The sequence below is a fragment of the Hemitrygon akajei genome, chromosome 7 (assembly GCF_048418815.1).
Source record: "Hemitrygon akajei chromosome 7, sHemAka1.3, whole genome shotgun sequence".
In the NCBI taxonomy this organism is placed as follows: Eukaryota; Metazoa; Chordata; class Chondrichthyes; order Myliobatiformes; family Dasyatidae; genus Hemitrygon; species Hemitrygon akajei.
Window position 1 is genome coordinate 9,551,373 of NC_133130.1, and position 144,179 is coordinate 9,695,551.

A 144,179-nucleotide genomic window follows, 5' to 3' on the forward strand; every position below is an offset into this window, starting at 1 on the left:
CTGCTAGTGTTTGTGTGTGTGCATTTGATGTGGTTGTGTGTGTGCATTTGATGTGGTTGTGTGTGTGCATTTGATGTGGTAGACACACTGTGGTCATTGTCATTGGTCTCTGCTAGTGTTTGTGTGCATTTGATGCGGTAGACACACTGTGGTCATTGTCATTGGCATCTGCTAGTGTTTGTCTGTGTGCATTTGATGTGGTAGACACACTGTGGTCATTGTCATTGGCCTCTGCTACTGTTTGTATGCATTTGATGCGGTCGGCACACAGTGGTCATTGTCATTGGCCTCTGCTAGTGTTTGTGTGCATTTGATGCGGTAGACACACTGTGGTCATTGTCATTGGCCTCTGCTAGTGTTTGTCTGTGTGTATTTGATGTGGTTGTGTGTGTGCATTTGATGTGGTAGACACACTCTGGTCATTGTCGTTGGCATCTGCTAGTGTTTGTCTGTGTGCATTTGATGTGGTAGACACACTGTGGTCATTGTCATTGGCCTCTGCTAGTGTTTGTCTGTGTGTATTTGATGCGGTGGGCACACTGTGGTCATTGAACTCGGATGTGGACCTGATTTTGCCTGTTCATGTGTGATTAGCTTTTCAGGCGGTTCCTCAGCCGTCTTTCGTAGATGTGAGCGATTAAGTTGGTAGTTCCCTGAAGGGGTTTGAACTACATACAAACGCTCATTAAGGTGCCGACACACAATTGCTTTCTCCCAGTTATTTTTTACCTTGCACCAGGGGTTGCATGCGCACAGTATTCCCTTCAACGAGTGCAGCAAGATCTTTGGCCGATTTGTTGTAATTGTTGGCCTGCTGCTGGACGCGTTGTTTCATACACCCATGTTCGCGTACAAATCTGTGTTCCAGTAAACTCGCTGTTGCAGGCAAGAGTGTGTGTGTGTGGTGATTCATCAGACGCTGGGCGGGACTCGTGCTGTGCCCTTGCGAAGGTGTGTTGAGATGGTCTACAAGTGCGAGGTAGGGATCTGCTCGCGATTTGTTGCTCTTTGTGAGGATCCGCTTAGCTGTTTTAACTGCTGATTCAGCTTTTCCATTCGCTTTGCTGTTTCCGGGTCTGCTACACAAGTGCTCAAACTCCCATTCTTGTGCAAATCTGTGAAACACCACTGACGTGTATTGTGGCCAATTATCACTAACCACTTGTGTTGGGCTACCATATCCTGCAAAATAAGCCTTCAATTTGCGAATAATGGCTGCGCTGGTCGTATCGCAAAGAAGATCTACCTTGAAGAAATTGCTGTAGTAATCAACGATGATGAGGTACTCTTTTCCTTCAAAAGTAAATAGGTCGGTACCTATCTTTTCCCACGGCTGAGGAGGTACCTCATGACTCATAAGTGATTCTTTCTGCTGACTCATTTTGTATGTGCGACAAACATCACATGTAGCAATATATTGTTTGATGTCGCTGCTTGTGCCTGGCCAAAAATGACGTCTCAGAAGGACGTCTGAGACATCCTTCTACGTCCAAGTGTGACGAATGAATTCTTTCCTTCGTTTGCTTTCACTCACTCTGCGATATGATGACACACTTACCTTTGAAGATTAAGCCGTCTTGGACTGCGTGCTCATCCCTATAGCTATAGTAAGGTGTGAGTTGCTCTGGTAGCGCGTCACGTTCGCTCAACCATCCGCTGATGATTACACGTTTCAACATCTGTGGTGTGTCATCTTTCGCTGTTTCGATGCGAATCTGTTCTGGACGCTCATCGCGGATTGGCAGCTGCAATAGCATGTTGACTTCGTCGGAGCTGTTCTCCCGGCCTGGAGTACCGCTGACTGCTCGCGATAGAGTATCCGCGAGGTGCATGAGCTTTCCTTGACGGTAGGTGATGTCCAAATCATAGCTCTGCAGGCAAAGAAGCATTCCCTGTAGGCGCTTTGGTGCCTTCACCAACGGCTTCTTAACTGTCAGTTCCAGCGGCTTGTGATCGCAGAGTACTCTTGTAAAGCGGCCAAAAGTGTACTGATGAAAACGCTCAAGTGCGAAAACGATAGCGAGCATTTCCTTTTCGATCGCTGCGTAACGTGTTTCTGTGTCCGTTAGCACTCTGCTTGCATATGCGATCGGCCGCCCATTCTGGAGGAGTGCTGTCCCTAGGCCTTTGTTGCTGGCGTCGCATTGGATGGTCAGCTCCTCCTTAGAATTGTAGTATGCTAACATCGGTGCTTCGGATACCATCCGCTTGATCTTGGAGGGAGCGTTTTGCTGCTCAGCTGACCACTCCCATGCTACACCTGGCTTTGTCAGCTGTCTTACTGGCTCAAGGGTATCTGAGAGACTTGGTAGGAAATGGCTCAGGTAGTTGACAAATCCGATCAGTCGCTGCACTCCCTGCACATCTGTGGGTGCTGGCATGTTGAGAACGTCAGCAACCTTTTTAGGATCAGGCTGAAGTCCCTCACGTGATGAGATGCCCCAAAAAGAGTTTCTCTGTCGCTCTGAAGAGAGATTTGTTCTTGTTGAGCCTGATATGCTGTTCTGCACAGCGCTGTAATAGCTGCTCAAGTTTCACATCATGATCGGTGATTGCCCTTCCCTACGTTTCCCCTTTACCGTACACCAGAATGTCGTCTGCGACGCCAATCACTCCCGGTAGTCCTTCCAGCGCCAGATGCAGTCTGCGCTGGAAAATCTCTGACAACACGCTGATTTCAAATGGAAGTCTGAGCCATCTATACCGCCTGAAAGGTGTGTTGAAGGTGGTGAGCACGCTTGATTCACTGTCCAATTTCACTTGCCAGAATGCAGAACTCATATCAAGCTTGCTGAAAACCTTAGCCTGGTCAACATCTGGCAAAATGTCCTCTATCACCGGAAGGGGGTAGAGTTCTCTCCTCAGCGCGTTGTTCAAAGGTCGAGGGTCAATGCCCATACCAAGATTGCCGTTCTTCTCTGTGACCACAGGCTGGCTCATGGTCCAGAGCTATCACCTTGAGGTCTACCAGTTGATCAAGCTCAGCTTTCACCTTCCACTTCATAGCGTGAGGTCGACATCGTGGAGGTAACACCGTGGGTTGAACTTCCTCAACAGTCTGCAGGTGGGCTGCACCCGGAAGCTCCCCGAATGCATTGTCAAACGCCTCTGTATAACGTTCTTCTGGCGTGCATTGTTTTTCTTTAAGTGTAGTGTTACGTGGTGGACAACAATGAATATAGAAATCAGTCAGGTTTTATAAACAAACATAAACATTTATTAAACTCTGCTCAACAAAAATGAAAAGTAAACAAATGAATAACTTAACCGGAAGTTAACTGCTATACGGCACTTTAACAAACAGCCAAACTCTGGAATAGTTCTTAAAGTGGTAAATTCAAAAGTCCAAGTGATTTATACAGTCAGTAAGGAGAGATTTCCCTAAAAACTGATTTCTTTGAAGACATGATGTTACTGCTGATCCCAGCAGAGAGATGCCTTGTCCAAAGGAGTCACAACGAAGGAAATAAAACGGCTTAAAGGAACTGACCTTTTTGCTGGAGGGTGAACACTGTACAAACCTTCCTGATCTTGCAGGGGTTTTATCTCAGATGCAGACCACTATTCCTGAACGAAGATTCAATAAGGTTGAAACTTTATAAAACCATTGAAAGACAACAACTTTACTCAATCCTTTGGGTTCCTGTACTCCGGTAAGGTCTGCACTCTCCAACACTAGACTGTAGAGGTAAAACAAAGGTGCAACAACCAAAAACTGGCAGTGATCGACGAAACTGCCAGCACAATGGATTTGCACCTTACAATAGAAAGTAAAACTCCACTTTAAAACAAAAGTGCGTCATGAGATGAATATGCTGCAAAACTAACTAATGAACTAACCGCATGGCAACAGGGGTTTCCCCTTATATACCTGTTGGAACATGCCATCACGTGACCTCACACCAGCAGGAAAATTATATCATGTGACCTCACTGGCAGGAAAATTACATCACCCTGCCATCACAAGATAATTACATCATGCTCACAAGACAGTCACAAGATACCCATGGGGTATGTAACACCTCCCTCCAAAAAGGGAAAATTTTGGTCTGTTATGAGCAAAATTTTAACAAATATTTACAAAAAAAATACAAATGTATAGAATCTACAACATACACAATATACACAGTATTATCATACAGCACCTTACAAACTAATACAGTAGGAGTGTTACAAGTATTACAAATCACTCCAAAACAAAATTACATTGTACATTGAACATCTAGATAGACAGTCAGCAATCACATTATCTTTGCCTTTAATATGAATTAGTAAAATATTATACTCCTGTAACATCAAACTCCAATTCAGTAACCTTCTATTTTTGTCTTTCATCTTACTCTAAAACACTAACAGATTATGATCGCTGTAAACTACGAGTAGTTTCTGAGTTGTACCAACATAGACATCAAAATGTTGTAAAGCTAAAACAAGCGATAATAATTCCTTTTCGATAGTTGAATAATTTCTTTGATGCTCATTAAATTTCTGAGAAAAGTAAGCTACTGGGTGATTAACCTCGTCACCCTCATCTCTTTGAAGTAACACTGCTCCTGCAGCCTCATCACTAGCATCTACAGCTAATGAAAATGGTCTTTCAAAGTCAGGTGACCTGAGCACAGATTTATGATGTAGCATATTTTTAAATTTATCAAATGCCTCCTGACAAGGCACTGTCCAACAAACTTTTCACCTTTCTTCAAGAGGTAAGTTAATGGAAGGACAATGTCTGCAAAATTCTTACAAAATATTCGGTAACATCCTACCATTCCCAAGAATCTTCGGAGAGTCTTTTTTACCAGTTGGAGTGGGTACCTCCAAAATTGCCTGAATAGTAGCTAATTTACCTTGACCCACAACATACCCAAAGTAGGTCACAGTTGCATGACTAAATTCACTTTTAGCTAAGTTAATAGTCAACACGAGTGAATCTGCAGATGCTGGAAATAAATAAAAACACAAAATGCTGGCAGAACTCAGCAGGCCAGACAGCATCTATGGGAGGAGGTAGTGACGACACTTCAGGCCGAAACCCTTCATCAGGAGTGATGAATAGTCAAGTTAGCTTTTGAAAGCCTTTCAGGTAGTTCCTCCACTGCATTAATATGAGCTTCCCAAGTATCATTTCCTGTAACTAAATCATCAATATAGGCTTCGTATCTTTTAACCCATGAATCACAGAATTAATCATCTGCTGGAAAGTATCTGGTGCATTCTTCATCCCAAAAGGAAGAACATTATATTCATATAACCAGATGGGGTTACAAATGCAGAAATCTCTCTACCTCTATCCATCAAAGGAACACACCAATACACTTTTAACAAATCAATCTTTGTAAGAAACTTTGCTTTTCAGACTTTAGAACATAGAACATAGAACATAGAATAGTACAGCACATTACAGGCCCTTCAGTCCACATTGTTGTGCCGACCCTCAAACCCTGTCTCCCATATAACCCCCCCCCCACCTTAAATTCCTCCATATACCCGTCTAGTAGTCTCTTAAACTTCACTAGTGTATCTGCCTCCACCACTGACTCAGGCAGTGCATTCCACACACTAACCACTCTCTGTGAAAAAGCTTCTTCTAATATACCCTTGAACTCCCCTCCCCTTACCTTAAAGCCATGTCCTCTTGTACCTATCAGTGGTGCCCTGGGGAAGAGGTGCTGGCTGTCCACTCTGTCTATTCCTCTTAATATCTTGTACACCTCTATCATTTACCCTCTCATCCTCCTCTCCAAAGAGTAAAGCCCTAGCTCCCTTAATCTCTGATCATAATCCATACTCTCTAAACCAGGCAGCATCCTGGTAAATCTCCTCTGTACCCTTTCCAATGCTTCCACATCCTTCCTATAGTGAGGGAACCAGAAACGGACACAGTACTACAAATGTGGCCTAACCAGAGTTTTATAGAGCTGCATCATCACATCGCGTCTCTTAAACTCTGTCCTTTGACTTATGAAAGCTAACATCCCATAAGCATTCTTAACTACCCTATCTAACTGTGAGGCAAATTTCAGAGATCTGTGGAGATGTACCCCAAGATCCCTCTGCTCCTCCACATTACCAGGTATCCTGCCATTTACTTTGTACTCTGCCTTGGAGTTTGTCCTTCCAAAGTGTACCACCTCACACTTGTCCAGGTTGAACTCCATCTGCCACTTCTCAGCCCACTTCTGCATCCTATCAATGTCTCTCTGCAATCTTCGACAATCCTCTACACTATCTACAACACCACCAACCTTTGTGTCGCTGCAAACTTCCCAACCCACCCTTCTACCCCCATATCAAGGTTGTTAATAAAAATCACAAAAAATAGAGTGCCCAGAACAGATCCTTGTGGGACACCACTAGTCACAACCCTTCAATCTGAATGTACTCCCTCCACCACAACCCTCTGCCTTCTGCAGGCAAACCAATTCTGAATACACCTGGCCAATCTTCCCTGGATCCCATGCCTTCTGACTTTCTGAATAAGCCTACAGTGTGGAACCTTGTCAAATGCCTTACTAAAATCCATGTAGATCACATCCACTGCACTACCCTCATCTATATGCCTGGTCACCTCCTCAAAGAATGCTATCAGGCTTGTTAAGCATGATCTGCCCTTCACAAAGCCATGCTGACTGTCCCTGATCAGACCATGATTCTCTAAGTACCCACAGATGCTATCTCTAAGAATCTTTTCCAACAGCCTTCCCACCACAGAAGTAAGACTCACTGGTCTATAATTACCTGGACTATCTCTTCTACCTTCTTTGAACAAGTGGACAACATTCGCCTCCCTCCAATCCTCTGGTACCATTCCCATGGACAACGAGGACATAAAGATTCTAGCCAGAGGCACAGCAATCTCTTCTCTTGCCTCATGGAGCAGCCTGGGGAATATTCCGTCAGGCCCCGGGGACTTATCCGTCCTAATGTATTTTAACAACTCCAAAACCTCCTCTCCCTTAATATCAACATGCTCCAGAACATCAACCTCACTCATATTGTCCTCACCGTCATCAAGTTCCCTCTCATTGGTGAATACTGAAGAGAAGTATTCATTGAGGACCTCGCTCACTTCCACAGCCTCCAGGCACATCTTCCCACTTTTATCTCTAATTGGTCCTACCTTCACTCCTGTCATCCTTTTGTTCTTCACATAATTAAAGAATGCCTTGGGGTTTTCCTTTACCCTACTTGCCAAGGTCTTCTCATGCCCCCTCCTTGCTCTTCTCAGCTCCTTCTTAAGCTTCTTTCTTGCTACCCTATATTCCTCAATAAACCCATCTGATCCTTGCTTCCTAAACCTCATGTATGCTGCCTTCTTCCACCTGACTAGATTTTCCACTTCACTTGTCATCCATGAATCCTTCACCCTACCATTCTTTATCTTCCCCACCGGGACAAATTTATCCCTAACATCCTGCAAGAGATCCTTAAACATCAACCACATGTCCATAGTACATTCCCTGCAAAAACATCATCCCAATTCACACCCACAAGTTCTAGCCTTATAGCTTCATAATTTGCCCTTCCCCAATTAAAAATTTACTGTCCTCTCTGATTCTATCCTTTTCCATGATAATGCTAAAGGCCAGGGAGCAGTGATCACTGTCCCCCAGATGCTCACCCATTGAGAGATCTGTGACCTGACCTGGTTCATTACCTAATACTAGATCTAGTATGGCATTCCCCGTAGTCAGCCTGTCAACATGGTGTGACAGGAATCCATCCTGGACACACTTAACAAACTCTGCTCCATCTAAACCCTTGGAACTAATCAACTGCCAATCAATATTAGGGAAGTTAAAGTCACCCATGATAACAACCCTATTATTTTTGCACCTTTCCAAAATCTGCCTCCAAATCTGTTCCTCAGTATCTCTGCTGCTACCAGGGGGCCTATAGAATATCCCCAGTAGAGTATGTGCTCCTTCCTGTTCCTGATGTCCACCCATACTGACTCAAAAGGGGATCCTCCTACATTACCTACCCTTTCTGCAGCTGTAATAGTATCCCTGACCAGAAATGCCACCCCTCCTCCCCTTTTTCCCCGTTCTCTATCCCTTTTAAAGCACTGAAATCCAGGAATATTGAGAATCCATTCCTGCCCTGGTGCCAGTCAAGTCTCTGTAATGGCCACTACATCATAATTCCATGTATGTATCCAAGCTCTCAGTTCATCACCTTTGTTCCTGATGCTTCTTGCATTGAAGTACACACACTTTAGCCCTTCTACCTTTCTACCTTTTCACCCTTTATTCTGCTTCCCTTTCCTCAAAGCCTCTCTATGTGTTAGATCTGGCTTTACTCCATGCACTTCATTCACTTCTCTATCGCTCCGGGTCCCATCCCCCTTGCAAATTAGTTTAAACCCTCCCGAACCATGCTAGCAAACCTACCAGCAAGGATATTGCTCTCCATCGAGTTCAGGTGCAACCCATCTGATCTGTACAGGTCCCACCTTCCTCAGAAGAGATCCCAATGATCCAAAAATCTAAAACCCTGCCCCCTGCACCAACTCCTCAGCCACGCATTCAACTGCCACCTCCTCCAATTCTTACCGTCACGATCACATAGTACTGGCAGCAATCCCGAGAACACCACCCTTGAGGTCCTGTTCTTCAGCCTTCTGCCTAGTTCCCAAAAATCACACTTCAGGACCTCATCTCTCTTCCTGCCTATGTTGTTGGTACCAACATGTATCATGACTTCTGGTTGCTTTCCCTCTCATACCAGGATGTCATGCACCTGGTCAGAGACATCCCGGACCCTGGCACCCGGGAGGCAACAAACCATGCGGGTTTCCTTCTCATGTCCACAAAATCTCCTGTCTGCTCCCCTGACTATAGGGTCTCTAATGACGACAGCTCTCCTCTTCTCCGTCCCATCCTTCTGCACCACAGGGTCAGACTCAGTGCCAGAGGCCCTGCCACCATGGCTCACACCTGGTCGGTCATCCTCGCCAACAGTATCCAGGACGGTAAACTTATTATTCAGGGGAATTGCTACAGGGGTGCTCTGCACTACCTGTCTACTCTCCTTCTCTTTCCCCCTCGGACTGTCACCCAACGACCTGCTTCTGGCAGCCTAGGTGTCTACTTCCCTGTAGCTCTCATCTATGACTGCCATATTCTCCCTTATGAGAATTTTATCCACACAATCTTCCATTCTAGGGATTGGATATGCATATCTTTTTGTTACGGCATTCACCTTCCTGTAGTCAGTACAAAACAGAATACCACCATCTGACCATAATGCACGGTGAACTCCAATTCAAATTAGAAGGTCTAATAATATTATGCGCTAACATATATTTAATTTCTTGTTTAGCAAGTTCACATTTTTCCATGTTCATCCATTATGGATGTTGCTTTATGAGTTTGGCATCTCCAAAATCTACACCATGTGAATCTACCGTGGTTCTTTTAGGAATGTCCAGAAATAAATCCCTATATTTCAAAAGTAACAGCTTCATCTGCTGCCTCTGCTCTGGCTGTAAATGAGCTAATTTCTCATCAATATTTTCCAGAATTGTTGAGTTTGGTAATCTGGCAGAAATAATGTTGGGTTTAAAATGAGTTTCAGATGAATCATCCATTAAGTTCTCTGTGGGATCAGACTCATTAACCACAGCAGTCATAGTAGCAGACTGTTTCTCATAATATGGTTTTATTTTTTATGGTTTTTATTTTATAATATGGTTTTAACACAAAGCTGTGTTGATCTTCTTCGATCTGGTATTTTTATCACATAATCCACATCATTAACTTTAGATATAATCTCATAAGGACCGTGAAATTTAGCTTGTAAAGGGTTCATTTGCACCAGGAAAAGAACCAACACCTTAGCTCCAGGCTTCAATGACCTCATTCTAGCTTCCTTTTCATACCAAGTTTTCATTTTGCCCTGAGCCAATTTTAAATTTTCCCTGGCTAAGCTACATGCTTTATGCAATCTTTCCTTAAATTTCAAAACATAATCCAGCAAATTAGTATCAACCTTTTTATTAATCTACTGTTCTTTTAACAAAGCCAAAGGTTCTCTAACTCTATGCCCAAACACAAGTTCAAAAGGACTGAAACCTAAGGGTTCCTGCACTGACTTCCATATTGCAAATAAAAGTAAATATATGCCTTCATCCCAATCCTTTTCATTTCCCACATAATACATTCTAATCATGGTTTTGAGGGTAGAATGGAACCTCTCCGAGGCTCCTTGTGATTCTGGATGGTATGCAGATGAGGTAATCTGTTTGGCTCCCAGTTTATAAACTTTCTGCTGTAACAATCCACACATAAAACTACTACCTTGATCAGTTTGTATTTCCTTAGGCAACTCAAAATAAGTAAAGAATTTTATAAGAGCCTTTATTACAGTTATAGGTGTTATATTCCTGAGTGGTGTTCCCTCTGGAAGCCTAGATGCTGTGCACATGATGATCAGCGTATTGTTACATACCTTGTGGGTGTCCTCTGACTATCTTATGACCATGATGTAATTGAGTATCTGGTGAGCATGATGTAATGGTCTTGTGATGGTAGGGTGATGTAATTTCCCACCAGTGTAAGCTCATGTAATGACAGGTTTTAACAGGTATAAAATGGGAAAGCCTGCTGTCACGCAGGAGTTTTTGTGTTGAGTCGTCTTTTAATTTGTCAGTTACTCCGTTATGCTGCGTTTTTGTCTTATGATGCAGTTTCGTTTTAAAGTGGAGTTTTACTTCCTACTGTAAGGTACAAAATCATGGTGCCAGCATTTTTGCCAGTCGCTGCCAGTTTTGTTGATTTATCTTTGATTTAATTTTAAAGTCTAAGTATTGGAGAGTGAAGACTTTACAGAAGTATGGGAACCCGAAGGATCCAGTAAAGTTCGGCGGTTTAATACAGGATCAAACTTATTGAATCTTCGTTCAGGAAGTAGTGACCTGCATCTGAGATAACCCCTGCCTGTAAGAACAGAAATGGTTGTGCAGTGTTATTCACTAAGAAAAAGGTCAGTTCCTTTAAACCATTTTTATTTCCTTCGTCATGAACCCTTTGGACTAGGCATATTTCGGCTGGGATCAGCAGTAACATCACGTCGTTAAAGAATTTGTTACTTCACTAAAGTCTCACCTAGTTGACTGTATAAATCACTTGGACTTTTGTAATTACCACTTTAAGAATGTGTTCTCATTAACCACTTTAAGAACTGTTCCAGTGTTGTCGTATAGCAGTTAACTTTCAGTTAAGTTAGTTGTTTGTTTACTTTTCATTTTTATTGAGCAGAGTTTAAAAGTTGTTTATTTGTTTATAAAACTTGATTTAGTTCAATATTCATTGTTACTGGATGCATATCGTAACAAAATATTGATGGCCAGTTTTAGTTTTTGGCAATGGGCCTACACAATCTACAAAAATTTTGGAAAATGGTTCACCAAATGCAGGAATAGGTTGCAGTGGGGCCACTGGAGTAACTTGATTAGGTTTACCCACAATCTGACAAGTATGACAAGTTCAGCAAAATGTCACCACATCTTTTCTTAAACCAGGCCAGTAAAAATGTTTAAAAACTTTGTTCACAGTTTTCTTCACACCTTGATGTCCATCCAAGGGCATACTATGAGCCAAAGTTAAAATCTCATTCCGATAAACTTTAGGAACAACTACCTTGTGACCAATTGTAGATGATCTCCACTTCCTCATTATCACTCCACTCTTAAAATAATATCCTACTGGCACCTTCTCAATTTCACTATCTGTAAGAGCCTGTTCTTTTAATTTGATGATCTCAGGGTCTCTACTCTACTCTGCTACCATCTCCTTCTGAGATAGAGACAAATCTTCATGGTCAGACTTACTACAAGAGTTTTGATCAAACAATGAATGTAAGAAAGTCTCTGACACATCCTCAAAATTCGAATCCTGAGTTGAATAGTTATGGGTAGCAGCCTCATCCTGCACAGACCCATTCACCTCAGCAATCCTTTTGGCCATAGCCTGGGTTACAATGCAGGGGGAAATCCATGTTAGAACTTACCTTTGGTTCATCAGAGATGGACTTAATCGTCAAATGCACTTCAGGAAAAACTTGTCCATTTGCTAAGTCATTCCCTAACAATACAGAAACATTTCCCACGGGTAAACTGGGTTGTAGTCCGAATTTAACAGGTCCTATAACTAATCCTGACCTTAAGTTTACTCTATGCAAATGTACAGGCATAAGGGCACTCCCAACACCTCGTATATAGTTTACCTCACCAGTGTCAGACTCATCATTAAACATTAACACGCTGTCTAACATCAGTGATTGAGAAGCTCCAGTATCCCTAAGGATTTTTATTGGCACTGGTGTGGAACCCTCTTTCAAGGATACAAATCCTTCAGTTATAAAATGATCATATCCCCTCTTAACTTGGTCAGACTCTGACAAAGCTTCATTTGTATCTCTCGAACTCTGTGGATTTACAGGTTTTTCAATATGTTGCACACAAGCATCTGGGACTGCTTCCTTCTCCTTCTTCTTCAGTTGGAAACAGTTAGCTATTATGTGACCAGGTTTCTTACAATAATTACAAATAGGACCTAAATGTCTTTCCTTCACTTGTTTCCCTTCATCCTTACCTTTCTCAATAACTTCTGATTTAATTTCTGGTTTACCTTGACTCTCTGTGCTATTTTTCCTTTTAAAAGTTCTACCCAGAGGAAATTTACTCTTATGGATTAAAGCATACTCATCAGCTAATTTAGCAGACTCCTGCAATGTAGCAGTGTCCCTCTCATTTAAGTATGTCCTTACTTCAACAGGGATGCTCCTTTTAAATTCCTTCATTAAAATCAACTCTTTCAATTTATTACAGTCGCCATTTACATTTTTAGAGGAAACCCATCGGTCAAAATACAGATTTATCATAGGCAAATTCCACATAAGTTTTGTCCATGGATGATTTCAAATTTCTGAACCTTTCTCTATAAGCTTGCGGAAACAGTTCATACGCTTTCAGTATATGCTATTTCACAATATCATAATCAAGTGCTTGCTCAGCAGTTAAAGCTGTATAAACTCATTGTGCTTTACCTTTAATTACACATTGTAACAGCACTGGCCATTTATCTTTCAGCCACTCTGAAATCAGAGCAAAAGTTTCAAAATGCTGGAGACATTTATCTATTTCTGCCTCATTAAATGGAGGAACCAATCTAATTTTCTGACTAACAACAAACAGTTTCCTAGAATTAGACGCCCTATTCTCGGATTTAATTTTTCCACATCTAGCTCAAACTCCCTTTGTTTACCTGCTTCTCTTGCCACCACCTCCGCTTTAAATTGCTCTAACTTTATTTGTTCTATTTGTAACTGCATCTCCAGTTTACTTATTGGAAACATATCTCACACCTCTTCATCAAAATCACCCAACTCTATATAATGTGCCATGATTTTTCTTTGAATTACTGGCTTTGTTGTAACCTTCAAAATCCCTTTAAGGTCCAACATTCCAGCAATCTTGGATACATTACCCTTTCTCGCCTTCGCTAATACCTTCGGGTCTGGCAATGCCAGAAAGTCATCAATATTCATTGCTGCCGAATACCACCCACAGATCAATCATACAAAAGAATCGGGTATTTCCCTTTTCCAAATCAGATTGATAATTAAACAAGCACTTGAGCTCACAATTGGTACAAATCGCAGACGAGCCCACAATTTCTGTTCTATGGTGGGCAACAATGTATATAGAATTGAGTCAGGTTTTATAACAAACATGAACATTTATTAAACTCTGCTCAACAAAAGTGAAAAGTAAACTAACGACTAACTTAACCGGAAGTTAACTGCTATACAGCACTTTAACAAACAGCCAAACTCTGGAATATTTCATAAAGCGGTAAATTCGAGCACAGTCTTAAAGTGGTAAATTCGAAAGTCCAAGTGATTTATACAATCAGTAAGGAGAGACTTCCTTAAAAACTGATTTCTTTGAAGACGTGATGCTACTGCTGATCCCGGCCGAGAGATGCCTTGTCCAAAGGATTCATAACAAAGGAAATAAAACGGCTTAAAGGAACTGACCTTTTTGCTGGAGGGTGAACACTGTACAAACCTTCCTGATCTTGCAGGGATTTTATCTCAGATGCAGACCACTATTCCTGAACGAAGATTCAGTAAGGCCAATCCTTTAGAAAAACAACAAATGACACCAACTTTACTCCACCTTTCTGGTTCCCATACTTTCGTAAAGACTTCACTCTCCAATACTAGACTGTAGAGGTAAAACAAAGGTGCAACAAACAAAAACTGGCAGTGATTGGCAAAACTGCTGGCACAACGGATTTGCACCTTAAAATAGAAAGTAAAACTCCACTTTAAGACAAAACTGCATCATGAAATGAATATGCAGCAAAGTTAACTAACAAACTAACTAATGAACTAACCGCATGACAACAGGGTTTTCCCCTTATATACCTGTTGGAACATGCCATCACATGACCTCACACTGGCAGGAAAATTACATCACCCCACCATCACAAGACAATTACATCATGCTCACAAGATACTCAATTACAACATAGTCATAAGACAGTCACCAGATACCCATGGGGTATGTAACAGTAAGTGCATGCACACTGCGAAAGTTGTCATCGTTGACCATAATCAACTTCATTTGCTGGCTGGCCCTGCTTCCCAGCAATGGTGTAAGTTCATCAGTGACCACGACAAATTCGACAGAATACTTGTGGTTTGTCATGGGGTTATGCAATTTCTCTCTGCACAACCCTTCTGCATCCATGGTAGTCTTGTTCCACATCATCAGCTTTTTTGTCCATTGTCTTAGTGTATGATCCACTCCCTTCAAGTATTTGCAGGGTAAAATGTTAATGCTTGCCCCGCTGTCGACTTGGAAGTCTATTGGCATTCCATTGATGAACATCTGTGCAAATACATCATCCTTTGTCTTCAAACTGTTGACCACCATTATGACATTGTCAATAAACTCGGTGCTGCTGTCACTGTCGGTTTGGTCATCACTTTGTGCTTCCACCCTATGCACGGGCTTCCGCTTTGCAAAGTGATTTTGAACGCCACACACACCTTGCACATCTGTCCGTGTGCTTCTCTCTTGCATGTTCCATGCCACAGTACTTGCAAGGGTTCACTTTGCTTCTGTGGCTGTTCAAGGTGCCTTTTGCTCTGGCTCCACCACTAGCATGAACCTTCTGTCCAGGATGCTTTGAACCTTTCTTGTGCCAGGTTTAATCCCATGGACAGTAGCGGACCTGCTATCTGCAGCTGTGCTGAATGCTTGTAGGTGTGATTCAGCCATTTCTGTGCTTTTACAGATGTCAATGCAGTTATTGAGCATTAGCCTTCTCTCTTGTAACAGACGTTTTCTGGTTTGAGAGTCGTTAATGCCCAGTACGATCTTGTCTCTCAGCAGACTGTCTGACATACACGAGCAAAAATTACATGTCTTTGCAAGAGGTCTAAGGCTGGCAAGAAATGATTCAAAGGTCTCACCTTGTTCTTGTTGCCGCTTGTTGAACAAGTACCGTTCAGATGTTTCATTTTTCTCACCAATAGCGTATCTGTCAAATGCAGCTAAATTCTTTGTGAGGTCTTGGCTTTCAGCCTCATCTGCGAACACAAAACTGTTGTAGACCTCAAGTCCTGATGGTCCAATAGTATGCAAAAATAATAGCATCTGGTACGCTGGAACTTGTTTGTGCGGTTGTGCTACGATGCTGTAGTTAGTCCACATCTGCCGCCATGTCCTCCATGCGTCTATCAGTCCGCGGCTGACCGTCATGGCCAGTGGCGGGCGAATGCCGTTGACTGGGGGAGGACTTCTGCCTCAACCATGGTTCCCCAGCACCAGGTTGCCCGCGGGTGCTGGGTGCCACTGATATTCTGCTGTCTCACCTCCAGACATTGCTACTGCTCCCATCTCTATTTGTGGCTGGTTGTGCATCTCGGTTGATATTTTTCTATTCTGACACTCACCCTCCGATGTTTCAGAGTTGCGCTATTATTATGCTCCAACGGCAAGTTGAAAAAATTGGGCGCTGCGGTTGAAAACAGCAATTTTCCGAGCACCACCGCTACCACCATGTTTCAAGACAGACATTTCAGATAAAAATAACGGCGCATGCGCACGGACTTTAATCATCTGCTCACGAGTGCATGTACAAGTATATCATAACAGTCTGCCTTCATCTATCATTCACCTGGTAGTCTTCTCCAACTCCACATCCCTACCTGGCACTATCTCACATCCCGCCTCAGTCCATCTATCACATCAGTATTCTTTCTTGCTACTCCGTCTCGCCTTTATTCTGCCCTTCTCCCCTTAAGGATGTGGCTTCAGGATAGTTGGAGGCACTGGATTAAATAGGCCATTGTCAGCATGGTTTCCCTAAAGGAAGATCTTGCTTGACAAATCTGGCATTCTTTGAAGAAATAACAAGCAGGATAGACGAGGAAGAATTGGTTGATGTTGTTAACTTGGAGTTTCAGAAGGCCTTTGACAAGGTGCCACACATGAAGTTACAAGCAGGGATTAAGCAGTGGCTGATTGGCAGGAGGGAAAGTGTGGGAACATGAGAAAGTTTTTAGCAAGAACAAGCCATTCAGCCCAACAAAGGCTGCCAAGTTCCTATCACATAATTTATTGAAATAATTATCGAATTTAGATTTAAAAATCTCTAAGATAATACTCTGAACTACACAACTAGATAATTTGTTCCATGTGTCCACAACCACTGTGTAAAGAAATGCTTCCTGATGTTAGTCTGAAATCTTTTTCTAAGCAGCCTCTACCTATGACCCTGTGCCCTTGTTAATGGATTAATTTTGAGGTAGCAGCTGGCATCCACATTACTTATACCCTTCTATCCTGTCTCCTCTCATTCAATGTCTATTTAGGCTAAAAAGATTTAAGTCTTTCAATCTTTTTTCCTAGCTCATACCCTGCAGACCTAGAATGTGTCTTATCACCCTTCTCTGAACTCTCTCCAGTGCCTTCACATCCCTCACACAATATGGAGGCCAAAATTGTACACAATACTCAAGCTGTGGCCTCCCAAGTGCATTATGCAGCTTAAGGAGAATGTCTCTAGACTTGATTTCCACTGAGTGGATTATATAGCCCCATATTATGTTAGCCTTCCTAATCACTTCTGTGCATTGTCGAGACGTTGATAGTGATGTCTACCAGGACGTCCAAATCCTTCTCACACAGAGCACTTTCTAACTCAAGACACCCCACAGTATATTTATATTTAATATTTCTACCTCCAATATGTAAAAATTTACAAGGATAGGCAGCATCTGTTGAAAGAAGTAGTCTTTTTTTTTTACTGTACTTTTTTCCATAGTTACATACTGGCCTGCTGAGTTCCTCCAGCATTTTGAATGTATTGCTCAGATTTCCAGCATCTGCAGATTTTCTCATGTTTGTAATATTTTACATTTACTTAAATTAAATTTCATCTGTCATTTATCTGCTCACATCTGGATTTTGTTTAGATCTAACTGTACCAATTCTGCTGCCTGAATGTTATCAGCCTATCCCTCTAATTTTGTCATCTGCAAACTTTACTAGTTTATTTGTTATGTGCTTATACAAATAATTAATGTAAATTAAAAACAGCAGTGGTCCCAAAACTGATCCCTGCAAATCGCCACTTTTAACATCTAGGCCTGAAAATGATCCTCACCATAACACAATTTTTTCTGCTTTTGAGCCAATTCTACACTCATTTACACATCTTACCCTGAATCCCAACTTCCTGTAATTGGTACCTTGTGGGGTGCCTTGTCAAAAGCCTTCTGAAAGTCCAAGTAAATAATTTCCACCGCTCTATTGTTATCATAAATTTTAGTTCTCTCTTCACAGAAGTTCAACATATTATTAAAATCTGATTTCCACTTTCTGAACCCATGCTGGGTTTCTGCTAACATGCCTGTTCTTATCAGGTGCTTTTCAATCTAATTCTTTATTTATGTTTCCATTATCTTACCTATGATACATGCTAAGCTTACTGGTCTCTAGCTATCAGGGCCAGTTGTGGTCACCCTTCTTATATAACAGGACAGTGTTAGCTCATTTCCAGTCTTCATTTCACACACCTTCAATGGCTTTTCAAAAATACATGTTAAGAGTTTGTATATAGAATCACAGACCTCGTTAAGTACCCTTGGATTAATGTTGTCTGGCCCTGCAGATTTATTGACTTTCAGCCTTTTTAGCTGAAGCAGGAGCTCACTTTCTAAGACCTAAATCAGTCAAAACAACCTTGTTTTTGACTTGGCATATTGTTCAAGTTAAGTCAAGTCAAGTTGCATTTTATTGTCATTTTGACCATAAACTGCTGGTACAGTACACAGTAAAAATGAAACAACGTTCCTCCAGGACCCTGGTGCTACATGAAACAACACAAAACTACACTAGACTACAGACCTACATAGGACTACATAAAGTACACAAAACAGTGCAGGGCAGTACATTAATTAATTAATAGATAAATAATTAATAAACAAGCCAATAGGCACAGTAGAGGACAAATTTCAATATAATAATAAATGATGTAGATGTCAGTCTAGACTCTGAGTATTGAGGAGTCTGATGGCTTGGGGGAAGAAACTGTTGCACAGCCTGATCGTGACAGCCCGAATGCTTTGGTACCTTTTGCCAGATGGCTGGAGGTGGAAGAGTTTGTATAAAGGGTGCATTTTTGCAGGTGAATTCTTGAGCAAAATATAAGTTATGAGTACTGGCTATGCCCTTCTCTGCATAATTTAACACCCTACTATTATACCTAATACACTTAATTTCCTCCTTGACTGTATTTTTAGGAACAAAGTATTGAAAAAATCTCTTGGGGTCAATCTTAGCAATATCAGCAATATCCTTCTGAACCTGCCCTTTTGGCAATCCAAATTGCCCTCTTCACTATAGCTCTCATATTTTCATATGGCCTGTGGCTAACATCATTACCATTTTTTCTGTATTCCTCACATAGGTGTCTATTCTTCAATAATTTTTATGTATATCTTTATTCATTCGTGTAGTTGATCTTTTGTTTTTATTGCTTCTTCCAAACTTGGGTATGAACATTTCCTGCGCTGTGTGTAATACCTCTTTAAATTGACCCCAGTGATCCTCACCTAACTCAACATTCAGTGTTTCCTTCCAGTTTACCTTCTGAAGCTTTTGTTGCATTTGCACAAACTTTGTCTTTCTGAAATTCAATTTAATGGCTTTGGTTTTTACTCTCCCAAAACACTTTGAGACTAACAATGTTACGATCACTTTTTCCAAAAGGCTCAACAACTTCTGTATTCAAAATACTGTCCTGATTGTTACAGAATATCAGATTTCGATTGGCCTCCCCTCTTGTTGGTACATTAACATACTGGGTCAAAAAACAATTATTCAATAACTCCATTAATTAATATTCCTGTAATTCATTCTCCCAATCAACATTTGGGAAATTAAAGTCACCCATAACTATAACATTACCTTCAGAACTTGCTTTTTTAATATTCCGATAGAGTTGTTTATGAAAATCACTGTCAGCATTTGGGGGGTCTATAACATACACCCAATATTATTCCTTTATCCTTATAGCTTTAAATTCTCACCCAGATTTCTACATTAAGCCTCAATTCATCTCCTATCATAAGCATCTTCACATTTAAATTCACTCTATGTATACTTTGAGGTCAGCTAGGTTTCAGTTATTGTCATTATATCACACTTATAGGCACTTACATATAATCCCAGTTTATTTATTTTATTCTTAATACTTCCAGCATTTATGCAGGCCATTCTTAGTCTATTACTGACATTTTTTTATTTTTCAAACCTATAACCAGGTTATGTTGTTCTCCACCAAGTTGAGCCCGGCCTGCTCTCAGTTCCTTGCTCCCCATTCCCTAGTTTAAACAGTCCTCCACTAACTGAAGGAGAAAATAAAGGAAGGCTTTTCGGCTTAGCTGCAGGTGGCTAGTAGTATTCCACAGGGGTCTGTGTTGGGACTGATTCTTTTTATGTTATATGCCAATGATTTGGATGAAGGACTTGGTATCATTGTGGTCAAGATTGTGGAGGATGCAAAGATATATGGAGCAGCAGATAGTGTTGAGGAAGTGGAGAGGCTACAGAAGGACTGAGACAGATTAGGAGAATGGGCAAAGAAGTGGCTGATGGAATACAATGTCAGGAAATGTATGGTCATGCACTTTGATGGAAGAAATGACTACTATCAGTCTATTTTCTAAATGGAGAGAAAATTTTAAAAATCTGAAGTGCAAAGGGACTTGCAAGTCCTTGTGCAGGATTCTCTACAGGTTAATTTGCTGGTTGAGTCAGTGATGAGCAAGGCAAATGCGATGTTAGCATTCATTTCAAGAGGACTAGAACAGTGGTTCCCAACCTTTTCTATGCCCCACACCCCTAGGAAATGTTTGATTGATGTTCACACACCCTACAAAAGTAATATCACATTTGAAGATGAAGAAGTCTAATTTCTAATTTTTGAACCACATACAATACTACGGGTGAACAAATTGAACTTAAAAAAACAAGCTTTTAACTCAGTGCATAAAATGCAAATATAAATTGAGCAATTAGATTCTAATTTATTCAGAAAAAATTGTAAACAGTAAAATCAATCCCAATTGTGAACATAAAATTCAGTGACTTCTTTGCTCCTGCTTCTCATTCATGATTTTGTCAAAACGTGGAACTTTCTTGCTGACTGTGATCCACAGGTCTGCCTGTGGATTTAGGTGATTCCTGGATTTTGTCCTGATTGACAAATGAGAACTGAATCCAGATTCACACAAGTATGTTGTTGCAAATGGAGTGGGGACACGGAGTGTTTTTCCACCAAGTCTTGGGAACATATCCAGTGCTGCACACCAAAACTCCTCCAAAGTCCTGCTTTCAAATTGCATTTCAAGAGCTCGATTTGCCACAAATCAATAAGATCTTCCTTCAGCTCTTCATCATCTGACATTTTCTCCAAATTGTAGGAATATGGATTCATGATCCATTCTTCTGAAATCTTCAGGTCTCCAGCAGCAAAATATCCATCAAACAATTCTGACAGCATTTCCAAATGAGCCATGATTTCTTCACGCACAGTAGGAGTTATGGATCCAGCATTATCAACCATCTCTTCTAGTGAAGGAAAATTTGAGAGACTGCCCCTTTCCATCCTTCGATGCCAAAGACGTAACTTTTCTTTGAAAGCATTCAACTTTTCACAAGCCTTCAATATGTTTATCCCTTTTCCTTGAAGAGAAACACTCAGGTCATTCATACGAGTGAAAATGTCAGCTAAGTAAGCCAGCATTTGGGCGAATTCCTGTGTTTCCATTGCCCCAACCAAATCACATTCACGTTCCTCCAGAAAAACTTTGATTTCTTCCCGCAGTTCAAATAAGCAGGTTAAAGCTTGTCCTCGTGACAACCAACGGACTTCTGTGTGGAAAAGCAAAACTGAATGCTCACTTCCCAGATCCTCACAAAATGATTTGAAGATGCGATGGTTCAAAGCATGCCTCCTGATCCAGTTGATGATCTTCACACAAGTATCAAGGTGTTTATTCAAATTTGGACTGTTACAGATTCAGCAACAATAAATATATGAGTGAGGCAGGGGTTTTTATAACAAATAAAACATTTATTAAACACTGAAAAACAAACCCCCAAAAGTAAACAAACCACTAACGTAACTGGAAATCAGCTGCTGTGCGGCAGCTTAAACAGTTCTTAAAGCGATGTTGCAAAAACAGTTCTTCAAAGTAGTATTGCAAAAGTTCAAAATGCTTACAGTCCATTAAAGGAGAGACTTTTTAGGTGATTTAAATTCTCTTTCACGTTGTGTTAGTCGAACTATACTTTTCCCGGAGAATTTACGAAGATGAAAATGAAACGGCTTAAAGGCACTGACCTTTCCTTTACAAAACTGTACCCAATCCTTTCTGCTATATTTCACAGGGATTAACATGGGGACAGCCAACGAATTCCTTCCGAATGAGGATCAAACAAGGTCGAACCTGTTTCACTGTCAAAATCGACTTTCCTCGATCTTTTATCTCCCGAACTCCGATCTTCACTCTCCACTGATTTTTAACTGGCAGTATTATAAAGAAACTGCTGGCAATGACCTTTTCAACTTTAGGCATTAAATAAAACTCCACCTTTCAACCAAACTGTGTAATAATATTGGACCACACAGTGGCATGGAGTCAAAATGGCAAATCCAGCCACGAACTGCCGCTCCTCACAGGGAGGGGTCCTCCTTTTATACCCTGTAAAAAAAAACTGTCACATGACCTCTACTGGCGGGAAAATGACGTCACTCCACCATCACAAGACCACTACCTTAAGTCCAGTATAGCTTCAACACCACTGTCACGTGACAAGTACAAGATACCTACGGGTACGTAACAGGAGGCAATGTTTTTGATGCCAAAGCATGCCGATGAAGAAAACAATGGCTAACATGCAAGTCTGGACTCTCCTTTTTTATCAATGCAGAAAAGCCAGATTTATTTCTAAGCATTGCAGGTGCCCCATCAGTGCACACAGAACCAATGACTTTGATATCTAAATCATGTTTGGCAAAGAAGTCTTTCACCAGCTGCATCACATCCTTTGCAGTTGTGTTTGTTTTCAGATTTTTACAAAACAGGAAATCTTCCTTCACAGCACCATCATTGACATACCTCACTAATGTGATGAGTTGACTACAACTGGAGACATCAGTTGACTCATCCAACTGAATAGAGATTTTAAGAGGACTAGCTCTGACATCTGAGATGACTTGGTCCAAAAATCACTGATTCGGTTGTGAATGACATTATTTGATAGGGGCACCTGTTCAAATTTTTTTCTTGCTTCTTTGCCCAGGTTAATTGTTGCCATTTCCAGTGCACATGGCTTGATGAGATCTTCTGCAATTGTATGGGGCTTCTTGGAATTGGCCACTTTATATGCCACTTGGTATGAAGCAAGAAGTAGTGGTTTTTCAACAGAAATGAAACTTAATTTTGGAAGAGTTCCATGTGAATCAAAACGAGCTCTTTTGATTTTCAATGACCCAACATCATGTCCTTCAACATCAGCTCTGCCATGCTTGTTTTTGAAGTGCTCTTGAAGCTTGGATGGCTTCAGATTTGAGTTGGAAAATACAACGCTACAAAGAATGCACTGGGGTTTTTGCAAGCCATCATTTCCTGTTGTGCAAGTGAAACCAAAGTATACATAGTCATCATTCCATTTCCTTCTTTTTGACATGATGAAGGGTTAAGGGTAAATAGAAAAATATGAGCTAATATGAGAAAAACTATCTGACTAAGTCAGGGATGACTTTGAAATTCAAAAACTTCTTTAATGCATTGAGACAAATATAAATGAATGACTTCAGCTGCTTTTTATCAAAATGCGGCTTTTTAAAATTTTATAATTGAATAATTTTCCTACTGCGGGTTTGGTTTTAATGCGAAGTCATTACTCAATGGTTGATTCGGAACATATAAAGATTTTGGCATTATGAGATGATTCTTAACTCTGAGGTGTAACCTTCTAGCTAACATTGATGAGACTCCTCAACTCTGAGGTGTAACCTCCCAGGTAACACTGATGAGAATCCTCAACGCTGACTCGGGCAGTGGGAGACTGGAGTGAGTTTACGTCTCTCTCGACTCGGGCAGCGGGAGACTGGAGTGTGCTTGGGACAAACGTTACTACCACTTCTCAAGGCACACTGGCAGCTGGCTGAGTGATGACTCGTGACTCATCACTCAAGGACACAAGCCACTCTTTGTCGCACCCCTAAAATCCCATCTTGCACCCCAGGTTGGGAACCCCTGGACTAGAACATAATAGCAAGGATGTAATACTGAGGCTTCACAAGGAGCACTGTCAGTAGTTTTGGGCCCCTTATCAAAGATAGATAGATAGATAGATAGATAGATAGATACTTTATTCATCCCCATGGGGAAATTCAACTTTTTTCCAATGTCCCATACACTTGTTGTAGCAAAACTAATTACATACAATACTTAACTCAGTAAAAAATATGATATGCATCTAAATCACTATCTCAAAAAGCATTAATAATAGCTTTTAAAAAGTTCTTAAGTCCTGGCGGTAGAATTGTAAAGCCTAATGGCATTGGGGAGTATTGACCTCTTCATCCTGTCTGAGGAGCATTGCATCGATAGTAATCTGTCGCTGAAACTGCTTCTCTGTCTCTGGATGGTGCTATGTAGAGGATGTTCAGAGTTATCCATAATTGACCGTAGCCTACTCAGCGCCCTTCGCTCAGCTACCGATGTTAAACTCTCCAGTACTTTGCCCACGACAGAGCCCGCCTTCCTTACCAGCTTATTAAGACGTGAGGCGTCCCTCTTCTTAATGCTTCCTCCCCAACATGCCACCACAAAGAAAGGATGTGCTGACATTGGAGAGGGATCAAAGGAGATTCAAGAAAATGAATCCGGGATTGAAAGGCTTATCATATGAAGACCATTTTATTGCTCTGGACCTCTACTCACTGAAATTCAGAGGAATGAGGGGTGATCTCATAACCTCATTGAAACCTACTGAATGTTGAAACACCTTGATAGAATGGATGTGGAGAGGATGTTTCCTATGGTGGGGAAGTCTAGGACAGGAGTGCACAGCCTCAGAATAGAGTAGCAATCTTTTAGAATGGATACAAGGAGGAATTTCTTTAGCAAGAGAGTGGTGAATCTGTGGAATTTGTTGCCACAGATGACTGTGTAGGCCAAGACATTGGGTATATTTAAGGCAGAAGATGATAAATTCTTGAGTACTCAGTGCATGAAAGGATTGGAGGAGAAATCAGAAGATTGGGGCAAGGAGGAAAAATGGATCAGTGATGATGAAATGGCAGAGTAGACTCAATTGGCCAAATGGCCTGATTCTATTCCTGTATCTTAAGGTTATATGGTCTCATTCCCCTCCACTCTTAGTCCTGATGCAGGATTTCAACCTGAAATGCCAACAATTCCTTTCATAGAGTCACAGAAGTGTAGCAGAGGAACAGGCCCATCGGCCCATCTAGTCCATGCTGAAACCATTTAAACTGCCTACTCCCATTGACCTTCACTGAGACCATAGCCCTATATTCTGCTGCCATCTACGTACCTATACAAACTTTGCTTAAACGTTGATACTGAATTTGCATGAACACCTTTTATCGGCAGTTCATTTTACACTCTCACGACTCTCTGTGTGAAGAAGTTGCCCCTCATATTCCCTTTCAACTTTTCACCTTTCACACTTAATCTATAGCTTCTGTTTGTAGGCATACCCAATGTCATTTACTGTATCTATGCCCCTCATAATTTTGTATACCTCTACCAAATCTCCTCTCAATATTCTATGTTCTAAGGAATAAAGTCCTAATTTATTCAGTCTTCCCTTATAACTCAGATTTTCCAGATCCGGCAACATCCTTGTATATTTTCACCATAATCTTTCAACATTATTTACATCTTTCCTGTAGGTAGGTGACCAAAACTCCAAATTAGGCCTCATCAGCATCTTGTACAACTTTAACACAACATCTATCATAGTAACATAGAAACATAGAAAACCTACAGCACAATACAGGCCCATTGGCCCACAAAGCTGTGCTAAACATATGCTTACCTCATAAATTTCCTAGGGTTACCAATAGCACTCTGTTTTTTGAAGCTCCATGTACCTATCCTCGAGTCTCTTAAAAGACCCTATCGTAACCGTCTCCACCACCGTCACCAGCAGCCCATTCCAAGCTCTCACAAATCTCTGCGTAATAAACTTACCCCTGACATCTCCTCTCTACGTACTTCCAAGCAGCTTACAACTATGCCCCCTCATGCTAGCCATTCCAGCCCTGGGAGAAAGCCGCTGGCTATCCACACGATCAATGCCTCTGATCATCTTATACACCCCTATCAGGTCACCTCTCATCCTCCATCGCTCCAAGGAGAAAAGGCCAAGTTCACTCAACCTATTCTCATAAAGCATGCTCCCTAATCCAGGCAACAATCTTGTAAATCTCCTCAACACCCTTTCTATGTTTTCCACATCCATCCTATAGTGATGCAACCAGAACTGAGCACAATACTCCAAGTGAGGTCTGATCAGGGTTCTATACAGCTGCAACATTACCTCTCAGCTTTTAAACTTAATCCCATGATTGATGAAGGCCAATACACTGTATGCCTTCTTAAACATAGAGTCAACTTGTGCAGCAGCTTTAAGTGTCCTATGGACTCGGACCCCAAGATCCCTCTGATCCTCCACACTGCCAAGAGTTTCACCATTAATCCTAAATTCTGCCATCATATTTGACTTACCAAAATGAACCACCTCACATTTATCTGGGTTGAACTCCATCTGACACTTCTTAGCCCAGTTTTGCATCCTATCAATGTCCTGCTGTAACTTTTGACAGCCCTCCACACTATCCACAACATCTCCAACCTAGTTGTCATCAGCAAATTTACAAACCCATCCCTTCACTTCTTCATCCAGGTCATTTATAAAAATTACAAAGGGAGGGGGTCCCAGAACAGATCCCTGAGGCACACCACTGGTCACCGACCTCCATGCAGAATATGACCCTTCTACGACCACTCTTTGCCTTCTGTGGGAAAATCAGTTTTGGATCCACAAAGCAATGTCTCCTTGTATCCCATGTCTCCTTACTTTCTCAATAAACCCTGCATGGGGTACCTTATCAAATGCCTTGCTAAAATCCATATACACTACATCTACTGCTCTACCTTCATCAATGTGTTTAGTCACTTGCTCAAAAAAAATTCAGTCAGGCTCATAACGCATGACCTGCCACGACCTATTCCTAATCATATTATGCCTCTCCAAATATTCATAAATCCTGCTTCTCAGGACCTTTACCATCAACTTAGCAACCACTGAAGTAAGACTCTTTAATTTTCTGTGCTCTGTCTATGCCTTTTCTTGAATAAGGGAACAATATCCACAACCCTCCAATCCTCCAGAACCTCTCCCATCCCCACTGATGATGCAAAGATCATTGCCAGAGGCTCAGCAATCTCCTCCCTTGCCTCTCACAATAGCCTGGGGTACATCTCATCAGATCCCAGTGACTTATCCAACTCGAGGTTTTCCAAAAGCTCCAGCACATCCTCTTCCTTAACATCTGCATGCTCAAGCTTTTCAGACCACGGTAAATCATCCCTACAATCACCAAATACTTTTCCATAGTGAATGCTGAAGCAAAGTATTCATTAAGTACCTCTGCTCTCTCCTCCAGTTCCATACACACTTTTCCACTGTCACACTTGATTGGTCCTATTCTCTCACATCTTATCCTCTTGCTCTTCACATACTTGTAGGATGCGTTGGGGTTTTCCTAAAACCCTGTCCACCAAGGCCTTCTCATGGCCCCTTCTGGCTGTCCTAATTTCCTTCTTAAGCTCTTTCCTGCTAGCCTTATAATCTTCTAGATCTCTATCATTACCTAGTTTTTTGAACCTTTAATAAGCTCTTCTTCTCTTCTTGGCTAGATTTAACAACAAACTTTGTACACCATGGTTCCTGTACCCTACAATCCTTCCCCTGTCTCAATGGAACATACCTATGCAGAACCCCATGCAAATATCCCTGAACATTTGCAACCTTTCTTCCGTACATTTCCCTGAGAACATCTGTTTTCAATTTATGCTTCCAAGTTCCTGCCTGATAGCCTCATATTTCCCTGCACTCCAATTAAACATTTTCCTAACATGTTTCTTCCTATCACTCTCCAATGCTATGGTAAAGGAGATAGAATTGTGATCACTATCTCCACAATGCTCTCCCATTGAGAGACCTGATACCTGACGAGGTTCATTTCCCAAAACCAGATAAAGTACAGTCTCTCCTCTTGTAGGCTTATCTTCTGTACTTAATACTTTGATTTATGTGGCCAATGTTGCAAAAGCTTTCTTTATGATCCTATCTACCTGCGACACCAATTTCAATTAATTATGCACCTGTATTCACAGAACCCTTTGTTCTATCACATTCCTCAGTGCCCTACCATTCACTGTGTAACACTTACCATGGATGGTTCTACCACACTAGGTCTCTACTCTTGTGTACAGGTCCCACCTTTCCTGGAAGAGAGCCCAATGATCCAAAAGGCTTATGCGGTCTTTTCTATACCAAGCCATGTGTTAAACAGTATAATCTTCCTAGTTCTGACCTCACTAGTACATGAAATTGGCAGCAATCCTGAGATCATAACCCTGGAGACCCTGCCCTTGAACATATTACGTAACTCCTTCAATTGACTTTGCAGAATTTCGTCACTCTTTCTGCCTATGTAAATTGTACCTACATCGACCATGAATTGTGACTCTTCACCCTCACTTAACAATGCTGAGGACTTGACCCAAGATGTCCCAGACCCCAGCACTTGGGAGGCAATATCATCCAGGAATCTTGTTCTCATCCACTGAACCTCCTGTCTGTTCCCCTAACTAATGAATCACCTCTTCTCCCTTCCCTTCTGAATTGTAGAGTCAGATTCAGTACCAGAGAACTAATTGCTGTGACTTTCCTTTGCTAGGTCAGAGTGGTCAGGTCTCTGATACTTTCTCTCACAGCTACTGCTCGTTATACTGAGTTCTTTAGCCAATTGTTTATTGTCCTCAGCTTGACCTCAAATTTCACACTTCCTCTCAGATAAAACCACTCTCAAAATGGCCTCTCTGATGGAGACTGGCATCTTTTCTTCCCTGTAAAACAAGTTTTAAACTCTGCTTGGTTCTTCCCTCTGTGGCTGAGGCAGCTGGTTATTAAAACAATCTTTCCAGGAAGCAAGCCACTCAGTTTGCAAAGTCTTATACCACAGGAAAGGGGAGTCAGAGGCACTATGCTCTCTGCTTCTTGTTTTTTGTGTAGAAAATTACTGCTGCAAGAAAGACATCCAGAGAGTAGAGCACCTTGTCACAATAAGTTTTCTGCACATCCTGTAAACTGGGGATAACACGACCCTGCTGAGATGAGCAACAGAAGCCTTCCTGCAGTGACCCTTTTCCTGTGTGTTTCTGTGGGTAAGTTACAGTGTGTTTCTGTCCATGTGGATCTTTATGTTTCTGTGGGTAACATACCAAATCTTCTCAAACTCCTCAATGAAGGATTTTGCCCCAAAATGTTGACTGTTTACTCTTCTCCATAGATATTGCCTGACTGCTGAAGTCCTCCAGCATTTTGTGTGTGTTGCTTGGACATCCAGCATCTGCAGATTCTTTTGTCTGAATGAAATATAGCTGCTGTTTTGCCTTTTTTTGTAACTGTATTGATATATTGTGTCCAGCTTAGATCCTCAGAGATATTGACATCAAAGAACATAAAATTTTGCACACTTTTCACTTCTGATCCCTTATAAGGACTGGTGTGTGTTCCTTTATCTTACACTTTCTAGAGTCCACAACCAGGTCTTTGGTGGTACTCATGTTGAGTGCAAGGTTATTGCTTCAACACCACTCAACTAGCTGATGTATCTCACCCCTGCATGCCCTCTCATTGCTGTCTGAAATTCAGACAACAATAGTTGTATCATCAGCAAACAGAGGTGGCATCAGTGCCATTCATGGTGTTGCGTTTCGCTTTGATAAAGGTAATGATCTGTAAACACTGCCAGAGTTGACGTGCATTCAATTTTGCTTCGAGTCTCATTCAGAATTGTTCTTTAGCTCTAGAAATAGCCCTCCACAAGTCGTACCTGGCTTTGTTGTGCAGACGTGCATACCACCGATCTAGCCCTGAGCAAACTATGAACCTCCTGGTTCATCCACTCATCCAGATAGGTTTAAATGAGGTCAGTAGCTGCTGTAATGTACACATTCAGACTCAATGATGAATCCCAGAATACAATCCAGTCCACCAATCCAAAGCAGTTTGAATGCCCTCCTGTGCCTCCTTTATCCATACCTTCCTGGTCTTCACTACTGGTGCTGCAGTCTTCAGTCTCCGCTTATACTCAGGGAGTAGAAGTACAGTCAGGTGATCAGACTTTATGAAATCTGGGCATGGGATAGCAGTGTGCTGCTTCCTCCTGCACTGCAAATGATTTGTCAGTAACAATTAATTACAGACCAACTACTTCCCTCTAACTCTAATCAGAACAGTTTAGACAATCTTGTCACCCCACCCCAGAAAAGCTATTGATGATATAGAGAGAGTGCAGAGGAGATTTACAAGGATGTTGCCTGGATTGGAGAGCATGCCGTATGAGAATAGGTTGAGTGACCTTGGCCTTTTCTCCTTGGAGCGACGGAGATTGAGAAGTGATCTGATGGAGGTGCATAAGATGATGACAGGCATTGATCGTGTGGGTAACCAGAGGCTTTTCCCAAGCAGAAATGGTTAACACTAAGGGGCACAGTTTTAAGATGTTTGGAAGAAGGTACAGAGGGGATGCCAGAAATAAGTTTTCCATGCAGAGAGTGATAGGTGCATGGAATGCACTGCTGGTGATGGCGGTGTGGGCGGATACAATAGGTTTGTTTTAAGAGACTCTTAGCTAGGTACATGGAGCTTAAAAAATAGAGGGCAACATGGTAGGGAAATTCTAGGTGGTTTCTAGAGTAGGTAACATGGTTCACACAACATTGTGGGACGAAGGGCCTGTAATGTGCTGTAAATTTCTATGTTCTAATTCTGTGACTACTTTGTCCACCTCTCACTGAAATTGACTGGTTTAGTTATAATTGTGTTTTCTTGTAAAAACTGTGTATTTATGTTTGTGTTTCTTGTGAATGCTGTTTATCTGATGCTCTGTACCTGAGATGCTGCTACAAGTAATTTGTCATTGCCCCCGTGTACACATGGACTGTGTGTTTGATAAATTTGATGCTAACTTCATAATTTGGTGATTTTGTGCTGGGTATACCGAGCACAATTACAGAGTGTTAGGCAATGCCTTGGGTCACCAGGCTCAAGGGCTATTGTGGGTCGGTTGAATTCACTGCTTGTGTGGTGGGATGGACTGTTTTCCTCACCATGACCATGCACTTTGTTACCTGGCTGCACTGCCCGTTCTCTGTCACTCTGACTCTGTGTTCTCCATTCTGTCATTGCTTTTCCCTCACACTACCTCGAGGCTCTGATGTGGTGTGATGATCTGTACGGGTGGCATACACAACATGGGTTTTCACTCCACCTTGTCATGTGACAATAGGGAATTGTGAATGAGAAGTCTGGCAACTTTGGAAAGATGCTGTGTCCACAGTATCCTCCAAATTCATTCAAAGGAGAGGCAAGTTGCTCTTGTAGAGTAACAGCTACACTCCTGGACGATTGGAAAACCGATGTCGGGCTGCTGTTTATTTATTACAGCTCAGTGTTCAACACCATCAATTTCCAAAACCTGTGTCTCTGTTCCTTCGTCTGAAACTGAGTATTGGAAATCCTCACCAGGAGACCACAATCATGTGGATCAGAAATAACATTCTCGCTTCCCTGACAATCCACTGCTGGGATATGTGCTTAGCAAACTACTCTAACCTGTCTACGCACGTTACCAACAGCACATAGCACATTGCACATATAGGTATGATAACATAGAACATAGAAACACAGAAAACATACAGCACAATACAGGCCCTTTGGCCCACAAAGCTGTGCCAAACATGTCCTTACCTTAGAAATTACCTAGGGTTACTCATAGCCCTCTATTTTTCTGCGCTCCATGTACCTATCCAGGAGTCTCTTAAAAGACCCTATCGTATCCACCTCCAGCACAGTCACTGGCAGCCCATTCCATGCACTCACCACTCTCTGCATAAAAAACTTACCTCTGATATCTCCTCTTAATCTACTTCCAAGCACCTTAAGACTGTGCCCTCTTTGTGTGTGAGAGGTCATCACTGAAATAGACTATGTCACACTTATCTGGGTCGAACTCCATCTGCCACTTCTCAGCCCGTTTTGCATCCTATCAATGTCCCACTGTAACAGCTGACAGCCCTCCACACTATCCACAACACCTCCAATCTTTGTGTCATCAGCTAACTTACTAACCCATCCCTCCACTTCTTCATCCAGGTCACTTATAAGACTAGGGGTCCCAGAACAGATCCCTGAGGCACACCACTGGTCACCGACCTCCATGTAGAATACAACACATCTACAGCCACTCTTTGCCTTCTGTGGGCAAGCCAGTTCTGGATGCATAAAGCAATATCCCCTTGTATCCCATGCATCCTTACTTTCTCAATAAGCTTTGCATGGGGTACCTTATTAAATGGCTTGCTGAAATCCATATACACTACATCTACTGCTCTTTCTTCATCAATGTGTTTAGTCAAATCCTCATGTAAACATCTTTGTCAGCAGGGACATGTTGGGCAGAACAGCCCATTTCTGTGTTGTATAAGTCCATGACTCTGTCACCACCCCAGCTGATTTGTTCTTCAGGCCTGTCTCCAACCCATGGTTCAGCCCATGCCAATTGGTAACAACTGTGGCCAGTCCCCTTCTGTCCCGGACGAGATTGATACTGATGTGGTATCTCCTGGGTTCGGCTCCTTTCTGACCTTCAGTTGTTTGCTATCAACAGGTGTAAATGCAGGGACAGTCCTGATCCAATCACCAGGAGTTGTGAAGGTGCGTGAAGGTAGAACGGTGCAGATACAGTGTGACCTGGAGAGTGACAATGTGGATGACACGGTGGACAAATTCCATGTAAACTGGTACAATGAACTGACACATGATGCAATTGTACTTATTCTTTTCAATACTGGCAAAGTTCACAGGTCAGAGGGCTTCTCTGATCGATTTCAGCTTTCCAGGAATGTCACCACTAACAGCTACTCACTGACCATCAGCAACGTGAGGATCACCGACTCTAAACTTTACATCTGTGGCATTTGGGGCTCGGTCTTTGGAAATGGAACCCAGCTGAATGTGACCAGTGAGTACTTCATGTTGGTTCTGTTTTCCAGTCATGTCCCTGTATCAATGAGTAATGCTGATACTGTCTGTTCAGTTTCACAGAAACAGGCATAATTACAAGTTTATAAAGAGTGGAACAAACATAATGTGGATAAAGATTCACTGCCTGCCGAGCTGAGGGGTACGTAGGGATGGAGAATAAATATCAGCATGGACAGTGACATCAAAGTCCCGGGAATGAAGAAATGTAAAGAAATTACAAAATATTCAGGAACAGCCCAATAATCCACCATCTTCCCTTGGTTCTCCACTGGCTCACCAGGTGATATTTGTCACCTTCCCCGTCCACTCACCCAGATCTCTGGTTCCTGAACTCCCTTTCAGTTTCCCCCACACCGTGACAATCTGACCAGATTAATAACATTGAAACATTGTTTATGTTTACTTAAACACCTTTCTTTGAAATGTGATTCAAAAGCAAGTTTGAGCACGAAGAGAGTAAAATGAGAGAGGTATGGAGGGCAGGTAGATGGGACGAGGCAGAAAACCAGAGCTAGATGGACCGAAGGGCCTGTTCCTGTGCTGTAGTGGTTTGTGACTCTGGAAGATTGATTTCAACATTTCAGAGAAATTTAGATAGATATGTGGATGGGAGGGCTATGGTCTAGATGCAGGTTGATGGGACTAGGCAGATTAATAGTTGGACACAGACTAGATGAGCCAAATGGCCTGTTTTGTGCTGAAGTATTCCATGACTCTATAACTCAGCACCGTCTGTGTCATTTTTAAACTTTATCCCTCTCACTCTAAACCTATCCCCCCTAGTATTAGGCTCCCTCACCCTGGGGAAAGGCTTCTCAAAATTGTAAACACTTCTGCCAGGTCACCCTCTCTTTTCCAACATTTCCAAGCAATAAAGACCTAGTCTGCCACCCGCTCCCCATAAATGACTCTCAGCTTTGTATTTGGTGTCACATATATACTTAGATAATAAAACTACTTTGATAACTCAGACCCTTGAGTCCTGGCAACATCCTGGAAAATATGCTATGTGCTCTATCCGGTTTAACCCTATAACAGAGTGACCAGAATGACACTCTCCTCCACGTGCAGCCTCACCAACAACTTCTACAACTGCAACATAATGTCTCAACTTGTACTCTCAAATTTCAAAATAAATTTATTATCAAAGTATACATATGTCACCATATACAACTCTGAGATTCATTTTCGTGCAGACATTCACAGAACAAAGGAATACAATAGAATCAATGAAAAACTATACACAAACAGAAACAAAAAAACACATAATACTAAAGAAACAAATCCCTAATTCATAATAATAGAAAAATAAACCCCCTGAACCCCCTTAGAATTGTTGGGGGGGGGGGGTGGCAACCGAACTGAGGAGACTGAGGAAGAGGCGGTTGGCTCACAAACAAAGAAAGCTTGGAGACAGTGCGTGAGGGAGGATAGGCAGGTGATAGACAAAGGATGTGCTCAGACCGACGGTTTGAGAGGTGTCTATTTTAACGCAAGGAGTATTGTGAACAAAGCAGATCAGTACTTGTAGTTATGATCTGGTGGCCATTACAGAGAATTTGATGGCTCAGGGACAGGAATGATTACTTCAAGTGCCGGGTTTTAGATGTTTCAGAAAGGACAGAGAGGGAGGCAAAAGAGGTGAGGGTGTGGCACTGCTGATCAGAGATAGTGTCACGGTTGTGGAAAAGGTGGACATCATGGAGGGATTGTCTATAGTGTCTCTGTGGGTGGAGGTTAGGAACAGGAAGGGGTAATAACTTTACTGGGTGTTCTTTATAGGCCGCCCAATAGTAACAGGGATATCGAGGAGCAGGTAGGGAAACAGATCCTGGAAAGGTATAATCATAACAGAGTTGTCGTGGTGGGAGATTTTAATTTCCCAAATATCAATTGGCATCTCCCGAGAGCAAGGGGTTTATATGGGGTGGAGTTTGTTAGGTGTGTTCAGGAAGGTTCCTTGACACAGTATGTAGATAAGCCTACAAGAGGAGAAGCTGTACTTGATCTGGTATTGGGAAATGAAGCTGGTCAGGTGTCAGATCTCTCAGTCGGAGAGCATTTTGGAGAAAGTGATCATAATTCTATCTCCTTTACAATAGCAATGGAGAGAGATAGGAACAGACAAGTTAGAAAAGTGTTTGATTGGAGTAAGGGGAATTAAGAGGCTATCAGGCAAGAAATTGGAAGCTTAAATTGGAAACAGATGTTCTCAGGGAAAGTACGGAAGAAAGGTGGCAAATGTTCAGGGGATATTTGAGTGGAGTTCTGCATAGGTACATTCCAATGAGACAGGGAAGTTATGGTAGGGTACAGGAACCGTAGTGTACAAAGGCTGTAGTAAATCTAGTCAAGAAGAAAAGAAAAGCTTACGAAAGGTTCAGAGAGCTAGGTGATGTTAGAGATCTAGAGATTATAAGGCTAGCAGGAAGGAGCTTAAGAAGGAAATTAGGAGAGCCAGAAGGGGTCGTGAGAAGGCCTTGGTGGACAGGATTAAGGAAAACCCCGAGGCATTCTGCAAGTATATGAAGAGCAAGAAGATAAGATGTGAAAGAATAGGACCTATCAAGTGTGACAGTGGGAAAGTGTGTATGGAACCGGAGGAAATAGCAGAGGTACTTAATGAATACTTTACTTCAGTATTCACTATGGAAAAGGATCTTGGTGATTGTAGTGATGACTTGCAGCAGACTGAAAAGCTTGAGCATGTAAATATTAAGAAAGGGTATGTGCTGGAAAGCATCAAGTTGGATAAGTCATCGGGACCAGATAAGATGTACCCCAGGCTACTGTGGGAGGTGAAGGAGGTGAGGATTGCTGAGCCTCTGGCAATGATCTTTGCATCATCAATGGGGATGGGAGAGGTTCTGAAGGATTGGAAAATTGCTGATATTTTTCCCTTATTCAAGAAAGGGAGTAGAGATAGCCCAGGAAATTACAGACCAGCGAGTCTTACTTCAGTGGTTGGTAAGTTGATGGAGAAGATCCTGAGAGGCAGGATATATGAACATTTGGAGAACTATAATATGGTTAGCAATAGTCAGCATGGCTTTGTCAAGGGCAGCTCTTGCCTCACGAACCTGATTGAATTTTTTGAGGATGTGACTAAACACATTGATGAAGGAAGAACAGTAGATGTAGTGTATCTGGATTTCAGCAAGGCATTTGACAAGGTACTCCATGCAAGGATTATTGAGAAAGCAAGGAGGCATGGGATCCAAGGGGACATTACTTTGTGGATCCAGAACTGGCTTTCCCACAGAACACAAAGAGTGGTTGCAGATGGTTCATATTCTGCATGGAGGTTGGTGACTCAGGGATCTGCTCTGGGACCCTTACTCTTTGTGATTTAAATAAATTACCTGGATGAGGAAGTGGAGGGATGGTTTAGTAAGTTTGTTGATGACACAAAGGTTGGAGGTGTTGTGGATAGTGTGGAGGGCTGTCAGAGGTTACAACGGGACATTGATAAGATGCAAAACTGGGCTGAGAAGTGGCAGATGGAGTTCAACCCAGATAATTGTGAAGTGGTTCCTTTAGTTAGGTCAAATATGATGGCAGAATATGGTATTAATGGTAAAACTCTTGGCAGTGTGGAGGATCAGAGGGATCTTGGGGTCCGAGTCCATAGGACACCCAAAGCAGCTGTGCAGGTTGGCCCTGTGCAGAAGACGTACAGTGTATTGGCCTTCACAATCATGGAACTGATTTTAGGAGCCGAAAGGTAATGTTGGAGCTATATAGGACCTTGGTCAAACCCCACTTAGAGTATTGTGCTCAGGTCTGGTCGCCTCACTACAGGGAGGATGTGGAAGCCAGAGAAAATGTGCAGAAGAGATATACAGGGATGTTGCCTGGATTGGGGAGCATGCCTTATGAAAACAGGTTGAGTGAACTCGGCCTTTTCTCCTTGGAGCGACGGAGGATGAGAGGTGACCTGATAGAGGTGTACAAGATGATGAGAGGCATTGATTGTGTGGATATTCAGAGGCTTTTTCCCAGGGCTGAAATGGTTGCTACAAGAGGACACAGATTTATGGTGCTGGGGAGTAGGTACAGAGGAGATTCAGGAGTAAGTTTTTTACACAGAAGAGTGGTGAGTGCATGGAATGGGCTGTCGCAATGGTGGTGGAGGCAGATATGATAGGGTCTTTTAAGAGAGTTTTGGATAGTACATGGAGCTTAGAAAACTAGAGGGCTATGTGGAAGCCTAGTAATTTCTAAGGTAGAGACATGTTCAGCACAACTTTGTGGGCTGAAGGGCCTGTATTGCACTGTAGGTTTTCTATGTTTCTGTGTTTCTAAATGTAGTCGATTCCTGTTAATCAGACAATTGGAACAGCCACTTAACTGGGACACTTTTAATGAATAAAATCTAATCGACAAAATAACCTAGATTCTCTTCCTTTATTTGGGATAGTATGCCACTTACTTATGACTGTTGCTGAATGGTTTTTAACTGGCATCAGTGATTGTATAGCTGTTAGACAGCACATCATGTTTTGAAAGATTAATTTTTAAATAGCATCAGTAGTGCGTATGCTTTTGTCAAGCAGTTATTTTTATCACTGATATTTGGTGAGAACTAAACTGTAAGAAAAATCAATCGTTTTGCTCACAGCAGTTTCAAGCATTCAGGTTTAGAGGTTTCAGGAATGGCCAGGAGTGAAGATTAAACAATTTCACAACTTCAACAAGTTATGACCTATGAAAAATTTGAAGGTATCAACAATCATCTTGAATATTACAGTGAGTATTAAGATTTGGAGGATCATTGAAAGCATTGTGTGAAGGCAGTCCATTATCTACACTAGGTGTCTGTGCTGACTAAATTCATTTACAGTCAATCAAAAGAACAGCGTACACCAGATGAATTCCTACATCACTAACTGTTCGGAAATAATGCACAGGTTTATAATACTGTAATAGTATCGATGGTGTTATAACTCGTTCCGCATTTTGTTTAGATGCCTCATTTTTTACTTAGTTAAACAGTGGTTTGTCATCTTTGTACCTTTTTAACTATTTCCTTGAAACTTCAGCTAACTGGGGCAGCCAAAATATACTGATCCTGACGTGTCTCAATTAAGCAGAATTTACTGTAAATAAGAAATATTGTGAGTATGAGTTGTAGAGTCCTTGAAAGTGAGTTCATAGTTGTAGAATCAGTTCAGAGTTGAGGTGAGTGAAGTTATCTACACTAGTTCAGGGGTAATAACTAACCCTGAACCTGATGGTGTGTGTAGCAAGGCTCCTGTACTTCCTTCCCGATGCCAACAGTAAGCAGAGAGCATGGACTTGATAGTGGAGGTCCTTAATGACAATGCTGCTTTCTTGTGGCAGTGTTCCTTGTAGATGTGCTCAAAGTTGGGGAAGGTTTCCCCCATGATGGACTGGGCAATATCCACTACTTCTTGTGGGCTTTCCATTCTTGGATATTGTTCTTTCAATACCAGTTTATGACGCAACCAATCAGGATACTCGCTACTATCTATAGAAGTTTGTCAGGTCCAGATGACATGCTGAATCTGCACAAACTCCTGAGAAATAGATGTGCTGCTGTGCTTTCTATGCAAAATGCATGTACTTACATGCTGGACCGAGGACAGATCCCCTGAAATGTTAACGCCAAGGAATTTAACGTTTCTGACACTCTCCACCTCTGAGTCCCAAATGAGTATTGACTCATGGACCTCCAGTCTGGTCTCTCTGTTGTCAAGAATTAGCCAACAACAGTGATATCATCAGCAAACTTTATCAATGCATGGTGGAAAGTATATTATCCACCTTGACGTCTTAGTTACACCGTTTGAGATCAGGACCCCACACAGCAACTCCGTCCAGCAACCCCTCAAGCTGGGGTTGAACTGACGATATTCTCCCTTACAGGTGCAGACGTTCCTGTCCTTATCCAGTCCCCGAGCATACAGCGTGTCACTGAGGGTCACACGGTGTGGTTATGGTGTACCATGAGCAAAGCCAAGCTGGAAGACACCGATGTCCACTGGTATCGGAAACTACCTGGGCAGGACATGGAGTGGGTTTTAACACACAGGGCAGGAGGCAGCCCAGAGTGGGGACGGGGTTTCACTGAGAGGTTCCTGCCCTACAGAGACACGTCCAACAGCAGCTTCACCCTGACAGTCACAGACGTGGTGCACAGTGATTCTGCCGTCTATTACTGCAGAGTGTGGGGAGACATCGATGGGAACGGCACCCAGCTCATCGTAACCAGTGAGTACAAGTTCTATTTATTCAGCAGTGTGTCCCTGAATGTATTTATTAGATATAGTAAGCACAACATTGTGTGGGGAAAGTCACGTCTCATTAGCTTGATTGAGTTTTCTGAGGATGCATTGAAGATAATTGAAGATTGGGAATTGGATGTTGCTGCATTAAGAGAGACCAGAAGCTGTAAGGACAATGAATTTACTGAGAGAGAGCTGTGCAGGTAGACCAGAAGCTGTAAGAACCATGAAATTACTGAGAGAGAGCTGTGCAGGTAGACCGGAAGCTGTAACGACGACGATAAGGTAGACTGAGAGACCAAATGTTCACCTTCATTAAATAAGATGTATGTCCATTCCAGAAATTGGAAATGGGGCATAGAGCCTGCTGGGACATGGCCTTCTGTTTTTGTATCTTCTGACGAATGGGAGGAGGGGAGAAGATAGAGTGATTGGGGTGGGACATGGTCTAGATCAGGTCAGAGACTGAACAACACCAGCTGGCAAATTTACCAAGACAGTGTGGATGTATGAAAAGGAAATGTTGGTGACAATGCATTTGAGTTTTTTGGGGTTGCACATATCTGAAATGATGAGGGTCATTCAGTGAGTATCATACACTGGAGATTCAGAAATCCTTCCATAGCTTCAGAGTAGGTGGCATTTGGGAAATTACATTGATCAGATCTGTGATTGATCACTGGACAGAGACCAAGGAATGGGAAGAGTGGGTGATTGTCCAGCTGGAAGACTGTCAGTAGTGACTGGGATCAGGGCTGGGCCGCAGCTCTAACAATCTGTGTCAATGAGGGGACCAAGTGTATCCAAGCCTGTCGGGGATGCAGAGGTGGTGGCAATGTGATTGGTCAGGAGGGTGCAGAGACGTACGGGGATGTAGACACATGGAGTGAATGTGCAAGGTGAAGACAGTTGGAATATCATGTGGACAAATGTGAGATCATTCTCTTGGGATTAAAAATAGAAACAAAGAGTAATTTCTGAAAGGAGAGAGACTGAGGGACGTTCATGTCCTGTGGAATCTGGGTGGCCTTGTACACAAAGATCAAACCCAGCAGACAGGTACAACTGGTGATTCGGAAAGGAACCCTTGTCGATTATTGTGGATCAATTTGAGTACAAGAGTAAAGATGCCTTGCTGGATTCTGGTCTCCAGTGAGACGGCAACGAGGAACAGGATGACTCTGAGGGTCGTGCTCTATTCAGTCACCCACTGGGTCAGTTGGTGCAGCAGCTGGAACATCATTCCTTCAGGGATTGGGTAAATGCTTGTAAAGAACTTTTCACAGGACTCTGGGGAATGAGGGGACTGGGATCAGTAAGCACCTTTTTCAAAGAGCTGGCACAGGAGGATGGGCTGAATGGATTCTTTCTACACTGACAGTGAGCTTCCCAGATGTTTACCCACTGATGTGATTTCCTTTCTGTTCCTCAAACAGAGATGTCCCGAGCCCCATCGTACCTGGCCTGGCTCATTGTGGCTGTCTTGCTGGGAGTTCTCGCTGTCACTGGAGGCATTTTCCTCATCAGACGCAGAGCGTTTAGAAACCACCCGTCCGGTACATGTGACTAAATGGTTCATTCTGATCCTATTGTTGTGTGGAGTTATTAAAATGTAAAGGTCGGGGACTGATTGTGAAAGAGCCCATCGTTGTGTTGTGACACAATGTGGGACTCACAGCTCAGATACGGATGTTAATGATACTTTATACTCTATTTCACAGACCCACCCACAGCAACTGATCACTGGAGCCCAGAGGCAGTTTATGAAAATGTTTCTGTGGCCAGGGGTGTCCCGGTGAGTTCTGATGCTTTTCTCAGAGAAGTAGAATTGTGTGGGGATCTCTCTGGTATGTTCTTGGCTTCTTACATCAGGGATATTCCCCACTGTGGTTCAGTGAATATTTCTGCAATGTCTGAATGATTTGCAACTGTATGTGGTGTAATTGTTCCTGGATATTGACCACAGACCGTACAGCTCTACAGCACAGGGACAGGCCCTTCTGCCCATCATGACTGTGTCAACCAGAATGTTACATGAAACTAATATCAAGCAACACTAAGATTGGGGTTTCAGACCAAAAACCTTCATCAGGGCTTGAAAGGACAGACGCAGAAGCCAGAATGAGAAGATGGAGGAGGGGGAGGTGTTCAAAGTAGAAGGTAACAGGTGAAGCGAGGTGCATTTGGGAGGAGAATGACATATGAACCTGGGAAGTCATAGGTAGAAAAGGTAAAGGTATGATGAAGAAGTAACCTGACAAGAGTGGAGAGTAGACCATGGGATAAAGAATTTCCGTTCCAAGTTGTTACAAGTCAATTTACATATCTAGGTGTAACAATTACTAAAAACTTCAAGAACTTATTTAAAGAAAACTTAAACCCCTTATTAAATTATGCGAAAAATACGCTTTCTAAATGGTCTCCTCTTTCTTTATCCGTAATTGGCCAAATTAATTCAATTAAAATGAAGATTCTTCCTAAATTTTTTATCTTTTTCAGGCTTTACCTATTTTGATTCCTAAGACCTACTTTGATTCTCTAGATTCAATTTTAACATCTTATATTTGGAATAATAAACAAGCTCATTTAAGTAAAGTTTACCTACAAAGAAATAAAGAGATGGGTGGATTAGCCCTACCCAATTTTAGGTTTTACTATTGGGCTGCCAATATAAGGAATATTACTTTTTGGTCCTATTATATTTATCGTAAAGATTGCCCATCATGGGTATCCTTAGAAGTTAATTATGTAAAAAATTCTTCTATTGTCTCTCTTCTTGGATCACACTCTTCTTTTTCAGCAAATAAAACAACAGGTAACATAATTGTTAAGCAAACTTCAAGGACCTGGTCTCAATTTAGAAAATTTTTTGGTTTAGTGAATTTTTCATTATCATCTCCATATTCTCCTTAATTACTTGTTGTCCCTTCCATGACTGACAAAGTCTTTAAGGATTGGGATGAATTAGGTATTAAGTGTTTTTGGGACTTGTTTATCTCAGGATCTCTTGCTTCATTTGACCATTGTCAACTAAATTTGCACTGCCAAAAACACATTTTTACAGATACCTTCAAATTAGAGATTTCTTACGTTTCCAATTAACTACTTTTCCTACAGGTCCTGATAAAAATTTACTGGACGATCTTTTAAATTTAAAACCTTTTGTAAATGGTTCTATTACCGGTATCTATAACTTGATGATTGATTCTAGACAAGACATTTTAGATAAAATAAAAAAAGCTTGGGAGGATGACCTAAATTGTCAGATTTCTGATGAAAGACGGAATAAAATTCTTAAATAGGTTAATAAATCATCTTTCTGTGCTCGTCATTCTCTTCTACAATTTAAAGTGGTTCATAGAGCTTTTATTTCTAAACAGAAGCTGTCCAGTTTTTATCTGAATGTTTCTCCACTTTGTAATAAATGCAACTCTGCCGTTGCCTCTTTAATTCATATGTTTTGGTTTTGCCCTAAAATTGAAAATTTTTGGCGGGAAGTATTCCATACCTTCTCACAACTTTTTAGGGTCCAATTTGACCCAAATCCCCTTACTGCTTTGTTTGCTATTATTGCAAATGAAGATATAACTTTAAATACTCATAATGTACAGGTTTTAGTTTTTACCTCTCTTTTAGCAAGGAGAGCAATCTTGCTTAAATGGAAGGAGTCTACCCCTCCTACACATCTTCAATGGCTACGTGATATTATGTCTTATTTAAATTTAGAGAAGATCCGCTGCTCAGTCTTAAATTCAAAACAATATTTTTATGATATCTGGGGACCTTTCCTAAATTACTTTTCCAATTTATAAAGTTTAACAGTGCGCAGACTTCTATGTATATTTCTATCTTCTCTTCTTAAGCGAATATGTTTTTTTTCTAGTTATCCATTATCATCCATCAGCTTTTTTCTTTGGTAGTTGGTAGGGTGTTGACTTTTTTTTATATAAAGAATTTTTTTTTTATGATGTATGACCTGTCTTTAAAATTTTGATTACAGAGTGGTATACCTTTATGTGTTATGCTATAACATTTTGATCAATTTTATTACAATATATGAATGTACACAATTTATGTTGAGATTGTTACGTACCCCGTAACTGTGTGTCGGACCAGCAAAGATAGAAGTATCCGTTGGAGTCTGGTGGTACTATATTCAAAAGTGTTTATTAGTAAAGTAAGAAAAACAATACCAATAATGCAAATATACATATAACACAAGTTAGCAATAATAAACCTAAAAGTGTAGGAATAATAATAAGCAATAATAAACAAGCTCTATCGATGTCTAGGGGTAAATGAATTGACATAGAAAAGTATAAAGTTCAGTTCAGTTCATGCGTGCTGATGTAGTTATAGTTGTTGTGTGGTAATCATTGGAGAGAGAGAGAGCGAGCGAGATGTTACAGCTGCAGCAGGAAACCCTTCCCATGGCTTTTTGATTCCGTTGCACCATTGTGGTCATTCGGCTATGACCCCTCCGTCCTTCTGCTAGTCCATTCTTCTGTGGTGGACTCGTCACTCTGGCATGAGTGGATACACACACAAATCCCCACCGGCCCTGCTGTTACACTGAGAGCTTTACTGACCGATCTCCTGGTTTGGTCTCCGAAGCTCCCACCTTCCTTGTGGGTTCACAACACTCAGTCAGTGTCCACTGGTGTCTGAAGGGTGCCTCTCCAAACTTGTCTTTTATCCCTATTAACGGGGTCTCAGCTATCCATCAACTCTGAATGACTGTGTCCATCAAATCAGGCCACTCCTGCTGTCTCCTGAGGAATGTTAACGAGCAAAGTAAAGTCCTTGTAGTGAAAGTGAATAATTCCAGGAAGAGTCAAAATACAATAAATCAACAGTCTCTCTCTCTCTCTCCCATCTTATCTGTAGCAAATGTTCCTGCCTGTGTTTCATCTCTCTCTCTCATAAGCAGCATAGCAACAGCAATAGTTTGTGGTTATCAGGGAGGGGGGATGGGTAACTCTGCACCCCATTGTCCATCAGGTCTGTTCATCACTCATAACAAGATGTATCTATGTGTTGCACTCTGTAAATCTTGTTTAGAAAAAGAAAAAAGAAGAAAAGTGGACGGGCACTTGGGGGTGCTGATAAGCAGATGAGAACGTAAGAAGGGAACCGCTGTGGGGAATGGAAGAAGAGGGGAGGGTAAGGGGAAATTACTGGAATTTAGAGAAATCAATGTTCATGCCATCAGGTTGGGGCCACACAAATGGAATATGAGGTCCCCAATGTGAGAGTGGCCTCATTGTTGTAGAAGAGGGGGCTATAGATCGACATGCCAAAGTGAGAATTGGATTGGAATTTAAAACTTTGCCATCAGCAGATCTTCCTTGTTGCAGACACAATGAGGATGCGTGATTAAGTGGTTCCCCAGTCTACCTGGGCCTCTCCATTGCAAAAGAGGCCTCATCAGGAGCACTGGACACATTGGAGAGTCCCAACTAGATTGGGAGATCCAGTAGTTGACCACAACATAATTGCAGGTAAAGTGTTGCCTCACCTGGAAGGATTACTGGGGCTCTGAACAGAGGTGAGGCAGGAAGTTACCTGGCAGGTGGCACCTTTTTCCTTTCCATGGAAACTGGTGAGGTCATCCAGCATTTTGTGTGTGTTACTCTGAATTCCAGCATCTGCAGAATTTTCTGTTTATAGAACTAATCACATCTCCCTGAGTATGATCCATATTCATCCATGTTCATCCATCTGCCTAAATGCCTCTTAAATGCTACAGTCATGCTTGTTTTCAGCACCACCCCTGGCAGTGTGTTCTCTATGTGAAGGTACACCTCTGTGAAAAGATTACTTGCCCCATACATCTCCCTTAAACTGTCCCACTGTCACTCTAAAGCCAGTGTTGACAATGTTTAGACCAATGTAATGGTTCAATTGTGTTCTGTTGTAGGGTTCAGGAGGTCACCAGGTCAAATCAAACAACACCTACATGGTAAGGAAGGTCACCTCTGGAACATTGAAACTTTTCCCACAGCATGGGCTGTCAAGCTGCTGTTCACACCATTTCTGTGTTCTCTACTAGGCTCTGCAACGTCCCACTCAGCCCATCTATGGTAATCTCCAAGGTACGTAACAACATCTTTGGACAAGGATCGGCTAAACCATATCAACTGCTGTGGAAGAGTTGGGAATGTGGAGAAGTCTTTAGACAGGAACACCCAGTGAGCAATGACCCCAGTGTGGTAATGGGTCAGTGGGAGCTCAGTCTGATGATCAATTGGATCAGGGTGTGAATTAACACCTTTTACTGAATCAGGTCACTCAGCCATGTACACACATCCTCACAGTCCTGGCAAAGCTGAGAATCTAAAAGACCCAGTGTTGTTCATCACCTCCATTGGTTTCAAGGCTGAACAAGTATTGTCCCTGATATTTCCAACAGGATCTGTTACAAGAGTTGTTGGAATTTGGAAGGTGATGATCGAGGCAAACCTCCCACTCACACTCCCCGTCCTCATCTGGACACATCAGTAATCCCTCATGAAGAATTCAGGGAAGGGACATTAATCCCTGAGCAAGCTCACAGTGTCATCTGAACCAGATCTACTGGAGAGATAGGGTAGGGTTCAACGTTCTCAGCCATTTTCACAATTGGATCGCAGTGCTCTCAGTTTAGACAGTGGAGGAGTTCAGATTCATGTTCAAGTTTCTTGTCACAGATGAACACACCCAGGGTGTAATCACCATGAAGGTCAGCTCACAGCACCAGCACAGTCCATTAAAAACATAATAAATCTGCATTAATGTGAAACTAAATTAACATAAATTATACATCAGCAACAAAATAAACATAATAACATGAGCACACGTTGAAAGAATGGGAAGAAAAGCAGGACAAGTCGTGTTAGAGTTGTTCAAGTGGGTCCAGGATCCTGATGGCAGTGGGGAAGAAGATGTTGTTGAATGTCCATTTGAGGGTCCTGTACCTCTTGTGTGAAGGCAGCATTGAGCAGAGGACACAGCCCAGAAGGTGGATGTTGCCTTCCTGAGGCATCGCTTCGTTTAGTTGCTCTTGATGATAGGGGGAGTTGTAGTTGTGATGAAACTGGCTGAATCTTTCATTCTCTGTAACTTCAAGTCCCTGCACACTGGAGATCCCACACCAGAATGTGGTACAACGAGGTGTGATCACACTATCCCCGCGTGTTCTTGGACAAAGGAGATCCCACACCAGAATGTGGTACAACTAGGTGTGATCACACTATCCCCGTGTGTTTCTGTACACAAGAGATCCCACACCAGAACGTGGTACAACTAGGTGTGATCACACTATCCCCGTGTGTTTCTGTACACAAGAGATCCCACACCAGAACGTGGTACAACTAGGTGTGATCACACTATCCCCGTGTGTTTCTGTACACAAGAGATCCCACACCAGAACGTGGTACAACTAGGTGTGACCACACTATCCCCATGTGTTTCTGTACACAAGAGATCCCACACCAGAACGTGGTACAACTAGGTGTGATCACACTATCCCCGTGTGTTTCTGTACACAAGAGATCACACACCAGAACATGGTACAACTAGGTGTGATCACACTATCCCCGTGTGTTTCTGTACACAAGAGATCCCACACCAGAACGTGGTACAACTAGGTGTGATCACACTATCCCCGTGTGTTTCTGTACACAAGAGATCACACACCAGAACGTGGTACAACTAGGTGTGATCACACTATCCCCGTGTGTTTCTGTACACAAGAGATCCCACACCAGAACGTGGTACTACTGAGTGTGAATTTACTGAAGGGCTGTCTATGTTAATGGAATTTGTTCTGGTGGATGTAGAGAAACTACTTGTTCTGGTGGGGAATTTCAGAAAGTGGGGTTACAACATCACTGGAGGCCAGAAACACTAGTTACTGTGGAGATGTGCAATCCTCTCACAAAACAGGTGGGAAGTCCCAGTCGGAGCCGAGTAGAATTTGCTGGTTATGGAAAGTGAGGGTTGACTGGAGCTGAGACACATCAGCCACCATCTGATCAAGTGACAGAATGGAATGGAGGGGCCGAGTGGTCTGTCTCCCCTTTGTGCAGACCGTTCATGACCCCAGGAATGGGTCCAGCATCAGGACATTAGTGTTGTGATACTGATAGAGACTCCCACCCATGGGTGCTTCATCCCTCAGCACACTGCACCCAGCAGGAGCCCGACATGGTGGTCAGTTCATTATCTCTGGCCACAGGTCTGTGCTCAGGCTCAGCAGAGGCGACTCGGCCCTGTGACCCAGATCTCTATGAGTCAGACCAGCAGAGTTCAACTAACCCTGAGACACGAGCCCTCCATGGGTCAGATACTCGGGGAAACTACTCAGGCAGTATCTGCCACTGAGTTTAATTCTCCTGTTCTTCACCGGCTCACCTCACACAACTTGTTTTTGTTACAGCTGACATTAAACCACCATCTACCAGCTGAACCACAGTGGGAATCATCTGTGTGGCCTCGCCTGGAGGGGAGGAACCCCGGATGGATTTCTGCACAGACACACTCATCAGACGTGAAAAAGTTTAAGGCCCAGACATTCTACTCATTCGATGTGTGAGACAAGAATTTTACCAGAGACAACATTTGGGATGTTTCTATCAGGGGAAACCAACCCTGGTTGGATGTCAGGAAGGAGGTAGTGAAATGTGATTGGAGCACGTTTGTTAGAACATAGAACAGTACATCACCGGTCTGGCCATTTGGCCCACAATGTTGTGCTGTTCTTGGTGACAATTTGTACTAAATATCCTCCTCCTGGGCATCATCCATATCCCTCCGTTCCCTTAAATGTCATTTCGAACATCGGACACAGAACAATACTGCACTGAAGCAGACAGTTTGGACTTGATGTGTCGAAAAATTAAAATTCACAATCAAATGCCCAATGAAACTAATCATTTCTGCCCACACAATGTCCATATCCCTCCATTCCCTTCAATGCCATTTAGGATAGGACTAAGAACAAGACAGCGCTGGGTGGGGGGTATTAAACAGGTGACCTGCAGAAGAGCAAATGCACCTTACACCTCCTTTGGTAGAGTTGAATGTCCACGCTGCCACCCACAACTCTATTTCAGCCTCTCAATATTTGATAGATTTCAATGAGAATCCCCTTATTCTTCTGAACTCCAGTGAACACTGGCCCAGAGCCAGTAAAACGCTCCTCATTCCTTAACCTTTTCATCACCAGGATCATTTTTTGGAAACTCTGTTGGAGCCTCTGAAATGCTAGCACGTCCTTTCTGAAATGAGACTCTGAAACTGGTCACCACATTCCAAGTGCAGTCTAACTTATGCTTCAAAGCCTCAGCATTACATCATCGCTTTTATATTTTAGTCTTCTTGAAATGAATGCTAACATTGCTTTTTCATCCCTTTTTACAAAATGTTGTGACTCCCCTGTTGACGTCAGCTTCTAATAAAGAGGAAGTTTGTTCTGAAGGGAACTGCAGACTCAGTGTGATTTCTTTCCACGTACACCACACCCCTCACCTCCCCTGATGTATACAACATGATTTTACACACCTCCTCAGACTCCTTTATCACCATCTTCTCCTTCCCGTAACCAGCATAACCCCATTTTGCATGCCTCCTTGGTCCACCGATTACTTCAGACTCCTTTTCACACCACCTCCTCCCCTCCCGTAACCAGCATAACTTCATTTTGCAAGCACTCCCTCCCCATTCTTCAATTACCTCAGACTCCTTTCTCACCACTTCACTTCCTCTCTTTGGTTGGCTCACTTCTCCATTTTCAGACCTCGTGCAGGGATTTGATCTGCACTGCCTTTCCTCCCACGGGTGCTGCTCGACCTGATGAGTTCCTCCAGCAGGTTGCTGTTGCTGTGGGTTCCAGCATCGGCCGTCTATTGTGTTCCTACAGAGAGGGATTGAATTGAATTAAATTGACGTTATTATTTACATCCTTCACATACATAAGGAGTAAAAATCTTTATGTTACGTCTCCATCTAAATATGCAATTTATAATAATTTGCTTGCTTTGGTTAATATGGTTCCTCAAATCCATTTAGGGTTACATTTCAACTCTGTAAATGAGTGACACTGAAGCTGCAGTATCTCTCTTTCTCTTACACTAAAAGCCTCTGCTTTACATTTGCCCTATTGGTTATCGCTGAGTTTCAAGGCAGTACAGACAGGAATCTCAGCAGTTTGGAGGAACAGAGAGACCATTAGGTTTTCAAATAATTTTATAGGGTTGCAAGGAAAGCATTTGGTGTGTTGGCCTTCACAGGTTGGGTGATTGAATTAAAAATCTGTCAGGTAATGTTGCACCTCTGTAAAGCACTAGATAGACCGCATTTGGATTATTGTGTTTAATTGTGTGCCTCATTTTAGGAAGGATGTTGAAGCCTTAGAGAGGGTGTAGAGGAGACTTACCATAGAAACATAAAAAACCTACAGCACAATTGATGCACCATCAATTACTCTAGGAGACTGGAAGTGAACGATAGGCTATTATTAACAGCGAAAAGGGAGCACGACATCTCGAAGACTGAGGGAGGAGCAGTGCCCCAATCGCCTTTATCCAGGGGTCTGTGGGAGGAGCCGCAGGAGCAGTCAGCAGAGGGGCGTGTCCATACAGGTATACATAGTTTACCACAACAATACAGGCCCTTCGGCCCACAATGCTGTGCCGAACATGTTCTTACTTTAGAAATTACTTAGGGTTACCCATAGCCTTCTATTTTTCGAAGCTCCATGTTCCTATCCAGGAGTCTCATAAAATACCCTATCGTATCCACCTCCACCGTCATGGGCAGCCCATTCTACGCAGTCACCACTCTCTGCGTAAACAAACTTACCCCTGACATCTCCTCTGTACATACTTCCAAGCACATTAAAACTGTGCCCTCTCATGTTAGCCATTTCAGCCCTGGAAAAAAGCCTCTGACTATCCACATGATCAATGCCCCTCATTATCTTATATGCCTCTATCAGGTCACCTCTCAACCTCTGTCATTCCAAGAAGAAAAGACCAAGTTAACTCAAACTATTCTCATAAGGTATGCTGCATTTAGTTAGGCCACATAACTCTAGTTAGGCCACACTTGGAGTACAGTGTCCAGTTCTGGTCGCCTCAGTTTAGGAAGGATGTGGAAGCATTGAAAAGGGTACAGAGGAGATTTACCAAGATACTGCCTGGTTTAGAGAGTATGGATTATGATCAGAGATTAAGGGAGCTAGGGCTTTAGTCTTTGGAGAGAAGGAGGATGAGAGGAGACATGATAGAGGTGTACAAGATATTAAGAGGAATAGATAGAGTGGACAGCCAGCACCTCTTCCCCAGGGCACCACTGCTCAGTACAAGAGGACATGGCTTTAAGGTAAGGGGAGGGAAGTTCAAGGGGGATATTAGAGGAAGGTTTTTCTCTCAGAGAGTGGTTGGTGTGTGGAATGCACTGCCTGAGTCAGTGGTGGAGGCAGATACACTAGTGAAGTTTAAGAGACTACTAAACAGGTATATGAAGGAATATAAGGTGGGGGGTTATGTAAGAGGCAGGGTTTGAAGGTTGGCACAATATTGTAGGTCAAGGGCTGAAGGGTCTGTAATGTGCTGTACTATTCTATGTTCTATGTTCTAGTTCTATGCTCTCCAATCCAGGCAACATCCTTGTAAATCTCCTCTGCACCCTTCCTGTAGTGAGGTGACCAGAACTGAGCACAGTATTCTAAGTGAGGTCTTACCAGGGTCCTATTTAGCTGTAACAGTACCTCTTGGCTCTTAAACTTAATCCCACTTGGTTGATGAAGCCCAATGCACTGTATACCTTCTTAACCACAGAGTCAACCTGCACAGTAGCTTTGAGTGACTCTGACCTGAAGATCCCTCTGATCCTCCACACTGCCAAGAGTCTTCCATTAATACGATACTCTGCCATCATATTTGACCTACCAAAATGAACCACCTCACACTTATGTGGGTTGAACATCATCTGCCTCTTGTCAACCTAGTTTTTATCCCATCAATGTCCCACTTTAGTCCTGACAGCCCTCCACACTATTCACAACAACCCCAAACTTTTTTGTTATCAGATAATTTACTAACTCATCCCTCCACTTCTTCCTCCAGGTCATTTATAAAGATGATGAAGAGAAGGTGTTCCCAGAACATATCCCTGAGGCACACCACTGGTCATCGACCTCCATGCAGAATATAACCCGTCTATAACCAATTTTTGCCTTCTGTGTTCAAGCCAGTTCTGGATCCACAAAGAAATGTCCCCTTAGATTCCATAAAGGAACAACAGCTGAAACCCTCCTGTCCTCTTCTTTAATGTCTATATGCTCAAGCTTTTCAATCCACTGTAAGTCATCTCAACAATCGCCAAGCAACACACACAAAATGCTGGTGGAACACAGCAGGCCAGGCAGCATTTTGTGTGTGTTGCTTGAATTTCCAGCATCTGCAGATTTCCCCGTGTTTGCTAAAAATCACCAAGATCTTTTTCTGTCATGAATACTGAAGCAAAGTATTCATTAATTACCTCAGTTATCTCCTCCAGTTCCATACACACTTTTCCACTGTCACATTTGATTCATCCTATTCTCTCACATCTTGCTCTTAACATACTTGTAGAATGCCTTGGTGTTTTCTTTAATCCTGCTTGCCAAGGCCTTCTCATGGTCCTTTCTGGCTCTCCTAATTTAATTCTTAAGATCCTTCCTGCTAACCTTATAACCTTCTAGATCTCTATCATTACCTAGTTTTTTGAACTTCCATAAGCTTTTTTTTTCTTGACTCGATTTACAACAGCCTTTGCACACCATGGTTCCTGTACCCTACCATCCTTTCCATGTCTCATTGGAACGTACCTATGCAGAACGTCATGCCATCCCTTGAACATTTGCCCCATTTCTTCCGTACGTTCCCCTGAAAACATCTGTTCCCAATTTATGTTTCCAATTTCCTTCCAGATAGCCTCATATTTCCCCTTACTCTGATTAAACCCTTTTCTAACTTGTCTGTTTCTATCCCTCTCCAATGCTATGGTAAAGGAGATAGAACTGTAATCACTACCTCCAAAATGCTCTCCCACTGAGAGATCTGACACCTGATCAGGTTCATTTCCCAATACCAGATCAAGTACAGCCTCTCCTCTTGAAGGCTTATCTACATATTGTGTCAAGAAACCTTCCTTAACACACCTAACAAACTGTACCCCATCTAAACCCCTCGCTCTCGGAAGATGCCAAACAATATTTGGGAAAGTAAGATCTCCCTCCACAACAACCTAGTGATTATTACACCTTTCCATAATCTTTCTCTCTATCTGCTCTTCAATGTCCCTGTTACTATTGGGTAGTCTATAAAAAACACCCAGTAGAGTTATTGACCCTTTCTTTTTTCTAACTTCCACCCACAAAGCCTCCGTAGACAACCCCTCCATGACTTCCTCCTTTTCTGCAGCCATGACACTATCTCCGATCAACAGTGTCACACCTCACGTCTTTTGCCCCCCTCCCTGTCCTTCCTGAGACTTCTAGAGCTTGGCAGTTGAAGTAACCATTCCTGTCCCTGTGATTCAGATCTCTGGATCACTGGGACCTCTGTTGGGGCAGGCGTGACCTGTGCGATAAAACAGGTTGCACTTGAATCTGAGAGGGACCAATATCCTGGCAGGGAGGTTTACTAAGGCTACTGGTGAGAATTTAAACTAGATTTGCTGGGGCAATGGACTAATTTTCTCGAAGCTCCATTACAAGGATGCTACCTCAATTAAAGAGCATGTCTTATGTTGAGTGAGCTACGGTATTTTCTTTGGAGTGAAGGAGGATGAGAGATGGCTTAATAGAGGTGTTCAAGATGGCAAGTGTTGTAGATCGAGTGGAGAGCCAGAGACTTCCCCGGGGTGGAAATGGCGGCTATAAACAAGCTGAATCTTAAGGCGGTCAGTGAAAGTATAGGTCAGTTATTTTACATGGAGTGGTGGCATGTGGAATGCTCTGCCAGGGGGGTGGCAGAGGCAGATACATTAGGTACATTTAAGAAGCTTTTAAATAGGACCATGAATGATCAGAAAAGGAGAACTATGTAGAAGAGAAGGGTTGGATGAATCTTAGAGTCGGTTAAAAGTCTGGCACAACATCAAGGACACATTGTGTTTGTTCTATAAATGCATTTCTATGCTCTGCCACAGTGTCTATGATTGTGCAGTCATGATCGTTCTCAGGAAGTAATGACAATTCCACTCAGTGTGAGAAACCACTTGTAGCAGCCGTTAACCTCACTCCTGTAACTGCAGAGCCGCAGCTGTGGAATGTCTGAGTCAGTTAGAAACCAGTCGTGCTTACTGTCATGTGGACAAACACACTGAGATACACGGCCAATGAAAAACTTGCTTGCTGTGGTATTACAGGGACATTAGGACACAAAATGCACAATTATAGAATTGCAGAACAAACCGCAAACGAGGCAGGAGTGCAAAAGGAAAGACACATTCAGGGGCAAACGTGGAAGAGTTGGTCCGTAGTGGTGGGTTGCTGAGGGAGGGTGATGGTTGTACAGAACCTGTTCGTGACTCATCCTGATTTCAGGGTTAGGTTACCTCCCTTTGTTGGTAGCTGTGAGACGAGGACATGTTCTGGATCGGGTAGATGCCGTCCTCCTCAGGCAACATTTGCTGTAGCTGCTGTCAGTGGTGGGGAGAGCTGCGTCCATGATGGGCCTGACCTGGTCCACCATCAGTTGCTCATCTGGCAGTGTTGTCAAAAGACCAGAAGACAGAGGAGCAGAATTAGTCCATTCAGCCCATCAAATATCTCCACTATTCCATCCTGGCTGAACCTGGATCCCACTCAACCCAATACACCTGCCTTCTCGCCATATCCTTTGATGCCCTGACCAATCAGGAAATGATCAACTCTCACCTTAAACATACACATGAACTGGGCAGAGTACTTCACAGATTCACTACTATCTGGCTAAAAAAATCCTCCTTAACTCTGTTCAGAAAGATCACTCCTCACTTTTGAAGCTGTGCCCTCCAGTTCTGGATACCCCACAGCATAGGAAACATCTTCTCCATGTCCACCCTATCTAGTCCTTTCAACATCCGGTAGGTTTCAATGAGATGTCCATGCATTCTTCTAAATTCCAGTGAGTACAGGCCCAAAGCTGACAAACACTTCTCATGTGTTAACTTCTTCATTCCCAGCATCATCCTCATGAACCTCCTCTGGATTCTCTCCAATGACAACACATCCCTTCTGAGATATAGGACCCAAAACTGTTGACAATACTCCAAGTGTGGCCTGACTAGTATCTTATAAAGGCTCATCATTATCTTCTTGCATTTATATTCCATTTGCCTTGAACCAAAAGGCATTTGCCTTTTTTTCCACTGACTCAACCTGTAAATTAACCTTCTGGGAGTTTTGCACGAGGACTCCCAATTCCCTCTTCACCTCTGATGCTTGAAACTTCTCCCCATTTAGATAATAGTCTGTCCTATTGTTTCTTTTACCAAAATGCATTATCATACATTTCTGTGATGGTTCAGTCTGAAGTCCGTGGTCCGGTCCGTGGGCACTCGACTCCGGGTTTTCCGGCGGTCCCTTGCTGCGTTTGGTCTTAAACAGAAACACCTGAGGCTCATATTGGAACTGGGAATATAATTGGCCCTCGCATTGAGTGTGGTTGGGGATTGTTTTCTCAAGAGATTCATGGCTGGTGGAAGGCTAGAATAGACTTTTGCCATCCTTGGGGGCTGTGTGGGAGAACCATGGCTTCTGGGAGCCTTGCTGGTAGTAGTCGGAGTGGTCATTGTGGTATGGATTCAGCTGTTTCCCAGGCCAGCTGGGTGGCTGTCAGCCACTCTGAGCCAGGTAGGGATCTGGTTGCTTCTGTAGTCAGCCAAGCTGCTGGCTGTAATGGCTACTTGGAGCTACCCTGATGCAGAGATGGAACTATCTGTTATTCTTTGGTGTTTGTCTCTTCCTGCCCTTCCCTCTGTGGGGTAAGTCAGGCCATTCTGCTGTTGCCCTGTGGGGGGATCTGTCTTGTCTTTGCCTCTGTTGGGTAGGTCAGGCTGTTCTGCCATTACCTGATGGATGGTCCTGCCCCACCTTGGTGTGGAATTATAGATGACTCCTGGCTTGTCGGTGGATAAGTTTGTGTACTGTCCTGTTTCATGTCAGTGTCCTGGTAAAGATGAGTCCTGGCTTGTTGGAGGATAAGTCCTGGCTCCATGTTGATGTACAGTTCCTAGTCTGCCCCTAGCTCCAACCTCGGGGTATCCAAACTCCAAGAGCCCAGCCTCAACCCAAGCCTCGTCACATCCTCGCCTGGGTTTGGGGGTCTGAGCCTGAGGCAAGACCCAGGGTCTGGGTCCTTGTCCAGTCTCAGGCTTGGAGTCCACCCCAGGCTCCTTGTTCCCAGTCCCTCGTCCTGGTCCTGCTTCCACTGCCTAGGCTGCATCCCATCCCGTCCTTGGGTTCTGTCTCGTCCTGTTTCTGGGACTCCAGTGTCTGTGTCCTGCAGTTGGGTCCTGATTCAACACCTGACTTATGACAATTTCCCAACATCCTTTCTCCTTTAAATGAGCACTGGGACTGTGGGGATCGGGAACCACAATGTCTCCTGAGCTGCAGATCGGCCAGCCGGGGTGCAGAACTGTCGGAGGAGCCAGGCAGGTTGTCCTGTCAGCTTTCTGCAGTCACATTATTTCTGTGCTCTCAGTGCACTGTCACCTGTGGGATCTTGTTATGCAGCACCTTATCAAGGGCAAACCACTGAGATGCAGTGACTGTGCTGGTGCTCCCAGCCCCACCTGAGCTTGGAGCTCCAGGAGTAGAGCAGCTCAGACCAGGGCAACAACTCCCCTCCACTGCCTCTCCTAATATCCTTCCTCTTCCCCCTCAAGCCCATTCCAATGTCCAGAAGACACAGGAGCAGAATTCGGTCACTTGGCCCATCGATTCTTCCATTTCATCGTGGCTGATTTTTTTTTTTTACCATTCCCAACTCCATTCTCCTTTTTTCCCCATGACCTTTCACACCCTAACTAATCAAGAAGCTATCAACCTCTGCTTTACTGGGTCTCCACAGCAGCCTGTGGCAATGAATTACACAGATTCACCAGCCTGAGACTAAAGGAATTCCTCCTCATCTGTTCTAAATGGTTGTCCCTCTATTCTGAGGCTGTGCCCTCTGGTTCTAGAGTGTCCCATCAAAGGAAACATCTTCTTTACATCCACTCTATCGAGGCCTTTCAACATCCACAAGGATCTCCCCTCATTCTTCCAAATTCCAGCGAGTACCAGGCCAGAGCCATCAAGTGCTCATCATACGATAACCTTTTTAATCCTAGAATAATTCACGTGAACCTCCCCTGTAAGCTTTCCAATGTCAGCAAACTTTTTTTCGACAAGGGGAGCAAAACTGCTCACAATACAACAAGTGAGACCTCAACAGTGCCTTAGAAAGCCTGAATATTAATCCTTGCTTTTATATTCTAGCTGTCTGGAAATGAATGCTGACATTGCATTTGCCTTTTTCATCACTGACTCAACCTGCAAGAAAACCTTCAGGGAATCATGCATAAGCACTCAGAAGTCTCCTTGCACCTTGGATTTTTAAATTTTCTCCCTATTCAGAAAATGGCCTATGCTTTTATTCCTTCTACCAAAGTGCACCACTATACAATAACAGTCTTCCATCTGCCACTTCTCTGCCCATTTCTCTAATTTGTCTAAGTTCCCTGCTTCCTCAATTATGCCTGCCCTCCACCTATCTTCCTATCATTTGAAAATTTGGCCACAAAACCATTAATTTCATCAGCCAAATTACTGACATATAATGTAAAGTGATCTCAAAACCATCCCCTCTTGAACTCAAATGATCATCGGCATCTAACCAGAAAAAGCTCCTCTTATTCCCACTTTTTCCTTCCTGCCAATCCGCCAATACTCTAACCATGCTAGTATCAAAGATGCTTTAATGTCAGGGAAACGTACACAATATACATACTGAAATGTTTTTTCGTTGCAGCCATCCACGAAAAACAGAGGAGTGCCCCCAAAGAATGAATAACAGTTGGATGTTCGAACCCTAAAGACCCCCACCCAGCTCCCCACCCTCCTGCACGTAAGTTGCAGCAAGCAATGATCCTCCTTCCCCCACCGGCAAAAAATAACATCGGTACCCACCACCAAGCACTCAAGTGTGAGCAAAGCAACAGCAAAGACACAGACTTGCAGTTACCCCAAAGACTACTCGTTCAACTCCCTAATAAGGGAGAAAGAGGCTGTAGCGGAGGGGCTGATCGGAGGCTCGAAGTTTTCGAATGGACTCGGAGTCTGCTGTTGTCGGGTACCTTCAAGGCATCAGTTGTCGGTGCCTGGAAGTTTATGGCAGGGAGAGTTTCTCCCTCTTGCTGCCTGATATCGGGACTATTGGAGTCGATCGGGACTTGAGACTTTTTTTTAACCATGCCCGTGATCTGCTTTTATCAAATTACGGTATTGCTTTGCACTGCCGTAACTATATGCTATAATTATGTGGTTTTGTCAGTGTGAGTCTTTGGTTTGTCCTTTTTTTATTTTGTGATATTACTGTGGAGGAACATTGTGTTATTTCTTAAGGCATGCATTTCTAAATGACAATAAATGAGGACTGAGTGTCCTCATAATCTAATCTAATCTAAGAGGTGTCCCAGTTTCAGAGCGAGGGGGTAGACATAAACAACTTGCTGGCTTACGATGTTAAAAATCCATGGCATTGCTTTTTCTGAGCTCTGTGCCCAAAGATCTCGGGTCTCTGGACACACAGCCTTAGATCTTCCATCTCCCATAACACACCGCTCTCCTGCCCGGACACCCACCTTCTACAGGCCCGTCTCCAGAGCCACGAGATCTTGGCCTCAGAAAGCGAGCAGAGCTCTTAGGCTGAGCCTTTGGTGTGCCGAATAACGGCCAGTCATGAAACCCCGAGAGCGGGTCCCATTCCCTCAAAGAACCGAAGTCAGCGTGTAACTCCAGGTCAGGGTCTTCAAAAGAACCCTGAAAGGGAAAAATAAAGGTGGAAATGGAGTTGTTTCCAAAGATGCAAGCAAAGGAGTTGCTGTTAGGTGCCATTAATTCTCCTAAGCTTTCCTGGAATACCATGGGTTCTTATCTTGTTAATCAGCCTCGTCTGCAGCACCTTGCCAAATACTTTTTTAGATCCAAGTACATAACATCCACTGATTTTCCTTTGTCTATCCTGCTTGTTATTTCCTCAAAGAATTCCAACAGATTTGTCAGGCAAGGTTTTCCCTTAAGGAAATCATGTAGATTTCAGCCTATTTCATCATGTGCCACCAAGTAACCTGGGATCTTACGAGATCTTACGCTTAACAATCAATTCCAAGATTTTTGCAACGACTGAGCACCACTCCTCTCTGCTCCCCCATCTTTCCTTGACTCTTCTGACCAAGACTGAATATTTGGCTTTTAAGTTTCCATGATCAAGGCTCGCTGGGGCATCGACTGCAGACCAGTTTTATCGATGGGCATATTTCTGGTGATCAGTTTCCATGGCGGTAGGTGAGTGACCCATGTCTTTGTTGTGACAGGAGCGAGAGGGGGAAAGGAAAGGGTTAAGCTGACGAGCGGGATGGAGAGTGGAGGGGAGTTGAGGAGAGGAAAGTTAAATATGTGAGACGAGAAGTCTGGGGAGGCTTTTCCAGGGTGGACCCTTCTCCTTCCCCCACCACAGCTTCACCCTTCTGCTGCTGAGGTAGCTCATGGGTGATGCTTCTCTGCTGGAATGTCAGATCATGGCAATCCCCACCTTGTCCCAAGCACTGTAGCAGAAATTTTCACTTCCTTTAACCTTTTAAGGTACACTGTCCTGTTGTCTAGTCACGACAGTGGGAGTTCATGCCGGTTGTTCATCCTGTGGGTGGGGCTGGGTCTTCGTACAGTCCTGGGGTTGTACCAATTCCTGCAATGCTGAGTGGGAGACCTGGTGCTCGGGATGTCTTTGATCAGTAACTGGGTATGGTATCCTCTGCCTGCACTGTCAGGCCCTCTTCCTGTTGGTGGAAAGACTCGGCGCACAGGAATCTGACCCACTGGAGCAAAGTTGAGTTGATTGTCTTGTGCTCATGTCGATGTATGCACAGGTGGAATAGAAAACCTACCAGCAGCAGTGTCACAGGCACAGGGTTGGTGGAGAGGGATGGACCAGTGTCCATCTTGCTGCTCCTTGGGTTTCCTCCTCTCTGAGCTGAACTGAGGGTGTGGTTGCAACTAACGGGTTCCTGGATCGGCTGCAGCGGTGACCAGCTTCATGCCTGTGGATTCACTTTCGTGAACTTCAGTTCTGAATGTTATTTGCTTACTTTCATTTTTGCACAATTTGTTTGGTTTCTCTGCACACCGGTTCTTGTTTGTAACGGGTTCTATCGGGTTTCTCTGTTTTGTGGCTGCGATTCTCACTCTTGAATACAGTGTACGTTGAACTTCTTGAGCCCATGGACATACCAGTCAGGTTACAGACTGTTCCAAACCCGGTGGAGTTTGCTTGGTACAAGGGCAGGGGAATCTGATTCACAGACCCTCACACAAAAATGATGCCCGGATTGGAGGACTTTAGTTATAGGGACAGACTGGTTAGACCGGGTTATGCGCTGCCCAGTGTGGTGATAGAAGCAGTTGCGTTAGGGACATTTAAGAGAGTCTAAGATAGGTACATTTTTTATCAATAAAATTGAAAGTGTGCAGACAACATTCACAAGAATATTCCGGGATGTGAGGATCTGAGTGCAGGGAAAGGTTGAATAAGCTTGAATATTATTCGTCGGAGCATAGGAGAATGAGGTGAGATTTGATAGAGGTATACAAAACTATGAGGGGGGTAAATACAAGCTGGCTTTTTCCACTGAGGTTGGATGAGACTAGAACTAGAGGTTTAGAGGGAACATGAGGGGGAATTGTTTACTTAGAGTGTGGAATGAGCTGATAGTGGGTGTGAGTTTGAATTCAATCGTTAAGAGAAGTTTGGATGGGTACACGGATAGGAATGGTATGGAGGGCTATGGAGGGATGAAGCAGTATAATAGTTTGACACAGACTAGATGGGCCAAAGGGGCTGTTTTTTGAACTGCAGTGCTCGATGACTCTATGGGGACAGAGGGATACATGAAAGAGTAAAACATAGAGGGCTGCAGGCAATGTGACTGATGAAGAGTCTGACTGCAGAGAGCCAGTATGGGCTTGAAGGGACAAAAATATCCCTGTTCCTTGCTGCAGCAATTGCTTTTCTTTCAAATTTATTTCTCCACAGGATACAATTGTCACTGGAAAGTGAGTATTTTTGGAACAAGGAGACATTTAGTGTTCTGGAGTCATACAGGGCATGGAAGGCATGTATCTTCCTTGGAGGACATTAGTCAACCAGGCTGCCATTATCGAAAAGTCGGTAACCTCCTGGTTTCTCTCATCGAGACAGGATTTCTCCCGTTTGCTGATTTGCTTAATTACCTGAATTTAAATTTACTGCCGCCATGCTAGGATTTGAACCACTATCTCTAGACAGTTGCCTGGAACTCTGGCTGCCTGTCAGGTGTCTCAGCGACAATACAACAGTTCTTTCCTCCTTCCATTACCTGAACAGCAGACCAGTTACTTGGATGTGTGAGTAGCTCACACAAAACTGGAGAAACTCAGCAGGCCAGGCAGAACCTATGTCCCTGCATCTAGAACCGGTTAAAGTGGGCAGTACGGTAGTGCAACGCCGTACATGATGGCGATCACCAATCCTGCCTCAATTCCCACCTCTGCCTGGAAAGAGCTTGTACGTTCTGCCCGTGGCCGTGTGGGTGTTCCGGTTTCCTCCCACGTTCCAAAAATGCACGGATTAGGGTTAATTTGTTGTGGGCATGCTATGGTGGTGCCAGAAACCTAGAAAGGCCTAGACAGAGTGGACATGAAGAGGATGTTTCTTATAATGGGGCATTCTAGGACTGAAGGGCACAGCCTCAGAATCAAAGGATGTCCCTTTAGAACAGAGATGAGGAGGAATTTCTTTAGACAGAGGGTTGTGAATTCATTGCCACAGATGGGCTCATTGAGATTGGACTCAGTACCCTATCTGTAACTGGATCTGGGACTCCATTCAGTTTGAGTTGGCAGCAACATCTCAAGCTCCATCACGCTGAGCACTGGTGACCCCCTCCCCACCCCCCCCCCCCCGCCCCACTACATGCACTCAGCCCTCCGCTGTTCACACTCATGACTGCACTGCCAGATCCAGTTCAATCCACACATCGAGTTTACTGATGGGACAACAGTCTCATCAGCAACAGTGATGAGTCAGCATAGAGACAGAAGGTAGAAAGGTTTGTCAAATGGTGAGAGAACCACAGCCCAAGTCTCAGTGTGGACAAGGCAAAAGAGATCATTGTGGACTTCAGAAATATGCAGGTAAACCACACTCCATTGCATATCAATAGCTCTGCCGTAGAGAGAGTGAAGAGCACGAAGTTCCTTGGTGTGCACATAATGGACAATCTAACCTGGATTCACAACACCCCATTAGTTATGAAGACACAGCAACATCTACACTTACTGAGGAGACTGAAGTGTGCAACACCCACACCCCCATTCTACAAACCTTCTAGAGGAACAACATTGAGAGTGCCCTGGCTGTCCGCATAATTGTGTGGTACAGAGCTGCAAGGCATTACAACACGGGACCCTACAGAAGATAGTGAAAACAGCCGAGAGGATCACCGGGGTCTCCCTCCCTCCTATTTGTGACATTTCAAGATTCAAGGTTAATATATTATGAAAGTATGAAACTCTGAGATTTGTCTTCTCCAGATAGCTACAAAACAAAGAACACCACAAAGGTGTTAAAAGAAGAACATTAACCATACCCTCAACGCGCAAAAAAACAAATTGTGCAAACGGGAGTGAGAACTTCAAACTTCCCCCCCCACTGGCAAAACAGGGACGTTTTGGACAAAGGGCCTGAACCATTGTTGAGGATCCCTACCACTTAAAACTCACAATCTCTTTGACCCACTACCATCAGAAAGGAGGCACAGAAGCATTAGGACCGGGATGGCCAGACTAGGTAACAGCTTCTTCCTTAGGCTGAGTCTAATGGATACCTTAACAACATCGCAATCTCATCACTAGGACACTGAGCTGTTAACTGTTTGTGTGTTTTCACAAGCATTTTGAATTATATTTTGTTAACTTCTTTGTTGAAATACTTTGTTAGTGTGTGTGATAGATGTATTGATGGTGTACGGTGTTCCAGAGGAACGGTGTTTCATTTGGTCGTATGTATGTGCAGGCAGGTGGGAATGAACTTGAACTTGAGAAATGTGGTCATGGAGTCAGAGAGACTTTTATTGGGAGGCATTGTGTCATTGCAGTTAGTGTAACACTTAACAGCACCTGACATTCTTCAGCCCATTTTTCCAGTTGATGCATATCCATCTGCAAGCTATGATAGCCTTCCTCACTGTCCACTACACACCAATCTTGGTGCCAGTTAACCACATTATCATCCAGATAATTCATATAGATGACAAACAGCAAAGGACCCAGCACCAATCCTTGCAGCAGTCCATTTGTCAGAGCTCCTGTCAGAGAGGCAACCCTCTTCTACCACCCTTTGGCTTTCCAACAGAGCCAATGACTAATTCAATTTACTACCTCACCTTGAATGCTAAGCGACTGAACCTTCTTTATCAACCTCCCATGTGGGACATTGTCAAATGCCTTGCTAAAGTCCAAGTAGACAACATCCTCAGCCTTGCCTTAACTTTCCTGCTAAATTCCTCGAAAAACTCTAAGATTAGTTAGACATGACCTGCCATGCACAAAGCCATGCTGACTATCCGTAATCAGTCCATGTCTATTCAAATACTGATATATCCAGTGTTTAGAATATCTTCCAAGACTTTCCCATAACTGATGTCAGACTCACTGGCTTATAATTCCCTGGTTTATATTTGGAGCCTTTTTTAAACAACGGAACAACATTGGCTATCCTCCAATTCTCTGGTACCTCCCATCCCTAAGAATGTTTTAAATATCTCTGTCAGGGCACTGGCAATTTCTGTACTTGTGTCTCATAGGGTCTAAGAGAACACCTTCTCAGGCCCTGGAGATTTTTCCACCCTGATTTGCCTCAGGGTAGCAAACTCCTTCTCCTCTGTAATTTGTACAGGGCCTATGAAGTTGATGCCCCTTTGCCTTACTTCTATGGACTTGCGATCTATCTCCTGAGTAAATACAGATGTAAATAATTTAAGATCTCCCCCATCTGTTTTGGCTCCACCCATGGATTACCATTCTGGTCTTCCAGAGGACAATTTTGTCCCTTGCAATCCTTTTGCTCTTAACATACCTGTAGATTCCCTTAGGATTCTCCTTTTCCTTGTCTGCCAGAACAACTCAAACCCTTCTTTTAGTCCTCCTGATTTCTTTCTTGTTTACCCTTGCATTTCTTGTCCTCCATAAGCACCTCATTGTCTCTAGTTGCCTATATCTGCTACCTCCTTTTTTCTCTTAACCAGGACTTCAATATCTCTTGAAAACCAAGGCTCCCTACACTTGTTATCTTTACCTTTTATTATGACAGATGTAACAAAACATTTTACTCTCTAAATTTCATCCTTGAAGGTCAACCCCCCCCCCCCCCTTTATTTTACAAGTATATCTTTGCTTATCTTCTGTAAGCGAGGCCTTGGGCCTACTCTGGGGTTCAGATCTGAGGACTCAATTTGGTTCGGAAAGTTGTGTTTCACTTCAATTGTTTGCATCATTTGTGCTTTTTCCTCTTGTGCATCAGGTGTTCATCTTGTATTTGTCTTTCTTTAATTGGGTTCTTTCAAGTTTCCTGCTTTGTGGCTACATTTAAGCAGACAAATCTCAAGGCTGCATAATTTACAGTCTTTAATGATAGATGTCCTTTGAACTTTTGAACTTTGCAGAAGACAGCCTGTTCCAATCCACACTTCAAAATGCACCTTTCTCCGATTTAGAATCTCAACCTGTCGGCCAAACCTATACTTTTGCATATTTACTTTGAAACTAATGGCATTGTGGTCACTGGATGCAAAGAGTTCCCCTACACAAATTTGTCACATGCCCTGTCTTATTCTCTAATACCGGATCCAGATTTGTCCCACTGCAGTTTTGGTGCAAACCATTCCTTCTGTACAGATCCCTGGAGGAGAGCCCAATGATCCAAAAATCTTATTCCCTCCCAAGCTACACTAACTCCTCAGCCACGTATTAACTTGTACAATCTTCCGTGCTCTGGCCTCACCAGCATGTGACTTGGGTAACAATCCTTGGGTGTAACTACCTCTCTGTATGTCCTATCTCTCACCCTGCCTCAGCCTCCCGATTGATCCCGAGTTTATCGAGTTCCAGCTCCAGTTCCTAAACACGGATTGTAAGAAGCTGCAGTTGAATGAAATTCTCGCAGTTGAAGTCATCAGGGGCAAGGGTGGTCTCCCTGTCTTCCCACTTCCTGCACGAGGAACAGTCAACAATCCTGCCTGGCATCTCAAATTTCCTAACTGAGCAGATACAAAAAAGGAAAGGGAAAAAAAAAACTTTACCTCGAGCTTTAAGTTGTAAGATTTCTCTGACTGAAGCCTGAAAGAGCTAAAGCCTTAAGATCACCACTCTAACTCCGTCTTCTCAGACGATGGCTGCTGTGCTTGCCCCTGCCTTCCTTTAATGAGCTCTTGCTAAACTCTAGTTTAAATCCCACCATGCAGCAACAACAAATCATCCCACTAGGATATTTGTCCCCCTCCAGTTTTGGTGCAAACCTTCTTTCTGTACAGATCCCACCTTCCCTAGAAGAGAGCCCAGTGATCCAAACATCTTACACCCTCCCTCCTACACTAACTCCTTATCCATGTATTAAACTGTATAATCTTCCTAGTTCTGGCCTCACTAGCACGTGTCATGGGTAGCGTTTCTGAGATCAACCCTGGAGGTCCCTTTAACTTAGCACCTAGCTCCATGAATTGCCTGTGCAGAACCTCATCACTTGTCTGACCCATATCACTGGTACCTATATGAACCTTGACTTCTGGCCTGTCACCTTTCCACTTAAGAATGCTAAGGACTCGATTGGAGATATTCCAGACCCTGGCACCCAGGAGGTAACATACCATCCAGGAATCTTCCACAGAATGTCCTGTCTGTTCCCCTTACTAATGAATCCCCTATCACCACAGCGTGCCTCTTCTTCCCTTTCCCTTCTGAGTCAATGCTGATCACTGTGACTTTGTTCTGATCGGTCATTCCCCCTGACAGTATCCAAAGTGATACAAGACCATAAGAACATACAATATTGGAGAAGAATTCAGCCTTTTGGCCTATCCAGTCTGCTCTGCCATTTCATCATGGCTGACCTAACTTTCCTCTCAGGCTCAATCCCTGTATCCCTTCACGCCCTGACCAATCAAGAATCTATCACCCTCTGCCTTAAATATACATAAAGATGGCCAGCGCTGCTGCCTGTGGCAAAGATTCCACAAATTCACAACCCTCTGGCTAAAGAAATTCCTCCTCATCTCCATTCTAAAAGGACAGTCCTCTATTCTGAGGCTGTGTCCTCTGGTCTTAGACTCTCCCACTATAGGAATCATCCACTCGATTAAGACCTGCAACACACACAAAATGCTGGTTGAATGCAGCAGGCCAGGCAGCATCTATAGGGAGAAGCGCTGTCGACGTTTCGGGCCGAGACCCTACGTCGTCTCCCTATAGATGCTGCCTGGCCTGCTGTGTTCCACCAGCATTTTGTGTGTGTTGTTTGAATTTCCAGCATCTGCAGATTTCCTCGTGTTTGCTATTAAGACCTGTCACCATTTGATAGGTTTTAGTTAGGTTACCCCATATTTTTCAGATTTTTTATGAATACAGGTCAAGCGACATCTAACGTTCTTCATATGACAAGCTTTTCAATCCTGGAATAATTTCCGTGAGCCTCCTTTGAACACTCTCCAGTTTCAGCACACCCTTTATAAGATAAGTGGCCTAAAACTGCTCACAATCATCCAAATGAGGCCTCACTCAGTACTTTATAAAGTCTCATCATTACATCCTTGTTTTTATATTCTAGTCATCTAGAAATGAATGCTAACATCCCATTTGCCTTCCTCACCACAGACTCAGTCTGCATATTAATCTTTAGGGAATCCTGCACAAGGACTCCCAAGTCCCTTTGCATCTCAGTTTTTTGTATTTTCTGTCCATTCTTCCACCAAAGTGCATGACCATACAGTTCCCGACACTATATTTCAGCTGCCACATCCTTGCCCATTCTCCTAACTGTGCAAATCCTCCTGTGGCTTCTGTACTTGCTGAAGTCTATGTGCCCCTCCATGTATCTTCATATCATCTGCAAACTTTGCAACAAACCATCAATTCCATCATCCAACTCATTGACATATAATGTAAAAAGAATTGGACCCAAAACAAACCCCTATGGAGCACCACTAGTCACAGGCAGCCAACCAGTAAAGCTGAGGCAGAGTGAGACTTTATAGAGAGTTTATTCCCACTCTTTGCCTCCTGCCAATAACCCACTGCTTTATCCATTCTAGAATCTTTCCTATAATATCATGGGCTCATAGATTGTTAAGCAGTCTCATGTGTGGCACCTTGTCAAAGGCCTTCTGAAAATCCATGTACACAACATCAACCAATTCTCCTTCGTCTATCCTGCTTGTCATTTTTCTTCACGTATCTGTTGTTCAGAGGGATGGCCACAGGACTGTTAACCCCTTTCCCCTCCCTGACTCTCATCCATTCTCCTGTGTCCTGGACCTTGGGTGTCACTACCTCTCTCTATGTCCTATCTCTCACCCTGCCTCAGCCTCACAAATGATCCTGAGATCATCCAGTTCCAGCTCCAGCAACTTAACATGGATTGCTAGAAGCTGGATGCAATTCTCACAGCTGTAGCCTTCAGGGACTCGGGTGGTCTCTCTGTCTTCCCACACCTCTCAAGAGAAACATTCAACTATTCTGCCTGGCATCTCAACTGTCCTAACTGAGCAGATACAAAAATGGAAGACAAAAAAAACTTCACCTCGAGTTTTTCTTTTCTTGCTTTCTCTGACTGAATCTCGAAGATCTAAAACCTCAAGATCACCTCTCTAACTGTCTTCTCAGATGATGGCTGATGTGCTTGCCCCTGCCTTCCCTTAATTTGCTCTTGCTAATCAATCCCAAAGTGGATAGGTTGCAGGTCAGAGCTCAATTATACCTCCACGATCTGACGCTAACTTTTCCTATTCGTCCATTTTATAAAGCAGTATGTTTCGGTGTTTTGATGTACATGTGACAAATAAAGCCAATCTTTGGTGAGCACAACAGCACAGAAACAGGTTGATCTTCTGCCTAGACCCATCTACCTGCACTTGAACCTTAACCCTCCACACCCCTCTCATCCACATACTTGTCCAAACTTCTACAAATCTACCCCTGGCAGCTCATTCCCCACTTAAAATTGTCCTGAAATTTATGGCCAATCCCTGGTAGGAAGAGGACACTCAGCCCCTGAATGTCAAAGTTGAGTTTATTGTCATTTGTACAAGTATGCTCATGAAAGAACACAATTCAAACAAGAAAGTTCCATTACGGTGCAAAGAGATCAATGTTACCATTGGAATCATCTCAGTTAAAAGCCCTGAAACTTTGAAATGTTGCGGGCAGCAAGTCTCACTGTGTTAGTAACTTCAAGCCCCATGTCCTGCATCGAGAGGAGGCGGAAACTGCAGATATCAGCTTCAGGAGGAGACCGGAGGTCCATGAGCCAGTCCTCACCGGGAGATCAGAGGTGGAAAGGGTCAGCAACTTGAAATTCCTCAGTGTTAGCATTTCAGAGGATCTGCCCTGGACCAGGCACACAAGGGCAATTATGATGAAAGCACGCAGTATCTCTGCTTCCTTAGAACTTTGGGAGCATTCCATATTAGATCTAAAACTTTGACAGACTTCTGTAGGTGTGTGGTGGAGAATATATCAATTGGTGTCGTTACAGGCTGGTATGAAAACACCAATGCCCTCGAATAAAGAAATCCTAAAAAAGGTACTGGATACGGCCCAGTCCATCACAGGTAAAGCCTTCTCACCATTGAACACATCTACATGAAATGCTGTTGTGGGAAAGCAGCATCCACCATCAGGGATCCCCACCACTGAGGACATCCGCTCTTCTCTCTGATGACATCAAGAAAAAGGACAGGAGCCTCAGCACCCATGCCACCAGGTTCAAGGTTCAGGAACAGTTATTATCCCACAGCCAGCAGACTTCTGAGCCAGAGGGGATAACTTTACTCAACTTCACCTGTCCAAACACAGACCTGGTCCCAAAACTCGCCGACTCACTTTCAAGGACTCTTAATCTTATTGCTCATTTATTAATGATTATCATTTCTTTTTTTCAAGAAAACAAATCTCAGAGTAGTATATGTTGACATACATGTACTTTGATAATAAGTTTACTTCCAATGCTGCATCTAAAATTCCTCAATGCTTGCCCAGTATGGAGTGAGGCAAAATCTGTCATCAAAGATCCCCACCATCCAGGCCATAACCTCGTTCACTGAGCAGGAGGTACAGACGCCTGAAGTACCACAACACTAGTTTCAAGATCAGCCACTTCACTTCAAATGTATGGTTCTTGAACCAGCCAGTGTAATTATCCCAGTATAGCAACACTATGACCATGTTACACTACTTTTTGATTTAATTGTCAAGATCTGATAAAGGGCCTTGGCCCGAAAAGTCAACTGTTTATTCCTCTCCACACATGCTACCTGACACAATGAGAACGCCCCCACACAAGCATTTTTATTTTATTTTACATATTTAGTGATTCTGTATGTAGAAGGCCCTTCCAGCCCTTTGAGCTGCCCCAGCAAACCCTGACAAATGATATTAACTCTAACCTAATCATGGGACAATTTACAAAAACCAGTGAACCTAGCCATCTAATCTTTGGATTGTGGGAGGAAACAGCAACACCTGTGGAAAACCCACACATTCCATGGGTGCTAGAATTGAACTCCAAGATTAGGGATACCCCAAACTATAATAATGTTGTGATAACCGCTACACAACTGTGGCACCTTTTTTTTTTACTATTCTTGGGTTAATTAAAAAAGCAAGCAACAGACATCATTTAGTGAGTGTTTCCAGCATCTTGTGTTTATAATGTCTTCTGACTACTGTTTCTTGTAATACTGTGTACAATTTATGTTCATGTTTTATGTGAATATTGTGTCTCTTGTCTTTTCAATCTTGCCCAGTGCTTAAATCGGCCGAATCTCAACCATTCCTTACCCTGCACCTTTTATTCGCTCTGCATCCCAGGCCCTAATGCCTCGATTCAGCCCCTACCCATCCTCTCCAATGGGCCCACTGTCCTGATTCAGTCCCTACCCAACCTCCCCAATAAGACCCACTGCCTCAATTCGGTCCTTACCCGACTTCTCCAATGAGACCTACTGTCTCGATTCAGCCCCTACCCGACCTCTTCAATGGGCCCACTGCCTTGATTCAGCCCCTACCCGACCTCTCCAATGGGCCCACTGTCCCGATTCAGCCCCCACCCGACCTCTCCAATGGGCCCACTGTCCCGATTCAGCCCCTACCCAATCTTTACAATGGGATCCACTGTCCCGATTCAGCCCCTACCCGACCTCTCCAATGGGCCCACTGTCCCGATTCAGCCCCCACCCGACCTCTCCAATGGGCCCACTGTCCCGATTCAGCCCCTACCCAATCTTTACAATGGGATCCACTGTCCCGATTCAGCCCCTACCCGACCTCTCCAATGGACCCACTGCCTTGATTCAGCCCCTACCCGACCTCTCCAATGGGCCCACTGCCTTGATTCAGCCCCTACCCGACCTCTCCAATGGGCCCACTGTCCTGATTCAGTCCCTACCCAACCTCCCCAATAAGACCCACTGCCTCAATTCGGTCCTTACCCGACTTCTCCAATGAGACCAACTGTCTCGATTCAGCCCCTACCCGACCTCTCCAATGGGCCCACTGCATCAATTCAGCCCCTACCCGACCTCTCCAATGGGCCCACTGCCTCAATTCAGCCCCTACCCGACCTCTCCAATGGGCCCACTGTCCTGATTCAGCCCCTACCCGACCTCTCCAATGGGCCCACTGTCCCGATTCAGACCCTACCCGACCTCTCCAATGGGCCCACTGCCTCGATTCAGCCCCTACTCGACCTCTCCAATGGACCCACTGTCCCGATTCAGACCCTACCCGACCTCTCCAATGGGGCCACAGTCTCGATTCTGCCCCTACCCGACCTCTCCAATGGGCCCACTGCATCAATTCACTCCCTACCTGACCTCTCCAATGGGCCCACTGCCTCGATTCAGCCCCTACCCGACCTCTCCAATGGGGCCACAGTCTCGATTCAGCCCCTACCCGACCTCTCCAATGGGCCCACTGCCTCGATTCAGCCCCTACCCGACCTCTCCAATGGGGCCACAGTCTCGATTCAGCCCCTACCCGACCTCCCCAATGGGCCCACTGTCCCGATTCAGCCCCTACCCAATCTTTACAATGGGATCCACTGCCTTGATTCAACCCCTACCAAATCCAATTGAAACATTTCAGATCTGGCCCCACAGCCTTGATTCAGGAGAAAAAGCATTTCACTGTGTATATTGCATACATTTCTCTGATGTTAAATGTACTTATAAAACCTTTGATTCAGCCCATACCCAACTTTTCCAATGGGCTCCACTGCTTTGATTGAGCCCCTACCTGATCTTTCCAGTGGGCCCCACTGTTTCAATTCAGCCCATACTTGACCTTTCCAATGAGCCCACTGCCTCAACCCTTATTACTGCAATAGTTATGTCTCCATCGTGTCGAACACCGATTGTCGTTCACAGGCTGTCCATCAGAGGACTCTGGACAACGGCTTCATCATTGTGATGCACAAATACTTAAAATGGAGTCAGGAAGAGTCCTGAAGGTTTTATGCAGAACATTCAGGTATGGTGTGAACAAAACAGCCTGTAACTTTATAGAATCATAGAGCAGTAGAGCAGAGAAATAGATCCGTCAGCCCTTTTAGCCCATGCCTAACTATTATTCTCCCTTGTCCCATCAAGCTGATGAGGGTAATTGATTTAATATTGCAACATGTATGCAGATAATTTTGCATTCCATCCTGACAGATTGTTCCATACACAAGGTAGTACGAAGATAAACAGAATGCCAAATATAATGTTACAGAGAAAGTGGAGATAGATAATAAAGTGCAAGATCATAACCAGGCAGATTGTGAACTCAACAGTCCATCTTCATGTAGAAGGAGACTGTTCAATAGTCATATAACTGGGACAGAAGTCAGTGGTACATACCTCCAGACCTTTTTATCCTTTGCATTTTTCTCCAATGGGAAAGGGGAGTTAAGGGAATCAACAGAGTGGTTGGGGTCTTTGATTGTGCTGGCTGCTTTACAGAGGCAGATAAGGAATGATGGCATGACTAATAGACTCAGAGATCAGGAATTTATGGAGTGAGAGGCCTGTTAAAAATCTTGATAGCAGCAGATGTACCGTGGAGAGCATTCTAATTGTTTGCTTCGCTGTCTGGTATGAAGAGGCAACCACAGAGGATCAGAAAACACTGCAGAAAGTTGTAAACTCAGTCAGCTCCATCATTGGCACTAACCTCACCACCATCAAAGACACCTTCAAAAGGTGATGCCTCAAAAATGCGGCATCCATCATTAAGGACACCATCTCCCAGGACATATCCTCTTTTAATTTTTCCATCAAGGAGAAGGTACAGGAGCTTGTAGCCACACATATAACATTTCAGAAACCTCTTCTTCTTGTCCACCTCATTATTTTTCTTTCTCTTTTTGCACTACTTATTTCAATTGCTTATTATAATTTGTAGTTTTAAAAATAATATATTGCAATGTACTGCTGCAGCAAAATAACAAATTTCATGATATATACCATGGTGTTAAAGCTGATTCTGATTCTAAATTTACAAACTGTTAAAGAATAATTGCACTAACTGCAATACATATTTCAAAAGAGAGGGGGCAGCAAAGTTAATGATTGCAATGACTCAATGAGTGTCAGGTTTATTATTGTCACTGACTTGTATGATGCTAAATTCAGTGGTTAGGAGTGTTATTCTACAGAAGGACCTGCAGCTTCGGGAGGTTAGTACTGAGTGCATGATGATGTGTGTGACTGCCGGTGCTGGCACACTCAACGATTCAGAAACAGCTTCTTCCCCTCTGCCATCCAATTTCTGAATGGACATTGAACCACTGAACACTAACTCATTACTTTTTTGTTTCTATTTTTTCACTATTTATTTCATTTAACTATTATACCTAACAAATTTCATGACATATGCCAGTGATATTAAACCTGATTCTGATTTGTCAGACTGCCGACTTTGTTCCACGCTGGTCTATCTGACCTGACCAGCAGAGCCAGGTCAGGGCTGTGCCATCACGAGTGGTGTAGGCAAAACCCTGTGAGAGTCCTGCACTCCCAGTGACACAGTACCAAGGACACCCCGAGGCTGTTCTCCAAAACTAGTCCTCTCACATCTATTTTTGGACTGTTATGTCACTATTTAAATATAATTTATCCTGGAGCCGGAAGCCTGAAGTTGAATGTGTTCTTGACTCTCAGCAGACCGAGGAAGATTAATGACTAATGTCTCAGGTTGGTTGTTTCTCTCTTTGTAGGTACGGCTTATCTTGCTGAATATATCCTGCAATTATTTCACATTTCCAGTATTTGCTGATTTTGGAGATTCTCTCAAATCTTGGCCAATTGTTTCTCCCTTACTTAAGTAAAGCAGAGCTTGTTCTGTAAATTGGGTGAATATTCCCACATGTACTGAGGTACAGTGCAAAACTTCGCTTTAGAGTCATAGGTCATAGGGTCAAGAACAGAATGAGAACAGGCTCTTTGGTCTATCTAGTCTGTGCAGAACAATTTAAACTGCCTTGTCTCATCAACATGCTCCCGTACCATAGCCCTCCGTACCATAGCCTTCCGTACCATAACCCTCCGTACCATAGCCCTCCGTACCATAACCCTCCGTACCATAACCCTCCGTACCATAACCCTCCGTACCATAGCCCTCCGTACCATAACCCTCCGTACCATAGCCCTCCATACCATAGCCTTCCGTACCATAGCCCTCCGTACCATAACCCTCCGTACCATAGCCCTCCGTACCATAACCCTCCATACCATAGCCTTCCGTACCATAACCCTCCGTACCATAGCCCTCCATACCATAGCCTTCCGTACCATAGCCCTCCGTACCATAACCCTCCGTACCATAGCCCTCCGTACCATAACCCTCCGTACCAAAGCCCTCCGTACCAAAGCCCTCCGTACCATAGCCCTCCGTACCATAGCCCTCCGTACCATAACCCTCCGTACCATAACCCTCCCTACCTCTGCCCTCCGTTCCATAGCCCTCCATTCCATAGCCCTCCGTACCATAGCCCTCCGTACCATAACCCTCCGTACCTCTGCCATCCATGCACCTTCCCAAACTTGCATTCACCATTTGCATTGGCAGCTCAAGAGTGAAGACGTCAGCCTCTGTGAAGAAGTTCCCCTTCATGTTCCTCCTAAATGTGAGCATTCATTTCAAGAGGTCTAGAACAAAAGAGCAAGGATGAGATGCTGAGGCTTTATAAGGCACTGTGATGTCTCGCCTTGAGTATTGTGTACAGTTTTGAGCAGCTCATCTAGGAAAAGGTGTGCTGGCATTAGAGAGAGGAGGTTCACAGGAATGATTCCGGGAAGGAAAGGGTTATCATATGAGGAACTTTTGATAGCTCTGCATCTGTGCTTGCTGGAATTCAGAACGATGAGGGGGGATCTCATTGATACCTTTCGAATGTTGAAAGGCCTGTACAGATTAGATGTGGAAAGGATGTTTCCCATGGAGAGCACACCCTCAGGATAGAGCGTCATCCATTTAAATCAGAGATGGAAAGAGATTTCTTTAGCCAGAGGGTGGTGAATTTGTGGAATTTGTTACTGCAGGCAGCAGAGCAGGCCAGGACATTGAGTGCATTTAAGGCAGAGCTTGATAGGTTCTTGATTGGACACAGCATCAAAGGTTAAGGGGAGAAGGCCAGAGAGTGAGGCTCAGGGAAAGAAAAAGAAATCAGCCATGATTGAATGGGCAGAGCAGACTCGATGGGCCAAACTCCAAATCTGCTCCTATTTCTTATGGTCTCAAACATTTCACCTTTCACCCTTAACCCATGACCTGTAGTTGGAGTTCCATCTAAAAACCTGCTTGCATTTTTCCTATCTCAACTCCTGATAATTTTGTTTACCTCTATTGAATCTCCCCTCAACCTTCTGTGTTCTGGGGGAATAAAGTCCTAACCTAGTCAATCATTCCTTATAAGTCAGGTCCTCCAGTCCCGGCATCATTCTTGTAAATTGCATTCAGATGCAGTCGGCCGAGTGGCCTGATTCTGTTACTATTTCTTATGATCTTACTTGGACTTGGTCCCTGATCACTGATGTAAGAATGTTTTTATGGTTTGTTGTTTTCAGACAGATTCTTCTATCAGTGAGTGGTGGAATTCATGGCCAGGTGGGTTTATTTTTATTCCAGGTGAGACACCCCTCCTTTCCCCAGGCATGGACAGAAGTTGCCGTTAACCCCGCTCTCTCACCTCTGTTCTGCTTGGCAGTGGACCCATGCGAGCGTACATCCTGGCCCAGCATGACGCAGTGACCCGCTGGCGGCAGCTGATGGGGCCCACCCGGGTGTTCCGAGCCCGCTTCTCTGCACCATACTCCATCCGTGGCCACTTGGGGCTGACGGACACCAGAAACACCACACACGGCTCAGGTGAGGTACCCCGTCGTGGGATTCCTTTGAACACAGCCTTGCTGGGTGTAACAGAGAACCATTGACAGAGGACTGAGCCACTGAGCCACTCTCAAATTCATTCAAATTTAAATTCATTGACAAACCAGGTAGGACTTGCACGGTGAGCGGTAGCGTACTGACGAGTGTGGTAGAACAGGGCGATCTGGGAATGCAGATACATCTATAATTCCTTGAAAGTGGTATTATAGGTAGGTAGGATAGTAAAGCTGTAAATTTTACTAGCGCCGTTGGGAATGGTTTAATATCTTCTTCGGTTGTCCATCGATTTAGATGTTGACTAAGGCCTGGGCAAGGTTGTATGGAAGACCAGCAGTTGCCCATACTGCAAGTCTCCCCTCTCCACGCCAACGATGTTGTCCAAGGGAAGGGCAAGGGCTGATACAGCTTGGCACTGGTGTCGTTGCAGAGCAATGTGTGGTTCAGTGCCTTGATCAAGGACACAACACGTTGCCTCAGCTGAGGCTCGAACTAGCGACCTTCAGATCACTAGACCAATGGTTTAACCACTTGGCCACGCACCAGCACGTTAATAAAATATGGTTTAATATAATATGACAGGGGGATGGGAACCCGGATGATAGAGCTGAGGATGAGCCAGCAGGTTTACAAGGAGTTGATGGGTGTAACATGAACGTAAGGAAGGACAAGCCAATGATTGGGTACAAATGCAGATGGTTGCCTCTCTGAATGGAGGACAGTGGCTCGTGGTGTGCCGCAGGGATTGGTGCTGGGTCAAATGTTGTCTGTCATCTATATTGATGATCTGGATGATAATGTGGTCAACTGGATCAGCACGTTTATGGATGAAGTAAAGATTGGGGTGCAGTGGACAGTGAGTTAAGTCTATCAACGCTTGCAGAGGGATCTGGATCAGCTGGAAAAATGGGCTGAAAATGTCAGGTGGAATTTAATGCAAACAAGTGCAAGGTGTTGCAGTTCAGTAGGACCAACCAGGGAAGGTCTTATACAGAGAAGAGAAGCGTACTGTGGAGTGTGGTAGAAGTGGGAATAGAGGTACATATTTCATTGAAAATAGTGTCAGAGGTAGATAGGGTCGGAAAGAAAGCTTTTGGCACATTGGCCTTCATAACTCAATGTACCGAGTACAGGAAATGGAATGTTATGTTCAACTCGTATAATCTTGTATAATGAACTCCTAATCTGGAGCATTGTAAGCAATTTTGGTTACCTACGTGCCTACAGGAAAGATGTAAGCAAGGTTGAAAGAGTACAGAGTAAATTTACAAGGATGTTGTCGTGCCTGGTGGACCTGAGATATAAGGAAAGATTAAATGGGTTAGGACAGCATTCTTCAGGATGTAGAAGATTGAAAGGAGATTTGATAGGAGTTTGCTACACTATGAGTGTTATAGATTGTGTATATACAAGTAGGCTTTTTGTACTGAGGTTGGGTGGTGCTTCAACCAGAGGTCATGGGTTAAGCTTGAAAAGGTGAGACATTTAAGAAGCATATGAGGTGAAATTTCTTTGCTCAGAGGGTTGTAAGAGTGTGGAAAGAAGCTACCAGCACAAGTGATGCATGCAAGCTCAATGTCAACCATTTGCAAAGTTTGGTTAGGTACATGGATGGAAGGGGTATGGAGGGCTATGGTCCCAGTGCAAGTAGGCAAATGGTTTTGGAATGGACTAGATGGGCTGAATGGTCTGTTTCCGTGCCGTAGTGTTCTTTAGCTCTCTGCTTATCACCTTTTTGGGGCTGTACTGCAAGCCCCAATGACCAACAGAAATTAGAGCAGGGAGATTGCAAGAAGTATTGGCTTGTGATGGTGGAGCTTTTAACTTTCCTAACCGAGTCTGGGATTGCCATAGTGCTCAAGACTTAGTTTGGGTAGACTTTGTTCAACAATGTTTCCTCGGCCAATATATCGTGGCCTTTTACTGGACAGAAGGTAAGTTTGACCTTCTCCTCGGAAATAGGTCAGGACAAGTGGGTGAGGATCAGGCCGATGATCACTGACATTTGTTGATTTGCTGCAACCATACCATGCAATACACATAAAAATAGACTAAGTTACAATAATAGATACAAAATAAATCAATAATGTCAAGAAGAGCCATTTAGTGAGGTAGTGTTCACGGGATCTTGGACCATTCAGAAATCTGATGGTGGAGATGAAGAAGCTGTTCCTAAACTGTTGAGAGTGTGTTTTTTTATTTATTTAGAGAAACAACACAGAATGGTCCTTCTGGCCATTTGACCACACCACCCAGAAACCGCAACAATCCCAATTTAACCCTATCCTACTGACGGTACAACTATTACACTGACCAACTAACCTACCACTACGTCTTTGGACTGTGGGAGGAAATAAGAGGACCTTGAGAGAACCCAGCATTTCAGGGGGAAGATGTACAGAGACTCGGCTCCCTGCATTCCTACTTCCTCTCATAGGCCCTTTCAGCTCATGAAACACAGCAATCCGTTTCCCATCTATTTAACCCTAGCTGAATAATAGTACAATTTATAATAATCAACTAACATTCTAACCAGTACATCTTTGGAATGTGTGACGAAACCAGAGCACCTGGAGGAAATCATAACTGTCATTGGAAGAACCTACAAACTCCTTATGGAATGGTACAGTAATTGAACTCCGAGCTCCAGAACACCCCAAAATGAAATAACGTCATGCTAACGACTATGCTACTATTGTGCCTTGAATTGGGATGATGCTCTTGGGCTTTGCAGAAAAAGAGGTAACCTTAACAAATGTAATCCTTGCAAGGTTCACTGCGTGGACTCTTTTTTTCTTTTACATAGCAGTCTTCTCCCCAATAAACTTTCACACCCTGACTAATGAAGAACTTATCAACTTCCACCTCAAATACATACAACAACTTTGCTTCCTCAGCTGCCCGTGACAATGAATTCCACAGATTCACCACTCTCTGGCAAAACAAGTTCCTTCTAATCTTGTAATATTGTATGGAACTGTTCCTGTCCGTGTACCTGTCCAAATGTCCTTGTGTTTGATGTAATATCTCACTAAAACCATTCCTGTCCATGTGCCTGTCCAAATGTCCTTGTGTTTGACCTAATATCTCACTAAACTAATGTTGAAATACAATGTTGGAAAGCATATAGTCATGCACTTTGGTGGAAGAAATATACAGGCAGACTATTATATAGATGGGTGGAGCATTCAAAATGCAGAGATGTAAAGGGACTTGGGAGTCCTTGTGTAAAATACCTGAAATGTTAACCTCCAGGTTGAGTCAGTTGTGAAGAAGGCAAATGCAATATTGACATTCATTTCTAGAGGTATAGAACATAAGAGCACGGACGTGATGTTGAGGCTCTATAAGGCACTTGTGAGACCACACTTGGAGTATTGTGTGCAGTTTTGGGCTCCTTATTTTAGAAAGCATATAATGACATTGGAGAGGGTTCAGAGAAGATTCACGGGAATGATTCTAGTAATGAAAGGGTTCCCGTATGAGGAACATCTGGCAGCTTTTGAGCTGTATTTCCTGGAGTTCAGGAGAATGAGGGGGGATCTAATGGAAAATTCTGAACATTCAAAGGCCTGAACAGATTAGATAAAGCAGTTATTTCACATGGTAGGTGACTCCAGGACAAGAGAGCATGACCTCAAGATTGAAAGACGTCCTTTTAGAACTGAGATGCGGAGAAGTTACTTCATTCAGAAGGTGGTAAATCTGTAGAATTTGTTGCCACGAGCGGCTGTGGAGGCCAGGTCATTGGATATATTTAAGGCAGAGATAGAGAGGTTCTTGATTAGCCAGGGCATCAAAAGGTATGGGGTGTGGGGAGTGGGGATGACTGGAAGAATTAGATCAGCCCGATTGAATGGCAGAGAGGCCTCAATGGGCAGAATGGCCAGCTTCTGCTCCTATATCTCATGGTCTTATGGTGTAAACAGTTCCCATCCGTGTAGCTGTCCAAATGTCCTTCTGTTTGACCTAATACCTCGCTAAATGGTTCCCATCAAATGTCAGAGTGTTGGAACTAGTATCAATATTCTTACACATAAAGTGTGAAAGAGAGATGAGAGTGGATATTGGACCACTGGAAAACAGAGAACCATTGACAGAGGACTGAGCCACTGAGCCACTCTCAAATTCATTCAAATTTAAATTCATTGACAAACCAGGTAGGACTTGCACGGTGAGCGGTAGCGTACTGACGAGTGTGGTAGAACAGGGTGATCTGGGAATGCAGATACATCTATAATTCCTTGAAAGTGGTATTATAGGTAGGTAGGATAGTAAAGCTGTAAATTTTACTAGCGCCGTTGGGAATGGTTTAATATCTTCTTCGGCTGTCCATCGATTTAGATGTTGACTAAGGCCTGGGCAAGGTTGTATGGAAGACCAGCAGTTGCCCATACTGCAAGTCTCCCCTCTCCACGCCAACGATGTTGTCCAAGGGAAGGGCAAGGGCTGATATAGCCTGGCACTGGTGTCGTCGCAGAGCAATGTGTGGTTCAGTGCCTTGATCAAGGACACAACACGCTGCCTCAGCTGAGGCTCAAACTAGCGACCTTCAGATCACTAGACCAATGGTTTAACCACTTGGCCACGCACCAGCACGTTAATAAAATATGGTTTAATATAATATGACAGGGGGATGGGAACCAGGATGATGGAACTGAGGATGAGCCAGCAGGTCTACAAGTAGATGATGGGTGTAACATGAATGTAAGGAAGGACAATCCAATGATTGGGTACAAATGCAGACAGAGCAAAGAGTTAAATTGTACCAAAGAGGCAAAATTCAAAAGGGCAAAGAATGCAGGACTGAAGGTGCTGTATTTAAATATGCATAGTATTCGAAATAAGGTGGACAAACTCGTGGTGTAATTAGGGATTGGTCAGTATGACACTATGGGTATCACTGAGTCATGGCTGAAAGAAGACCATAGTTGGGAGCTTAGCATCAAAGGATATACTTTGTATCAAAAGGACAGGCAGGAACACGCATGCCGTAGTGTGGCTCTGTTGGCAAGAGACAAAATTACATCTTTAAAAAGAGGTGACATACAGTCAGAGAATGTTGAATCTTTGTGGGCAGAGTTAAGAAATTGCAATGGTAAAAAAAATTATGGAGATCATATACAGGCCTCCCAATAGTAACCAAAATGTGGGGTTGAGCTTGCAAAGGGAGCTGGAAAAGGCATGTAATAAGGGTAACAACATAATTGTAATGGGGGGATTCAATATGCAAGGGGATTGGGAAAATCAGGTTGGTGTCAAATCGCAAGAGGGAGAATATGTTGAGTGCCTATGAGATGGCTTTTTAAAGCAGCTTGTTCATGAGTCTACTCAGAGAAAGGGTATCTTCGTTATGGTGTTGTGTAATAACCCAGATCTTATTGGGGAGTTTAACATAAAAGAACCCTTATGAGGCAGTGATCATAATACAATTGAATTCATCCTGCAGTTTGAGAGGGAGAAGCATAAGTCACATGTATCAGTATCACAATGGAACAAAGGGAATTACAGAGGCATGAGAGAGAGAGGAGCTTGCCCAGGTGCATTGGAGGAGGATACTGATGTGTACGATGGCAAAGCAATGATGGCTGAAAATTTTGGGAATTGTCCACGAGGCACAGGATAGATAAGTCCCACAGAGGAAAAAATTCTCAAATGGCCAAGGTAGTCAACCATGGCTGATGAAGTTAAGTGAGTGGGAAGTTAAATCCATCAAAAGGCAACTAAAAAGCTGTAAGATGGGAAAAGATGAAATGTAAGGGCCTACTAGCCAATAATATAAAGAAGGATACCAAAAGATTTTTTTTTCAGTTATATAAAGAGTAAAAGGAAGGTGAGAGTTGATATTGAACCACAGGAAAATGATGCTGGTGAGGTAGTAATCAGAAACATAGAAGAGGCAGATGAACTTAATGAGTACTTTTTACTTTACTTCACTGTGGAAGACACTAGCAGTGTGCTGGAGGTCTGTGAGTGTCAGGAAGCAGGAGTGAATGCCATTGCTATTGCGAAGGAAAAAGTGCGAGGCAAACTCAAAAGTCTTAAGGTGGACAAGTTACCTGGGCTAGATGGACGACATCCCAGAGTCCTGAGAGAGGTTGCTGAAGAGATAACAGATACATTGGTCATGATCCTTCAAGAATCACTTGATTCTGGCATGGTCCCAGAGGACTGGAAGATAGCAAACGTCACTCCATTCTTTAAGAAGGGAGGAAAGCAAAAAAAAAAAATCTGGAACAGTTGGGTTGAAGGGCCATTTCTGTCTGTATGACTATGGATTGAAGTGTGAGGTGTGGCACTTCTTGAGACAAAATGTAAAAGGGAGAGTGAACAGTTACTGCCAGAACCATTAACAGTGTTGCCATACAGAGGGATCTGACAGTTCAAATCCATCGCTCCTTACACAGGTTGCTAGGGTGGCTAGGAAGGGTAAAGCATGCTTGTATTTATTAGAAACATAGAAAACCTACAGCACAATACAGGCCCTTTTGCCCACAAAGTTGTGCAGAACATGTCCCTACTTTAGAAATTACAGGGCTTACCAATAGCCCTCTATTTTTCTGAGCTCCATATACCTATCCAAAAGTCTCTTAAAAGACCTTATCGTATCCGCCTCCACCACCATTGCTGGCAGCCCATTCCACGCACTCACCACTCTCTGAGTGGAAAACTTACCCCTGACAACTCCTCTGTACCTACTCCCCAGCACCTTAAACCTGTGTCCTCTTGTGGCAACCATTTCAGCCCTGGGAAAAAGCCTCTGACTATCCACATGTTCAATGCCCCTTATCATCTTAGTCAGGGCACTGAGTTCATAGGTCAGTGAGTTATGCAGAGACTGACAAGGTTCTGCAGAACTTTCAAGCCACACACATGATGCTGGAGGAACTCAGCAGGGAAGCAGCATCTAGGGATGGAAGTGAACGGTCGGTGTTTCAAACTGAGACTCTTCATCAGGACTGGAAAAGAAGAGGACAGACGCCGGAACAAAAGGGTATGGGAAGAGGGGAGAAAAGGAGCTGGCTGGTGGGGGTAGGGGAGAAAGGGAATGATGTGAAAATCTGGGAGGTGATAGGTGGAAGAGGCAAAGAGCTGAACGAGATGAAATGTGATAGGAGATATTAAATGGAGGGAGGTGGGAAATAAGAGAGAGACTTGCCCATTAACAATAGTGGTGTTTAACAGAATCTTAGAGAAGTCATACAGGTGTGCAGAGATTGGGGGGGGGGGAGAGGGCTATTGTGCAGCCAGAAGGGATTTGATTAGTGAGGTGTCTGGTTTAAATCAGCACGTCATGGGTCGACCCTGTTCTATGGATCGGTGACTACACTGGATACAGATCGGTGAGCATATTTCACAATGGGAAAAGATAGGAGATACCCTGAAAGTAATCATTCTCGCTGAGTACCAGCTGTGGGTTGGGCGATAGGTTGTTCAGTGATTGAATTTTGCAGGAGAGGAAAATGGCCACTGGCGCAGAAGGGGAATTGAGACCTGGCTGAGGGGACGTAAGGAAATTCTTGCACCAGAGGGTGGTGAATCTGTGGAATTCATTGCCACAGACAGCTGCGGAGGTCAAGTTACTGGGGTGGGTACATTTAAAGCTTATGGTACAGATCATTCATGGGCCTGGTGAATGGGGGTAGGATTGGAGGGGCCAAGTGGTCTGCACTACTTGTGCTGTCATGTTTCACACCAAGGTCATGAACTAACAGAGGTAAGCAGACACTGCTAAGACTGTGATCTTTTGCAAAGAAAAACTTTATTTTTCAGTTTACCAATTGCTCAATTAATACATTGATGGCAGGTCCTATCTTTTACACCCAGCTAGCTTTTTCACTCAGCTCCATCACTGGTGCTAAGGGTTGACTTCCTGGCTATCTCTTGATGATTAAGTTCCGATCAAGGAGGTTGGTCTCTATGCTTTCAAAGAGCTTGGTCCCCTTGTCAAGGTTATATCCCTGCCCAATGCTTGGTCCATTTGAAAATCTTGCCGAAAATTGTTTTCATATTAATCGTCATAGTCAATTATTTCGTTCTCAGTTCCTCTCTTCCCTTTTTTTTCTTCTTTTTTTTCTTCTCTTCTTCTAGTGGTCTTCCTCAGCGGAAATATTCCATCTCATATTGCCTTTACTAACTGGGGAAGGCTGCTCTGCAGCCAGCAACACATGCCTGCGGACAAATGAAAACAAAGATCACTTTCAACACTGTATGGCATTCCCAGCAAACTTTTAGGAATAAAACTTGATAATGGACAAGGGAGACATCTAGAGAGCAATCCCAGCAGAAAGTAGGGAGTGGGGTGGAGGGAGGAACTAAAAGTGTGCTTGTGATGATGGTGGAAATGACAAAGAATGAAGTTCTGGATATGGTTGTATGGGGTGTTTGGTATGGACAAGAGGAACCTGTTATGATGCAGTGAGGGCACAGTTTAAGTGAGAGGTGTAGTGGAATTGGTTGACACATATACGTAGATACAGTGAAAAGCTTCTCTTGCAAACTGTTCATCTAGATCAGATCATTACGCAGTGTGATGAGGCACTGGGTGTTGACTGCATCCACTTCAGCAAGACATTTGCGAAGGTCCCGGATATGAGTTTGGTCAAAAAGCTTCAGTGACTCGGCATTCAGCATGAGGTAGTAAATTGGATTAGATATTGGTTTTGTGGGAGAAGCCAGAGACTGGTAGCAGATGGTTGCCTCTCTGAATGGAGGACAGTGGCTCGAGGTGTGCCGCAGGGATTGGTGCTGGGTCAAATGTTGTCTGTCATCTATATTGATGATCTGGATGATAATGTGGTCAACTGGATCAGCACGTTTATGGATGAAGTAAAGATTGGGGTGCAGTGGACAGTGAGTTAAGTCTATCAATGCTTGCAGAGGGATCTGGATCAGCTGGAAAAATGGGCTGAAAATGTCAGGTTGATTTTAATGCAAACAAGTGCAAGGTGTTGCAGTTCAGTAGGACCAACCAGGGAAGGTCTTATACAGAGAAGAGAAGCGTACTGTGGAGTGTGGTAGAAGTGGGAATAGAGGTACATATTTCATTGAAAATAGTGTCAGAGGTAGATAGGGTCGGAAAGAAAGCTTTTGGCACACTGGCCTTCATAACTCAATGTACCGAGTACAGGAAATGGAATGTTATGTTCAACTTGTATAATCTTGTATAATGAACTCCTAATCTGGAGCATTGTAAGCAATTTTGGTTACCTATGTGCCTACAGGAAAGATGTAAGCAAGGTTGAAAGAGTACAGAGTAAATTTACAAGGATGTTGTCGTGCCTGGTGGACCTGAGATATAAGGAAAGATTAAATGGGTTAGGACAGCATTCTTCAGGATGTAGAAGATTGAAAGGAGATTTGATAGGAGTTTGCTACACTATGAGTGTTATAGATTGTGTATATACAAGTAGGCTTTTTGTACTGAGGTTGGGTGGTGCTTCAACCAGAGGTCATGGGTTAAGTTTGAAAAGGTGAGACATTTAAGAAGCATATGAGGTGAAATTTCTTTGCTCAGAGGGTTGTAAGAGTGTGGAAAGAAGCTACCAGCACAAGTGATGCATGCAAGCTCAATGTCAACCATTTGCAAAGTTTGGTTAGGTACATGGATGGAAGGGGTATGGAGGGCTATGGTCCCAGTGCAAATAGGCAAATCATTTTGGAATGGACTAGATGGGCCAAATGGTCTGGTTCTGTGCTGTAGTGTTCTTTAGCTCTCTGCTTATCACCTTTTTGGGGCTGTACTGCAAGCCCCCAATTACCAACAGAAATTAGAGCAGGGAGATTGCAAGAAGTATTGGCTTGTGATGGTGGAGCTTTTAACTTTCCTAACCGAGTCTGGGATTGCCATAGTGCTCAAGACTTAGTTTGGGTAGACTTTGTTCAACAATGTTTCCTCGGCCAATATATCGTGGCCTTTTACTGGACAGAAGGTAAGTTTGACCTTCTCCTCGGAAATAGGTCAGGACAAGTGGGTGAGGATCAGGCTGATGATCACTGACATTTGTTGTTTTGCTGCAACCATACCATGCAATACACATAAAAATAGACTAAGTTACAATAATAGATACAAAATAAATCAATAATGTCAAGAAGAGCCATTTAGTGAGGTAGTGTTCACGGGATCTTGGACCATTCAGAAATCTGATGGCGGAGATGAAGAAGCTGTTCCTAAACTGTTGAGAGTGTGTGTTTTTTATTTATTTAGAGAAACAACACAGAATGGTCCTTCTGGCCATTTGACCACACCACCCAGAAACCGCAACAATCCCAATTTAACCCTATCCTACTGACGGTACAACTATTACACTGACCAACTAACCTACCACTACGTCTTTGGACTGTGGGAGGAAATAAGAGGACCTTGAGAGAACCCAGCATTTCAGGGGGAAGATGTACAGAGACTCGGCTCCCTGCATTCCTACTTCCTCTCATAGGCCCTTTCAGCTCATGAAACACAGCAATCCGTTTCCCATCTATTTAACCCTAGCTGAATAATAGTACAATTTATAATAATCAGCTAACATTCTAACCAGTACATCTTTGGAATGTGTGACGAAACCAGAGCACCTGGAGGAAATCATAACTGTCATTGGAAGAACCTACAAACTCCTTATGGAATGGTACAGTAATTGAACTCCGAGCTCCAGAACACCCCAAAATGAAATAACGTCATGCTAACGACTATGCTACTATTGTGCCTTGAATTGGGATGATGTTCTTGGGCTTTGCGGAAAAAGAGGTAACCTTAACAAATGGAATCCTTGCAAGGTTCACTGCGTGGACTCTTTTTTTCTTTTACATAGCAGTCTTCTCCCCAATAAACTTTCACACCCTGACTAATGAAGAACTTATCAACTTTCACCTCAAATACATACAACAACTTTGCTTCCTCAGCTGCCCGTGACAATGAATTCCACAGATTCACCACTCTCTGGCAAAACAAGTTCCTTCTAATCTTGTAATATTGTATGGAACTGTTCCTGTCCGTGTACCTGTCCAAATGTCCTTGTATTTGAACTAATATCTCATTAAACCCTTCCTGTCCAAATGTCCTTGTGTTTGATGTAATATCTCACTAAAACCATTCCTGTCCATGTGCCTGTCCAAATGTCCTTGTGTTTGACCTAATATCTCACTAAACTAATGTTGAAATACAATGTTGGAAAGCATATAGTCATGCACTTTGGTGGAAGAAATATACAGGCAGACTATTATATAGATGGGTGGAGCATTCAAAATGCAGAGATGTAAAGGGACTTGGGAGTCCTTGTGTAAAATACCTGAAATGTTAACCTCCAGGTTGAGTCAGTTGTGAAGAAGGCAAATGCAATATTGACATTCATCTCTAGAGGTATAGAACATAAGAGCACGGACGTGATGTTGAGGCTCTATAAGGCACTTGTGAGACCACACTTGGGGTATTGTGTGCAGTTTTGGGCTCCTTATTTTAGAAAGCATATAATGACATTGGAGAGGGTTCAGAGAAGATTCACGGGAATGATTCTAGTAATGAAAGGGTTCCCGTATGAGGAACATCTGGCAGCTTTTGAGCTGTATTTCCTGGAGTTCAGGAGAATGAGGGGGGATCTAATGGAAAATTCTGAACATTCAAAGGCCTGAACAGATTAGATAAAGCAGTTATTTCACATGGTAGGTGACTCCAGGACAAGAGAGCATGACCTCAAGATTGAAAGACGTCCTTTTAGAACTGAGATGCGGAGAAGTTACTTCATTCAGAAGGTGGTAAATCTGTAGAATTTGTTGCCACGAGCGGCTGTGGAGGCCAGGTCATTGGATATATTTAAGGCAGAGATAGAGAGGTTCTTGATTAGCCAGGGCATCAAAAGGTATGGGGTGTGGGGAGTGGGGATGACTGGAAGAATTAGATCAGCCCGATTGAATGGCAGAGAGGCCTCAATGGGCAGAATGGCCAGCTTCTGCTCCTATATCTCATGGTCTTATGGTGTAAACAGTTCCCATCCGTGTAGCTGTCCAAATGTCCTTCTGTTTGACCTAATACCTCGCTAAATGGTTCCCATCAAATGTCAGAGTGTTGGAACTAGTATCAACATTCTTACACATAAAGTGTGAAAGAGAGATGAGAGTGGATATTGGACCACTGGAAAACAATGCTGGAGAGGTATTAACGGGGAACAATGTAATAGAGGACGAACTGAATAAATATTTTGCATCAGTCTTCACGGTGTAAGACACTAACAGTATGGTAGAAATTCCAGATATTGGGGGCATGGAATGTGTGAAGTTACTATAACTATAACTATAGAGAAGGTTCTTGGGAAACTGAAAGGAACTGATAGATGGATAGTATAGAAAGTAGTCACACCAAGGCTTCGGGAGACAGATAAGTGGGTAACAGTCAGGAGAGGGAAGGGCAAGACTCAGCTACTTGAGAGTAACCCTGTGGCTGTCCAGCCTGAACAATAATTAATTCTGTTTGAGTACTGTTGGTGGGGTGGGGGGTGGGGATGGCCTACCTGGGGGAAGCAACATTGGCCACGCGTCTGGCACAGAGTTTGGCCCTGTGACTCAGACGGGTAGGGAAAGGAAGAGGATGGCAGCAGTGATAGGGGTCTCTATAGTTAGGGAGTCAGACAGAAGATTCTGTGGAAACAAGAAAGAAACTAGGATGGTAGTTTGCCTCCCAGGTGGCAGGAACCGGTATATTTCAGATTGCGTCTACGATATCCTGCAGTGGGAAGGAGAACAGACAGTGGTTGTGGTATATATTGGTACCAATGACATAGGTAGGAAAAGGGAGGAGATCCTGAAAACAGACCACAGGGAGTTAGGAATAAAGTTGAGAAGCAGGACCACAAAGGTAGTAATCTCAGGATTACTGCCTGTGCCACGTGACAGTGAGTATAGGAGTAGAATAAGGTGGAGGATAAATGCGTGGCTGAGGGATTGGAGCAGGGGGCAGGGATTGAGATTTCTGAATCATTGGGAACTCTTTTGGGGCCGACGTGACCTGTACAAAAAGGACGGGTTGTACTTGAATCCCGGGGGACCAATATTGTGATGGAGAAGTTTGCAAAGGCTGTTGGGGAGGGTTTAAACTGGAATTGCTGGGGGGTGGGAACCGAATAGAAGAAATGCAGGAAGAGGCGGTTGGCTCACAAATAGAGAAAACTTGCAGAAAGTGCAAGAGGGAAGATAGGCAGGTGATGGAGAAGGGACGTATTTAGTCCGATGGTTTGAGATGTGTCTACTTCACTGCAAGGAGTATTATGAACAAAGCGGATGAGCTTAGAGCATGGATTAGTAACTGGAGCTATGATGTTGTGGCCATTACAGAGACTTGGATGGTGCAGGGGCAGGAATGGCTACTTCAAGTGCTAGGCTTTATATGTTTCAGAAAGGATAGGGAGGGAGGCAAAAGAGGTGGGGGCATGGCACTGTTGATCCGAGATAGTGTCATGGCTACACAAAAGATATGTCATTGAGGGGTTGTCTACTGAGTCTCTGTGGGTGGAGATTGGGAACAGGAAGAGTCAATAACTCTACTGAGTGTTTTTCATAGACCACCCAATAGTAACAGGGACATCGAGGAGCAGATAGGGAGACAGATTCTGGAAAGGTGTAATAACAGGGTTGGTATGATGGGAGATTTTAATTTCCCAGATATTGATTGGCATCTCCCCAGAGCAAGGTGCTTAGATGGCGTGGAGTTTGGTAGGTATGTTCAGGAAGGTTTCTTGACACAATATGTAGATAAGCCTACAAGAGGAGAGGCTGTACTTGATTTGGTATTGGGAAATGAATCTGGTCAGGTGTCAGATCTCTCAGTGGGAGAACATTTTAGAGATAGTGATCACATTCTATCTCCTTTACTATAGCATTGGAGAGGGGTAGGACCAGACAAGTTAGGAGAGAGTTTAAGTGGAGTAAGGGGAAATATGAGGCTACCAGGCAGGAACGTGGAACATAAATTGGAAACAGATGTTGTCAGGGAAATATACGGCAGAATTGTTGCAAACGTTCAGGGGACATTTGCATGGAGTTCTACATAGCTACATTCCAAAGAGACAGGATGGTATGGAACCGTGGTGTACAAGGGCTATTGTAAATCTAGTCAATAAGAAAAGAAAAGCTTATGAAAGGTACAAAAACTAGGTTATGATAGAGATTTTGAAGATTATAAGGCTAGCAAGAAGGAGATTAAGAATGAAATTAGGAGATCCAGAAGCAGTCATGAGAAGGCCTTGGCGGACAGGATTAAGGAAAACTTCAAAGCATTCTACAAGTATGTGAATAGCAAGAGGAAAAGACATGAGAGAATAGGACCAATCAAGTGTGACAGTGGAAAAGTGTGTATGGAACCAGAGGAGACAGCAGAGGTACTTAATGAATACTTCGCTTCAGTATTCACTACGGAAAAGGAACTTGGTGATTGTAGGGATGATTTACAGTGGACTGAAAAGCTTGAGATTATAGATATTAAGAAAAAGGATGTGCTGGAGGTTTTGGAAAGCATCAAGTTGGACAAGTCACTGGGACAGGATGAGATGTACCCCAGGCTACTGTGGGAGATGAGGGAGAAGATTGCTGAACCTCTGTTGATGATCTTTGCATCATCAATGGGAATGGGAGAATTTCCAGAGGATTGGAGGGTTGCAGATGTTGTTCCCTTATTTAAGAAATAGAGTAGGGAGAGCCCTGGAAATTATAGATCAGTGAGTCTTACTTCAGTGATTGGTAAGTTGATGGAGAAGATCCTGAGAGGCAGGATTTATGAAAATTTGGAGAGGCATAATATGATTAGGAATTGTCAGCGTGGCTTTTTCAAAAGCAAGTTGTGCCTTATGAACCTCACTGAAATTTTTGAGGTTGTGACTAAACACATTGATGAGGGTAGAGCAGTAAAGGTAGTGTATAGAGATTTCAGCAAGGCATTTGATAAGGTACCCCATGCAAGGCTTATTGAGAAAGTAAGGAGGCATGGGATCCAAGAGGACATTGCTTTGTGGATGCAGAACTGGCTTGCCCACAGCAGCCGAAGATTGGATGCAGACAGGTCATATTCTGCATGGAGGTCTGTGACCAGTGGTGTGCCTCAGAGATCTGTTCTGGGACCCCTACTCTTTGTGATTTTAACAAATGACCAGGATGAGGAAGTGGAGGGATGGGTTAGAAAGTTTGCTGATGACACAAAGGTTGGGGGTCTCATCGATTGTGCGGAGGGCTGTCAGAGGTTACAGCGAGACATTGATATGATGCAAAACTGGGCTGAGAAGTGGCAGATGGAGTTCAACCCAGATGTGTGAGGTGGTTCATTTTGGTAGGTCAAAGATGATGGCAGAATATAGCGTTAATGGTAAGACACTTGGCAGTGTGGAGGATCAGAGGGATCTTGTGGTCTGAGTCCATAGGACACTCAAAACTGCTATGGAGTTTTGTGGTTAAGAAGGCATACAGTGCATTGGCCTTCATCAAACATGCGATTGAGTTTAAGAGCCGAGAGGTAATGTCATAGCTATATAGGACCGTGGTCAGTCTCCACTTGGAGTACTGTGCTCAATTCTGGTTGCCTCACTACAGGAAGGATGTGGAGACCATAGAAAGGGTGCTGAGGAGATTTACAAGTATGTTGCCTGGATTGGGAAGCATGCTTTATGAGAATAGGTTGAGTGAACTCGGCCTTTTTTCCTTGTGCGGCGGAGGATGAGAGGTGACCTGACAGTGGTGATGACGAGAGGCATTGATCATGTGGAAAGTCAGAGTCTTTCTCAACGGGCTGAAATGGCTAGAATGAGAGGGAACAGCTTTAAGGTGCTTGTAGGTAGGTACAGAGGAGATGTCAGGGGTAAGTTTTTTTATGCAGAGGGTGGTGTGTGCATTGAATAGGCTGTCAGCAAGAGACTCCTGGATTGGTACATGGAGCTTAGAAAAATAGAGGGCTCTGGGTAACCGTAGATAATTTCTATAGTAAAAAGACGTTTGGCATGCCTTTGTGGGTTGTAGGCTTTCTATGTTTCTATGTCTGAAGATGGATAAGTCACCTGGACGAGAAGGTGTACAACCTAAGGTTCTGAAAGAGTTGGTGGAAGAGATCATGGAGGCATGTGTAATGATCTTTCAACAATCGCTAGTTTCTGGGATGGTTCTGGAAGATTGGAAAATTCCAAATTGTTACACCATTCTTCAAAATGGTAGAGGCAGAAGAAAGATAACTATAGGCCAGTTAGTCTGATCTCAGTGGTTGCGAAGATGATGGAGTCAATTATTAAGGATGCGTTCTCAGCATACTTGGAGGCACATGATAAATTAGGCCATTGTCGACATGGTTTCCTCTAGGGAAAAACATTGCCTGACAAATTTGGTGGAATTCTTTGAAGAACAAACAAGACAAAGGAGAACTGGTTGATGATGTGTCCTCGGATTTTCAGAAGGCATTTGACCAGGTGACAAATATGAGGCTGATTTTCAAGTTACGATCCTATTATATTACAGGGAAGATTCTTGCATGGATATAGCAGTGGCTGATTGGCAGCAGGCAAAGAGTGGGACTAAAGGGAGCAAACATGAGGAAATCTGCAGATGCTGGAAATTCAAGCAACACACACAAAATGCTGGTGGAACGCAGCAGGCCAGGCAGCATCTATAGGAAGAAGTACAGTCGACGTTTCGGGCTGAGACCAGTTGCTTGGATGTGTCAGTAGCACAAAAAAATCTGTGGAGAAACTCAGCAGGCCAGGCAGAATCTATGTCCCTGCATCTGAAACCGGTTAAAGTGGGCAGTACAGTAGTACAGCGCTTTACATGATGGCGATCACCAATTACGCTTCAATTCCCAACTCCGCCAGGAAGGAGCTTCAACATTCTGCCCGTGGCCGTGTGGGTGTTCCGGTTTCCTCCCACATTCCGAAAATGCACGGATTAGGGTTAATTTGTTGTGGGCATGCTATGGTGCTAGACGGGCTTAGACAGAGTGGACTTGGAGAGGATGTCTCTTAGAACAGAGATGAGGAGGAATTTCTTTAGACAGAAGGTGGTGAATTCATTGCCATAGTAGCTATGGAGTCCAGGTCATTGGGTATATGTAAAGTGGAACTTGAAAGCTTCTGGATTAGTCAGGGTTATGTAGAGCAGGCAGAAGAATGGGGCTGGTGGGGCTAATAAAAGGCCGCACTGGGAGCACCGGACGCAGTATATCACACCAGCTGACTCACAGGTGAAGTGTCACCTCCAGGTGAGGTGACCCGACGCAGACTGGGAGACCGTTATGCTGAATGTCTACACTCTGTCCGCCAGAGAAAGTAGGATCTCCCAGTGGCCACACACTTTAATTCCATGACCCATTCCCATTCTGATATGTCTGTCCAGGGCCTCCTGTACTGTCAAGATGAAGCCACACTCGGGCTGGAGGAACAACACCTTATATTCTGTCTAGGTAGCCTCCAAGCTGATGGCAAGAACATTGATTTTTCTAACTTCCGTTAATCCCCCCTCCCCTTCATACCGCATCCCTTATTTATCTATCTATCTATCTATCTATCTATCTATCTATCTATCTGTTTATTTATTTATTTATTTCCCATCCCTCCCCCTTTTTTCATTTTCTCTCTCTGTCCCTCTCACAATCACACCTTGCCTGCTCTCCATCTCCCTTTGGTGCTCTACTCCCCTTTCTTTCTCCCTACACCTCCCATCCCATAATCCTATCCCTTCGCCAGCTGTGTATCCCTTTTGTCAATCAACTTTCCAGTTCTTAGCTTCACCCCTCCCCCTCTGGTCTTCTATCATTTCAGATCTTCCCCTTCCCATCCCACTTTCAAATCTCTTACTATCTTTTCTTTCAGTTAGTCCTGACGAAGGGTTTTGGCCCTAAACGTCGACTGTACTTCTTCCTATAGATGCTGCCTGGCCTGCTGCATTCCACAAGCATTTTGGGAATAAGGGGACTGCAACAGATTTGGAGAATGGGCAGAGAAATGGCAGATGGAATACAATGTCGGGAAGTGTTCGGGCTTGCACTTTGGTCGAAGTAATGGAAGGGTTCTGACCGAGGGTGTCGGCCCGAAACTTCAACAGTGCTTCTCTCTATAGATGCTGCCTGGCCTGCTGTGTTCCACCAGCATTTTGTGTGTGTTGCTTGAATTTCCAGCATCTGCAGATTTCCTCGTGTTTGCTAATAAAAGGGCTGACTTTTTTCTAAATGGAGAGGAAATGAAAAAACGGAGGTGCAAGGGGACTTGAAAATCAATGTGCAGGGATCCCCCAAAGGTCAATTTGCAGGTTGAGTTTGTGGTGAGGAAGGAAAATGCAATGTTAGCATTCATTTCAAGAGCACTAGAATATAAAAGCAAGGATGTAATGTTGAGATTTTAGAAAGCCTCACTTGGAGTATTGTGGGCAGTTTTGCACCCCTTATCTCAGAAAGAATATGCTGAGACTGGCGAGGGTTCAGAGGAAGTTTGTGAAAGTGATTCCAGGTTTGAATGGCTTGTCATATGAAGAGGTCTGATGGCTTTGGGCATGTATTCACTACAATTCAGAAGAATGAGCGGTGATCTCATTGAAATCTATTGAATGATGAATGGCCTTGATATTGTGGCTGTAGAGAGGATGCTTCCTTTGGCGGGAGAGCCTAAGACCAGAGTACACAGCCTCAGATTAGAGAGGCATGGTTCTGGAGCAAAATTGAGGAAGAACCTCTTTAGCCAGAGAGTGGTTAATATGTGGAATTCTTTGCCATAGGCAGCTGTGGAGACCAAGTCTTTATATATATTTAAAGCAGAGGTTGATAGATTCTTGACTGGACAGGGCATGAATGGATACGGAGAGAAGGCTGGAGATGGGGCTTTGAGGAAAATTGGTTCAGCCATGATGAAATTGGTGGAGCAGACTCAATGAGCCAAATGGCCTATTTCTGCTCCTTTATTTGTGGTCATGAGGTCTAAACTGTTCCTGTTTCAACTATCCTTCTGTTTGATCTAATATTGTACTCAATGATTCCTGCCAATATATTTGTCCAAATGTCTTTGTGTTTGACCAAATATCCCAATAATTCATTCCTAATAAAGTTTCTAATATTGGCAGAGTCCAGGTCCAGAGGGCACAGTCTCAGAATACAAGGACATCTTTTCAGAACAGAGATCAGTGAGAATCTCTTTCGCTGGAGGGTACTGAATCTGTGGAAATTGTTCCATCAGGCAGCTATGGAGGCAAAGTCATGGTATTGGAAGTGGAGGCTGATAGTTTCTTGATTAGTCAGGACACCAAAGGGAGAAGGAGGGAAAATGAAGTTGAGAACAACAATAAATCAGACATGATGGAATGGCAGAGCAGGCTTGATGGGCTGAATGGCCTAATCCTGCTCCTCTATCTTATGGACTTCCTATGCCTTTGGTAACATTATAAACCTCTGTAAGGTTATCCCTCAGACACTTTTGCTCAAGGCAACATGGTTTCTTCTGCACACACCCTAGCTAAATCCCAAGCTTCCAACACACAGGTCTGGTCTTACCAATGTCCTTTACATCTGTAAAATTATGTCCCAACCTTTGTATTGAGTGTCCAGTTCAATGAGGGTAATCCTGAGAGTAAATACCAACAACACAAGAGATTCTGAGATGCTGGGATCGCGAGCAAAACTCACAAAATGATGGAGCATCACAGCAGCTAGGCAGCATCTATGGGAATGAATAATCAGTCGATGTTTCAGGCTGTGACACTTCATGGGGACGTGAAAGGAACAGGGAAGAAATCAAACTAAGTAGGAGAATAAGCCAGAGGCTGATGGGGTGATGGGGAGGGTGGGTGAAGTGGGAAGCTGGGAGGTGATAAGTGGGAAAGGTGAAGGCTGAAGAAGACATCTGATATGAGAGGAGAGTGGACCATGGAGGAAAGTGAAGAAAGGGGGAAGATCCACAGGTGAGGGGTGCACTAAAATGAAGACAATTGGAAATGTAAAGTTCAGGAGAGGAGAAAAGACCTGGGGGAGTTGAGGGTCTGCAGGAACTCAGTCAGTCAGGCAACATCTATGGGAGGGAATAAAGAGTCAATGTCTGGGACCAGGGGCACACCGTGTTCTTTGTCTGCAATTGTGGCCAACAGAGGCTTTGGCTTCACTGCAACTTACCTTCATCTCCTCAAGTACGGACAGATCGGTGCATTCTTTTTCCATTAGGCAATTCAGCAAATCACCAGACATAGACCACCGAGTAATCAGAAAAAGCAAGAGACCTCTCCATATTGACAGCCACATCATAAGCAGAAGACAGGATTAGCAGTGTCTACGAGGTTAAAAAAGAAAGCATTCGTCATTAACCCCTCCGTTCCAGTGCCCTGTGACACAGACTGTATTCCCACTGACATTAAACCAGCACCCTTACACCATCCTTCAGTGACCCCTCTCTTCCAGCACTCTGTGTCTCTGATGGTATTCCGATTGATGATAATCCAGCACCCTCACAACGTCCATCAGTAACTTCTCTGCCCCAGTGTACTGTGTCACTGATTGACATTAACTGAGCTCCCTCACACTATCTGTCAGTGACTCCTGCTAACTAGCACCCTGTGTCACTTACTGTATCCCCACTGATGTTAATCCAGCTCCCTCAGTGAACCCCACTTCCAGTGCCATATCACAATGAATGTTAATCCAGCTCCCTCAGAGACCCCTCTCACTGACAGAGAGTGAGTAACAGAGAATATTACAGCCCACCTGTGGTAACAACATTTTAACCTACTCCAAGATCAATCTAACCCTGCCCTCCTACATCACCCGGTAATTTTCTATCATCCTGCTGCCCATCGCAGGGTCTCTTAGATCACCCGATTGTAACTGCCCCTACTACCACCCTTGGTGACACATTCCACACACCCACCACTCTTTGTGTAAAAAAAACCTCCGATACCCCTCCCCTATGCTTTCTGTGAATCACATTAAAATCATGCCTTCTTGGTTAAGTGATTTCTGCCCTGGAAAAATGGCTCTGGTTCTTCACCCCATCTATACTGTTTATCATCTTGTACACTCCTCTCAAGTCACCTCTCACCCTCCTTCACTCCAGAGAGAAAACTCTCAACTTGATTAGCCTATCCTCATAAGACATGCTCTGTAATCCAGGCAGCCCCTTGTAAATCTCCTCTGCACACCCTCTAAAGCTTCCAAATCCTTCCTACAATGAGACGACTAAAGCTGAACACAATACCCCAAGTGTGACCTCACCAGGGTTTTATAGAGCTGCAACACCACCTTGAGTTTCTTGAACTCAAGCTACTGGCCAACACACCATATGCTTCCTTAACAACTCTTTTGATTCAGGCAGCAAATTTATAGACGTGGACAACAAGATCCCTCTGTTCATCCAACCTCCCAAAAATCCGGCCGTTAACCCTCCACCATCCAAAGTCAAACACTTCCTATTTTTCTGGGTTGAACTCCATCTGCCACTGTTCAGCCCAGCTCTGCAACCTATCAAAGTCCTGTTGTAACTTATGCCAAACATCTACTCTATCCACAACACACCAATATTCATGTCATCTGTAAATGTTTTAACACAGTTTGCCACTTCTTCAGCCCCATCATTTATAAATATCAGAAAGAGCAGGAATCTCAGAACAGATCCCTGTGGAACACGACCGGTCACCGACCTCCAGGCGAACACCACAAAAATATATGCAAGTTGGCGTTGCGATTCATATCGCCAATGTATGGCAGCTCAGAAAAGTGCTCACAATTCACAGTGAGAACATGAACTGATGGGACCTCGAAAGCAAGTCCACAGGCTGTGAAGTCAGTCCAGTACTGTGTGGTGGTGTATAGCACCAAACTGCGGCAGCTCACAATACTATCAGATATTCTACTAGATAATCTCCTTGTGAACTACCATCACTACAAATCACAGCCTGTACTTTCCCTTTGAGAAACATACTTTTGAACGGTCTAAACAAACTAGCAATTCAGCAACCTTCGCTCTCAGGAATACAGATACCGCACCTTGGAGTAGACGACAGGAGACAGGTGAGAGAACGCACTGGGTCCGGCTTTAAACCATCGGGATCCTGGACTGGCTTTAAAGTCCAAAGTTCGAAGTACAATTTATTAACAAAGTAAGTAAATCATACACAACCTTGATAATCATTTTCTTGTAGGCCCCCATAGGAAAACAAATACAGTGGCAAGCATTTGGTCCATATCGACAGACAAGGAAACTCATCAAACTCAACAACAGTTTTATTGTGATAAACATTAAAACAGACCGGGCACCATGACCCAGAGATAGAGCAGCTCCATCTCATAGACCAGGGAGGGAACCATCACACACCCTGGTCACATGTCATTTCCTTGCATTTTCAGAAGGTATCTGATAAGGTGCCACACGAGGCTGCATAACAAGATAAAATCCCGTGGCACCACAGGACAGATACTGCGGGGATAGAGGAAATGCTGACAGGCAGGAGGCAGTGCATGGGAATAAAAGGGGGCCTTATTCAGTAACTAGTGGTGCAGCTGGACATTGACAATTCAAAAAAATGAGCAAAAAAGTGGCAGATGGAATACGATATTGGGAAATGTATGGTAATACATTTTGGTAAAAGGAACAGTAGTGTGGACTATTATCTAAATGGGGAGAAAATTCAAACATCAGATGTGCAAAGGGACTTAGGAGTCCTCATTCAAGATGACCAGAAGGTTAATTTAAAGGTTGTGCTGTGGTAAAGAAGGCAAATGCAATGTTGGCATTTATTTCGAGGGGAATAGAATATAAAAGCAAGGAGATAGTGCTGAGACTTTATAAGACACTAGTCAGGCTGCACTTGGAATATTGTCAACTGTTTTGGGGCTCATATCTCAGAACAGATGTGTTGTCATTGGAGAGAATCCAGTGGAGGTGCACAAGGATGATTCTGGGAATGAAGGGGTTAACATAGGAGGAGCAGTTGGCAGCTTTGGGCCTGTACTCACTGGAATTTAGAAGAAATGCGGGGTTATCAGATTGAAACCTGCTGAATCTTGAAAAGAACTAGATAAAGTTAATGTGGAGAGGATGTTTCCTAGGTGGGGGTGTCCAGAAGTAGACGGCACAGTCTCAAAATTGAGAGGCAACTGTTCAGAACAGAAGCAAGGAGGATTTATTTTTTTTGCCAGAGAGTAGTGAATCTGTGGAATGTTCTGCCACAGGCTGCAGTGGAGGCTAAGGCCAGTGGTACATTTAAAGTGAAAATTGATTATTTTCTAATTGGTCAGGGCATCAAATGTTATGGCGAGAAGGAAGATTTATGGGGTTGAGTGGCACTCAGGATCAACCATGATGGAATGGCAGAGTAGACTCGATGGATTGAATGGCCTAATTCAGCTCCGACGTCTTATGGTCTTACAATTACAGTTAGGGTGACCCACAAATACACAAGCCAATAACTGTTTAATTGAACTTAAAATGTTACAAATGAATGAACTTCCCACTGTAATCCCTCGACCACATTTTAACACAAAACAATAAACAATGCTGGTCATTAGAAATACAGGGCGGGCTGTTGACCACGCTCCCTCCCCCAGAGCATCACAATGCATAGAATTCATGAAAGTCCAGTGTGTAAAAGCAGACAGATCATGTCAATAATAAAATAATGAACAAATAATACATAGAACATGAACTGCAGGGACCCCGAAAGTGAGACCGCAGTCTAGCACTGAGGCGAGTGAAGGTGGTTACGGTGCCGTTTTGCACACTGGACGTCAGTCAGTCTTTGTTCTGTTCTTTGTGGATATTATTGTATTTCTTTGTTTTCCTGTGGACCTGCAAAAATGAAAATGAATCTTATGGTTGTATATGGTATAGAAACTTGGACAATGGATGCACTTTGTACTTTTGAACCCTCCGCCTTCTTTTCATCTGCGTTGCCAAGATCCCGTAGAACTCGTGCCTCCCAGCTTTCTTATTGACCCTACTAAGGGAACCTTATCAAACGCTGTACTAAAAGCCTTATACAGTCCACCACAGCCACAGCTCTACCTTCATCAATGTGCTTTGTCACATCCTCAGAGAATTCATTCAGGCTCATGAGACATGAGCTGCCCCTCACAAAGCCATGCTGACTATCCCAAAGTCAGACTATGTTTTTCCAAGTGCTCATAAACCTTCTCATCACCTCGTTGTGCTCTATGTTCTAAAAGCTCAAGGGTGAACTGGCGGAGCATGAAGCTGTTCGAGATCTGGATGGACTAATTAACTTAGCTATCCGACTTGATAATTGGATGTCAGAACACCAGCGAGACTGTTGCGGTAAATTCCCCAGATATGACCACTTCTAACTCTGATCTTCACCCACATTTTCTACTCATCCAAGTACCTCATTGCAAATGTCCATTGCAAACAAGTGACCCCTGGAGAGAGGTGAGAGAGAGAGGGTATGTGAGTGAGGGACGGAGAGAGAGAGGGAGGGGGAGTGCAGGAGGGAGACGGGGAAGGACTGGGACTTTATGGCAGAGACGCTGGACACTTTTGACTTTTTTGTAGAAGTCAGGAAAATCCAAGGGCCATCTGCTAGAGGGCAAACTTTGTCTGTTCAAAAGTTACCTCTTAGTCCTTTGTAGCTGTCTCTGGTGAGAGACAGCTACAAAGTTACCTCCTAGTTCTATGACATCTGGGGTATATTTGCTCTCTTTATTGGCCAGGACCACAAGGAACCGGCTCTTCAGGTATTTTTTAGACTGCAGTTCCACCGGTAATTTTTTAGATCTGGGTGTGGTCTGACAAAGGTGAGTCTCAATTTCCAAGTTAGATCATCCTTTGCCAGTCACCACTCTTGAGGGTAGACCATTTGAGCCAGAAAATGTGTATCATGCTCGTGCTCCCCTTGTCTATTTTTGTCATGCTCCGGAACACCGTAATGGGAAAAAATTACAAAAGAGAAAACTAAAATTATTCCTACAGTTAATCCTATAACTCAAAACTAACCCCAATCCTCCCACCACCCAGAAAAGCCCAAAATTCGGCAAAAAAAGCCAAAATGTGTCCCCATAGAGTAAAAAAGAGAGAGAATTTACAAGCTGCCCATTTTAAAATAGTGATTTTAAAAGCTTTCCTTAATTCCTGCCCCCAGTTACAAAAAAAATCCATACGGCCTTAAAATAGAAAAAATGTTTTGCTAAATATAAAAAGCCAGACACTACAAAACAACACACCACCCTATCAAGTCATGTTAACTGGTTCTTCTGCCAACTTAGATGCCTTGCTTCTAACTAATATATATGCAATTTAAATATCAATTTACTTTGATGTCTTCCATTGCTTTACAGAGTATTATTGTTCTGGAACAATGGACACTGGTGAGGCTGAGTAATCATTAAAACATGGAATGGATTTGCAGCAGAAATGGCTAATACGAGGGGGCACAATATTATGGTGCTTAGAGGAAAGTATAGGGATCTCAGAGATGTTATTTTTTAGTCATAGACCAGTGGGTGCATGGAAAGATCTGCCATGGGTAGCCATAGAGGCAGACACAGTAAGGACATTTGAGAGACTCCTAGATAGGCTCATAATGAAAGATGAATGGAATTCTCTGCAGGACGGAAGCATTAGATTGATCATGGAGCAGATTGAGAGGAGAGCAGAACATCATGGGCCAAAGGGCCTATACTGTGCAGTATTTCTCTACAACATCCGCTTCCCCATATCCGGCATAAAAGTTCAGAGAAAATAAGTGTTTATACTTAATCCTTAAAAACCAGCTGGAGAATGCAGAAACAATCTCCAAAAATGCCAAAACAATAAAATTACACAAAGAGAAAAATGCCTATGTAATCTCTAATGAAGAAAAATCAGCACCATTTTCCATTTAATTTACACGCCTGTTTTTAGAAAAAAAGCTATCTACTAAGCACTCCCGACTATATATATATATATATATATAAGAAAAAGTCGTTATGAACTATGAAAACTCTCACTCTATTAATGAAAAAAGGAGAATAAAAACAAATAATCGAACAACCTGTCTGATGTGTTAATTCACTCAGTAGACCAAACAGATTTCGGAAAAGCCATTCATCATTCACATCAAAAAGTTTACATCTTCTTTGAATGGTCGATTGATCAAAGGATATCTTAAGCAAATCAGAAATCTTCAAAGCTTACCTTCTTTCCGAAATAACAATTATTCTGCAGACCTTCAACAATTCAAACCTCGGCTACAACCAAAATAGAGTTAACATAGTCCAGTGCCTCTTTGAGTCCAGAAAAACACGTGGAGTCAAATCATTGGGAAATAATTTTAATCGGGCTAGATATTGAAGTGATGGGAATAATCCCTTTTCATATGCTATCTTCATGGTTGGAACAAATTTAGACCGCAGATCCATAACTTCCTGTGAATAACCTTCATATAAACGAATGACATCTTTGGCTGGAGGCTCCACCAAGGAAGAACATGATGCACAACTGAGACAGGTGCTACATGTGACATGGAATGGGGTATGTTGAATAGCGGGTGAACAAGTAGTCTTTGGAGTACTGCAAGTCTGTGCCTTTGCTGTTGTTTTGCTCATGCTTGAGTGATCGGTGCTGGGTGCTGATGCTTTTTTTGTCTGTGGGGGAGGGGGGATCGTTGCTTGCTCCAATTACGTACAGGAGGGAGGGGAGCTGTGGGGACTTTGGGGTTCTAACATTTAACTGTCATCCATGCTTTGTGGGCACTCCTCTGCTTTCATGGTTGCAAGGAAACAGTACTTCATGATGTATATTGTATACATTTCTCTGATATTAAATATACCTTTGAAACCTTTGAAGCAGTCGTAAGGATATGGGCTACAGATTACAATGGGCAAGTCATCATAATTAGATCAAATTCACATTGAAATTTGAGAAGAGAAACTAAAGTCCCATGTATCAGTAGTACAGTGGAGCTAGGGAATTACAGAATTGATTGGAAAAGAACACTGTCTGGGATAACGGCAGAGCAGCAATGGCTGCAATTTCTCTTTGGAATGGAAGCAATTTGTAAGGCACAGGATATACACATACATCCTATAGAGGAAGAAGTATTTTAAAGGGAAAATGAAATAACAGGGGCTCACAAAAGAAGTCAAAGCCAAAGAGAGTGCATATAATAGAGCAAAAGTTAGTGGGAAGTTAGAGGATTAGGAAGTTTCCACTGTGCCTCCCATCTGACTGATATAGGCTACACCACATTCAAAGGGAATCCAAAAACTTCATTAAGAAGGTAAACATGTAATACAAAAGTAAGCTAGTCAATAATGTTAAAGAGGATTCCAAAGGTTGCTTCAGATACAAAGTGTGAAAAAGCAGTGAGAGAAGATATTGGACTGCTAGAAAATAATGCTGGAGATGTAGTAATGGGGAGCAATGAAATTAACAAGAATTTTGTATCAAATGATAAAATATTCTCGGGCTACAAAACAGTAGCATGTTCATCAGGGATTATGCCTGCTCATGTCTAGTCTGGTGTTATTTAGACTATAAGACCATCAGACATAGGAGGAGAATTAGGCCTTCTGGCCCATTGAGTCTGCTCTGCCATTTAATCATGGCTAATTTTTTTTTCTATCTCTTCCTCAACCCTATTGCTAAAGAAATTTCTCGGCATCTCTGTTTAGAAAGAGCGTCCCTCTGTCCTGAGGCTATGCCCTCTTATCCTAGACTCTACCCACCATGGGAAACATCCTTTCCACATCTACTCTGTCTTTCAACTCTTTCAGATGTTGAAAGGTTTCAACAAGACCCTGCCTTCATCCTTCTGAATTCCAGCGAGTGCAGACACAGAGTTATCAAACATTCCTGGTATGATAACCCTTTCATTCCTGGAATCATCCTTGTAACTCTCCTCTGGACCCTCTCCAATGCCAGCACATCTTTCCTAAGATGAGGGGCCCAAAACTGTTCACAATACTCAAAGTGAGGCCTCACCAATGCCTTATAAATCTCAGCATCACTCCCTTGCTCTTGTATTCTAGAGTGCTTGAAATGAATGCTAACATGGCATTTGCCTTCCTTACCTCCAACTCAATCTGCAAGTTAAACTTCAGGGTGTTCAGAACAAGGGCTTCCTGCAGCTCAGATTCCTGGATATTCTCCCCTTTTAGAAAATAGTCTGCACATTTATTTCTACTATCAAAATGTATGACCATGCATTTTCCAACATTGTATTTCCATTGCTACTTTCTTGACCATTCTCCTAATCTGGCTAAGTCCTTCTGCATTCCACCTGTTTCCCCAACACTACCTGCTCCTCCACCATATCTATTAGTAGAGATAGACCAGGAAATTATAGACCAGCGAGTCTTACCTCAGTGGTTGGTAAGTTGATGGAGAAGATCCTGAGAGGCAGGATTTATGAACATTTGGAGAGATATAATATGATTAGGAAGAGGCAGCATGGCTTTGCCAAGGGCAGGTTGTGCCCTATGAGCCTGATTGAATTTTTTGAGGATGTAACTAAACATACTAATGAAGGAGGAGCAGTAGATGTAGTGTATATGGATTTCAGCAAGACATTAGTTAAGGTACTCCATGCAAGGCTTATTGAGAAAGTAAGTAGGCTTGGGATCCAAGGGGACATTGCTCTGTGGATGGAGAACTGGCTTGCCCACAGAAGGCAAAGAGTGGTTGTAGACTGGTCATATTCTACATGAAAGTCAGTCACCACGGGAGTGCCTCAGGGATCTGTACTGGGACCATTACTCTTTGTGATTTCTATAAATTACCTGGATGATGAGGTGGAGGGGTCGGTTAGTAAACTTGTTGATGACACAAAGGTTGGAGGTGTTGTGGATGGTGTGGAGGGCTATCAGAGGTTACCGCGGGACATTGATAGAATGCAAAACTGGGCTGAGAAGTGGCAGATGGAGTTCAACCCAGATAACTGTGAAGTGCTTCATTTTGGTAGGTCAAATATGATGGCAGAATATAGTAATAATGGTAAGACTCTTGGCAGTGTGGAGGATCAGAGGGATCTTGGTGTCTGAGTCCATAGGCTGCTCAAAGCAGCTGCGCAGGTTGTCTCAGTGGTTAAGAAGGCGTATGGTGCATTGGCCTTCATCAATCGTGGGTATGAATTTAGGAACTGAGAGGTAATGTTGCAGATATATAGGACCCTGGTCAGACCCCACTTGGAGTACTGTATTGTTTTGGTCGTCACACTACAGGAAGGATGTGGAAGCCATAGAAAGGGTGCCGATGAGATTTACAAGGATGTTGCCTGGATTGGGGAGTATGCCTTATAAGAATATGTTGTGTGAACTCGGCATTTTCTCCTTGGAGTGGAGGATGAAGGTGACCTGATAGAGGTGTATAAGGTGTTGAGTGGCACTGATCATGTGGATATTCAAAGGCTTTTCCCAGGGCTGAAATGGAATCAAGTGGACACAGGTTTAAGGTGCTGGGGAGTAGGTACATAGGAGATTTCAGTGGTAAGTTTTTTACTCAGAGAGTTGTGAGTGCATAGAATGGGCTGCTGGCAAAGGTGGTGGAGGCAGATATGATAGGATCTTTTAAGAGGCTCTTGAATAGGTACATGGAGATTAGAAAAACTAGACGGCTATAGGTAAGCCTGGTAATTTCTAGGGTAGGGACATGTGGGCTGAAGGGCCTGTATTGTGCTCTAGGTTTTCTATATTAATTTCCCATTTGCTCCTAATTCTCTTTGATGACAGCACACCTGGTTTCCATCAGGACTGGCAGCATAAGAACTCTGGCATTACAACCACTAGTTGCCAGATCGTTGGTTTTGCCTGTGTGGTAATTAATGTTTCCCGACTGCTTAGGACTGTGTGTTCTAAGTTTTGCTCCGGTAGCAAGAATTACCTGTGAAACTCAGTCTTTTCGTGTCAAGATCAGTTCTCCAAGTTTTACTCCAGTTCCAAGGTTTATCTGTCAAACCCAGCCTCACCGCATCAAGATATGTTTTCTAAAGTTTTACTTCAGCACCGAGGGTTGCCTAAGTAACTCCGTCTCTCCGTGCTGAGAAGAGTTTTGTCTGCTGTTTCCCTTTCTACACACGTGTCAAGATAAATTCTGCCTGTCTCCTGCCTTCCTGCTCTCCTGCCTGTTTACCGTTCACGTCTGCATCCTAACTATATCTCCGTGCCTGTGTCCTGCACTTGGGCTCGCCTCGTTCAGTGCAACAGAACAATCTGGCCAACATGGACACAGCAAAAACGAATATGCTGCAACAAGCCATTGCCAGCCAGGGTTCCCTACTGGGTCTGCACGACCACCTCCTCCGGGTGTCCATGGAGACCTTTGTTCCCTGTCTGCTGACGTAACAAAGATCGGTAACCAGGTGGACTGTGTATCCATTCACTTTATTCCATCCACTCCTGGAGCCCTGTCTAACCAGCCCAAACAGCCTGTACTGGCAACCCCCCTGCCCATAAAACCTCACGTACCTGAACCAGAACACTACGCTGGGGATTTGGGGAAGTGCCGGGCCTTCCTTCAGGGCTCCTTGGTGTTTCAAACAGCAGTCGTCCACATACTCCACGGATAAGTCAAAGATTGCTTACATCATGCAGTTGTTGCGAGGAAGAGCCTTAGCGTTTGCCACAGCTGTTTGGGATAATCAACCGGATACTGGCTCTTCTTTTGCCCCATTTATCACGGAAATGAGGCAGATCTTTAACCACCCTGTCCATGGTAAAGACGCTGCCAAGTATCTACTCATTCTCCACCAGGGCTCCCACAGTGTTCTAGAATATTCCATGGAGTTCCGGACGTTAATGGTCAACACGGGGTGGGACGATGAGTCACTCCAGGTGGTTTTTTGGAATGGTCTCAGCAACATGGCGAAAGATGAGTTGGCGGCCAGAGATGACACCGATAGCCTGGATTCCTTTATCTCCCTTGTCACCACGTTGGACAATCATCTCCGAGAACGCCATAGAGAAAGAATGGGTCATCCGCCACCTGTGGCCACCCCACGGCACACATTACTGCTTCCCACCAGAACAAAGCTCTCTCCTCCTCCTGCCCCTAGAGTAGCTCCCAGCTCGGCCGTTTCCACCGCTCCGGGAGAGGAACCCAAGCAGCTGGGATGGAACCTGGAACCGCCTTTCCCCCACAGAACGACTCCGGAGATTGAGAGCGGGTGAGTGTCTATACTACAGCCGGGCTGGCCGCTTCCGTGCTACCTGTCCCCTTCGGCCAAAAAGGGAAAGCTCACCAGTAGAGAGGGGGACCCAGGTGAGTCAGACAACATACCCTTCCCTTCCCCGAACCCGGATGTAGCTGCAAACTACTTTACATTACAATCAACAGTCCCTGCCTCTGTCGGCACACGTCGACTCCAGCGCTGGGAGAAACGTTTGGATGAAAACATAGCTTCTCTGGCTGGAATTCCTTGTGAACCAGTGAGTACCCCTCTGGAAGCCTGGGCACTGTATGGTAGACTACTGGCCCAAGTCACACACTGCACACCACCCAGTCTCTCTTTCTTTCCAGGAATCATCGGGAACAGGTATGATTCAATTTAATTTCCTCTCAAGCTCCTATTGGTCTTGGTTAACCCTGGTTAAACCGCCATAACCCCCACATTGACTGGTCCACCGGGAAGATGGTCAGCTGGAGTTCGTTCTGTCACTCCACCTGTCTACAATCGGCCCTTTCCCCAGTAGAATTCCCCACGACCTTGTCCGCTGCTTAAACCCCGACTTATCCAAGGTTTCAGCAGAATATCACAATCTGGGTGAAGTGTTTAGCAAACAACGGGCTCTTTCTCTGCCTCCACACCGCCCTTGCGATTGCGCAATTGACCTTCTCCCTGGAGCCCCTCTACCCACCAGTCAGCTGTATACCCTGTCCCGGCCAGAAAGGGACGCAGTGGAGGCTTACCTAAATGACTCTCTGGCGGCTGGCATTATCCGACCCTCATCTTCCCCTGTAGGCGCAGGTTTCTTCTTTGTGGGGAAGAAAGATGGCTCACTGAGCCCCTGCATTGACTACCGTGGCCTGAATGGCATCACCATAAAGAATAAGAATCCACTGCCCCTTATCAACTCTGCTTTCCAGCCCCTTCACGGAGCCACCATTTCCTCTCAGTTGGACCTATGAAGTGCCTACCACCTGGTCAGGATAAGGGAGGGAGACGAGTGGGAAACAGCTTTCAACACCCCTCTTGGTCCCTTTGGTCTCACCAATGCCCCTGCCATCTTCCAAGCCTTGGTAAACGATGTCCTTAGGGACATTAGTAATTGTTTTGCTTTTGTTTATTTGGATGACATCTTAATCTTCTCCCGCAGTCTTCAGGAACACACCCACCATGTCCATCAGGTGCTGCAGAGGCTTTGGGAGAACAAACTATTCGTGAAGGCTGAGAAGTGTGAGTTTCATGTCCCTTCCGTCAGTTTCTTGGGGCACATCGTCGAGATCGGGCAAGTGAGGGCGGATCCCGAAAAGATCCAGGCCGTGTTGGAGTGGCCAAAACCCACAACACTCAAGCAGCTCCAGCAATTTCTGGTGTTCGCAGACTTCTATCATCACTTCATGGGGGATTACAGCTGGGAGACAACGCCCCTTACTCGACTCACCTCTCCTTTTCACTGGACCCCCGAAGTGTACTCAGCCTTCTCGGAGCTGAAGAGGTGTTTCACCTCTGCTCCCATCCTGGTCCAACCTGACCCCTCCCGCCAATTCATTGTGAAAGTCAACGCTTCCAACTCTGGGGTGGGATTGGTCCTCTCCCAACACTCTGGCCCAGACCAAAAGCTCCATCCCTGCGCTTTCTTTTCTTGCCATCTATCCCCTGCCGAATGGAACTACGTACGACCTAGGGAACCAGGAGTTACTAGCCCTCAAACTCGCTTTGGAGGAGTGGAGGCACTGTCTGGAGGGAGCTGAACATCCATTCGTTGTCTGGACAGACCACAAGAACCTCGCATACAATCCAAACCGCCAAACATCTGAATTCCTGCCAAGCCCATTGGGCATTATTTTTTGGCCATTTCAGATTCACAGCCACCTATCGTCCGGGGTCCAAGAACAGGAAGCCCGATGCTCTCTCTCGTCAATATGTCTCCTTCCCAACCTCAAGAACATCCTTCCACCATCCTGTGTGGTGGCTTCCCTCACCTGGGAGATCGAGTCCATAGTCAAAGAAGCCCAACAGACTCAACCTGACTCAGGCAATGTATAGCCCCCCCCCCCCCCCCCAGTCGCCTCTTCGTGCCTGACTCTGTTCAGTCTCAGGTTCTCCAGTGGGGGCATAATTCTCGTTTCGCCTGCCATCACGGAATCGATCGAACTCTGTCCCTTCTAGAAGAGACATTTCTGGTTGCACTCCATGGACACTGACACCTGTTCCTTCATCTCTGCCTGTTCTGTATGTGCCCTCAGAAAAGTTTCTGATCAACCACCTGCTGGGTTGCTTCGTCCCCTACCTGTCCCTAGTTGCCCTTGGTCTCACATTGCGCTGGATTTCATTACTGGACTATCCCCTTCACATGGAAACACTGCCGTACTCAGTGTGGTGGACCGCTTCTCCAAAGCCGTGCAGTTTGTAGCCCTTCCTAAACTCCCTGCGGCCCATGAGACAGCTGACCTCTTTGTTCATCAAGTCTTCTGCATCCATGGAATTCCCTCTGACATTTTTTCCGACCAGGGCCCTCCAGTTCATCTCTCAGGTCTGGAGGTCTTTTTGTCAGCCCCTTGCAGCCTCAGTAAACCTGTCTTCTGGCTTCCATCTGCACACTAACGGTCAAAGGGAATGAACAAACCAGGATTTGGAAGCAGCACTGCACTGCATAACTGCCAACAATCCGTCATCCTGGAGCAGCCATCTTGTTTGGGTCGAGTATGCCCACAACACCCTGGTCAGCACAGCCACCAGAATATCTCCCTCAGAATGCTCCCTCAGTTACCAATCCCCTCTCTTTCCTGCACATGAAGATGACGTTGCTGTGCCTTCAGTTCTGGCCCATCTCCGCCAGTGTCGCAAAACCTGGAAGGATGCATGCGCAGCCCTGCTCCGCTCAGCTGACTGCAACCGGAGGATTGCCAATCGCCATCAAACATCTGTACCCAATTATCAGCCAGGGCAGAAGGTTTGGCTCTTGTCAAAAGACATCCCCCTTAAGAATGAACCCAAGAAACTCACCCCTCGCTACGTGGGACCATTTGAGATTGAGAGTATCATCAACCCCTTGGTGGTCAGACTCAAACTGACCGGATCCATGCACATTTGTCCCACGTTCCACGTCTCCCAATTGAAACCAGTGTCTGTCAGCCCTTTGTGCCCTCCCGCTGAACTCCCTCCACCCGCCCGGATCATTGACAACTACCCAGAGTACACCATCTGGTGAATACTGGATGTGCACCGCCGAGGCAGAGGCCTCCAGTACCTGGTCGAGTGGGAGGGATACGGCCTGGAGGAATGCTCCTGGATTCCCACTCTTTCATCCTGGACCCTTCCCTCATCCATAATTTCCATCAAGAAATCTGGACAAGCCTGGTGGTTCACCTGGAGGCTCCTGTTGGGGGGGGGGGGAGGGTTCAGTCATGGTCCCGATCGTTAATTCCCTATTTTCTCCTAATTTCCTTTGATTGTGCCATGGTTCCGATGATTAATTTCCCATTTGCTCCTAATTCTATTTGATGACGACACACCTGGTTTCCAGCAAGACCTGCAGCATACGAACCCCGGCATTACAACCACTAGTTGCCAGTTCGTCAGTTTTGCCTGTGTGGTAATTACCGATTCCCGGCCGCTTAGGAGTGTGTGTTCTAAGTTTTGATCTAGTATCGAGAATTACCTGTGAAACTCAGTCTTTTCGTGTCAAGATGAGTTTTCTAAGTTTTACTCCAGTTCTGAGGTTTACCTGTGAAACCCAGCTTCTCTGCATAAGATAAGTCTTCTAAAGTTTTATTTCAGCTCCGAGGGTTGCCTGAAAAACTCCATCTCTCCATGCTGAGAAGAGTTTTGTCTGCCGTTTCACTTCCTACGCTCCGTGTCAAGATAAATTCTGCCTGTCTCCTACCTTCCTGCTCTCCCGCCTGTTTGCTGTTCACACCTGCATCCTAACTATATCTGCGTGCCTGTGTCCTGCAAATGGGTTTGTCTCGTTCAGTGCAACAGCCAGTTGTCGTACATTCGACAACGCCTCCAACCTCATTTGAAGTTGTCTCTTTGCCCTTGAAATAGCTCTCTGCAAATCATACCTGGTTTTCTGGTACAGGCCAGGGTCACCAGACTTAAATGCAACAGATCTAGCCTTCAGCAGATGATGTTCCTCCTGGTTCATCCATAGCTTTTGGTTTGGGAATGTACAGTAACACATTCTGCCGGGCACACACTCATCCACACCAGTTTTAATGAAATCGCTAACAACTGCAGCATACTCAAAATGCTGGTGGACGCAGCAGGCCAGGCAGCATCTATAGGAAGAAGTTCAGTCAACATTTCCGGCCGACACCCCACGTCAGGACTAAATGAAAGAGATTTGAAAGTGGGGGTGGTGGGGAAGGAGAGATCCAAAATGATAGAAGACAGGAGGGGGAGTGATGAAGCTAAGAGCTGGAAAGTTGATTGGAAAAGGGATACAGAGCTGGAGAAGAGCTGGGTGATGACACAGTCATGGATATACAGAAAGTAAAGGAGGGGGCTTAGAACACAGTCCTGACGGGCACCTGAAGACTAGAATATAAAAGCAAGGATGTAATGTTGAGACTTTATAAAGCACTCTCTTGGAGTATGCGAGTGGTTTTGTGACACTTATCTGAGTAAATATGTGCTGAAACTGGAGGGGGTTCAAGGGAGTTTCATGAAAAAGATTACAGAATTGAACTGCTTCTTATATGAAGACTGATGGCTCTGGGTCAGTATTCACTGGAATTCAGAAGAATGAGATGTGACTGTTGAATGGCGAAAGGTCTTGCTGGAGTAGATGGGGAGACAAAGTTTCCTCTAATGTGAGACTCTAAGACCAGAGGACACAGCATCAGAACAGAAGGGCATCCTTTTAGAACGGAGATGGAGAGGAATTTCTTCAGCCAGAGAGTGTTGAATCGGTAGAATTTGTTGCCACAAGCAGCTGTGCAGGCCAAGTTTGGATGTATATTTAAGGCAGAGATTAATGGATTCTTGATTGGACAGGGCACTAAGTGATAAGGGGATGAGGGAAGTGGGGAGGAAGGCAGGAGTTCGGGGCTGAGAGGAAAAATAGATCAGACGTGATGAAATGGCAGGGCAGACTCGATGGGCCAAATGCTATATATATCAGATATCTGCCCCTATATCTGATGGTTTTATGGAAAAAAGGGGTAGTTGAAACAAACAACCCTTGAAGGACAGAGAAACTAAAGATGACACCAAGCATAAAACAGCTTCATTTATAGCCAGAGATAAGAAAAAAAATCCATTTAAATCTATTGATAATAATAATCTAATCTGAAAATACTTATTCCATAGTACAGTAAAAATTAATCACTGAGAAAACTGTTCTTCACTTCAAGCAGAGCAAATCTTTCACAATCATACTTTGAATAGCCTCCAGAAGCATATTAAACTGTTATGCATATAAAGGCTACTCTAAAGTGCAAGCAGTTAACTAATTGTTAAACTGTAAAGAACTGGACAATTAAACAGCCAGATCCAATATATATTTTCAGTCAGTGTCGTGGGGTTTTGGAAATCTACCTGAAATGATCCCAGAATCTGAAACCGTCTCAGTGAATCTGTAACTCAATAAGTACATGATGTCCTGTAACTCAGGGCTACAGACCAAAGTGGGATTTGTGTAAAGCCTCCTTCTGTATCACAATAGACAGAACGGCGTCAATCTGTGCTGTAAATGTCAATGATGGTGTCGATTTACTCTGCTCACATGGCCCATTTGTAAAACAGAATTCAGTATCGACAAAAATGTCAAAAGCAGCAAACTTCATTTATATAGCATCTTGAACACATCCTAACGTACTTGACAAGTGACATCAGCTCAGCTCATGTCAGGTCAGATTAGTTTATTGTCATTCACACCAGGGTGCAATGAAATTCCTTGTATCCATGAAGATAACAGAATGAACCAGAATCAGTATCAGGTTTAAAATCACTAGCGTATAGCATGAAACTTTTTGTTTTGCAGCAGAAGGTCTTTGCACTCTATTGGTCTATAAATCTATAAAATTATAACTAAAATCTATTATTATCCAAAGAATGTTATAAAAATATAAAAAATGAAATTAAATAAGTAGTGCAAAACAAGGAAAAATCAGTAAGGTAGTCTTCATGGTTTCATTGTCTGTTCATAAATCTGAAGGTGAAGAAGCTGTTCCTGAAGCATTGAGAGTACAATTTTTGGCTCCTATACTTTCTTAATGGCAGCAATGAGAAATGGGCATGTTGATTACAGTAATAGGCAGATGCACCAGGAGCATTCCCATGCAGGTCTGACAGAAAGAGCTTGATAAAGCAACAAGCTTTTCGATGGAAGTCTTTGATTAGTGTACTGCACAGATGCAACAGGAGTGTTGCAACAGAATGCAACAATCGGTGAGGTTTGAACGGGGCACAACTGCGCAAGCGCGTGAGGCAGCGGGAGAATTTAAATAGCGAGCAGAGGCTGAGTACGAGCTTCACTCCAGGTGAGGTAAGGCCTGGTAAGCTCCTTTAATTAATCTAATTAGCTTAGGAGTAGGTAATGAAGGCAGCAGTTAGGGCAGTTGAGTGCTCCATTTGCAGTATGTGGGAAGTCAGGGTGAGCACAGTTGTCCCTGATGACTACACCTGCAAAAGGTGCTTCCAGCTGCAGCTCCTGACAAACTGAGTTAGGGAACTGGAGTTGGACCTGGATGAACTTCGGATCATTCGGGATGCAGAGGCAGAAATAAACAGGAGTTTCAGGGAGATAGTCACCCCTAGGAGTCAGGAGACAGGTAGTTGGGTGACTGTCAGGAGAGGGAAGGGGAATAGACAGGAAGAGCAGAGCACCCCTGTGGTCGTTCCCATCAACAATCAGTATACCGTTTTGGATACTGTTGATGGGGATGGCCTACCAGGGACAAGCTACAGTGGTTGCATCTCTGGCACCAAGACTGGACCCTCAGCTCAGAAGGGAAGGGGGAAAAGAGGAGAGCAGTAGTGATAGGGGATTTAATAGTTAGGGGGACAGATAGGATGTTCTGTGGAAGAGATCGAGAATCCCGGATGGTATGTTGCCTCCCTGGTGCCAGGGTCCGCGATATCTCAAATCGAGTTCTCAGTATTCTCAAGAGGGAGGGTGAGCAGCCAGATGTCGTGGTCCATGTAGGGACAAATGACGTGGGTAGGAAGAGTCAGAAGGTCCTGAAAGGTGAGTTTAAGGAGCTAGGTGTCAAGTTAAAGGACAGCACCTCCAGGATAGCAACCTCAGGATTGCTTCCAGTGCCACGTGCAGGCGGGTTTAGAAATATTAAGATAGTGCAGATCAACACGTGGTTGAAGACATGATGCAGGAGGGAGGGCTTCAGATTTATAGATAATTCGGCAGTTTTCCAGGGAAGATGTGACCTATTCCAGCGGGACGGTTTACATCTGAACTGGAGAGGGACAAATATTCTTGCAGGTAGGTTTGCTGGAGAGGCTCCAGTGGATTTAAACTACTTTTGTAGATATGAGTGGGGAGGGAAACCAGAATGTAGAAACAGATGTATGGGAGAAGGAAGAAAAAGAAGACAGTAAAGTTCTTTGTACTGTTAGAGATAAACAGAGAGGAAGAGGTGGAGAATTTCTTAAATGCATTTATTTTAATGCTAGGAGCATTGTAAGAAAGGTGGATGAGCTTAGAGCATGGATTGATACATGGAAATATTATCTTGTAGCTATTAGTGAAACATGGTTGCAGGAGGGGTGTGATTGGCATCTAAATATTCCTGGATTTTGTTGCTTCAGGTTTGATAGAATCGGAGGGACAAGAGGAGGAGGTGTTGCATTGCATGTCAGAGAAAATATTACAGCGGTGCGCTGGCAGGATAGATTAGAGGGCTCATCTAGGGAGCCTATTTGGGTGGAATTGAGGAATGGGAAAGGTGTAGTAATACCTATAGGGGTGTACTATAGACCACCTAATGGGGAGAGAGAATTGGAGGAGCAAATTTGCAAAGAGATAGCAGATATTTGTAGTAAGCACAGGGTTGTGATTGTGGGTGATTTTAATTTTCCACACATAGACTGGGAAGCCCATACTGTAAAATGGATGGATGGTTTGGAGTTTGTAAAACATGTGCAGGATAGTTTTTTGCAGAAATACATAGAGGAACCAACTAGAGAAGGGGCAGTGTTGGATCTTCTGCTAGGAAATGAAATAGGTCAGGTGATGGAGGTATGTGTTGGGGAGCACTTCGGGTCCAGTGATCACAATGCCATTAGTTTCAATATAATTATGGAGAAGGATAGGACTGGACCCAGGGTTGAGATTTTTGATTGGAGAAAGGCTAACTTTGATGAGATGCAAAAGGATTTAGAAGAGTGGATTGGGACAATTGGCTTTATGGGAAGGATGTAATAGAGAAGTGGAGGTCATTTAAAGATGAAATTTTGAGGGTGTGGAATCCTTATCTTCCTGTTAGGTTGGAAGGAAAGGTTAAAAGTTTGAGCGAGCCATGGTTTTCAAGGGATATTGGAAACTTGGTTAGGAAAAAGAGAGATATCTACAATAAATATAGGCAGCATGGAGTAAATGAGGTGCTCAAGGAATATAAAGAATGTAAGAAGAATATTAAGAAAGAAATTAGAAAAGCTAAAAGAAGATACAAGATTGCATTGTCAAGTAAGGTGAAAATAAATCCAAAGGGTTTCTACAGTTATATTAATAGCAAAAGGATAGTGAGGAATAAAATTGGTCCCTTAGAGAATCAGAGTGGACAGCTATGAGTGGAGCCGAAAGAGATGGGGGAGATTTTGAACAATTTCTTTTCTTCAGTATTCACTAAGGAGAAGGATATTGAATTGAGTAAGGTAAGGGAAACAAGTAGGGAAGTTATGGAAACTATGATGATTAAAGAGGAGGCAGTACTGGCGCTTTTAAGGAATATAAGAGTGGATAAATCTCCGGAACCTGAAAGGATATTCCCTAGGACCTTGAGGGATGTAAGTGTAGAAATAGCAGGGGCTCTGACAGAAATATTTCAAATGTCATTAGAAACGGGGATGGTGCTGGAGGATTGGTGTACTGCTCATTCTCACTAAATTGGATTAGTAAGTATGCAGATGATACTAAGTTAGGTGGCTTTGTGGATAATGAAGTAGGTTTTCAAAATTTGCAGAGAGATTTAGACCAGTTAGAAGAGTGGGCTGAGCAATGGCAGAAGGAGTTTAATGCTGATAAGTGTGAGGTGCTAAATTTTGGTAGGAATAATCCAAATAGGACATACATGGTAAATGGTAGGGCATTAAGGAATGCAGTAGAGCAGAGTGATCTACGAATAATGGTGTATAGTTCCCTGAAGGTGGAATCTCATGTGGATAGGGTGGTGAAGGAAGCTTTTGGTATGTTGGCCTTTATAAATCAGAGCATTGAGTATAGGAGTTGGGATGTAATGTTAAAATTGTACAAGGCATTGGTAAGGCTGACTTTGGAGTATTGTGTACAGTTCTGGTCACCAAATTATAGGAAAGATATCAACAAAATAGAGAGAGTACAGAGAAGATTTACTAGAATGTCACCTGAGTTTCAGCACCTAAGTTACAGGGAAAGATTGAACAAGTTAGGTCCTTATTCTTTGGTGCATAGAAGGTTGAGGGGGGGACTTGATAGAGGTATTTAAAATTATGAGGGGGTAGACAGAGTTGACGTGGATAGGCTTTTTCCATTGAGAGTAGGGGAGATTCAAACAAGAGGACGAGTTGAGACTTAGGGGGCAAAAGCTTAAGGGTAACATGAGGGGGAATTTCTTTACTCAGAGAGTGGTAGCTATGTGGAATGAGCTTCCAGTAGAAGTGGTAGAGGCAGGTTTGGTATTGTCATTTAAAGCAAAATTGGATAGGTATATGGATAGGAAAGGAATGGAGGGTTATGGGCTGAGTGCAGGTCAGTGGGATTAGGTGAGAGTAAGCATTCGGCACAGACTAGAAGGGCCAAGATGGCCTGTTTCCGTGCTGTAATTGTTATATTGTTATATAGGAGTGGTAAAGATGTTATATAGGAGTGGTAAACTCCCACTGAATATTCCTCTGCAGATGAGATAAGATGTCCCAAACCCAGGCACCAGGCAAGCAACACAACTTTTGGGATGCTCTATCCACATGAAAGAGAGCTTTATCTATTCCCCTGACTATACTACCCCTAATTATCAGTACATTTATCTTCTCTCCCCTGCTTGAATGTCTCCCTGAAATACGGTGCTACAGTTAGGTGCTCATCCTTCCTACAGCCCCCATTCTCATCCATACTGGGAGCAAAAATCTTGGACATTGGCTCTGCCTGTTCTCACAGAACCCTTGTTGAGCCAAAGCCTTACTACTCTGCCTCAAGCCACTCTGACGATGACTGCTTGTCTAGTTTGTACCACTTTTTTACAGAGACCGGGTTTCTCATCGAAAATCTTTACCACTCCTGTTACATCTGTGCAGTACACTAACAAAGACTCCTATCAAAAAGCTTGTTGCTTTTTCAGGCTCTTTGTCAGACCTGCATGGGAACGCTTCTGTTGCATCTGCCTATTACTGTAATCAACATGCCCATTTCTCATTGCTGCCATTCAGAAAGTATAGGAGCCAAAAATTGCACACTCACTGCTTCAGGAACAGCTTCTTCACCTCCACCAGCTGAGCTGATGTCTCTTGTGAAATACATTAGGATGTGTTCAAGATGCTACATAAATGAAGTTTGCAGCTTTTGACATTTTTGTCGATCCTGAATTCTGTTATACAGATGGACCATGTGAGCAGAGTAAATCGACACCATCATTGACAGTTGCAGCACAGATTGACGCCATTCTGTCTAGAAGGAGGCTTTACACTAATCCCACTTTGGTCTGTAGCCCTGAGTTACAGGACATCATGTACTCATTGAGTTACAGATTCACTGAGATGTTTTCAGATTTGGTGATCATTTCAGTTAGATTTCTAAAACCCCACGACACTGACTGAAAATATATGTTCGATCTGGCTGTTTAACTGTCCAGTTCATTACAGTTTAACAATTAATTATCTGCTTGCACTTTAGAGTAGCCTTTATATGCATAACCGTTTAATATGCCTCTGGAGGCTATTCACAGTATGATTCTACTGTGCCTATTGTCTTGTTTATTATTTATTGCAATGCCCGCACTGCTTTGTGCACTTTCTGCAGTGCTGGGTAAGTCTGTAGTCTAGTTTAGTTTTATTTCTGTGTTGTTTTTCCGTAGTTCAGTGTAGTTTTTGTACTGTTTCATGTAGCACCATGGTCCTGAAAAACACTGTCTCGTTTTTACTGTGTACTGTACCAGTAGTTATGGTCGAAATGACAATAAAAGTGACTTGACTTGAGACTTGTTCTGCTTGAAGAACAGTTTTCTGAGTGATTAATTTTTACTGTAGTATTGAATAAGTATTTTCTGGTGGGAACCAGAGTGAAGGGACTCAGGATTGGACAGATGGTAAAAAAAGCAAAAATTGCATGCGGTCAGACTGTCAGTACGGGCAGCTGGATGTTAAGAAAAATTTGCAGACAGCAGACTACCAGTGCATTAGGGATGCAGAATCAAAAAGGATGGCAAATTCTGTACTCAAAGTCTTATATCTCAATGCACGGGGTATAAGGAAATAAGGTGGATGATCTTGTTGCACTGTTACAAAGGGTCAGGGTTGATGTTGTTGCCATCACAGAATCATGGCTGAAGGGTGATTGTAGTTGGACCTGAAAGTTCAAGGTTACATGTTATATCAGAGGGATAGGAAGGTAGGCAGAGCGGATGGCGTGGCTCCACTGGTAAGGAATGGCATCAAATCATTAGAAAGATGTGACATAGAATTGAAAGATGTTGAAATCTTGAGAGTTGAGAAAAGAAACCGCAAGGTTAAAATGCACCTAATGGCAGTTATATACTGTCCTCCTAACAGTAGCTGGGACGTGAATCACAATGGAAAATAGAAAAGGCACCTCAAAAGGGCAATGATATGATAGTCATGGGAGAGTTCATCATGAAGGTCGACTGGGAAAATCAGGTTGGTAATGGATCTCAAGAGAGTGAGTTTGTTAAGTGCCTACGAGATGGCTTTTAAGAGCAGTTTGTCATTATGCCTTCTGGAGGATCATATCCCTGCTCTTGTATTCTAGAATATCAGAGACGGAGGAACTGGCCATTTTCTGAAACGATGCTCATCATTCAGCCAGCACCATCATGGGTATAAGCCACCACCCCCATCTACATCCAGGACCCCTTCAAATAGAAATGTCTCAAATAAGCAGCATCGTTCATGAAATTAGGATCATGCCCTCTTCTCACTGCTCCCAACAAGGAGGGGGTACAGGAGGCATTTATGGTAATGTGGTTCTCTGAGGAACGATTTGCCTGGCCTGATGAACGCATACATTAAAACAGGCTTAACCATATAACCATATAACAATCACAGCACGGAAACAGGCCATTCCAGCCTTCCTAGTCCGTGCCGAACTCTTAATCTCACCTAGTCCCTCCTACCCGCACTCAGCCCATAACCCTCCACTCCTTTCCTGTCCATATACCTATCCAATTTTACCTTAAATGACACAACTGAACTGGCCTCTACTACTTCTACAAGAAGCTCATTCCACACAGCTATCACTCTCTGAGTAAAGAAATACCCCCTGGTGTTTCCCTTAAACTTTTGCCCCCTATCTCTCAAAGCACGTCCTCTCGTTTGAATCTCCCCTACTCTCAATGGAAACAACCTATTCACGTCAACTCTATCTATCCCTCTCAACATTTTAAATACCTCGATCAAATCCCCCCTCAACCTTCTACGCTCCAATGAATAGAGACCTAACTTGTTCAACCTTTCTCTGTAACTTAAGTGCTGAAACCCAGGTAACATCCTAGTAAATCGTCTCTGCACTCTCTCTAATTTATTGATATCTTTCCTATAATTCGGTGACCAGAACTGTACACAATATTCCAAATTTGGCCTTACCAATGCCTTGTACAATTTTAACATTACATCCCAACTTCTGTACTCAATGCTCTGATTTATAAAGGCCAGCGTTCCAAAAGCCTTCTTCACCATCCTATCTACATGAGACTCCACCTTCAGGGAACTATGCACTGTTATTCCTAGATCTTGATGGCTTGATAGCATTCTTGATGTTACCGTAGGCAGCTCTACCCAGCAGCTCCCGGAAATGAGGTTTCATCAGTGCCTTACCAAAGCCTTGTTATCCGACCCTTTTATATTCTAATCCTTGCAAAATGAATGCTGACAATGTATTTACCTTTCCTACCATGAACTCAACCTTCAAATTAACCTTCAGTGAATTCTGCACGAGTCCCTTTGCATCTCAGACTTCTGAATGAGTCTGTCTGGAAAACTGTATGAGTGATTAGACTGAAGCTTTGAGGTTTGTAAAGTTAAAGTGAATTTAATCAACAAGGAGTTCCTATTTTGGTGGTAGATGACAGAGATCTGGAGATAGAGAATGGTGATCAGTTCGGAGTGGTAAGGTGACCACATTGGTGGAGCAGACTCGATGAGCCAAAGAGCTTTATTCTGCTTCTATGGCTTCCTGCTCATGTGCGGCTGAGATAGAGGAAGAGAATGGCTTACCTGTCGGTTTCCTCCACCTGTTGTAGATTGAAGAGCAGTGAAGTGACGATCTTATCCATGTGCTGTGGTTCCCAGATATTGGCTTGCAGTTCATCATTGACGGTCTTCCTTATCACTCCCTGTAAACCCTTTATACCCGACATACGGATTCTGATGGGACAGAATGTAGGGTAAGGATCTTCACTCCCTGTAAACCCTTTATACCCGACATACGGATTCTGATGGGACAGAATGTAGGGTAAGGATCTCCACTCCCTGTAAACCCTTTATACCCGACATACGGATTCTGATGGGACAGAATGTAGGGTAAGGATCTCCACTCCCTGTAAACCCTTTATACCCGACATACGGATTCTGATGGGACAGAATGTAGGGTAAGGATCTTCACTCCCTGTAAACCCTTTATACCCGACATACGGATTCTGATGGGACAGAATGTAGGGTAAGGATCTTCACTCCCTGTAAACCCTTTATACCCGACATACGGATTCTGATGGGACAGAATGTAGGGTAAGGATCTTCACTCCCTGTAAACCCTTTATACCCGACATACGGATTCTGATGGGACAGAATGTAGGGTAAGGATCTTCACTCCCTGTAAACCCTTTATACCCGACATACGGATTCTGATGGGCAGAATGTAGGGTAAGGATCTTCACTCCCTGTAAACCCTTTATACCCGACATACGGATTCTGATGGGACAGAATGTAGGGTAAGGATCTTCACTCCCTGCAGATACTTTATACTGACATACGGATTGTGATGGAAGAGAATGTAGGGTAAAGGTCTCCAGTCCCTGCAGACATTTTATACCAACGTACAGATTCTTATGGGACAGAATTTAGGGTAAGGATCACCACTCCCTGCAGACACTTTATATCGACATAGGGATTCTGATGGGCAGAATGTAGGGTAAGGGTCTCCACACCCTGCAGACAGGTTGAGAACCTGCAGAAGAGATTCACCAGGATATTACCTGAATTAGAGAGTGTTAGCCAAAAGAATATTGGACAAATTTGTATTGTTTTCGTTAGAGCATCAGAGGCAAAGGAAACGACTCAATTAGAAGCATATAAATTGACAAGGGGCATAAATAAATAAATATGAAAGCCTGACTCAATATGCCATTGTGAACACAGAGTGAAAGTGAAAGGAAGTAGAGAGAAAGTCGAGAAGCTGTAGAAGGACTTAGACAGATTAGGAGAATGCGCAATGAAGTGGCAGATGGAACACTGTGTCAGGAAATGTATGATCATTCATTTTGGTAGAAGAAATAAAAGAACGGACTATTTTCCAAAAAGAGTTAAATTCAAAAATCAGAGGTGCAAAGGGACTTTGGAGTCTTTGTGCAGGATTAACTAAAGGTTAATTTGCAGGTTGTGTTGGTGGTGAGTAAGGCAAATGCAATGTTAACATTGATTTCGGGCTTTATAAAACAGTGGTGAGGCTTCACTTGGAATACTGTGAGCAGTTCTGAGGCCCCTTATCTTAGAAAGGATGTGCTGACACTGTAGAGGGTTCAAACGAGGTTCACAAAAATTATTCCAGGATTGAACAGCTTGTCATATGAGGAGCGTTTAATGCCTCTGGAGTTCGACTCACCAGAATTTAGAAGAGTGATAGTTGACCTCCTTGAAACTTTTCAAATGGCGATAAACCTCTACAGAGTGGATGTGGAGACCACGCTGGAGCTTTAAGAACCTGTGAGCCCAACACTCTCTGGGGCTCCACATAGGCCCAGGGAACTCATTGCAGCAGACCACGTAGGAGCTTAAATCCAATCAAGTTCACCCCTGTCCTCTTTGACCGACATTGGCTCCCACCCCCAAATGATTTAAAATTCTTAATGTTGTGCTGGCTTCATCCCATCCTTACAACTGTCTGAGAAATGGTTTCATATTCTCATAAGATCATAAGACCATGGAATAGAACTACGACATTCAGCCCATCAAGTTTGCTGTACTATTCCATCATGACTGATTTATTATCCTGATCAATCTCATTCTCCTGCCTTCTCCCCATAGCCTTTCGTACCGACTGATCAAGAACCTATCAACCTCCACGTTAAATATACCCAATAACTTGGCCTCCACAGCTGCCTATGACAATGAATTCCATTGATCCACTACCCTCTGGCTAAAGAAATTCCTCCTTCCTATTCAAAAAGGATGGCCCTCCAGTCTGAGGATGTGGCCTCTGGTCCTGGACTTCCACACTATAGGAAACATCCTCTCAAGCTGGACGTTCCAATAGTCTATAGGTTTCAATATCATCCCACCTCATACTTCTCTCCAGTGAATAAAGGCCCCCAGAACCATCAAATGCTTCTCATATGTTAACCCTTTCATTCCCTGGATCATTCTCGCGAACCTCCTCTGGACGTATTCCTATGCCAGCACATCCTTTCTCAGACAGGGTTTTCAAAACCACTCGCAATATTCCAAGTGCTTTTTAAGCCTCAGCATTATATCCTTGCTTTTGTATTCCAGTCTCTCAAAATGAATTCTAACATTACACTTGCCATCTTTACCAACTCAATCTGCAAATTAAACTTTGGGGAATCCTGAACGAGGGTTCCCAAGTCCCTCTACAACTCTGATTTTGAATTTTCTCCTCATTTACAAAATAGTCCATGTCTTTATTCCTTCTGCCAAAGTGCATAACCAGACATTTCCTGAAAAATGTATTCCACCTGCCACTTCTTTCCCCAATTCCCCAGTTATCTAAGTCCTTCTACAGACACCTGGCTTTTTCAACACTACCTGCCTCCATGTATCTTTGTATCACCAGCAAATTTAGCCACAAAGCCATCAATTTCATCATTCAATTCATTGACATATAATGTGAAACAAATCAGTCCCAACACAGTCCTCTGTGGAACACCACTAGTCACCAGCAGCTATCCAGTAAAGACTCCCTTTATTCCAACTCTCTGCCTCCTGCCAACAGCCAATGCTTTATCCATGCTGGAATCTTTCCTGTAATATCATGGGGTCTTAACTTGTTCAGCAGCTTCATGTGTGGCACCTTGTCACAGGACTTCTGAAAAATCAAGTGCATGACATCAGTCGATACCCTTTTGTTCATCTTGAATGCTATTTCCTCAAAGAATTCCACAGATTTATCAGGAATGATTTCTCTAGAAATCCATGCTCACATTTCTGTATTTTATCCAGTGCCAATTATTCAGGATGAGGTTCACAATTAAGGATTATAAACCTCGTCCTTAGTAATAGATTCCAGCACCTTTCCAACCACCCAAGTGAGGTGAACTGAGTTTTGTTTTTTTTTCTTTCATCCTCCTCCCTCCCTTTTGAAAGAGTGGAGTGGCATCAGCAATTTCCCAATCCTCAGCAACCATTCCAGAATCTAGAGATTCTTGAAAGATCTTTACTAATATTGTCACAATCTCTTCAGCTACTTCTTTCAGAAGCCTGGGGTGTATCCATCTGGCCATGTGACTTGTCAACCTTCAGGCTTTTCAGCTTCCCAAGCATCTTCTCCTAATAGCAGTGACACTTGCTTCTTCCCCTTGACACTCACATTTCTGGCATCATGGCAGTGTCTTCCACAGTGAAGACTGACACAAAATACTTAATAAGTTTATCTGCCATTTCCTTGTCCCTCATTACTTCCTCTGCACTATTATTTTCTAGCAGTCCGATATCCTCACTTTTACTCCTTAAATATCCTCAAAAGGTCAGGTAAGCTCCTTTAATTAATCTAATTAACTTAGAAGTAGGTAATGGGGGCAGCGGTTAGGGCAGTTGGGAGCTCTGTTTGCAGTATGTGGGAAGTCAGGGCGAGTACAATTGTCCCTGATGACTATACCTGTAAAAGGTGCAGCTCCTGACAAACTAAGTTAGGGAACTCGAGCCGGAGCTGGATGAATTTTGGATCATTCATGAGGCAGAAATAGAAATAGACAGGAGTTTCAGGGAGATAGTCACCCCCAAAAGTCAGGAGATATGTAGCTGGGTGATTGTCAGGAGAGGGAAGGGGAATAGACAGGAAGAGCAGAGCACCCCTATGACCATTCCCATCAATAATAAGATTACTATTTTGGATACCATTGGTGGGATGACCTACCAGGGGAAAGTTGCAGTGGTCACGTCTCTGGCACCAAGACTGGACCCTCAGCTCAGAAGGCAAGGAGGGAAAAGAAGAGAGCAATAGTAATAGAAGATTCAATAGTTAGGGGGACAGATAAGAGGTTCTGTGGGAGAGATTGAGAATCCCAGATGGTCTGTTGCCTCCCTGGTGCCAGGCTCCATGATATCTCAGATCGAATTCTCAGTATTCTCAGGAAGGAGGGTGAACAGCCAGATGTCGTGGTCCATGTAGGGACCAATGACATGGATAGGAAGAAGGAGGAGGTCCTACAAGGGGAGTTAGGTGCAAGGTTGAAGGACAGGACCTCCAAGGTTGCAATCTCAGGATTGCTACCGGTGACACATGCTACTGAGGCTAGAAATAGTAAGATAATGCAGCTAAATACATGGCTAAGGGTGCAGGAGGGAGGGCTTCACATTTCTGGAAAATTGGGCCTTGTTCCAGGGAAGGTGGGACCTATTCCGAAGGGACGGGTTGCACCTGAACTGGAGGGGCACTAATATCCTTGCAGGAAGGTTTGCTAGTGATGCTCCGGGGGTTTCAACTAGATTTGCAGGGGGAGGGGAACCAGAGTGTTAGTGCAGATAGTGAGCTGGAGGAGGATAAAGGTCATGTGAGAACTGAAAGTATAGTGCATGGAGTAAAGCCAGATCTAACATAATGAGGAAAGAGCAGCAGAATAAAGGGTGTAAAGGGAGTAAGGTAGAAGGGTTAAAGTGCATTACTTCAATCCAAGAAGCATCAGTAACAAACGTGATGAACTGAGTTCTTGGATACATACATGGAATTATGATGTAATGGTCATTACAGAGACTTGGCTAGCAGCAGGGCAGGAATGGATTCTCAATATTCCTGGATTTCAGTGCTTAAAAGAGATGGGGGGAGGGGAGGAGGGGTGGCATTACTGATCAGGGATACTATTACAGCAACAGAAAGGGTGGGTAATGTAGCAGGATCCCCTTTTGAGTCAGTATGGGTGGAAGTCAGGAACAGGAACAGAGAAGGGACTCTATTGGGAGTATTCTATAGGCCCCCTGGTAGTAGCAGAGATACTGAGGAGCAGATCTGGAGGCAGATTTTGGAACGGTGCTATCATGGTTGTTATCATGGGTGACTTTAACTTCCCTAATACTGATTGGTACCTGATTAGTTTCAGTGGTTTAGAAGGGGCAGAGTTTAAGTGTGTCCAGGATGGATTCCTGTCACAGTATGTTGACAGGTCAACTAGGGTACTAGAACTAGTATTAGGTAACAAACCAGGTCAGGTCACAGATCTCTCAGAGGGTGAGCATCTAGGGGACAGTGACCCTCGACTTCTATTTAATGTTCAGAAATATGAAAATGATGCAATTGTTATCTCTGATCATGCTCCTTTAAACCTAGTATTTGAACTGAAAGATGATGCTTCTACAAGACCACTTTGGTGCTTCCCAGAACATCGGTTACAAAGTTCAGAATTTGTTGAGTTTATTGAAACTCAGGTAACGGAGTTTTATCTCCTTAATAATACAGGAAACATTTCAAAGTTAGTGATTTGGGATACATTAAAAGCTTATTTACATGCTCAGATGATTTCATATATAGCTAAACTGAAGAAACAGACAAGAATGGAATTAGATAACATTTCTAAAAAAATTAAAGATTTAGATAACATCAATGCAACCTTTCCAAATATTGATTTGTTTAAAAGAGTGGAATTACAATCACAACGTAATTTATTATTAACTTATCCTATTGAAGGATATTTGCTTAACTTGAAAAGTCAGTTTTATATTTTTGGGGATAAAAATAATAAGCTCTTAGCTTCCCAGTTAAGGGCAGCTAGGGCTAAAAGACAAATTTTAAAGATTTGTAAAGATAATGGGAATTCAGTAAGTAAACATGAAGACATTAATAATATTTTTTCAGGATTTTTATTCTGATTTTTGTAAATCTCAATTTCCTGCAGATTCCTCTAAAATGAATGATTTTTTCATTTCAATCTTTTTATTGATTTTCCAATAAAAAATATACAAATCAGAAGAGAAGTTTAGCAAACAGATAATACAAAAGACATATAAACAGCAATAAAGAAACAGAAAGTATATATTGCCAAAATCAGATAGGTAAAATGTTATGCTGTTATATATACAATATAGTCAAAAAACTGCAACTCCTCATAACACTCATAAAAAAAAATTGGAAATTTTATTTGATAATGGGGAAAAAAACACCACTAACTAAACTAAAACAAAAGAAAAGGAAAAGAAAGATTGGGCAGTCCATTTGAGGATAAAATTAGAAAAAAGTGAAAGAGAAAAGTAAAGCATCCTTCCAGTCATCTCCGAACCTTCACACAGAAGGATTTTCCCTAAAGAGAATAAGGAAAAATAAATACATAAAAAATAATTTAAATCATGTGCAAATATTGAATAAAGGTTCGCCAGACTTGTTCAAAATTAAAAGATGTATCAAATGTCCGGCTTCGACTTTTCTACAAGCTTAGACATGAGATAATGGAGGAGAGCCAATAATAAACAGTAGGTGGGTTAGAGACTTTCCAGTATAGCAAGATAGCTCTCCTAGCCAGTAAAATTGAAAAGGCCTATCACATGTTGAGTGGAAGCAGACACTTTGCTTGCTTCCTCTGGAATAATCCCAAAAATTGCTGTAAGTGAATTGGGTTGAACATCCACATCTATAGCTTTAGATCATATTCCAAACACATCCCTCCAAAAATTATTTAAGCTTACACATGACCAAAACATATGAGTTAGAGTAGTCACTTCTGTGTTACATCTGTCACAAATAGGGCTTATATTAGGAAAAATATGCACCAATTTATCTTGGGACATATAGGCCCTGTGTACTATCTTAATCTAAGTTAAGGTATGGCGTGCACAGATAGATGAATTATTGACTAGGTAATAAATTTTACTCCATTGATTATCTGAAAGTGAATGTTGTAGTTCTATTTCCCAGATGCGTTGAACCCTATCATCAGGCATCATGCGAGCATTCATTAACTGTTTATAAATGATAGCTATTAATCATTTTTGAAAAGGCTTAAGCTGAAAAATAGAATAAGCCAAATTTAAAGAGCAGGCCAAGGGGTAATTCGGTAAAAAATCACGTAAAAAATTCCTAACCTGTAATTATCTGAAAAAATGTGTATTAGAGATGTCATATTTATCCATTAACTGCAAAAAGGACATTAAACAGTCCTGTAAAAACAAATCTAAAAAGGTTTTTATTTCCTTAGTTTTCCATGTTAAAAAATCCTTATCCAAAGTTGATGGTTTAAAAAAGAAACATTTTTTGGTAAAATAGATTCTCTGATTTTGTCTTATGTTTGGAATAATAAGAGCTCTAGAGTGAATTAACTTTTATTGCAAAAACCAAAAAAAGATGGAGGACTGGTCTTACCAAACTTGAGACTTTATTATTGGGCAATTAATATTTGTTATATTACTTTTTGGATTTACGATATAGATGATCAAATTTGCCCTTCATGGTTACAGTTGAAGGAAAATTCAGTAATGGGGTTTTTGTTAGCTTCTTTATTAGGAGCTCCCCTTCCGTTTTTGCTCTCCAGAATAGGTAGACAAGCTCTGAACACTTTTGTTAAACATACTTTAAAAATTTGGTTCCAGTTTCGTAGATATTTTGTATTAAATGTTTTTTACATAAGATTAAATTTCCCCAAATTACTGCTGAATATCAACAGATGCTTGATGCTCCAATTATTGAGCATGAAATTCAGAAAGCTATGTTGTCAATGCAATCAGGTAATGCTCCTGGACTTGATGGCTATTCGGTAGGCTTTTACAAAAATTTTGAAAAATTACTTTCTTCTTATCTTTTGGAAATATTTCATGAATCTTTTGAGAAGGGTAATTTACCTTCTTCTTTTTATGAAGCTTCTGTTTCCTTAATCCTTCAGAAAGAGAAAGATCCTACTGGATGTTCATCATATAGATCTATTTCATTACTAAATGTGGATGCACAATTCTTTCTAAGATTACGGCTAACAGTTTTGGAATTTCTTTTTAACTAAAATTATTTCTATGCATCAAACAGGCTTTATTAAAGGCCGTAACTCTTTCTCCAATGTTTGGAGACTGATGAACTTTCTATATTCTTCACTATCTAAGAAAACCCAATGTGTTATTTCTCGACGCAGAAAAGGCTTTTGATAGAGTGGACATATCTGTTAAAGGTATTCAAAAAGATTGGTTTTGGTAATAATTTTAACAGATGGATTCAAATGATCTATAAGAATCCTACTGCTACTGCTATTATGAATAATCTTAGGTACTCTTATTTTTCACTTTCACCAGGTACTAGACAGCAATGTCCATCAAGCCCTTTATTATTTAATCTTGTACTGGAGCCTTTGGCCAGAACACTTCATGAAGCTAAAAATATTCATGGTATCTCTATAAATGGGACTATATATCAGATTTCCCTTGTTACGGATTCAGCAACAATAAATATATAAGTGAAGCAGGTGTTTTTATAACAAACAAAACGTTTATTAAACACTGAAAAACAAACCCCCAAAAGTAAACAAACAACTATTGTAACCGGAAATCAGCTGCTGTGCAGCAGCTTAAACAGTTCTTAAAGGAATAAAGCGAAAACAGTTCTTAAAGCGATGTTGCGAAAACAGTTCTTCAAAGTAGTACTGCAAAAGTTCAAAATGCTTACAGTCCATTAAAGGAGAGACTTCTTAGATGATTTAAATTCTCTTTCACGTCGTGTTGTTGCGGTTCCCAATTGAACTATACTTTTCCCCGGAGACTTTATGAAGATGAAAATGAAACGGCTTAAAGGCACTGACCTTTCCTTGACAGAACTGTACCCAAACCCTTTCTGCTACATTTTGCAGGGATTAACATAGGGACAGCCAACGAATTCCTTCCGAATGAGGATCAAACAAGGTCGAACCGGTTTCACCGTCGAAATCTACTTTCAAATCTCTTACTATCTTTCCTTTCGGTTAGTCCTGATGAAGGGTCTCGGCCCGAAACGTCGACAGTGCTTCTCCCTATAGATGCCGCCTGGCCTGCTGTGTTCCACCAGCATTTTGTTAATCATATGTTGTGTACCGTTTGTTATTTCAGGGTACTGATTTGTAACGGGACATATAGTGCAGCATCTACCCAAATGAAATTTCTTAAGTTTGGTCAGTCAGGGGGTTATCACCATCTCTATTAAGCCTTCTCACGTCTACTCCTGGGCTGGGCGAGGCACATGGACAGACAGACAGACAGATAGACATACTTTATTGATCCCTCAGGAAATTGGGTTTCTTTACAGCCACACCAACCAAGAATAGTGAAGAAATATAGCAATATAAAACCATAAATAATTAAATAATATTAAGTTAATTGTGACAAGTGGAAATAAGTCCAGCAACAGCCTATTGGCTCAGGGTGTCTGACACTCCAAGGGAAGAGTTGTGAAGTTTGATGGCCACAGGTAGGAATGACTTCCTATGATGCTCAGTGTTACATCTCGGTGGAATGAGTCTCTGGCCGAATGTACTCCTGTGCCTAACCAATACATTATGGAGTGGATGGGAGTTATTGTCCAAGATGGCATGCAACTTGGACAGCATCCTCTTTTCAGACACCACCGTCAGAGAGTCCATTTCCACCCCCACAACATCACTGGCCTTACAAATGAGTTTGTTGATTCTGTTGGTGTCTGCTGCCCTCAGCCTGCTGCCCCAGCACACAACAGCAAACACGATAGCACTGGGTAGAGGCAAAATGGCTGGATCTACCTAGCGAAGGCATGGACACAGACAGACAGTTCCAAACAGGGCGAGGCTCCAAACACAGGCGAGGCGAGGCAAGGCTCCAGGCAAGGGAAAGCAAGGTGAGGCGAGGCAAAGCTCCAGGAGGAAGATGAAGGGAAGGGATACAGACAGGGAGTTAGGACAGGAACAATCCTGCAGCCAGAGGCTGAATCCTGATGCTATTTATGAAGCCAGTCCAAACGAGAATCAGCTGCCTCAACAGAAACTGGGGAAAGCCGGAAAACCGGGATTAAGGAACACGGACCGGACCGTGAACCAGAATGCGGAGTTCATGAGCCGGACCATGACAGTATCCCCACTCTATGGGAGCCTCCTGGCAATCCAAAATGCTTCCCAAGACTATGGGCGACACAGGTGATTGGGGGTCATTCAACAGGAGAGAGGATAGCGAGTGTTAAACGACAGTGTCTGTGTTGCTGGGTCCAAGTCTGGTTGGACTGTTCTGTCATATGGAGGGGCGTTGGGAGTGGACCCAAATGCACGACACAGACACTGAACTACCAGGAACAGGACTAGATGTGAGAAGGAAGCAAGGAAATTGGGGAAGAAAGGACGCTGGACACGACACAGGTTCTGGACGAGACAAGGATTCCAGCCCTGGGTTTGGATTTGACAAGGCTAGCGGAACCAGGACACGGAACTGGGAACTAGGAGCCTGGACTTGGACTCCAAGCCAGAGACTGGACAAGGACCCAGAACCTGGGACTTGACTCGGGCTCGGACTCCACAACCCAGCGAGGACAAGACATGGCTACAGGACGAGGAGAGGCACAGGACAGGATGAGAGACTCCTGGATGGGACAAGGGAACCCCAGCACCGGGCTGGGCAAAGTACTCCTGGGCTGGGCGAGGCACATGGACCAGAGGAGAACACAGCTCATTGCGGCCAAAAAGTTCTGTTTTAACTTCATCAGTCCACAGGACTTGTTTCCACAATGCATCAGGCTTGTTTAGATGTTCTTTGCTAACTTCTAACCCTGAATTTTCTGGTGAGGACGCAGGAAGGGTTTTCTTCTGATGACTCTTCCATGAAGGTCATATTTATGCATTAAAATCTCCCACAACAACAGCTCTGTTATTATTACACCTTTCCAGAATCTGTTTCTCTTTTTCTGTTCCTCGATGTCTCTGTTTCTATTTGGTGGTCTATAAAAAACACCCAGTCGGGTTATTGACTCCTTCCTGTTAAGCATAGAAAATCTACAGCATAATACAGGCCCTTCGGCCCACAATGCTGTGTCAAACATGTACTTAAGAAATTACCTACGGTTACCCATAGCTCTCTAACCTTCTGTGTCATTAGTGCAGTGCAAAGACATAAAATTACTATGAGTTACAAAATAAGTAGTGCAGATAGACTGAGTCTACAACTGTTTTCGACTTAAAGCAATCCTGTGCATTGGCCCCTCCATACCAGTCGGTGATGCAACCAGTTAGAATGCTCTTCGTGGTACATTCTCAGAAATTTGCGAGAGTCTGGTGACATGGTAAATTTCCCCGAGCTCCTTATGAAGTTAAGCCACAGGTGGTGTGGCAGGGGAACTGACTGTCCTTGTTCAGCAGTCACTTGCTTACTTCCCAGGATGTAAGTCACCCACGCCTGTATCCTCTTGGCATTTAGAAGGATGAGGAAGAGTGTACCTAATCTGGCCAGAGGATGTTAACTTGAGCTGCAAGTGCAAGAACAAGGGGTCACATCTCAGGCTGAGACTGAGATGGGAAATCTGCTCACTCAGAATGTGGTGAACATGTGGGGATGTGGGGGAGGTGCTGGGATGTGGGTGGTGGGTCAGTGCTGAGGGAGAGGTTGATGGTGAGTGGGTGGTGTTGAGTATGTGCTGCATTGAGGGAAAGCCAGTGGTTAGGAGTGTTATTCTACAGAAGGACCTGCAGCTTCGGGAGGTTAGTACTGAGTGCATGATGATGTGTGTGACTGCCGGTGCTGGCACACTCAACGATTCAGAAACAGCTTCTTCCCCTCTGCCGTCTGATTTCTGAATGGATATTGAACCACTGAACACTACCTTACTGCTTTTTTCTTTCTATTTTTGCACTACTTATTTCATAAGAACATAGAAAACCTACAGCACGATAAAGGCCCTTTGGCCCACAAAGTTATGCCGAACATGTCCCTACCTTAGAAATTAGTAGGCTTTCCTATAGCCATTTTACTAAGCACCAAGTACCTTTCTAAAAGCCTCTTAAAAGACCCTATCATATCTGCCTCCACCACCATTGCTGGCAGCCCATTCCACGCACTCACCACTCTCTGAGTGAAAAACTTACCCCTGACATCTTCTCTGTACCTACTCCCCTGCACCTTAAACCTGTGTCCTCTTGTGGCAACCATTTCAGCCCTGGGAAAAAGCCTCTGACTATCCACATGATCAATGCCTCTTAACATCTTAGTCAGGGCACTGAGTTCATAGGTCAGTGAGTTATGCAGAGACTGACAAGGTTCTGCAGAACTTTCAAGCCACACACATGATGCTGGAGGAACTCAGCAGGGAAGCAGCATCTAGGCATGGAAGTGAACGATCGGTGTTTCAAACTGAGACTCTTCATCAGGACTGGAAAAGAAGAGGACAGACGCCGGAACAAAAGGGTATGGGAAGAGGGGAGAAAAGGAGCTGGCTGGTGGGGGTAGGGGAGAAAGGGAATGATGTGAAAATCTGGGAGGTGGTAGGTGGAAGAGGCAAAGAGCTGAACGAGATGAAATGTGATAGGAGATATTAAATGGAGGGAGGTGGGAAATAAGAGAGAGACTTGCCCATTAACAATAGTGGTGTTTAACAGAATCTTAGAGAAGTCATACAGGTGTGCAGAGATTGGGTGGGGGGGGTGGGAGAGGGCTATTGTGCAGCCAGAAGGGATTTGATTAGTGAGGTGTCTGGTTTAAATCAGCACGTCATGGGTCGACCCTGTTCTATGGATCGGTGACTACACTGGATACAGATTGGTGAGCATATTTCACAATGGGAAAAGATAGGAGATACACTGAAAGTAATCATTCTCGCTGAGAACCAGCTGTGGGTTGGGCGATAGGTTGTTCAGTGATTGAATTTTGCAGGAGAGGAAAATGGCCACTGGCGCAGAAGGGGAATTGAGACCTGGCTGAGGGGACGTAAGGAAATTCTTGCACCAGAGGGTGGTGAATCTGTGGAATTCATTGCCACAGACAGCTGCGGAGGTCAAGTTACTGGGGTGGGTACATTTAAAGCTTATGGTACAGATCATTCATGGGCCTGGTGAATGGGGGTAGGATTGGAGGGGCCAAGTGGTCTGCACTACTTGTGCTGTCATGTTTCACACCAAGGTCATGAACTAACAGAGGTAAGCAGACACTGCTAAGACTGTGATCTTTTGCAAAGAAAAACTTTATTTTTCAGTTTACCAATTGCTCAATTAATACATTGATGGCAGGTCCTATCTTTTACACCCAGCTAGCTTTTTCACTCAGCTCCATCACTGGTGCTAAGGGTTGACTTCCTGGCTATCTCTTGATGATTAAGTTCCGATCAAGGAGGTTGGTCTCTATGCTTTCAAAGAGCTTGGTCCCCTTGTCAAGGTTATATCCCTGCCCAATGCTTGGTCCATTTGAAAATCTTGCCGAAAATTGTTTTCATATTAATCGTCATAGTCAATTATTTCGTTCTCAGTTCCTCTCTTCCCCTTTTTTTCTTCTTTTTTTTCTTCTCTTCTTCTAGTGGTCTTCCTCAGCGGAAATATTCCATCTCATATTGCCTTTTCTCATTGGGGTTGGCCGCTCTGCAGCCATCAACACATGCTTGCGGACAAATGAAAACAAAGATCACTTTCAACACTGTATGGCATTCCCAGCAAACTTTAGGAAGAAAACTTGATAATGGACAAGGGAGACATCTGGAGAGCAATCCCAGCAGAAAGTAAGGAGTGGGGTGGAGGGAGGAACTAAAAGTGTGCTTGTGATGATGGTGGAAATGACAAAGAATGAAGTTCTGGATATAGTTGTATGGGGTGTTTGGTATGGACAAGAGGAACCTGTTATGATGCAGTGAGGGCACAGTTTAAGTGAGAGGTGTAGTGGAATTGGTTGACACATATACGTAGATACAGTGAAAAGCTTCTCTTGCAAACTGTTCATCTAGATCAGATCATTACGCAGTGTGATGAGGCACTGGGTGTTGACTGCATCCACTTCAGCAAGACATTTGCGAAGGTCCCGGATATGAGTTTGGTCAAAAAGCTTCAGTGACTCGGCATTCAGCATGAGGTAGTAAATTGGATTAGACATTGGTTTTGTGGGAGAAGCCAGAGACTGGTAGCAGATGGTTGCCTCTCTGAATGGAGGACAGTGGCTCGTGGTGTGCCGCAGGGATTGGTGCTGGGTCAAATGTTGTCTGTCATCTATATTGATGATCTGGATGATAATGTGGTCAACTGGATCAGCACGTTTATGGATGAAGTAAAGATTGGGGTGCAGTGGACAGTGAGTTAAGTATATCAACGCTTGCAGAGGGATCTGGATCAGCTGGAAAAATGGGCTGAAAATGTCAGGTGGAATTTAATGCAAACAAGTGCAAGGTGTTGCAGTTCAGTAGGACCAACCAGGGAAGGTCTTATACAGAGAAGAGAAGCGTACTGTGGAGTGTGGTAGAAGTGGGAATAGAGGTACATATTTCATTGAAAATAGTGTCAGAGGTAGATAGGGTCGGAAAGAAAGCTTTTGGCACATTGGCCTTCATAACTCAATGTACCGAGTACAGGAAATGGAATGTTATGTTCAACTTGTATAATCTTGTATAATGAACTCCTAATCTGGAGCATTGTAAGCAATTTTGGTTACCTACGTGCCTACAGGAAAGATGTAAGCAAGGTTGAAAGAGTACAGAGTAAATTTACAAGGATGTTGTCGCGCCTGGTGGACCTGAGATAGATTAAATGGGTTAGGACAGCATTCTTCAGGATGTAGAAGATTTAAAGGAGATTTGATAGGAGTTTGCTACACTATGAGTGTTATAGATTGAGTATATACAAGTAGGCTTTTTGTACTGAGGTTGGGTGGTGCTTCAACCAGAGGTCATGGGTTAAGCTTGAAAAGGTGAGACATTTAAGAAGCATATGAGGTGAAATTTCTTTGCTCAGAGGGTTGTAAGAGTGTGGAAAGAAGCTATCAGCACAAGTGATGCATGCAAGCTCAATGTCAACCATTTGCAAAGTTTGGTTAGGTACATGGATGGAAGGGGTATGGAGGGCTATGGTCCCAGTGCAAGTAGGCAAATGGTTTTGGAATGGACTAGATGGGCTGAATGGTCTGTTTCCGTGCCGTAGTGTTCTTTAGCTCTCTGCTTATCACCTTTTTGGGGCTGTACTGCAAGCCCCAATGACCAACAGAAATTAGAGCAGGGAGATTGCAAGAAGTATTGGCTTGTGATGGTGGAGCTTTTAACTTTCCTAACCGAGTCTGGGATTGCCATAGTGCTCAAGACTTAGTTTGGGTAGACTTTGTTCAACAATGTTTCCTCGGCCAATATATCGTGGCCTTTTACTGGACAGAAGGTAAGTTTGACCTTCTCCTCGGAAATAGGTCAGGACAAGTGGGTGAGGATCAGGCTGATGATCACTGACATTTGTTGATTTGCTGCAACCATACCATGCAATACACATAAAAATAGACTAAGTTACAATAATAGATACAAAATAAATCAATAATGTCAAGAAGAGCCATTTAGTGAGGTAGTGTTCACGGGATCTTGGACCATTCAGAAATCTGATGGCGGAGATGAAGAAGCTGTTCCTAAACTGTTGAGAGTGTGTGTTTTTTATTTATTTAGAGAAACAACACAGAATGGTCCTTCTGGCCATTTGACCACACCACCCAGAAACCGCAACAATCCCAATTTAACCCTATCCTACTGACGGTACAACTATTACACTGACCAACTAACCTACCACTACATCTTTGGACTGTGGGAGGAAATAAGAGGACCTTGAGAGAACCCAGCATTTCAGGGGGAAGATGTACAGAGACTCGGCTCCCTGCATTCCTACTTCCTCTCATAGGCCCTTTCAGCTCATGAAACACAGCAATCCGTTTCCCATCTATTTAACCCTAGCTGAATAATAGTACAATTTATAATAATCAACTAACATTCTAACCAGTACATCTTTGGAATGTGTGACGAAACCAGAGCACCTGGAGGAAATCATAACTGTCATTGGAAGAACCTACAAACTCCTTATGGAATGGTACAGTAATTGAACTCCGAGCTCCAGAACACCCCAAAATGAAATAACGTCATGCTAACGACTATGCTACTATTGTGCCTTGAATTGGGATGATGCTCTTGGGCTTTGCAGAAAAAGAGGTAACCTTAACAAATGGAATCCTTGCAAGGTTCACTGCGTGGACTCTTTTTTTCTTTTACATAGCAGTCTTCTCCCCAATAAACTTTCACACCCTGACTAATGAAGAACTTATCAACTTCCACCTCAAATACATACAACAACTTTGCTTCCTCAGCTGCCCGTGACAATGAATTCCACAGATTCACCACTCTCTGGCAAAACAAGTTCCTTCTAATCCTGTAATATTGTATGGAACTGTTCCTGTCCGTGTACCTGTCCAAATGTCCTTGTGTTTGATGTAATATCTCACTAAAACCATTCCTGTCCATGTGCCTGTCCAAATGTCCTTGTGTTTGACCTAATATCTCACTAAACTAATGTTGAAATACAATGTTGGAAAGCATATAGTCATGCACTTTGGTGGAAGAAATATACAGGCAGACTATTATATAGATGGGTGGAGCATTCAAAATGCAGAGATGTAAAGGGACTTGGGAGTCCTTGTGTAAAATACCTGAAATGTTAACCTCCAGGTTGAGTCAGTTGTGAAGAAGGCAAATGCAATATTGACATTCATTTCTAGAGGTATAGAACATAAGAGCACGGACGTGATGTTGAGGCTCTATAAGGCACTTGTGAGACCACACTTGGAGTATTGTGTGCAGTTTTGGGCTCCTTATTTTAGAAAGCATATAATGACATTGGAGAGGGTTCAGAGAAGATTCACGGGAATGATTCTAGTAATGAAAGGGTTCCCGTATGAGGAACATCTGGCAGCTTTTGAGCTGTATTTCCTGGAGTTCAGGAGAATGAGGGGGGATCTAATGGAAAATTCTGAACATTCAAAGGCCTGAACAGATTAGATAAAGCAGTTATTTCACATGGTAGGTGACTCCAGGACAAGAGAGCATGACCTCAAGATTGAAAGACGTCCTTTTAGAACTGAGATGCGGAGAAGTTACTTCATTCAGAAGGTGGTAAATCTGTAGAATTTGTTGCCACGAGCGGCTGTGGAGGCCAGGTCATTGGATATATTTAAGGCAGAGATAGAGAGGTTCTTGATTAGCCAGGGCATCAAAAGGTATGGGGTGTGGGGAGTGGGGATGACTGGAAGAATTAGATCAGCCCGATTGAATGGCAGAGAGGCCTCAATGGGCAGAATGGCCAGCTTCTGCTCCTATATCTCATGGTCTTATGGTGTAAACAGTTCCCATCCGTGTAGCTGTCCAAATGTCCTTCTGTTTGACCTAATACCTCGCTAAATGGTTCCCATCAAATGTCAGAGTGTTGGAACTAGTATCAATATTCTTACACATAAAGTGTGAAAGAGAGATGAGAGTGGATATTGGACCACTGGAAAACAGAGAACCATTGACAGAGGACTGAGCCACTGAGCCACTCTCAAATTCATTCAAATTTAAATTCATTGACAAACCAGGTAGGACTTGCACGGTGAGCGGTAGCGTACTGACGAGTGTGGTAGAACAGGGTGATCTGGGAATGCAGATACATCTATAATTCCTTGAAAGTGGTATTATAGGTAGGTAGGATAGTAAAGCTGTAAATTTTACTAGCGCCGTTGGGAATGGTTTAATATCTTCTTCGGCTGTCCATCGATTTAGATGTTGACTAAGGCCTGGGCAAGGTTGTATGGAAGACCAGCAGTTGCCCATACTGCAAGTCTCCCCTCTCCACGCCAACGATGTTGTCCAAGAGAAGGGCAAGGGCTGATATAGCCTGGCACTGGTGTCAGGATGTTCCTCCAGTCTGAGGCTGTGTAAAGCAAGTACAATGGTAAACACAAGAGATATATATATACACACACACACACACACACACACACACACACACACACACACACACACACACACACACACACACACACACACACACACACACACACACACACACACACACACACACACACACACACACACACAATCAATGCTGGAAGAACGTAGCAATATTCAATTCCGTATATGCAACAGCACGTTAATAAAATATGGTTTAATATAATATGGCAGGGTGATGGGAACCAGGATGATGGAGCTGAGGATGAGCCAACAGGTTTACAAGTAGATGATGCGTGTAACATGAACGTAAGGAAGGACAAGCCAATGATTGGGTACAAGTGCAAACAGAACAAAGAGTTAAATTGTACCACAGAGGCAAAATTCAAAAGGGCAAAGAATGCAGGACTGAAGGTGCTGTATTTAAATATGCATAGTAATCGAAATAAGGTGGACAAACTCGTGGTGCAATTAGGGATTGGTCAGTATGACACTATGGGTATCACTAAGTCATGGCTGAAAGAAGACCATAGTTGGGAGCTTAGCATCAAAGGATATACTTTGTATCAAAAGGACAGGCAGGAACACGCATGCCATAGTGTGGCTCTGTTGGCAAGAGACAAAATTACATCTTTAAAAAGAGGTGACATACAGTCAGAGAATGTTGAATCTTTGTGGGCAGAGTTAAGAAATTGCAATGGTAAAAAAAATTATGGAGATCATATACAGGCCTCCCAATAGTAACCAAAATGTGGGGTTGAGCTTGCAAAGGGAGCTGGAAAAGGCATGTAATAAGGGTAACAACATAATTGTAATGTGGGGATTCAATATGCAAGGGGATTGGGAAAATCAGGTTGGTGTCAAATCGCAAGAGGGAGAATATGTTGAGTGCCTATGAGATGGCTTTTTAAAGCAGCTTGTTCATGAGTCTACTCAGGGAAAGGGTATCTTCGTTATGGTGTTGTGTAATAACCCAGATCTTATTGGGGAGTTTAACATAAAAGAACCCTTATGAGGCAGTGATCATAATACAATTGAATTCATCCTGCAGTTTGAGAGGGAGAAGCATAAGTCACATGTATCAGTATCACAATGGAACAAAGGGAATTACAGAGGCATGAGAGAGAGAGGAGCTTGCCCAGGTGCATTGGAGGAGGATACTGATGTGTACGATGGCAAAGCAGTGATGGCTGAAAATTTTGGGAATTGTCCACGAGGCACAGGATAGATAAGTCCCACAGAGGAAAAAATTCTCAAATGGCTAAGGTAGTCAACCATGGCTGATGAAGTTAAGGACTACGAAAAGTCAAGGGAAGGGCATATAAGGTAGCAAAAGTGAGTGGGAAGTTAAATCCAACAAAAGGCAACTAAAAAGCTATAAGATGGGAAAAGATGAAATGTAAGGGCCTACTAGCCAATAATATAAAGAAGGATACCAAAAGATTTTTTTTTCAGTTATATAAAGAGTAAAAGGAAGGTGAGAGTTGATATTGAACCACAGGAAAATGATGCTGGTGAGGTAGTAATCAGAAACATAGAAGTGGCAGATGAACTTAATGAGTACTTTTTACTTTACTTCACTGTGGAAGACACTAGCAGTGTGCTGGAGGTCTGTGAGTGTCAGGAAGCAGGAGTGAGTGCCATTGCTATTACGAAGGAAAAAGTGCGAGGCAAACTCAAAAGTCTTAAGGTGGACAAGTTACCTGGGCTTGATGGACAACATCCCAGAGTCCTGAGAGAGGTTGCTGAAGAGATAACGGATACATTGGTCATGATCCTTCAAGAATCACTTGATTCTGGCATGGTCCCAGAGGACTGGAAGATAGCAAACGTCACTCCATTCTTTAAGAAGGGAGGAAAGCAAAAAAAAAAATCTGGAACAGTTGGGTTGAAGGGCCATTTCTGTCTGTATGACTATGGATTGAAGTGTGAGGTGTGGCACTTCTTGAGACAAAATGTAAAAGGGAGAGTGAACAGTTACTGCCAGAACCATTAACAGTGTTGCCATACAGAGGGTTCTGACAGTTCAAATCCATCGCTCCTTACACAGGTTGCTAGGGTGGCTAGGAAGGGTAAAGCATGCTTGTATTTATTAGAAACATAGAAAACCTACAGCACAATACAGGCCCTTTCGCCCACAAAGTTGTGCAGAACATGTCCCTACTTTAGAAATTACAGGGCTTACCAATAGCCCTCTATTTTTCTGAGCTCCATATACCTATCCAAAAGTCTCTTAAAAGACCTTATCATATCCGCCTCCACCACTGTTACTGGCAGCCCATTCCACGCACTCACCACTCTCTGAGTGGAAAACTTACCCCTGACAACTCCTCTGTACCTACTCCCCAGCACCTTAAACCTGTGTCCTCTTGTGGCAACCATTTCAGCCCTGGGAAAAAGCCTCTGACTATCCACATGTTCAATGCCCCTTATCATCTTAGTCAGGGCACTGAGTTCATAGGTCAGTGAGTTATGCAGAGACTGACAAGGTTCTGCAGAACTTTCAAGCCACACACATGATGCTGGAGGAACTCAGCAGGGAAGCAGCATCTAGGCATGGAAGTGAACGGTCGGTGTTTCAAACTGAGACTCTTCATCAGGACTGGAAAAGAAGAGGACAGAAGCCGGAACAAAAGGGTATGGGAAGAGGGGAGAAAAGGAGCTGGCAGGTGGGGGTAGGGGAGAAAGAGAATGATGTGAAAATCTGGGAGGTGATAGGTGGAAGAGGCAAAGAGCTGAACGAGATGAAATGTGATAGGAGATATTAAATGGAGGGAGGTGGGAAATAAGAGAGAGACTTGCCCATTAACAATAGTGGTGTTTAACAGAATCTTAGAGAAGTCATACAGGTGTGCAGAGATTGGGGGGGGGGGGGGAGAGGGCTATTGTGCAGCCAGAAGGGATTTGATTAGTGAGGTGTCTGGTTTAAATCAGCACGTCATGGGTCGACCCTGTTCTATGGATCGGTGACTACACTGGATACAGATCGGTGAGCATATTTCACAATGGGAAAAGATAGGAGATACGCTGAAAGTAATCATTCTCGCTGAGTACCAGCTGTAGGTTGGGCGATAGGTTGTTCAGTGATTGAATTTTGCAGGAGAGGAAAATGGCCACTGGCGCAGAAGGGGAGTTGAGACCTGGCTGAGGGGACGTAAGGAAATTATTACACCAGAGGGTGATGAATCTGTGGAATTCATTGCCACAGACAGCTGCGGAGGTCAGGTTACTGGGGTGGGTATATTTAAAGCAGAGCTTTATAGATCCATGATCAATCAGGACGTCAAAGGATACAGGGAGAAGCCAAGACAATGGAGCTGAGAGGGATAATAAGTCACCAGGATGGACTGGTGGAACAGACCTGATGGGCCAAATGGCCTTCTTCTGCTTCAATGTCTTATAGTCTTGTGATCTTATGGTACAGATCATTCATGGGCCTGGTGAATGGGGGTAGGATTGGAGGGGCCAAGTGGTCTGCACTACTTGTGCTGTCATGTTTCACACCAAGGTCATGAACTAACAGAGGTAAGCAGACACTGCTAAGACTGTGTTCTTTTGCAAAGAATAACTTTATTTTTCAGTTTACCAATTGCTCAATTAATACATTGATGGCAGGTCCTATCTTTTACACCCAGCTAGCTTTTTCACTCAGCTCCATCACTGGTGCTAAGGGTTGACTTCCTGGCTATCCTTGATAATTAAGTTCCGATCAAGGAGGCTGGTCTCTATGCTTTCCAGGAACTGGGTGCCTTGTCAAGGTTATATCCCTGCCCACTGCGCTTCCAATGCCTGGTCTGTTTGAACATCTTGCCGAAAATAGTTTTCATATTAATCGTCTTTGTCAATTACATTGTTCACGGATCCTCCCTCCCCCGTTTTTTTCTTCTGCTTCCGTTTTCCATGTGGTTTTCCCTGGCGGAAATGTTCCATCTTATATTGCCTTTTTTAATTGGGGTTAGCTGCTTTGCAGCCATCGATACATATCTGCAGACAAATGAAAACAAAGATCACTTTCAACACTGTAGTGCCCATTGCATTTCCAGCAAACTTTTAGGAAGAAAACTTGATATTGGACAAAGGAGTCATCTAGAGAGCAATCCCTGCAGAAAGTAGGGAGTGGGGTGGAGGGTGGTACTGAAAGTGTGCTTGTGACGATGGTGGGAGTGATATAAAATGAAGTTCTGGATATGGTTGTATGGGGTGTTTGGTATGGACAAGAGGAACCTGTTATGATGCAGTGAGGGCACAGTTTAAGTGAGAGGTGTATCGGAATTGGTTGACACATATATAACAATCACAGCACGGAAACAGGCCATTCCGGCCCTCCTAGTCCGTGCCGAACTCTTAATCTCACCTAGTCCCACCTACCCGCACTCAGCCCATAACCCTCCACTCCTTTCCTATCCATATACCTATCCAATTTTACCTTAAATGACACAACTGAACTGGCCTCTACTACTTCTACAGGAAGCTCATTCCACACAGCTATCACTCTCTGAGTAAAGAAATACCCCCTCGTGTTTCCCTTAAACTTTTGCCCCCTAACTCTCAAATCATGTCCTCTCGTTTGAATCTCCCCTACTCTCAATTATACGAATCTATTGAGATAATCTCTCAATTATCTACATATACGTAGATACAGTGAAAATCTTCTCTTGCAAACTGTTCATCTAGATCAGATCATTACGCAGTGTGATGAGGCACTGGGTGTTGACTGCATCCACTTCAGCAAGACATTTGCGAAGGTCCCGGATATGAGTTTGGTCAAAAAGCTTCAGTGACTCGGCATTCAGCATGAGGTAGTAAATTGGAATAGACATTGGTTTTGTGGGAGAAGCCAGAGACTGGTAGCAGATGGTTGCCTCTCTGAATGGAGGACAGTGGCTCGTGGTGTGCCGCAGGGATTGGTGCTGGGTCAAATGTTGTCTGTCATCTATATTGATGATCTGGATGATAATGTGGTCAACTGGATCAGCACGTTTATGGATGAAGTAAAGATTGGGGTGCAGTGGACAGTGAGTTAAGTCTATCAACGCTTGCAGAGGGATCTGGATCAGCTGGAAAAATGGGCTGAAAATGTCAGGTGGAATTTAATGCAAACAAGTGCAAGGTGTTGCAGTTCAGTAGGACCAACCAGGGAAGGTCTTATACAGAGAAGAGAAGCGTACTGTGGAGTGTGGTAGAAGTGGGAATAGAGGTACATATTTCATTGAAAATAGTGTCAGAGGTAGATAGGGTCGGAAAGAAAGCTTTTGGCACATTGGCCTTCATAACTCAATGTACCGAGTACAGGAAATGGAATGGTATGTTCAACTCGTATAATCTTGTATAATGAACTCCTAATCTGGAGCATTGTAAGCAATTTTGGTTACCTACGTGCCTACAGGAAAGATGTAAGCAAGGTTGAAAGAGTACAGAGTAAATTTACAAGGATGTTGTCGCGCCTGGTGGACCTGAGATAGATTAAATGGGTTAGGACAGCATTCTTCAGGATGTAGAAGATTTAAAGGAGATTTGATAGGAGTTTGCTACACTATGAGTGTTATAGATTGTGTATATACAAGTAGGCTTTTTGTACTGAGGTTGGGTGGTGCTTCAACCAGAGGTCATGGGTTAAGCTTGAAAAGGTGAGACATTTAAGAAGCATATGAGGTGAAATTTCTTTGCTCAGAGGGTTGTAAGAGTGTGGAAAGAAGCTATCAGCACAAGTGATGCATGCAAGCTCAATGTCAACCATTTGCAAAGTTTGGTTAAGTACATGGATGGAAGGGGTATGGAGGGCTATGGTCCCAGTGCAAGTAGGCAAATGGTTTTGGAATGGACTAGATGGGCTGAATGGTCTGTTTCCGTGCTGTAGTGTTCTTTAGCTCTCTGCTTATCACCTTTTTGGGGCTGTACTGCAAGCCCCAATGACCAACAGAAATTAGAGCAGGGAGATTGCAAGAAGTATTGGCTTGTGATGGTGGAGCTTTTAACTTTCCTAACCGAGTCTGGGATTGCCATAGTGCTCAAGACTTAGTTTGGGTAGACTTTGTTCAACAATGTTTCCTCGGCCAATATATCGTGGCCTTTTACTGGACAGAAGGTAAGTTTGACCTTCTCCTCGGAAATAGGTCAGGACAAGTGGGTGAGGATCAGGCTGATGATCACTGACATTTGTTGATTTGCTGCAACCATACCATGCAATACACATAAAAATAGACTAAGTTACAATAATAGATACAAAATAAATCAATAATGTCAAGAAGAGCCATTTAGTGAGGTAGTGTTCACGGGATCTTGGACCATTCAGAAATCTGATGG

General features: G+C 43.4%; 2 protein-coding genes and 1 long non-coding RNA gene across 4 annotated transcripts; 2 read left to right on the forward strand and 1 right to left on the reverse strand.

Moving 5' to 3' along the window:
• Nucleotides 1–28,959: 28,959 nt before the first annotated feature.
• LOC140729950 (uncharacterized) lies at nucleotides 28,960–48,660 on the forward strand. The gene is made up of 8 exons (XM_073050124.1): nucleotides 28,960–29,085; nucleotides 32,595–32,948; nucleotides 38,861–39,205; nucleotides 40,656–40,775; nucleotides 40,941–41,014; nucleotides 45,140–45,181; nucleotides 45,272–45,314; nucleotides 47,639–48,660. The coding sequence occupies exons 1-8, from the start codon at nucleotides 29,034–29,036 to the stop codon at nucleotides 47,665–47,667; spliced, it is 1,059 nt and encodes a 352-aa protein (XP_072906225.1). The 5' UTR covers nucleotides 28,960–29,033; the 3' UTR covers nucleotides 47,668–48,660.
• A 26,194-nt stretch (nucleotides 48,661–74,854) lies between these two features.
• On the forward strand, nucleotides 74,855–117,208 carry LOC140730092 (nucleoside diphosphate kinase 6-like). The gene is made up of 3 exons (XM_073050228.1): nucleotides 74,855–74,887; nucleotides 74,988–75,148; nucleotides 116,991–117,208. Exons 1-3 carry the CDS (start codon nucleotides 74,880–74,882, stop codon nucleotides 117,206–117,208), a joined length of 387 nt encoding a protein of 128 aa, XP_072906329.1. The 5' UTR covers nucleotides 74,855–74,879.
• LOC140730212 (uncharacterized) lies at nucleotides 82,921–101,686 on the reverse strand. 2 transcript variants are annotated; one of them, XR_012099536.1, is made up of 3 exons: nucleotides 101,275–101,686; nucleotides 95,271–95,424; nucleotides 82,921–83,338 (listed from the first exon to the last, which is right to left on the reverse strand). It is a non-coding gene; the product is annotated as an uncharacterized lncRNA (long non-coding RNA). The 2 variants fall into 2 exon arrangements; XR_012099535.1 differs by lacking the exon at nucleotides 101,275–101,686 and adding an exon at nucleotides 97,134–98,256.
• Nucleotides 117,209–144,179: the final 26,971 nt, after the last annotated feature.

Coding starts and splice junctions, on each gene's coding strand:
- LOC140730092 (XM_073050228.1), top strand. Junction 75,149..116,990: donor AAACACCACACACGGCTCAG/GTGAGGTACCCC, acceptor TCTGTTATACAG/ATGGACCATGTGAGCAGAGT.
- LOC140729950 (XM_073050124.1), top strand. CDS start 29,034: ATGAGCAACAGAAGCCTTCCTGCAGTGACCCTTTTCCTGTGTGTTTCT. Junction 32,949..38,860: donor AACCCAGCTGAATGTGACCA/GTGAGTACTTCA, acceptor TCTCCCTTACAG/GTGCAGACGTTCCTGTCCTT. Junction 40,776..40,940: donor GTTTAGAAACCACCCGTCCG/GTACATGTGACT, acceptor TCTATTTCACAG/ACCCACCCACAGCAACTGAT.